The sequence below is a fragment of the Canis aureus genome, chromosome 21 (genome assembly GCF_053574225.1).
Source record: "Canis aureus isolate CA01 chromosome 21, VMU_Caureus_v.1.0, whole genome shotgun sequence".
Taxonomy (NCBI): Eukaryota; Metazoa; Chordata; class Mammalia; order Carnivora; family Canidae; genus Canis; species Canis aureus.
This window is the reverse complement of record NC_135631.1, coordinates 30,274,178-30,396,073: the sequence shown is the minus strand read 5'-3', so window position 1 is coordinate 30,396,073 and position 121,896 is coordinate 30,274,178. Positions and strand designations below refer to the sequence as shown.

Here is a 121,896-nt window from a genome sequence, read left to right as displayed (position 1 = left end):
TGCCCCTGGGTAGGAGGGGGCGGTGGCAGCCCCTCAGCCGATCGCTGTCTGTGCTTCCAGGCGGTTCTCTCCTGAACACGAGCAATTGTGGGCCGAGGGGCCCCAGCTCATAACAGCGGCACTGCCTCCCCACCCCTGGCGGTGCTCAGGGCTCCGGGGGCACCCAGGGACCCTGGCTCTGGTGGCGACTGCAGCTCCTGGGACCTCGGTGCCCACCAAGCGTGAGGACAGTGGCTGCAGATGCCCTGGGTCCCCCGCAGGGACAGGCAGGAGCCCCAGACACCTGCCCGGAGCTGGGCCGCTGCTCCCTCCACGGGTACCTGGGGGCCGCTGCGGGAGGTGTGCCATCACCCCTGCCTGGCGGCCATGCCCACCTTCCAACCGCGGCTGGCCCGCCACTGGCACCTTGTCATCACCTGTACGCAGGGGGCAGGACTAATCGAGCCAGTGAGCGGCACGTGCCCAGGGGCTGAGCTGGGGACCCCGTCCCATCCCCACTGGCCCTGGAGGGGACTAGGTGCACAGCGCAGGGGTGGTCCGTGCAGAGCCATGAAGGCCTGGCCGACTGGGAGAGGCATCCAGCCACCCAGCTCACTCAGCTGCCCCTGCGGAGGCCAAGGGTCACCCCAGCCTGCAGCTCCCTGGAGCTTGGGCCCGAAGACCCAGCGCCCCGAAAGGCCTGGCCTGTGCTGACCCATCCCCCGCACCGCGGCCGCGGGAGGTGCTGTCAGAAGCCACGGGCGGCCAGGGTGCCACAGGCCTGGAAAACACACAATTTAGAAAACTGTCCCCAGAACGTGCGGTCCTGAGGGCTCCATCCTTTTATTTCAAGTAGCTCCATGCTCTGCGCGGAGGCCGAAGCAGGGCTTGCGCTCATGACCCTGAGATGATGCCCTGGCTGAGCCGAGATCTGGACCCCCGCCCCCCGCCAGGGCCCCCAGCGCCAGGAGGAGCGCCAGTGCCCCCAGGGTGGGGACGGCCCGGCGGTCCATGTTTGGAGCATTTCCAGACGTGTGGGTCCCCCGCGGTCCTCTCCCTGCCGTCCCGACGCTCAGCGCACCGGGGACCCAGGGACCCGCCAAGAGCTGCGAGGTGCCCCCCTCCGGCTTGTTCCACCTGTGGGAACGGACCCCCAGGCGTGCGCTGAGGAGGGCGCCCCGCGGGGGGATGGTGAGTGCCCCATCGCCCGTCCTCAGCCCGGGCCCCACGCAGACTTCTCGGCCTTCAGCTCCAGGAGGTGGCGGCGGGCACAGGGCTCGGGTATGTGTTACACTTGGGAAAGGAAAACCCCGAGAAGCTGCGTGGTCCACAGAGCTGGGAGCGGGGGCTGGCCCAGGCCCTATGGGCACTCACACCCCCTTCCTACCACACCCCGGGCCCCCTCAGCCCATGCCGTGGCCGTGTCCCAGAGCCAAGGCTCCAGGGTTCTGCAGACTTGGAACTTTCTGGAAGTAGGAGTCCAGGGAGGGTGCCAGGCTGGGGGCGACCTCCGAGCATACGGCTCACAGAAACTTGAGGCCAGCGTGGAACCAAGCGACGTTGCAGAGGGTCCTGGCGGCTGCCGGCTTGCCCACCCACGGACGTGCGTCTCTTCACGGGGGTCTTGCCTTCTTCGCTCCGAGCCTCGGGAGAGCCAGGGAAACAGGGAGACGGCGGGTCAGGCGTTCCACAGCCACAAGGGCATTTCCAGAAACAGAAGCTTCCGGAACGTGGGGGACTGGTCCTCGGGCGCCAGTGCTGGTCAGCAGGGAGGCAGGTCCTGTTCCCAGGGCCCAAATGTGCCGGCCCCCGAGTGCCCTGGGGTCCAACCTGGTGCCGTTGCTTCAGGGATGGGACAGGAGCGGCCCACGCGCCTGGGGTGGTGCCCATGCCGAGCTCCCGCCTTGGCCACAGGGAGGACGCTCCGGCGGGCCCCACGCCTGGGGGCTGCAACCTCCAAACCGCAGGGTCAGGAGAACCCGACCCGAGGCCCTCCCAACCTGCTGGGCACCCAGGAAGCTGGCGCCGGAGTCACGGCAGCTTTATTGACAGACACGTTATGTACACGTGTGTCACAGCACACGACACACCGGGGTGAGACCAGATGCTCACGATCCAGGCGATAAAAAAGAGCACCGTGAGAAGGCGCTGAGGGCTGGGGCCTGCGTCCACCAGCCGCTGCCCCGGCCTCCCTCGGGCTTCCGGGCGGCGGGAGCTCATTGCCGACGGCGCAGTCACTGAAAGTCTGTTAACAACTTGACCAGCAAGTGTTTTCTTCTCCTTAACGTCCCCCGAGGTCCCTGACCTGCGGCAGCCCCGCGGCACTGTGGAGGGACCCGCAGCTCACACGGTGACCTTCTCCATCACGCTGTCTGTGACATGGACCTCGTCCGCCTGGACAGTGACAGCCGCCGACTGGCCGCACATGTGCTGGTGGTCCTTCCAGTCCTGAAAGGAAGAGCACACGGCGCGTTAGCGGGGACCCCAGCAGCAGGGAGCGGGGAGTGGGGACAGGGGGCCCGCAGCGCTCGGGCAGGCCACCCGGCCCCCTGCTCCCAGACACGCCCCAGAAGCGATCGTATGCGCGAAGACACGCGCAGCCGCGCTGGTGCACACAGAGCTGGATGCAGCCGCGGTCCACAGCCAGGTCCAGGCTGCCGCTCGCAGGAGGGTCAGGACACGGCGGAGCGATGGGTGACGTCAGCTCCCGGCGAGGAGCCGCCCAGAGGCCGAGGGGGCGGATGCTGCGATCGGAGCCGGGCCCAGGCTGTGGAGCCGCCTCAGCCCGACTGGGGCTCGGCGGGCAAACGAGGGCGTGCTAGTCGAATCAGACGTGACCCTGGATGGGAGGCTGGTGTGTGGTGAGGGAACGACAGGGCACAAACACAAACCCCGGGGCACAGAGGCACCCGGACGCCCACGGGGTGGCTCCCTGGATGGCGGACGGCGGCTGATTGTCTGTCACGCCCTGTTTTCCCAATTTCCTAGAAGTGTCCCCACTTTACAATAAAATAGCAACATCTGGGCAGCCCGGGTGGCCCAGTGGTTCAGCGCCGCCTTTGGCCCAGAGCATGACCCTGGAGACCCGGGATCGAGTCCCGTGTCAGGCTCCCTGCTTGGAGCCTGCTTCTCCCTCTACCTGTCTCTCTCTCATGAATAAATAAATAAAATCTTAAAAAAAAAAAAAAATAGCAACATCTGAATCATTATATCAGGAAAACAAAACTTTAACTTGAAATTACCTAAAAATACACCCTGTAAGTCTCCACCGTGTGCGAACTGCCGCAGGCGGGCTTCGGGGCCACGGCTCTCACACACGGCGTTGCCCGAAGTGGGGCATGGCAAACTCAACAGTGGGAACCAGAGACATTTTGAAAAAAAACAGGAGGCGGTTCTGAGCCCCAACACCCACAGCATGATCTCCATTAAAAACGCCCTGGGGGTCCCGGGGGGCTCAGTGGCGAGCGCCTGCCTTCGGCCCAGGGCATGACCTGGGGTCCCGGGATCGAGTCCTGCGTCGGGCTCCCCGCAGGGAGCCTGCTTCTCCCTCCGCCTGCGTCTCTCCTCTCTCTGTGTCTCTCGTGAATAAGTGAGTAAAATCTAAACCCCGTCCTGCCCTGCAGACGACACAACTGTGGAAGCAGATGAGTCACAGGCGGGGAAGAAACGTCCGCGAGGGATCCCATGAAGGACACGTGTCCAGGAGGACACAGGAGCCTCCATGCCCATGGGAGAAAAGATCCAACTCACACATGGGCAAGGTGTTTGAACAGACATTTCTCTAAAACAGATGCACAACTGGCCTCCGGGCATGGGGAGGGCGCACCTGCCACGGGATCGAGGCACAACGGCTCCTAACGTGGCCAGGATGCTCGCTATCATGGGTCACCAGCGGGGTGTGCCCACCCGTGCGGGGCCGCAGCCAGGCGCAGGCGATGACAAAGCAGCTGGGAACTTTCTCAGTGAAGCCCAGCACAGACACAGACGCAGCAAGGCCGCACCGCGGGCCGGCACGCAGGACCACGAGCCCTCCCGGGAGGCGCCGCACCGTCAGGACCTCACCGCGCCCCGGCCGGCAGCTCACGAGCGAGGAAGCCAGAGGAGCGAAGCGGTGACACACACGCTGTGGGACGGATGAGCCGAGACCGCACAGCACGGGTCCTGCCACCGGCGCGCCCACGGAAGGCAATCTAGAGTGGGGTCGCGGCTCCCGGCGGCTGGGGAGGGCCCGGGGTGCTTCGGGGGAGACGAGCGGATCGAAGGCGGAACCGCGGTATTTGCACAACTGCGGTGGACGTTTTGAAACATCAGCGAATGGTGCCCTGAGACGGGCGAGGGCTGCGGCATGGCCGTTACACCGCCTCAAAGACGACCGCCGTGCAGGACATGGTTAGGCTGTGGGGCGGGGGCCAACCCACGGCTGTCACACCCGTGCCCCCTTCCCAGGGGCACAGAGCACTGCAGGCGGCCCTCGGGGCGACACCGTGAGCTCAGGCTCCCGTCTTCTCCAACCCCATCTAGTGCTCACTTTGGGTCCAATGTGAGAATTACGGTTTTTAAAATTACTTTTATATCAATTTATGTAAATACGCCCAGAGCACGTCTTTATGGACACAGTTCGCAGCATCCACACCAGAAGGGAGTCTGACAGCCACACGGAGCTGCAGGTGGAACCCGCCCGGGTCACGAAAGAACCAACCCACGGACCCTCCTGCGTGCTCGCGCTCGGGGAAGGTGCCAGGAACCAGCCTGGGCCCACCTCCCTCCTGCCCATGCTGCGTGGGCTCCCACGCCGCCCTGAGCACAGGCCGCTGCCCCAAGGTGCCCCTTCCTCAGTGCAAAATCCTCTGACACGTTGTCAGGGGACAGCAGACTTGGAGTCCTTGGTCCTAAACCTCTGGACGGACAGACAGCCGGACAGGCCAGCCAGCGACAGATGGGCCAGGGGCTATGGGTGCAGCTGGGAGGCAAGTCTGGCCCCATGACGCACCATGGGCCACCAAGGCGTTGGGTGCAGGATGCTGTCAGGCACCGTCCGGGGTGGCGCCAGGTCGTCGGGGCCCCGGGGGACGTGCCAACGCCCCGTCCTCCCCGCGGGGTGGCCCCAGGCACCCGCACCCACTGGACTCGCCAGGTGCCCATCACGCCCCCTCCCGTGCCCGGCACCTGCCGCACCCACGACAAACACTCGGCTGGGGAGCAGGGCCTGGTGGGGATGGCGCCGTCAGCGGGCACAGGTGCACCTGGGAAACGTGGCAGGAGGGCGGCGGGCCTGCCAAGTGCCCCCAGCACAGCGCGCTACGGCTCCTTGTGGCTGCTCGCAGCTCCCCGTGCCTTGAATGCCTCTGACCTACAACCCCCACCGGAAATGCCGGTAAGCCTTGGAAACAGCCGCCTTCTGGGCCCCAGGCCCAAGCGCCTGGGGCTGGGAGGCGCGGGCGGGGGCAGCCTCGGGGCAGGACCCCCCCCCACCGGGGCCTGGCCATAGTACCCACCACGGGGGCTTCTCTGGGGCTTGAGGTGAGTCCCCAGACGCCGGGCACGCAGGACGCAGTGGACAGGCCGCCGCGGGGGCAGGCAGGGGGCCTCCCGTGACAGCGAGGGGCGCAGGGACGAGAACCCACCTTGCGCTGGCAGAAGGTCGAGCAGTAGTTGACTTTGTGGCAGCCGGTGCACTCACTCAGGGCCTCCCGGCCACAGTTGACACAGGACTGCTGGAAGAAGGACACAGGCTGGTCAGTGTCGCGGGGCCGCCCCCCGCCAGATGGCCGGCACCTGCCGCGCCCGCCCCGTTCCCCCTGCACCGGGGCCTCCTCCCGGCTCTGGGCGCCCAGTCCCCGGTACCGCCGCCCGCGCCTGGGCAGCCGGAGCACATTTCTGGATGCTTGGCACCAGGCGCCACGTGTGCTCCAGCACGGCCAGTCTCTACGGTTCCTGGAAACATTTGTTTTGCCTGCTCTCCCTCGACTAACCGAGGATCCACGTGGTAGGTCACCCGCCCACACTTGAGGGCAGCGGCGTGGCCAAGGCAGTGCCGCGGGACTGCGGGCTCCCTTGCCCACCCTCGGGCCCGATGCTTCTCTGCTCGTGAAACCACCCCACCGTGCACTTGCTCCCTTCCAGACACAAGCGTCACCTGGATTCCGGGGTGTCATGGAGCTTGCACCTGCCTCCGCCTCGTAGGACACAATACGGGGAGGAAAGAAGGGAAGGGCCACCCGTAACCTCGTACGAAACTGCCCCGGGGGAGCAGAGCGTCCCCGGACTGCACCGCACCTGAGTGGGGCCCTAGCAGAGGGGAGGCTCCGCAGGAAGGTGCCCGCGCACACCGCACACCCACGGCGCGCCCAGCGGGGTTGGGGGAGGCGGAGAGCCTCCGAACGGAACCAACACGTCGGGTTGAAGCCAGAGCGGGGCTGTGCCTCCAGCACGCGTGCCTTCAGTCCCGCGGCCTGAAGGGGGAATTATCATTTAGCCAAAAACAATGCAGTGGTCGGCACTGGACTGAGCCACGGCGACATGGACCCGTCCCTTCAGCTACAGAGATGGACAAGGACAGAAACACGGGGCAGTCTGCACACGCGAGGTGTCGCCGAGGGGCCCAGAAGCTACGACGCCCCCGCGGCCCCGGGACTTGGTTCCCCAGACCATCCTCCAGCGGAGGGACCAGGGCTCCTGGGTCTGCAGGGTCGTCCAGTGCCAGGAAGCGCCCGGAGGGGCCAGGCCGGAGCCCCCACCCAGAGCCCCCACCTGGCAAAGGCGCAAACACGTGAGCAAAATAAGGCACGCAGGCCTCAGGTCTAACGCAGAGGATAAAACACAGGCAAAGGAGCCCAGGCCAACACCAACAAACATGGGAAACAGCCTCTGATGCAGAATTCCAAAAATCCACCGAGATCCTGTACCCACCACGCGGTGCCCCAGGAGGGGACGGGATGGGACCCAGGTGCACCCCGGGCGGTACGGGCGCCGTGGCTCCATGTGCAAAGGGGAAAGTCACCTTTGGAGGAGAAACGCAAGGCCGGGACACATCCCCCAAATGCCTATGCTCAGCCTCTGGGGCCGGGCCCACTGGGGTCATGTCAGGTCATGAGGAGGGGCCCCGAGGGGACAGTGCCCTGGAGAAAACACACCAGAGAGCCCCCTGTGCCCCGATGAGGTGGGGGGGTCTGAGCCGGGAAGAGGCCCCTCCGGGACCCGCCCCGCACTCCTGCGGGCACCCTGCCTCCACCCCGGCCCTGCTGACCATCCGGGTGCAGGTGCTACATGGAGCCCTTACCCGTGAGCACGACCACCGCGCGGCTAGGCCGGGAGCAGCAGGGCTGCCCCAGGGCCGTGCCAGGGGCCTAGCACCCCCAGGCCTCCAGCCAGCCTCTGCTGGATGCTGCGCCCTTGACGGGAGGCATCTGCTCTTCTGCCCTGTTTAATCTCTGCTGAGCTAATCACGCACGAAAGCAAGCTACTCGTGATGAAAAATGCGAAATCCTGAATTGCCTCTGCTGGGCGGAATTTGATTTTTCTTGTAATTCCAAATAAACTGTCAAAGCAGGGAGTCTGGCCCACGGAGCCGAGGCAGGTTGAGCCACCGCCTCCTGACCCCTCCGGCCTTCCCAGGTCCTGTGTCCCCCGACCCCCCAACGCTCCTGGGGCTCCACCAGGGTCTTCCAGTCCAACAGGTGGCAGCATTGGCCTTTCCCACCCGGCTGGTGCTTGCCCACGGTCATCACCCCGTGGGACCACCTGCGATGGCGGCAGCCCGGGCAAGACCTGTGTCCACACCGGCCGAGGTCAAACACCTGCATGGCAAATCCTCAGCACAAAGTCCCTTGGCGCTCTCCCTGCGGCAGAGCCTGGACAGCCACGGCCCTGCCCGCCCCGCCGCGGCTCGAGTGAGGGCCTTCCCGCCCTCCTGTGCCCCTCCAGGCCGCACAACGTCCCCCAGAGCGCGCTCCCATGGGGTCTCGGGCAGGTGGGGGCTCTTCGTGTCACAGGAGCCCAGCGTCCGGGTGTGGCTGCCCCTGTGAGCAGAACTGGGGTCTGTGCGTGAGGTCTGCAGGCTATCTGCAGGCCAGAGCCCCGCGGCATCCCCACCCGGCCCCGGATCACGCGCTGGTTCGCCATGACCTGCAGGAACGCGGCCCCTCTGTGGCTGCAGACAAAGCACAGACTTGCCTGGTTCCAAGTCCACAGGCACAGGACGCACACGGGGGGTTGGCATGGGGGATGGGGAGGCCCAGGCGCGGCCCTCCCGTTAGGACACTTCATGTTCTTCCGCCCGATGTGATGGGAAGGATAAAGGGATTTTGTGTCGTGTTTCTTTCTTTAAAATATGCAAAATTATAAATAAAACCCAAAGCCCCGCCTTGGAGAGTGGCGACCTCACCAATCCAGCCCCGGGCAAGACACTGCCCCGTGTCATCAACGTCTCGCGATGGGAATTCAGCTTCTGGACCCTCTGAGTGTGACCTGGGAGCCACAGTGCTCGTGCTTGTGGGAGGCAAAACATGCAGCAGCCCCGCACCAAGCTCCCGCCAAGCTCTGTGCCCCCTGAAGGTTGCTGCGTCCCCCGGCACGGGGTAAACAACCTCCACTGTGTCTTCCTGTCTTTCACGTCCGTCCCATTTGTCACTGGAGAATTCTTACCAAGGAGAGAAAATGTGCCTACGTCACATACAAATTTTACTCTGAAAAAAAAATCCACAAAAATCACCGATGAAAAATCAAAAACTAGAAGAACGCTCTCCCCACTCATGTCCTCGCCAGGGTGGAGCTGCGACTCCTGTGTGACAAGTGCTGCCAGGAGCTGCGTCCTGGGCGGGGGGGGGCGGGGGGGGGCAGCACGAGGAGCACAGGGTGTCCCCAACACTGGTCTCCGTGGGTCAAGCCCGGGTGGGATGCCGACCAGGCCACCAGCCGGGACGCCACAGCCCAGCGATTGTCCTGATAAGAGCATGAATAGCTGTTTCCAATCGATGCTTCTGTGCAGTTTGAATCAGCAAGACACTGATTCCTTCCGTTTTGTCCCCTAGACACCGTCCAGCCAGCTGTGCAGACGTTGCTCCTTCCCAGAAGAACACTGCTGGACAGATGGACGACCAGCTGTGGGGCCGGCTGCTGCGCTGTGCAAGGCCGGGGCCCCAGGACACGAGGGAGGACCACGCTGTCTTCACAGCTCACACGCCCTCCTCACCCTCTAAAATGATCCCCAGGCCCCTTGTGCCTGGGGAGAGGCACCCCAACCATCCGCGTTCGGCCCCTCAAGCAGGACCTGCCGCCTTGGTAGGGGACCCGACGAACAACCATAACTTCTACTTCTTACAATCACATTCCCTTTATAAAACTGCTTTTTTTTAAAAAATTAAAGACAGTCCACACCCAGGGAGGCCTCTGAAATCAAGAGGCAGACGTTTCCCTGAGTGAATCCCCAGGCGCCCCTGAAACACTTTTTCTGAGGAAATGCAAATAACCAACTTAAATGTGGGCAGAGGTGTAGAGACAGCACCGCATAGACACGCGGGTGGTCATGCGCCGTGACAGCAGGTCCCCGAGGGCGTGCACAAGCACGGGCTGTGGCCTCACCACCCCCAGCGCCCCGGTCAGCACACGGCAACATGAGCAGCTGGAGCAGCAGAGAAACGGGGCTGTGCAAGGAGCTGTCCACGGTGAGGAACCAAGACCCCACGGCAACCCCGCTCTGCGTTTCCCTAGCCCGTTGCCTCCACGGGTCTGCCTTGTGGACTGGAGGTTCTCCCGGGGAGCTAAGCCCTGGACACAGTGACCTGCCTGTAGGAGCGCCCCCCATGTGAGCCATCTGTCCCAGAGCGGCCCCCACGTCCCCCCTCCGCGGCTCCAGTGCCCCACACGGCCCCACGTCCCCTCCGCGGCTCCAGCGCCCCACGCGCCCCCACGTCCCCCTCCGCGGCTCCAGCGCCCCACGCACCCCCTCGTCCCCCTCTGCAACCCGAGGTCTGCTCCACCGCCCACGTGCTCCTTCCCAAGGAAGTCACTTGGCCAGTTTCCCCCCACGCGTCTGCCTCGCCACCCACCCAGGCGCTTCCCCATGTGGCCGTGGGTCCGCGGGGCGGCCTCCTGGCTCCGGGGAGCTGCCAGCGGGCCTGCCGCACCACCACCATCCCCCTCCGTGGGTGTAACTGCACCGTGGGAAAGCAAACGCTTTGCCCTGACCGCCAGACACAGACGGGGTCCCGCGGCAGCCAGAGACCGAGGCCGGGTCGCGCGATGGGGCAGGGTCCTCAAGGTGCTGGGGCGGCCCGCGTGGGCCCAAGGGCCTCAGGCGCAGCCCACGCACAGCGGCCTGTGCCCCGGAGACGCTGGGGAGGTCTGCACCTGCAGCTCCGCACCTGCCGCCAGGACCGGACTGCACCATCGGCACCACAGGGCCTCCGACGGAGCCGGGATTCGGTTGGAGACCAACGACACTAAGAAACCTAGAAAAGTCTCAAACGTTTGAGAACCTCGCAGTCGTTGTCTTTGGGTAAAAAGATCAAGGTTTTTTTCTGCTTTTCTCTTTTCTATAAAATTCATTGTCGATTATTAGTTTAGAATTGTAATTTTTTAAAAAATGTTTTACATTTATCTCCTTCAGGAAGAGAGCAGCACTTTGCTTGCTTGGAAAAGCAAAATTAGGAGATCATTAAAAAAATTCAGAACCAGGACGCCTCGGGGGTCTCAGTGGTTGAGCGGCTGCCTAAGCTCAGGTCAGGATCCTGGGAGCCTGCTTCTCTCTCTCTCTCTCTCTCTCTCTCTCTGTGTCTCTCATGAATAAATACATAGAATATTAAAAATAATACTAATAAAAAATTAAGAACTTGAAGAACTCTCCTTTCCTCTGATCTACAAAAAGAATAAACAAACAGAAATTTTTACATATAGATTTGATGGAAAAACCAATCTGAGTTTTGTTTAGAAACCAAGTCCACCTGGACTGTAAGGGGGAAAAGCTTCTGTTAAGAACGCAGCACAGGGGGGCGCCAGGGGCTCAGTCAGTGAAGCATTTGCCGTCAGCTCAGGTCATGACCCCAGAGTCTTGGGATCGAGTCCCACGTAGTAGGGCTCCCTGCTCAGGGCAGTCTGTCCCCCACCCCCCAGGCTCTCAGTCTAATACATAAACTCTTAAACAACAAACCCGCGTGGCCGGCGCACCCCAGCCTCCACCTCCACCCTTGCGCATTGCAGCTGGCTTGCAGACCATCTCCGGGGCCACGCTGAGCTACGCCAGGTTGGGGTCGGGCCCCTGCGGAGTGAAGACGCCATCAGCGACCTGAAGGCCACACGAAAAGCCAGCGGGGCTAAGACCCTCTCTGTGCTGCAGCGACAAGCTGCCGTGGGAAAGCGCCGTGTCCCGATGCTCCATGAACCCAGATGCCAGACTCGGGATCCTACTTCTGAAGAATGTGCTGGAAGCTGGAAGGGAAATACCCATGCCAGCGCCCCTGGGGCCGGGAAGACGCACATGTCCCACCAGACAGCCCGAAGACGCCTCTCTAAACTCAACAGAACCTGAGGCACGTCTTCACCAGCTGCTGGAAGTCTGAAAGGACACCCACGTCCGAGACAGGTGAGTGTCCAGCAACACGTGTGCACGGGCCGACCGGTTCCTACCTCCTTGCGCTCTGTATCCGCCTGGACTCGGGCCTGGGCCACGGCGGCTTCCCGGTACGAGCTGGCCTGCTTGGCCTGTTCAAACAGTGTCTTGAGCTGCTGCGCCGTACTCAGCAGGGAGTTGACCATCTCCTCCAGGTACAGCCAGCTCCGCTGCTCGGACATTTCCAGCCCATTCACCACGGCGGGGGACACGGCTTTGGTGGGTGTGGAGGGGGGGACCGCCAAGGCCGGCAGGGAGGTCAGCACTGTAATGGGGGGAAAAGCAAGATAAAACAAGAAATCAACACACTTTCTCCAGTGGAACTTCTCCTTAAGTGTTGAAAAGCGTGGAGGCGCCGTCGTGACTGCACGACACCCCCAAGACGTCCTGGAGGATGGGGAGACGGTCCTAGGGTCACAGCACCGCGAGCGCGAACTTTCGGACCAACCTATTTTGGGATGAGACGTTGGCAACGCAGCTTCTGGAAACGGCGCGATCTGACAGCTGTCCTGGTAGCCGGGGTAGTGGGGCTCCGGATGGCCGACCCTGCACGGGGGCTGCACACCTGCCTCTTGCACTGTCGGGGGCCAGAGGAACAAGACAGCCGGGTGACCCGACATCTCGGGCGTCTGCAGCTGCACCACCCACAGGGAGTCGGCCAAGAGGCTGGGGGGCATACAGGTCACCGTAGAGTCCCCACAGTCAGTCCCCTCCCCCACATCTCCACCTTCTGGCCGTGGTTCCTGGGGCTCGTGTGCACAACTGGCGGAGGGCAGCAGTGGGCAGACACCCACCGACCCGTACCCCGGGCCTGCCCAGCTGCGGGTGGTGCCGAGGACAACCCACCCGTGGCTCCCGCGAAGACGTCGCCCTGGGCTGGGCTCTCAGAGATGACGGCGGTAGCCTCCACTGTGGATGCCCGGTCAAAGGTCAGCGCGCCCGAGGTAGTGATCTGTCCTGAGGGGGTCACGGTGACTGGAAAAGCAGAAGCGCTTTTTACCACTGGGCTCGCCCAGGGCACACGCCCCAGGCGCCTCTGCCAGGACGGCCGGAGGCCAGTGACCTGTGGTGCCTTGCAGGGAGCTCGGGACGGGGGGGGGGGGGGGGGGGGGGGGAATGGACGGCGGGCTCTCGGTGACCCCGCACTGCTGACCTGGCAACGGAGGCAGGAACTGCATCAGCAGAAAACAGAAAACATAACCCCCAGCACTTCTGCTGCTGCGTCACCTCGGGGACCTCCCCGAGTCCACTGCACCTGCAGGTGCTCCTGGCCCCCCCCAGTCCGTCTACAGGTGCTCCCAGGACCGCCCTCCCACTCCACCTCACCTGCAGGTGCTCCCCAGGGCCCGCCCCCACTCCAACCCACCAGCAGATGCTCCCAGCCCCACCCCCGGCTCCGCCCCTCCTGCAGGTGCTCCGGGCCCCCCAACCCGACCCCGCCTACAAGTGCTCCCATCCCTCCGACTCCACCCCTCCTGCAGGTGCTCCTGGCCCTCCAACCCGACCCCGCCTACAAGTGTTCCCATCCCGACTCCGCCCCACCTGCAGGTGCTTCCGGGTCACCCTGAGTTCACACCCTCTGCAGGCACCTAGCACAGGTGCTCACTGCTGGCACGTTGCCTGAGAGACTGCCCTGCCCCATCTGTAAATCCCTGTGGCCCATTCTGCGGTTCAGCCAGGCTTTCTGTCTGTCCTCCCGTGTGCGAGACAACACTGTGGGCCACACACGGGCAGGCACATGCCTAAGGCTGTGAAGACCAAGACCCCAGAACCTTCACTGAGAGGGTGGTCCCACGACGCCCCTATCAAGCAGGCGCCGCTCTGGTTTGTGTCACGAAGAAATACATGCGGGGCACACGTGAAGGAGTCTACGGAGATGAGGGAGCCCCCCGAGGGGCACCCAGAGGGTATCCCCTGCTCTGAACAGTGAGCCCCAGGGATCGGAGGGTCAGAGGGGCCGTGGCTGCACCTTGCTCAAACTCACAGGCAGTGGCAGCCGTGGCGGGAAGCAGCGTGATGTTCTTGGGGGGCTCCTTCTTCACGGGGGTTGTGGGCAGCTCGTTCTCCTTCTTGCGCCTTTTGTAGGGGACAAAGAGCCTGACCGGACCACTCTGCGGGGAGAGGCACAGTGAGCAGGGAGGATGAGCTGCCCCACGCCATCTCCTGCCTGCACCAGGGGCAGCGCAGGGCTCATCGAGGGAAGCTGCAAAGACCAGCCTCTCTCAGGCCCTAAATTCCTTAAAATGACAGAAAGAACACTTTTTAAAAGAATACATGAACAACGCTGTTTGAAAGCAAGAAAAAGCCTCATCAACATATGGAATGTTTAGGAACCGCTAGAAGACAAAACAAAGAGGGACCGCTCCAGGAGAAAGAAGAGCCTGAAACGAGAGAACATTCCGGCAGGAAGGAGGGGGCACTGTGGTCCCAGGTCCCTAAGTTCAGGGGAAACCTCAGCCCACCAGCAAGCACAGACCGGCCGGTGATCGTGGGGGGGTCCACGGGGGCAGGGGGGTGCTGGGAACAACGGCTGGAGCATCTCGCTGGACGTTACTACACTGGGGGCGTGAGACCCATGGGAACCGCGGGGCCCTCACTGCTGTGGGCCCTTCCACACAATTTTTCACTCAGGTCTTCTATTTTTCAATTCTAGAATTTCCACTTAGTTCTTTTTTGTAATTCCTATCCTGTTGTGGATGTTCTCCAACTGCGGAGACGCTCCTGCGGGGCACCGAGCGAGGGAGGCGGGACCCCCCTGGCTGGATCCGCAGTGGGGAGGGTCGTGGGGGCCCTGATCCGAGGGGTCTCGGGTTGGCTCCCTCTGCCGTGGGACGCTCGGCACGGCGCCTGCTGCCAGCGGGCCTCGCCCGGGATGTCCAGCCTCAGAGCCAGGAGAAAACTCGTTTCCGAGGTCGAAGACCCCGCCCTGTCGGTGGGGCCCTGCGGCGGCCGCCTGAGCAGACACCTTCCGTGGTTCTTCAGACGGGTTCCCTCAGTTCTGTGAACGCAGACGGACGGGGCCGGGAGGCCTTATGCCCAGCAACGTCTAAGCCGTGTCTGCCACTGCTTTTCTTCTGCGTGCCTTGCGCTTTCTGTTTCTTTGCGTCTGACGTGTTCTAGCAACATGGAGATGCACGTCCACCAGCGTGGCTGCAGAGCCGGGGCAGCCCCCATGACTGTCAGGGCAGCGGTTCTGGGCAGGGCCTCCCCAGCGTGGACCTCCCCCCAGGAGCCTGGGGGATGCTCGGAGGCCGCACGCCTGCCCTACCGCTCCTGGTGGAGCCTGGCCCCGAGAGGCAGGTGCAGGAAGGCAGTGCGCTCTTGTTCACACCTGCGACAGCTTGGCCGGGGCTGGCAGGGGGACACTGCTGTCACGCTGAGCTGCAGGGAGGCCGGAGCGCAGGTGCACGGGCTCCTTACTGCCGCCCTCGGGGGGAAGAACGGAGGCGTTCGAGTCACCAAGTTCTAGTTCACGGATCGTGCCTGTGGTTTCACATCTGGGAAATCCGAGGCCATGAAGTTCTCCCGTTTTCTTCCAAAACCGCTAGTTTTCTGTTTCGGATAAATCTGAATCTGTGGCCCATTTTACAGTCGTCTGTGTATACAGCGGGTGTCTAGGCCCCGGGCCATCTGGTTGTGTCAGCAGCTGGTGTGCGAGTGCATGCGGGCCTCTTGCTCCACGGACACATCTTCACGACGACAGCAGCGGACAGGGCTTAACCGGCGTGCGCTGGGACTCCTCCAATTTGTCATTTTCTCAAAGTTACTTTGGCTGTCCTATTTCCTTTAACTTTTCATATAAATTTTAAAGTTAGCTTGTTTAAAGCTCCAAAGAACCCCGTGGGAAGAACCGGCGGCTCCGCGCTGCCCGCCACCCCACAGGCTTCTCTGATCCCCCCCCACGGCACCTTCTAGGGTTTTCATACTCGGAGTTGGTACACGTTCTGTTAGACTGACACGTATTTCAGCGTCTTGGAGTAGCTGCAAATCACTCTACCAAGTATCCTCAACCTCTACACGGAACAAGTTCCTTCTTATGGCACGTCTTTCCCTACGAGATCCCCAAGAATCTCACGACCAGCTTCTCCAGGTGAACTTTAAAGTCATTTAATTTTCATAGAAATATCCCATCGTCGATGCCATTAGATTCACGTTTAGTCCTTACACCAACTAGACAATTTTAGAATGTTTCATTTTTCCACCCAAGAATATGACGTCTCTCCAATTGAACGTTCTTTCTTATCTTCTAATGATTAACCAGAGGAGTATTCAAAATAAAATCAGGAAACTCATTAAGCAGCTTTTAAAATTTGAATATGTTTTAAAACAGAATTCAACACTAAGAAAGGCTGAAACAAGACTGGGATATTCATACGTTACAGACCAGTATCACGGTTTTGAAAACAACACAGCAGCACATGTGAAAATCGATGAAAAATAGTTACTCTTTTCAAGACTAACTCCTTGAGAAAGATCTAGGAAAAAGAAGTATTTCAAAGAACATTAAAAGCCTTATAAATAACTTCAACGTGGTATTAAGAAGTAACATTTAAAAACATAGATTATGAAAAAGCATGTATATGCTTCTCACAACCATAAAAAGAAAGCGTGTGTCTGGTCTTGGGGTTATGATGGTGATGTCGCAGGAGCTTTCTGTGTTCAGACAAGCCCCGTCCGCGTGCTCTGGCCACCTTGCGGGGCCAGCCTCGCACACCCCCGAGGGCCCCAGAGGAATGTCGGAAAGCCAGAATTTGAGTGAGAATCTGAGCTATGCTGTGGGGCACCAGGGACACGGGGACGCGTGCACAGCAGCAGGAGCAGGACGGGGCGGGGCGGGGGGCTGAGGGTCGAAGTGCCTGCGAGCAGACAGCTGCTGAGCGAGCCTGACGACCGGTCACCTCCTGGCGACTCACCAAGGTCATGTCGTCACAGCATGCGGCACAGGTGCAAGAGGCAGCATGAGGGTTTAGGATCCCGTCCTGAAAGTCAAAGAGTCCCGCGGTAGGTAGGGAGTCGGCCTCCCATGTGAGCCATCCACGCTAGGGGACAACTAGCTCTGCCACCTGTGAGGTGAGACCCTGTCCCTCCCAGACACTCCATCCCCACACCTCTGTTTGGCACGAGGCCGTTACTGGGGGCACGGAGAGATTCTACGGGCGTGACCTCTTGAGTAACCCCCAAAGCACTAAGCTGGAAACAGCAGTTAGAAGCCCTCTCCTCCTGGGATGTGTAAACCGAGGCAGAGGGAAGTCGGGCTCTCGGAGGGCACAGGCACCTTAACCGGAGCTCCCGTGTTGCCTCGTGCGCTCCTGGACCACCGCCCTCGGGCGGAGGCGGGTGCCCGGCCCAGGGCCCCAGGGTCAGGGGGCAGAGGACCCACGGCTCACGCCTGGGGAGACACTCCTGCGGCGACGGGAGCCCTGCGCTGAGACACGGGAGGGTGGCCCGCACACCTGAATGAGGCACTGCAGCGGCCTGCCCGCGTAGCGGATGCTCCTTTTCCAGTCTTTGCTGCTGGCTCGTCCTGCCATGGCTTCGAACTCCGTGGGGCTGTACCAGTTCTCACCCTGCTTGATGCACCGGCCCCGGCCTCCTGAAACGACACGCGGGACCAGCACAGTGGACGCGGGCTGCCCCTCGCACCCGGCTCCCCGTGGATGCCCACCGACGCCAGGGCCTGGCCTGGGCCCGCGTGCGTTCCCTGTCCCGTGGACAGCGTCTGGACAGGCTCCGTCCCCGCGTGGCGTCCCCGGCACCGCAGCCCCATGCAGCCGTGTCATGCAGACCTGGGGACGACTGTCCCCTCCCGGACTGGGGCTGGGAACTCGGGCCATGCCGGTGCCCCGCCTCTCCCCTGCTCCCGACCTCCGCGGGTCAGCACTGCCCCTGCAGCCGGCCCCGCCTCACCTGAGCCCAGCCTGCTCTTGAACAGGGTCCCGCTGATGTTGCGGCAGCGCACGGGCAGCTCGCTGTCATACACCGACGGGTCCCAGTTATACTTGGTCCCGCCTCTGTCCTGGCCGGGAGCTGCAGGACTCGCAGGGCACTGAGGGCCTTGGGCAGAGGCAGCGCGGTGAGACTCGGGGCGCCAGGCACGCCCCCAGCCCCCGGGAGGGAACCACCACCCCTCGGACTCTCAGCGGTTCTCCACGGCCGCCCCCTCCGGCTCTGGGCGGCTCTTTGTCAGCCCAGAAAATCCCACTCTCTCTACTCCATGTTTACACTCCAAATACCCACATAAGTAAGTCAGGGGGCGGGGGGGGGAATGCTCAGTGAGTGAAGCCCCTGTCTGAGGCTCAGGTCACGATCCCGGGGTCCTGGGCTCGACCCACGTCGGGCTCCCTGCTCCGTGGGGACTCTGCTGCTCCCCGTGCCTCTGCCCCCGCCCCAAATAAAATCTTTAAAAGAAATAACTGAGGGAGTCAGCTGCCCCCCAGTGTGGCCGACAGGCGCCCGGCAAGCCCAGGGCAGGAGGGCGCACCTGGGGTGAGAGGAGCGGCCGGCCCCTTCAGCCCCGACGTCTCCACGATGCTCCCATCCGTGTGCACCACAATCAGCGTGGCCTTCTCGGTGTTTAGGCTGTCCCCGATCTGCAGTGCCGTCCTGCCAGACTGGAGGAAGGGGCGTTCCCTGAGCCGTGTCACAGCGGCGCAGAGCCTGCTGCTGGGTGCAGTGGGATGCGGTCCTCACTAAGTAAACACCCCGGCAAGGGGACCCCCCGGCCTCTCCTAAACACAGAGCCGAGAACAGGACACACGAGGCTACGCCGGGGTGGCCCTGAGCAAACGCTCTCGACTGCAGGCCAAGGGCAAGGAACAAAGCCGTCCCCCGAACACCCTGGAACCAGGAAGTACGCTCACGTCTACTGGGGCAGCTCCTGCCAGGTCACAGGCCTCGAGGGAGGGCACAGAGAAGCCACAGCTGGGGTCTGGGGCAGGACTCCCTTCTGGCACCTGTGCCCCGCGCACAGCTCTGCCCGGTCCACCAGGCACCAGGGCCTCCCGCGCCATGCGGTCCCCCAGCCATGCTGCCACGGGGACAGTGCCCACCTCCTCCGTGCCCGCCTGGCCTGGCCCTTCAAGCTGCGCTGCTCCCCGGGTGAGCCACACCCCTCTGGTCCCTGCTGGAGCGGAGACCACCCGCCGTCCCCAGGCACACGCCTCACGGGCCTCTGGCAAACACTCGAGGCTTTGCCCAGACAGCCCTGGGACAGGCGACACTCCGAGCCATTGGTTCAAACCCAGCATTCTGGGGTGCTCTGATGCTTTCGTGCTGAGAACAGAGCCGACGAGGGCAAACTGAAAAGACCTTTCTTACACCTGAAAATCCAATCAGGGGAAGTGAGCACGTGCTCATCGTGGAGTCGAGGGACCCCCCGGCCCCCGAGCACACGCACACCTGCACACGCACCCAGGGCCTGGGCCCCTACACCTGGAGGGTCAACACCCCAGTAAGGACGTCAACACAGCTCGTGTCTGAATCACCGAAGACACGCAACCCTCTACCAGGAAAAGGTAATGCTGTGTGTTCGTTTATGAGTCACGAAACATTCTCCTTGTTAAGGCCTAGGAGGATACACAGACCCGTGAGACCCAGCTCCTCATCTGGATCAGACTAAGTCTGCGGGTCTCCCGACCGCACCCAGGAGGCACCGTCGCTCCCTGACCCTCTGGCTCCAGACTCTTCTAGAACAGAGGATAAACCAGAATCTGCGAGAAAGTATCACCTGGCTATCAGCTCGTATGCGTTCTGACGCCCTAGGAAATAAAGCAAGTCTCTTAAATCTGTAGTCTGCTGTCGTAAGAGGGTGAGTTTCCTGTTTGTTCCCATGCCAACGACAGTAATTTTGCTTCCAGGGATACAGCATCCCAGGTGTGCGATCAAGGCCATAAATAGACCCTAACTAGTGGTCCTGGCAAGGTTGCAGGGGGGTCCCCTGTGTGCGGTCATCTGGCAGGGACAGGAGACACGAGCATGGCCTGAGGGCAGAGCAGCAGCCGCAGCCCTCCCAGCGCCAGGGAACCCAGGGCGGGCCTCCGGGTGAGCCCAGGCTCGGGCAGACCTCTGGGGTCGGGGGAAGAGTGTCGGCGGGGTGGCTTACCAGAACGTGTCCCGAGAGGGAGGCGGCGTTCGCCACGGACGTTGTGAAGACATTGTCTGCGGAGGCACCCACGTTGGCCACGGTCACAGTGGTCACCTCTGCAACACAGGAGCCTGACTCGGCGCATGCTCAGAGCCAGAGGCCTGCCCTGGGCCCCAGAACAGCATCTCTCAATCAGGTACCTGAACTGCCAACAAGGGACTCTCACTGAGCACTTCCCAGCCACAGCCTAGGTGACCTGGGTCCTCACCCCCACCCCCGCCAGGCCCCATCAAGACAGCAGCAGGCCTGGCCAGACCGCCCCCGGGCTTCTCGCACCCTTTTAGGAGGAAACCATACAGCAAGGCTGCACACCCTGTGATCGTCCTGCGAGCAGACACCCGCGGTGCCAGCGACACACAGTCCCCCCTTTACTGGCTGCCCCTCCAGGTGGGCACAGGGCAAGGCAGGTCCCCGTCCTCCCTCACCGCCCCCCTCCTGCTTTCCTTCCGGGCCCGGTCCGGGCTGGGCTGCGGGCCCCCTGGACCACCCAGCACTCTAGCACAGCCAGTGCCTGGGCAGCCTCGGGCATGTGGGGGGTGCTCAGCACCTACCAGCCTGTCCCACGAGGCCAGCGCCCACCAAACTGCACTGAGACACCTGTGGCCCGTCCGCATCCTCCACCAGACCACGTGCCGTGTCCCCGGCCGAGGAGAGCCCTGTCTGAGCACACTCCACTGGGCCCAGCAGCTGCGTGCCTGGAGGCGGTGGCCTCAGACGGGCAGCAGGTCCCCAAGTTACTTCCCCCGGGAAACTACCTGACCTCGGAACGTCCCATAGGAAAGCTGTACTGCTTTCACACATGCAAAAACACAGCGATGCAATTTCCAGGAAAAACACATTTCTCCGAGGCCATGAGGAATAGTAACCCATTCCTTTTCTGCATCCAAAACAACATGCAAAAAAGCACAAAAACCTGAAGAAACACTTCATGGTCCATAAAATCCCGACATTAAACCAGTTTAGCTACGAGAACCAAAGGCTCCAGCAGCCACAAAGCCTTCTTCCCCGTCCTGCGAGGACGCCAAGCAGCCCACCACAGACGGGCGGCTCGGGGGCCAGCAGGACCTGGCCGGGTGCCCAGGACACCAGGACCCAGGAGGCCGCTGTCCGTCCCAGACCTGGAGGCTCCTTGGGGGAGAGTGACAACACGACACTCTGCCAGGGTGCCCGCACACTCCTGGAGTCCTGGAGGGCTGCCGGGGAGCTCCCAGTTGGGGAGGGCACAACCCTGGGAAAGTCTCTACAGCTGTGGGTTGGCAGTGTGGGGAGGCTCTACTTCTAAAGGGGGTGCTCTGAGGCTCCCTGGGTCACGACACTTGGCAATGTTCTTTGTGAGAGACACAAAACCACAGGCCGGCTTTTCCCTGGGAAAGCAACTGGCCAGGAACACCTTAGTGCGGAGGGAAGATCCATAAATGAAACGGGGTGGGGGAGGCAGGGACAGACCAGCAGGGCAATCTGAGGAGACAACCCCACGTGCTGGCCTCTGCTCCCAAAGGCCACAGGGCCTCCCAAGCTGGGTGAGCACTGTCCTGCTCCCCAGCTCTCAGGTCACCCCTGAACTGGCCCTTAGCATTCCAGGTGACCAGGCAGAGCCACCCGCAGGCCCCTCCAGGCCAGCATCCACATTTGATCCCCACTCCCCTAATCCCCCAGCCCCCAGTATCACCAGTGCCAGGGAGACGCAGAGAAAATGGAGCAAGGGACAGGTGCTGAGAAGGTTCTGGAAGGAGCGCAGAGTGCTTCACAAGAGGGAGTGAGCCTGGCACAAGGTAAGGAGGTCGGGGAAGAAGTGTGCAGGCTGGGCAGGGCCAGGCTGGTGACACCATACAGGCGTGCAGGAACGTCAGGGCAATGAAGTAGGTGTGAGGCATGCGGGGGGGGAGGGGGGGCGGCATGTGCTGGGGGAGCAGAGGCAGGTTGGTCGCTGGAGCACGGATAGGGCTGGTGTGTGGGAGGCAGCGCGTGCAGGACAGGTGCGCACGGGGGCACGGGCCAGATGCGCACGGATGCATGGGCCAAGTGGGCAGGTGCGCACGGATGCACGGGCCAGGTATGCAGGTGTGCACGGGTGCACGGGCCAGGTGGGCAGGTGCGCGGGAACCGCGGGCGGGCGGCACTTGCCTGCGAAGGCTGCGGCCGCGGCGGCCTCGTCGGGGCCGGGCAGGGCCTCGGCGCCCATGTCCATGTGCCCGGGCTCGGCGGCCATCACCGCCACGGCCGTCACCCGCCGCGTCTCGCGCTCTGCCTCGGAGTCTCCGTCCTCCTCCGAGTCCTCGTCCCTGCTGAGCACCGGCTCCTCCGCCTCGCCTCCCGCCGCGGCCGCGGCCGCCGCCGCCACAGCGGCCGCGGCCGCCACCGCCGCCGCCTCGGCCAGGCCCAGCTGCTTGGCGGCCGAGTCCGAGTCCTCCATCCGGACTCCGCCGAGCCCGCCCGAAGGCGCCAGCCGGGGCCGCCCGAAGGCCGGGACCGAGCCCGAAGCGCGCAGCGCGAGCAGGGCCGCCCGAGCCGCGCCGAGCCGCGCCGAGCCGAGCCGAGCCGCGTCGCGCCGAGCCGAGCCGAGCCGAGCCGAGGCCGCCCGAAGCTGCAACCCGAGCCGAGACGACCCGAGGCCGCCCGAACAGGGGCCGAACCGGCACGAAGCGGCCCAGTCGAGACGCGCCGAGGCGGAAGAGTCCGGAACCGAGGAGGGCCGAGGCGGTCCGAAGCGCGGAGCCGAGTCGGTCCGAGGTGGCCCGAGGCCGCACGAGGCCTTCCGAGCGGCCCCGCGCTATCCCGCCTCAGCGCCTCGGAGGCCTGCGCGCCCCGTTTCCCCGCAGCGCGGCCGCCGTCTGCGGGGCGGGATCTCGCCGGCCTCCGACGCAGCGCGGCCGGGCCCGGAGACCCTCTCGCTCAGGCTCCGCCCGCCCCGCCGCGAGCGGGAGCCGAGTCCGTCCGAGCGGAGCCGAGCGGAGCCGAGCGGCCCCGAGCCCGGGACCCCGAGCCTCGGCTCTCCGCCTCCTCTTCTACGGAGGCGCCCGAGCGCTGCCGGACGCGCTGAACGGGCCTCGGCCGCGGATCGGAATCGACTCCCGAAGCGCGGCAGCCCCTTCGCGAGCAGAGGCGAAAATGGCCGAAGGGTCGCGAAGAGCGCGGAGCCGAGAGGCTGTCGGGATCGCGGCGGACCCGGCGGGCGGGGCCGGGCGGCAAGATGGCTGCCGCGCGGCGAGGTGAGGGCAGGGCACGGCGGGGGCGCTCCGGGGCGGGCGCGGTCCCGCCTCCTCCCGCGGGGACGGGCAGGCGGCGGCTCGCGGTCGGGGTCTCGGCGGCTCGCGGTCGGGGTCTCGGCGCCTCGTGTCCTCCCGCCGCCCTGCCCCTCGGCGCTGACGCCCGGCTGTGCCGGCCCTGGGGCCCCACCTGCCCCCGCTGACCCGGGGGATGCTCCGAGCCCTCTGCTGACCCTGGGGGCGGCCCCCCATCCTCCCCCTCCACTGACTCTGGGGGTGCCCCATGCTCTCCGCTGACCCTGGGGGAGGCCCCCATTTCCTCCCCCCGCTGACCCTAGTGGGTGCCCCGTGCCCCTTGGCTGACCCTGGGGGGTGCCCCATCTCCCTTTACTGACCCTGGGGGCGGCCCCCCGTCCCCCCCTCCACTGACCCTAGTGGGTGCCCCGTGCCCCTCCGCTGACGCCAGGGGGTGCCCCCATCTCCCACAGCCAGCCCTGGGGGGCTGCGTGCGTGCTGCCCTGGACCCCAGCCGGCGGCTCTGAGCGTCCCCCTGGAGCCCGGCCGGCTGTGGCAGCTGCACTGCAGAGGGTGACGGGTCGGGAGCCCGGGCCAGCGCAGGAGCTTGTCAGTCGAGCTGCTTGTGTGCAGGACGGTGCCAGGCAACGTGGGCCTGTGAGAGCTGGCACCGCCAGTGCCCCTCCCACTGGGCCGCGGAGGCCTCACCGGCTGCAGGCATTGCTCCTGCTGGTGGGGTCACCAGGGTCCCGGCGTCACTGTGTCCGGCATGGGACCCAGCACTCCGCAAACCCGACAGCTCTGGTATGCACGCGTGTGTAACGGGGAGGCAGGGCAGCAGCGGGCGGCAGCTGTGTCGCTCGGGCCCGAATTTCCTCCTCTGGTTTGGAGGCAGGAAACGGGGCCGGCTGGCAGCAGGGCGCTGGGCTCTCGCTTGCGGCCCCCATCTGCGGAAGGCCCCGGCAACGCGCCGTGTCTTCATTTGCTGAAAGGAGAGCTCCCCCCGGAACGGAACGGGCCTGTGACGCTGGCATAGCACCTCGGGGCGCACCTGTTCTTCCCAGACACCTGTTCACGGCCGTATTGTTATTCCTGCAACTCGCTGACAAAAACCGCTCAGTCCTGAGGCCATGGCCACGCTTAGAAGCAGCTCCTGCAGGTCTGAGCTCGGGAAGGAGCCACCCGGACTGCGGCCACCTTCAGTGTTAGTCATTTACGTCCTGTATCACCTAAGGCTTTATGCAACGTTTCCGCCCTGAGCCCCCGCGGTCTGATCTGTGATTGTAGTTGGCTGGCACGTAGGTTTGCGGTGTCTGAAGCCAACCTTCAAGAGAAGAATCAAGGGGGAAACCCCACTTGATGTGAAATCCACCCAAGTAACGGCCAGTGTCCAGGCGGCCGAGTTCAGCGGGCCTGGAAAGGCATGAGTGGGTTCTGAGAGCCGGTGCCCGGAACCGGCGGCACCCGTCTAGCCTCCCGGTCCCTGCCCGGCATGCCGCCCCTGACACTGGGCTCTGAGTCTGTTCCCATCCGCGTGCTCACCCGTTTGGGACCCCTGCCAAGCGACGCTCCACGGGACGCCCGCATCTGCCCTCACGTCCCCACAAAAACCCACCGCTGCTGAGAGCTCCCCCGATGGAGCGCGGCCGGCTGTTCGCGCCCCGTCCTGCTCGCTCAAGCCTCCTCCAGGGCCTGTGGCCCAAGTCTGAGTTCTTAGTGGCATTTCCACCTGTTCCAGTTGTGCCACGAGCGTGCCTCTTGAGACGGGGACCTGCCCCGGGACACGTTCGATTGGAGGATTCATCGAAGCAAACTCAAAACGTGTGATCACGAAGACTGTTGCGGGGAGAGGGGGTGTCCTCGTGCAATGAGGGGAGAGATGAGGGGAAGCCAGACGCTGCACGAGACGGTCCCAGAGGCGCGCCGTTGGAAGAGATGGGGCCGCCGCTTCAGGAAGTTCCTGCGTGGGTTTGGGGTCACGTATAAAAGTCCCGAGGAGAGCAACCGACCGCCGTCATTTACGAAGGAAAAGGCGTGGCTCTGCATCAGGAAAGGCCCCCTGTGATTCCGTGGGGGGCAGGAGGCAGGAAGCAGCGGGTGGGGGCCGTCGCCTGCCCGCTCCTCCTGGGGGACGGATGCTGAGCTGCTGGAGGGGATCTGGCCGCCGGCCCAGGGAGAGGGGGCTCTGTCTGCCCGTACGGGGTACAGGGACGAGCCGGGTCCCCCGTCGCACTGGGAACGGCCCGGGGGAGCCCAGCTTGGACCCGGGGCCTCACCGACTCCCGTGCTTTCTCTTGCAGGGAGAGCATCGTCCACGATGGTATCCTTCTGCGGTGTCCCCATGTCCCCGGGCCGCCCCAGGACGGTCCCCTGCACACCTGAAGGCAGCTCCCGAGTTCCTGCTTTCTGCTCCCTTGAGCGCCCGCCCCCACCTTTTCTATGAGTTCTGAGTAGAAATTCCATTTGAAGCGGTAGGGACGTTCACTAACAGGTGCGCTGGCTCCGCGCCTCCCCCACGGCCCTGCACCTCGAGTGGGGGGTCTGGGGGGGGTCTGCACGCCCCCCCCCCAGCTGCCCGGAGCAAGAGAGCCCGGACCCCTCACCCTGGACTCCCAGACCCCCTGTACCGCACGCGGACCTGAGGGGTACGGCACTCAGGGAAGGTTGGTAGATGTTTAACTGCATGAAAAAAGAATATTTTCTTTGAAGAAAATGAAAAAAAGTCATTTTTCCTGTCCCCGGGGCCCGGGGAAGCCTGGTGCTCCAAGGCTGTCCCGCCCGCAGTCGCCAGGGACAGGCCGACCCTCCTGCTCCAGGCTAGAACATTTCCCGGGGTGCCAGGAGTCTGGGTGGAAGGCCCGCAGGCAGGGCGCCCCTGAGCACCGGGCAGGTGGCTGTACGGGCAGGGCCCCCGCTGGGTCCCCCGCAAGTCCTTAACCGCCGCCGCCAGCTCTCGTCCGTGTCTCTGCAAATGCTGCTCTGCCTGAGTGGGGCGTATGACGCCCTGTATTTCCTGGCCACGCTGCTCCTGATCATATATAAAAGTGAGTCCTCGTCGCGGAGCCCGGTGAGGTGTGCTCGCTGTGGCCCGCAACAGCCCCGTAACTGGGCCCCCGCCCTGTTGCCCACTGCTCTGCAGGTCAGGTTTTCACTTATCCTTATCCTCACCTGGTGCTCGACCTGAGTCTGCTGCTCCTCACGGGGATTCTGGAAGTGGCTCGGTTATATCTTGGTGAGTGGACGCAAGACCACGTAGTATGGGGGCTGCAGACTTCCCAGCCCCCAAGCTGGCGGCCTCGAAACAGGCCCCCCTTACAATGGGGTTCTTGGAGTCACTGGTGTCCTCCGCTTGGTCACTTATGGGCTTCGCCGTACGATGTCCTTGAGGATCCATGTATTCAGAAGCCTTGTTCAAGAGGCAGAACCGCAGCGGCACCGGGGGGAGGGGGGAGCTTCCACGTGGAAGCCTGTCCCCCCGAAGCCACGGGGGAGCAGAGACGCTGAGGCCAGAATGCAGCCTGGCCAGCTGACCAGGGCCCCGAGTCCCCTCCCCTCCTTCCTTCCCCTGCCCTTGGCCTCAGCAGCCTGGAGGAGAAGCACCTGCAGTTTCTGTCTCGGCCCCAACGGGGTGGCGGAGCCTTCTCCGTCCAGCCCCGGGGCCCACGGGCTGCTCCCCACTGTGTTCTCCGACCACAGAGGGCCCCACCGGGGTGCAGGCCTCCGGCCCTCTCTGCCTCCCGCGCCGCCGCAGGCCACCCTCTGGCGCTCCGCAGCGGGCGCCTACCGTGTGTAGGAGCACCCGCACGGGAAGAGCTGGTGGCGACCAACAGCTGGCTCCCCGGCCCTGCACCCCGCCCGGGCACAGCAGCATGTCCCGCCCACCTGCACCAGCGATGCCGACGCCCACCAGCGAAGACGCAGGCACGCGCCCTTGTCACCCCCGCAGCACTGCGGGGGCCTGCGGGCATCACTGGCGCGGACGAGCCCACACCCCTGGGGCGGCAGGTGGCGCGGGGCACCGGCTCCCCTCCAGCAGCCGGGGCTCAGCGTTTCCTGTGACTGACCCGTTCGTAGAATCCCCAGTTGTGTTTTACGGGTGTGCCCAACGCACTCCAGAATTGCCCTTAGCCCAGAGAAAAATATTTTTGGAAATTTTTTTTTAAAAGATCTTATTTATTTTGAGAGAGAGAGCAGGAGTGGGAGGAGCAGCAGAGGGAGGAAAGGCAGGCTTCCCACTGAGCAGGGCGCCCCATGTGGGGCTCCATCCCAGGACCCTGAGATCATGCCCTGAGCGAAGGCTGCCCAGGTGCTTTGTTTTTGGAAACTTTTTTTTTTTTAATTTTAATTTTAATTTTTATTTATTTATGATAGTCACAGAGAGAGAGAGAGGCGCAGAGACACAGGCAGAGGGAGAAGCAGGCTCCATGCACCGGGAGCCCGATGTGGGATTCGATCCCGGGTCTCCAGGATCGCGCCCTGGGCCAAAGGCAGGCGCCAAACCGCTGCGCCACCCAGGGATCCCCTGTTTTTGGAAACTTTAAAAGAAACTTCCTCCACCCACTTGGAATTAGAGAAAGGTGTCAGAAAGCAACTGGGACCACTTTTAGAAAACCAAGTCCCCTCTCCCATGCCCACAGCGGACCCAGAGGCGGAGATGGAACATCATGGCTGCAGCTGGCTGTTGCCCTCACGAGGAGAACGCAGCCCCTTGTGGCACTTTGCTTTCTGACCGCTCACACGTGACGTGGTGGCCACAACAGCACCTCTTCCAGGAGGCCCTCAGGCCTGCATCTGGAGGCCGTGCCGGTGATGAGCTGCCGCCTTCCCGGGCACACGCAGGGCTTGGTGGGCGTCCTGACCCGGTGCCCACTCGCACGTCTGTTCTGCTCTCCAGGCACCAAGGGCAACCTGACGGAGGCGGAGGTGCCGCTGGCCATCAGCCTGGTCCTTACCGCGGGGGGCGCCCTGCTGTCCGCCCACTTCCTGCTCTGGCAGACCCTGGTGCTGCAGGCCGACTCCATCCTCGGTGCCACGCGCCTGGCGCTGCACGGCCTGGAGGCCGCCCTGCAGCTGGTGGCCATTGCCGCCTTCGTCAGCTAGGCCGCCGGTGCCCGGCCCCCCCGGATGGCTCCGGACGGAGCCCCCGGTTGCTCGGCTGTGTGCGCTGGCTCCCTTGGGCGGCCGGGCTGCTGGCCGCGGCCGGGCAGGCTCCGGTGGTGCACGGTGTCGTCGGTGCCGCGCAGTCTCTCACAACTGCTGGCATCCGCGCTTTCCACACTGGTGCGCGGGGAGCCGGGGCCCCACGGCTCACGACAGGCCAAGTCCCGCGGGACGTGCACTCGGCTTTGCAGCAGAAAGACAAGAACTGCGAGCTGTGTGTGTGCTGGGGGGTCCCCGGTCCCCGGGGCTTCTGCAGGAGGCATTCTGGAACCCGCCACTGCCCGGCCGCGGGCTACCTGTGCGGAGGCACCCTGTCCTGCAGGGCTCGGGGCTCCCAGCGGCTTCCGTCCGTGTGTCTGTTGCGCACTGTCTGTGTTAGGAGTTGCGTATCCAGGTGTTTTCTCTGCCCCATATTGTCGAAATAAATGTTTCTACCCCCCCGGATTTCTCCCAGCTAAGGACACCTGCCTCCTCGGGGTTCTCTCTGGATCCTCAGGAGCACACCCCACCCAGGCATCCCCCAGGAACCACGGGCACAGTGCTTCCCCCCAGAAGGCAGCACGGCCGGGCCCTGGGGTGCGCCCAGACCCCTGCAGGGACGGGCCTCAGCCAGGGGTGGGAGCACGCCCTCCACTGGTGTGTCCTCCAGGAGCCCTGTCCCCTGCCCGCGTAGATGCCCTTGTGCTTACCTGCGCTTGTGTGCCTGTGCAGCGGGGCTTTGCACCCCTGATGGTGGGCACGCCCTCCGCGGACCTGGGAAGGCCGGACGGTGCGCTTGCCCTCCGCCAGCTCCCCTGCAGGCCCTAGCCCCCGACACCTGGGGCCCTGAGGGTTCATGACCTCCTGCCGAGGATGCAGGCCAGGCTCTGACACTCACGTCCGTCGCTTTGGCTACACAGAGGTGTCAGTCTCCCGTCCAGGGAGGACACCACGGCTCTAGGCAGCTACCACCAGCCTGGGACCCCAGACAGGGGTTAGCGCCCCTGTTCTGACGACAGTCACTTCAGTTTCAGAAGTCTGTAGTGCCCACCTCATCTGCTCCCTGCGTGCCTTCCCACCTTTTGCCCTCCCAGGCTCAGGCTCCGGCAAGGACGAGGGCAGGCCCTGGCCTTCCCTTGTGGGTGCTCAGCAGCATCGGGGACAGAACCAGGAAGCCGGGGCTCGCAAGGGCTGGGGGGCAGGGCTGGGCCCCAGAGGAAGGCTCACCTGTGGTGCTTCAGCAGGTGGGCAGGTGAGGAGAGCTGCCCTGCGGTGCTGGTGACCTACCAGGGCAGAACGTGCCTCCAACCCCCCAGGGGGATCCCCAGGAAGTGCTCCGCCCCGGCCAGCTGCCCTTGGGACCCCGCCCCCTGGTGCACCCCGGGAACGCTAGCTAGAGCCTGTGGGTCCTCGCTTGCCACCTGGGGGTGCCCTGCACTGCTGGGACTAGGCCTCTGCCCCTTCATCTCATTCCGCCCAGCTGGCTGAGGCAGGGGAGTCAGGCCAGGAGGAAGGACACCTGCCCCCACGCGGTGGGTACAGGTGAGGCCTGGGCCTCAGGAGGGGCCACAGCCTGGAGCCCCCCTCCCTTGTCCTCTCCCCCCATGGCGCCCAGGCCTCCGGAGCGCGTGCAGTGGAGCTGGGGCTGCACAAAGACCAGGGTCTCCCGCTTGGGGCAGTCGGGGTGCAGGGTCTTGGACACGCGCCCACGCTGCAGCCTGACCCCCAGGACCCCGGCCCCAGGGGCCAGCTGAGGAGGGGCTTCTGTGCCAGGAGGGTCCCAGCCTCACCCTGCTCGCTCGCCCCATACGGCCCCACAGCGAGGGGCTCCCGATCCGCGTCCCCTTGACGGGCGGCTGTTGGGGACCGTCCGCAGGGAGCCCCGGGGCGGGGCCGAGCCAGGATGCCGCGCCCCCGCCCCTCCCCCCGCGCCCGCCGGCTCTGGTCTCTAACCTGCCGCTCAGGTTCCTCCTCGCGCCCCGCCCCGGCCCGGCCCAGCCGCGCGTCCCTCCCGCTGCCGAGCCTGGGCGCCCAGGCGAGGAGCCGACAGACGGGCGGACGGACGCACCGACAAGGGGCCCACGGGCGGCGCGGGCGTCAGGCGCAGGAGCAGGTGAGCGTCCCGGGGCCCCACCCAGCGCACCCCCACCTGCCGACCTGTAGTCCGGCTTGGCCTCAGTTTCCTGGCTTGGCCGCGAGACTGGGGGCTCTGGCCGGAGTCCATGGGCCCAGCCGTCAGAGGCACCGGGGTGCGACAGGGCCGCCCCGAACCCGTGGCCAGGAGCTGGGTGGGGGCCTGGCATGCCCGGCCTGTCCTGGGGCGGCCCTGGGTGCACCTAAGGCCCCGGCCGCCTCCCGGCCCTGGGGCTCCATGGAGAGAACCCCTTCCTCCAGGACCGGGGTGGGAAGGGGGTTTCCCATGTCCCTCAAGGGCCCCAGCCCCCTTTCCCGGGACAGGCTGGGGCCTCCTTTGTGGCCAACACTTGAGGGGAGCCAGTGGCTCCCCACGGGTGGGGGCAGGAGGGCACTTCCTGGCTGTTTCAGCCCACAGAGAATCCGGGCCAGAAGCATCAGGCTGGGGTCAAGGGGTGTGGGCGTTTCAAGGCGGAGGAGGCTGCGAGCTGGGCTGCCGGGCCTGAGCTGAAGCTCCTCCGGGTCCCTTCTCCCTGGGCCAGGCTGGCCTGGGGGGCCCACGCATGGAGGCGTCCCTGGCGGCAGGGCAGGAGGGCAGGCAGGCCCGCAGGTGCCCCCGGTCCGGGTGGGGCCAGCCCCAGCAGGAGCGGTCCTGGCGCCCCTCATCCCCACCTCTGCACTGCTCCTCCCAGTCCCCCTCCCGCCCCGCCCCGGCCTCTGCGGCCCAGGCCCCCCTCCTGCCTAGGACGGGGCCTCCGTGGCCTGCCCTCCACCTGGCCCAGTCTCCCCAGCGCGCCTGGAGCCCACCCCTGCCCCACCCAGGCTTCCCCGCCTGTCCCTCCTTACCTACCAGGTTTGGGCACCGCCAGGGCCGGGGTGTTCCCCCATTCCAGGGCTCCACCCGGCTGCCTCTGGGCCTTCAGCTGACTCCTCCCCAAGGTCACTTGGCTGTGAGCTGGAATTTGAACTTGGAGCTGGTTCCTCCACCCTCCCTGCCCTGCTGGGGCCTCCTCTGCTGCCCAACCAGGCACCCTGCTCGGCCCTCCCTTTGCACCCGGAAAATGGCCACAGTGAAACCAAAGGGCAGCCTGGGCCCCGGGCTGCTCCCACCCCTGGGCCTGCGGGCTCCCCTGCCCCGGTCAGCTGACGGGAGCCAGGCGCCCGTGGTGGCCCCTCCCCCGGCTGTGCCCCGACCCAGATGCCAGCACCTGGCCTCAGCTCTCCGGCCGGTCCTGCAGAGAGCGGCCCCGAGGACGGGGCGGGGGGTCGTAACCAGTGCGTGTCTACATGCGCCCCGAGGCCTGGGGTTCGCCCAGGTGCGTGTGCCGGACACATGTGCCCCGTGCCCTTGGCTCGGCCCGCCAGGAGTCCCAGTGAGCAAACACTCGGCTCACTCGCTGAGGTCATGGGCATTCCGGACATTCTCCACGGCTACGTGGTCCGAGGAATCTGACCAAGCCCCTACTCCCACCCACCCCGAGAGAGCCGGGCCCCTCGGTGACACATGGGAGGGGTGACCCGAAGCTCCCAGGCCCCTCACGCCTCCTCAAAACCCTCTCTGTCAAACCAGAAAGTCCTGGGGTGCTCCCTGCCCTCAGAGCCCAGCCCCCCCGGCCTGTGACCACCCACCCTGGCAGGCCCCACGTACGGAGGTCCCCACTGAGGGACAGCCCTGCCAGGGGTCCCAGGGGGCACGTGTTCGTCTGGCTCGGGGGCACCAGGCTCCGCTCACCCCCCTGAGGTGTGCTCCCTCCAGACTTTGTTCTGGGCTCTGGGTCTCCAAGGCCACACCTGCCCCCCGCTGCCTGCCCCCTGACCCCATCCCAGGTCCAGTCTCGTCCTGGGCTACCTTCCTCTCGTATTGGCTCCCACCTGCCTCAGGACCCTTGAACACGTGTGGCGTCTCCCTGGTCCCCTTTCTGAGCCCCCAGGACACTGTCCTTGCAGGCCCACCCCAGGCAGCCTGGGAGAGGGGCTCCTCCACCGGCACAGCCTGGGTTTCCCTGTGGAAGCCCGAGGGCCTGGGGTGAGATGGGGGACGTGGGCTGGGAGGTCCTGCTGTGTCTGCTTCCCGAGGACACCGTGCCCAAGCCCTGGGGCAGTCTGTCCAGGACGGCAGGGCTGCAGCCTCTAGGTCTGGGCTGGGAGGAAGCCGAGACGAGGTCCTGCCCTGGGAGCAGGGAAGCCACCGACCAGGCCCCGGGGAGGCATCAGCTCGGCTGCCCTGTCCACTCAGGTGGGGGCCGGGCTCTAGGCCCTGGACTCAGGCCACGAGGCTCCCCTTCGTCACCGGCCACCACCAAAGACGCCATGAGCCAGCTGGGGTCTGTGAGCTGCTGCCCCGGTGCTGCCAAGTGAGTCCCCACCCCCACGCGCTGGGCAGTCCCCAGGGAGGGGTGCGGTGTGGGCCTCGCCCTCACCAGCCCCTCCCCTGCAGCGGCAGCCTGGGCCGGTCTGACGGTGTGACCAAGATGAGTGCCAAGGACCTGTTCGGTGAGTGAGGCTCGAGGATGGGTGCCGGGGTCTGGCCGCCTCCCCTCCCCCAGGCTGTGCCAGGCCCCGCAGGGACGCAGGCCAGCCCTCGGTGCCCAGAGGGGCCCCAGACCCTCACGGAGAAGCAGCTGCTCGGTCCCCGCCTCCCTCCCTCCCCGTAAGGAGAGAGGACTTTACTAATAATTCAGGGACCATCAATATTGATTCGGCCGCCCCGCTCACTGCAACCGGATAGCCCGAGGGGCAGGGCCCAGGCTGCACTGAGTCCAGGCACTGCTGGGGGGGCCTGGTCCGCCCCCCCAGACACACGTTTGTGCCTTTGGACTCGGTGCCCCGTCCAGGAGGGGCCCGAGGGGCCGGGAGACGTCAGCTGGCGGCGCTTGCCGTGGGGGGAAGCACTGGATGGACCCTTCCCGGGCAGCTGGGCAGGGGGCCTCTGCGGGAAGAGCTGCTCAGCGTCTCGCAACCGCTCGGGCACAGACCCCCGCACTGCTCCGAGCTGGGGGTCCTTCCTCGGGGCCTCCTGGCGGTGGAGGGAGGCTTGCCGTCGGCCCACAAAGGGCCCTCGCTCGCATTCCACACCCTCGAGTCCTTTCTGGCGGCGGCACCCCTCCGCTCGCCCTCCCTGTGGCCCAACCGGGGGTCCAGTGCCACCTGGACTCGGGGCTGCGGGTCCTGCCCCCCTGGGGTGACTGACTGGTGACTCCCTGCTCAGAACAGAGGAAGAAGTACTCCAACTCCAACATCATCATGCATGAGACCTCCCAGTACCACGTCCAGGTAAGGCCAGCTCCCAAGGAGCACCCCTCGGGTCCCCGGGCAGAGGGAGAAACTGAGGCATGGGGAGACATGACCCCCACAGCAGGCGGCCAGAGCCAGGGCCTGCCCCACACCTGTCCGACCCTGGGATGCCCACAGTCTGGGGGCCATAGGAGGCAAGGACAAGGCTCGGGTGCTGTCCGGCAGCACTTGATGGGAACCTTGTGGGCGGGAAGCTGTCATCCTGGCCCCAAACAAGGATCTGGCTTTGGAGGGAAAAGGTGGGACCCAGACACGCCTCCTGCAGGTAAACCTCGGGTGGCCAGTGTGGATGGACTTGGGGAGCGGCTGTACCGCCCAGCCGCCCTTGGCCAGCGGCCAGCTCAGGGGCTCTTCATCCTGGGTCAGCCTCCACTCACACTCAGATCTCAGGAAGCATGTTTTTAAATGACCTTCCTGGTTCTTGACCACTGTCCCAGCCTACAGGACAACAGGGCTAGGAAGGGCCGAGGACGAAGGCAGGGGGGCCCTGGACCAGGAAGGGGGAGCTTTGGGTCAGGAATGGGAGGCCATGGGTCAGGAAGGGGGAGCCCTGGGTCAGGAAGGAGGAGCCCTGGGTCAGGAAGGGGAGGCCCTGGGTCAGGAAGGGGGAGCCCTGGGTCAGGAAGGGGGAGCCCTGGGTCAGGAAGGGGAGGCCCTGGGTCAGGAAGGGGGAGCCCTGGGTCAGGAAGGGGAGGCCCTGGGTCAGGAAGGGGGAGCCCTGGGTCAGGAAGGGGAGGCCCTGGGTCAGGAAGGGGGAGCCCTGGGTCAGGAAGGAGGAGCCCTGGGTCAGAAGGGGGGTACTGGACCAGGAAGGGGGGGCCTGGACCAGGAAGGACCAGGATCAGGAAGATGAGGACTTCCTCCCCATGGAACCGGCCACACCCGCAGAGGCAGACAAGTCAGTGCTTTGTGCGCCTCAGGTTCCTGGTCTCCACAACAGGTCCACGGAGACACTGGAGGTCTCTGGGCTCCTGAATCAGGCTGTGCTGGGTGGGTGCCCTGGTGCCAGGCTGCTGCCTCAGGGTCTGGGGCGGGGCACCAGTGGGGACGGGTCGGCTGGGTCCCCTTGCTTCCCAGGCAGTTCCGCCCCCCGTCTCGGGGCTGGGGGACCTTCGCCCTTCCAGACGTTGGTCCAGGCGAGTCTGTGGGAAGACCCTGGCCCGGGGCCCTCCTTGCTGATCCACGGGCATGCCTGCCCCTCCGGATGTGGGAGGCGCCCCGGCAGTGGGGGGCTGCTGAGAGTTGGGGCTGGTTCCTTTGCTAAGTGAGCATCCAGCAGAGGGGAGGGTGTGCAGCTCTGCTCCAGGCTGGTGTCGCTGCCGCCGCGGTCAGGACGCCACGGGGACATGGGTTCCTAGCGACACGGGGCGTCCCCGCCGCGCCGTCTGCAGCTCTGCTCCGTCCTGTAGCTTGGAGCGGGTGGCTTTGGGGCCTCCCCCTCTCCCACCCGCGTAATTGAATCCACATAGTTCACAACACCTCTGTTCTGCTCCGTGACCTTATTCCAAGAAAACACACTTGTGGGACAGGCCCTCCGACAGCGTGGGCTGCAGGGCACATGGCCTTGCACGGCGCCCGGGCCTGGGGACCCCCGCGGGGCCCTGCTTCCCGGCCCCTGCGGACACTTGCAACTCGCTGAGGCAGGAGGCCGGCTGGCCAGCTGCGTGATCACAGAGACCCCACCCACCCACCCCGGCTTCCTGGCTTGGACGCATAGCTGTGTTCAACCGTGCTGGGGTCCAACCGCATCCACTTTCTGAGCTGCGGTTAGGGTTGTTTTGTTGGAGTTTTGTGCGGGGCCGGGAGTGGTCATTGCGGGACCCACGGCTCTGAAGATCTCTTCCTGTGTCTTCTAGAAATTCTGAGTTGAGGCTTTTACATTTAGGTCTATGATGCACGTGAGATCAGTTTGTGCGGGGGACTCACGTGGGGTTCATGGTCCGCGGTCGCAGCGTGCAGTGACATTGAGAAGACTTTCCTTCTCCCGTCGATTGCCCTGGTGCCTTTGTCAAGAGGTGGGGAGAGGAACGTGGGTGGGTCTGTCCCTGCTCTGTCCTGCGACCTTCCCCTCCCTCTGGCTTTATTACAGGGCTTGAAACCAGGCAGGGTGAGTCCTGCCCCATAAATGGCTTCTTCTCAGATGTTCTCCACCATGCCGAGCTCCTTAGACTTGCATTTACATTTCAACACCCCTCTGGCCCCCTGAAGAGCCTGCTAGGATTTTTTAAAAAACATTTTATTTATTTATTCATGAGAGACAGAGAGAGAGAGAGAGAGGCAGAGGAAGACGCAGGCTCTGTGCAGGGAGCCAGATGCGGGACTGGATCCGGGACCCCAGGATCATGCCCTGAGCCAAAGGCGGACGCTCAACGGCTGAGCACCACCAGGCTCCCATCCTGCTAGGATTTTGACTGGCACTGAGGCAAGCCGAGGGACCCCCACATGAACGGGCGTCTTCCCCACCCGCGGACATGGTGGTTTCCCCAGGGTGGGCAGGCCACGGGCATCTCTTGGGCAGGTGACCGGGACGTTGCTGTCCATGGTGCTGGCCTCCCCCTGGGGCCTTTCCGACACCCCGAGCGGCGGGCTGGAGGGTGACGGGGCATCCTGAGATGCTCACTGGTTTGCCGGGTGCTTTGCCCAAAGGTCCCCTGAATCTCCCACATGGGCGACGAGCTGTCACAATCGGGCGCATCACCCTCATTTGGAGCCACCGGACCTCAGGGCCGCATGGGCCCGGCCGGCGCCTGGGACGGCGGGGTGGGGGGGTGCAGAGCGGCATGCCCGGGAGGAGGCACCCGCGGCGCCCCAGGCTGCGAGCTTTGCCCTGCCCGAGGGTACGGTGCACTCGCAGGAGGCTCCTTCCGTCCTCCGTGACAGTGTTGGTGTGAAAGGCGTTACGTCAGTCGGTGCCTCCTCGCACCTCGGGGATGACCACCCCGGCCGTCCACTCAGTCTTCTCGCGCGGGGCCCGCCCTGTGCTGGGGAACGCTGCTCGTTCGGGGATCTTCCCCACGTGTCGGTGGGCCAGCTTGCTAGGGCCCTGCCCCCCTGTTTGCACTGCTGTCCTGAGAGGTGCCAGTCTATCATTTTCTTTCCTGTAAAGCCTCGACAGATTTGGGGGGCGAAGTTGCGGCGGCCTCATCACACCCCGGGACAGAGTTCCCTACTCCTTGGTTTTCAGAAAGAATTTGTGAAAGACCCTGTTTATTCCTTCCTTAAATACTTGCGAGGACTCACCTGGGAAGCCGTGTGAGCGTGGGGTTTTCTCTGCGGATGGTTTTTGACTGTGAATTCACTTTTATGCGTGGTGGCCCCTCTATTTGTCTGGTTATTGATGATTTGTGTTTTCTTTTTTTTTTCTTGCTCGATCTTGCTGTGGATTATCAATTTCATTAACTTTTTCAGAACCAACTTCGGGCTTCCGTGACTTTTCTCTATTGTTTATCTGGTTAGTACTTTGCTGGCTTCTGCTCTCACCTTCTTTCCTTCCACTTACTCTGGGTTTTATTTGCCTTTTTCTAGTTTCTTATGGGAAATGTGTAGATCACTGACAGGAAACATTCCTTCTTTCCTAACTGAGAAGTCAGAGTTCGCATTACAAACTCCTTTAGCGAAATCCTGCACGATTGATGTGCACTCCTTTAGTGTTTTGGGTTCGTTTTTGTTTTGTTCGGTTTTTTAAAGATTTTATTTACTTATTTGAGAGAGAGAGCGATGGAGAGAGCACGAGCAGGGAGCGCAGGGGAGGAGAGGGAGAAGCAGGCTCCCCGCTGACCGGGGAGCCCCATGCGGACTCGATCCCAGGACCCGGGATTGTGACCCGAGCTGAGGGCAGACGCCCCCCCGCCCCCCGGGCCCCATGCACACACCTTTGTAGTCATCCAGTTCAGGACATTTTCTGATTTCCCCGCGACTCCTTTGACCCGGTCTTTGTTCAGGTGACCATTTACAGCCACAAACTCTGGCCCTGCCGTGGCTGCTTGCCGTGCCCCCTGTCCTCCCCAGGTCGCGACAACGACGATGTGTGTGTTTTTGTTTTCATTTGTCTCTGAGTATTTTCTTTCTTTCTTTCTTTCTTTTGTTTTTTTTTTTTTTCTGAGTATTTTCTCATTTCCCTCCCGACCTCTGACGGTCGGCTGTTGATGTGGAACTGTGGTTGCTCACTTTCCCATTATTTGCGGGGCCGCGAGTTATCTTCCTGTTACGGGTTTCTAATCTAATCCCGCCATGGCCCAGAGCACCCCTGGCGGGCTCTCCACCCTGGGGAGGGACCCCTGGCTTGCCGCAGGCTTGGTGGCAGCGGCGTGGTGGCGTTGCCGTGCGCCCCGTGCCCCGCGGCGCGTCCCTGCGCCGAGGCCGGGCCGACCCCTCCTGCCCCAGTCTGTCCCCGAGCAGTGGGGGTGCCTGAACTGTGGGGGGAGCGCGCATGTCTAGGCTGCCCCCGGGCACCCACCCCCCGCAGCGAGCCTGCAGGCGTGACCCGCGGGCACTCGTCCCGGCCAGGGCACAGGGGAGAGAACCCGGCGTGACTCCCTCAGCGCCAGGGGAGTCGGCTTCACCCCGCAATCCCGTCGTCGAAGGGGCCGCCGCAGGCCTTCTGTGTTAGACTTAGTTACGCTCAGTCTCCGGGATGCTCTCTGGCCAGATCTTTGCCAACGTTTTCCTGCAGTGCCCACCTTGGATGCGTTCACAGATCTCCTTCGTGTACTTGCCACTTGCCACTTGTGTACCCACAGCCACGCGGAACAAAACAGAGCCGCGAACGAGGAGCCGCCGTTGCATAAGGCGGTCTCTGTGTCAAGGAAACTCGCCTCCACCGTATCTGCTGCGTGTCTGTCTCACTCTTTTTTTCTTTTTACTTCGTACACGGTATTTTTTTTTTCCAGGCAGAAATGTTTACTTTTCATTAGGTCAGATTTTTTTTGGCCTTTTCTTGCGAGGGTCTGGATTTTCTCCGTCGCCCGAGGTCTCCCGGGGAGGAAGGCTGTTCTGAGGTCAGAAATGGCCCAGCGTCTTCTCCCAGCGCTGCTACAGCTGCGGTTTGTCCGCCTGGAGCATGAGACCAGGTTCATCCCGTTGTCTTAGCCTGTTGACCGACTTCGGCCAAGGTCGGTGGGACACAGGGACGAGCCAGGAGGGAGGAGGAGCCTGAGCCAGTCCTGGGGACAGAGGAAGGAGGGAGGTTCCAGAAGGAGGGCTGGGCTGGCCACAGGCCCCAAGGTTCACCCCACGCGAGCAGCACACGTGACGCTCCGGACACTCACCCATCCCGCATCTTCGCTGAGGGCCTGCCGTGCGCCAGGCACCGTCCCGGGCACGAGGGAGGCAGTAGCGAACCCGGCAGCCAGGAGATTAAACAGAGAAGTGTCGTGTCAGATCATGATCCTTGAGACCAAGGCAGGCCAGGGGGTGAGAGGGCTGCTGCAGCTGAGCAGGGAGAGCAGGTCCGAGCGGAGCCCCGTGGGAGGAGAGAGCCGGCACGAGTGGGGTCGCACACCGGGTTCTCGCCGCGCAGAGACCCCATGGCAAGCCGGCGCCGGGTCTCGGGGGGACCAGGGATGCCGGCGCCCCTGGAGTCCAGCACAGGACAGGAGGTGGGGTGACGGATGGTTTGGGACGGGCAGCCAGAGGTTTCACCAGGGCATGCCCATGGCCCCCACGGCACCCGTCAAGGCAGAGCACAGGGCTTCCCCCGGGATGGGGCTGTGTTTCTTCAGACCCCCGCGGTAGGGGCCGTCCCCCCTCCCTGGCTCCCGAGGTCGGCCACGGCCCCTCAGGCCCCCAGGATCCTGGGCGCCAGGAGGGCTCCTCAGAGTGCTCACCTGCCCGCTCCCAGCACCTGGCCACGTTCATCATGGACAAGAGTGAGGCCATCGTGTCCGTGGATGACGCCATCCGGAAACTGGTGCAGCTGAGCTCCAAGGAGAAAGTGTGGACGCAGGAGATGCTGCTGCAGGTCAACGATCAGTCGCTGCGGCTGCTGGACATAGAGTCCCAGGTGTGCCCGAGCAGCAGGGCAGCGAGGGCAGCCGGGGACAGTGACCCCGATGCTGGCTGGGCCTCTGTGCGGGGGCGGGACAGGCAGAGGAGGGCAGAGGGCAGGCAGGGCAGGGAGCACTGCCCGGGCTGAGGAGCCAGCGGAGCCACGTCACAACACACACCGGTCCACCCCGGGCAAGGGCTCGTCTGCTCCGAGGCAGGGCCACATCCAGGGCTGCGTGGCCATGGCTGCAGCCACGCCCGGCAGGGTCTAGGTCTGCGTCTGCCACCGGGCCGCAGCCCTGTGTGCGTCTGTGTCCACTGCACACCCCAGGGCTGGCTGGCAAGTCGCGCCCTCCGCCCAGGTGGCCCCGTGGCTGCGAGCCCGGTCAGTACCCCTGTCTGCCGCGGCCCCGCCCACATCGAGCCCCCTGTCCCCCAGGAGGAGCTGGAGAACTTCCCGCTGCCCACCGTGCGGCACAGCCAGACGGTGCTGAACCAGCTGCGCTACCCCTCGGTGCTGCTGCTCGTGTGCCAGGACTCGGAGCAGAGCAAACCTGACATCCACTTCTTCTACTGCGACGAGGTGGAGGTGAGGAGGGGCCGGGGCCTGGCTGGGGGGCATGGGCCTGGGCCAGCCTGAGCCCCAGTGTCCCCTCCCAGGCGGACCTGGTGCATGAGGACATCGAGAGCGCGCTGGCCGACTGCCGTCAAGGGAAGAAGATGCGGCCACAGACCCTGAAGTAGGCGTGGGGGGTGGGGGGGCAGCTGCGGGCTGGGGGTGGGGGGCGGGGCCAGGCTGAGCCGGCCTCCCCCTGCCCGGTCCAGGGGCCACCAGGAGAAGATCCGGCAGCGGCAGTCGGTCCTGCCCCCCCCCAAGGACCCGGCCCCCATCCCCTTCCAGCGCTACGGCAGTGACTCCCCAACCAGCAAGAACCGGGTGGGCCCGCCGATGCCGCTCAGTGAGCCAGGTTTGCTGGTGGATGGTGGACCCAGGCTGGGGTCACATTCGGAGGTGGCGGGGGGGGGGGGGGGGGGGGGGGGGAGGGGGAGGGGGAGGGGCGGCTCCTCACTAGCACCGTCTCTGCCTCTGCCGTCAGGCTTCCGCCGTCGGGAGTCGCAGGATGAGGAGCCCCGAGCCCTGCTGGCCCAGAAGATAGAAAAGGAAACGGTGGGTCTTGGGGCGGGGGGGGGGGTGGGTGGCGCCCCCACCTCCGGGCCCCACGGGGGGGCCCCTCCAGCCCCCAGCCAGCACCCAGGGACAAGAGACAGTGGGCCGGGCTGTCTCTGCAGCGCTGGGGGTGCCTGAGGCTGACCCCCGCCTCCCTCTGACCCCCAGCAAATCCTCAACTGTGCCCTGGACGACATCGAGTGGTTCGTGGCTCGGCTGCAGAAGGCGGCAGAGGCTTTCAAGCAGCTGAACCAGCGCAAGAAAGGGAAGAAGAAGGGGAAGAAGGGGCCAGCAGGTGCGGAGGGGGGCGCTCCAGGGGACTGGTGGGGATGGGGGGGGGAGGGAGGGACAGGCAGGGGGATGGGAGGCGGGGAGGGGGCCGCTGAGCTGCAGGAGGTCCAGTCTGAGGAGGTGGGCTGCTGAGGGCGAGGCCGGTGACGGTGACGGCCGGCTAGCTCATGGCCCCGCATTCCAGAGGGGGTCCTCACGCTGCGGGCACGGCCCCCCTCCGAGGCCCAGTTTGTCGACTGTTTTCAGAAGATCAAGCTGGCTATCAACCTTCTCGTGAGTGCACAGGCCCCTCCCAGTCCCTCTGCGCCGATCCGGGGTCCCTGTCCCCCATCCCAGCACCATCCCCACCCCGTCTGTCCCTCTGCACCAACACTGGGGGGTCCGGGGTCCCTCCTGCCCCCCATCCCAGCACCATCCCCACCCCATCTGTCCCTCTGCACCAACACTGGGGTTTCTGGCGTCCCTCCTGCCCCCCATCCCCAGATCCCCAGCACCATCCCCACCCCGTGTGCCCCCCCCAGGCCAAGCTGCAGAAGCACATCCAGAACCCCAGCGCTGCAGAACTCGTGCACTTCCTCTTCGGACCTCTGGACCTGGTGCCTGGAGGGCCCCGGGGAGGCTCGCCCCTGGGTGGAGGTTGGGGAGGCCGAGGCCCACCCTGGGCAGGCAGCTGGGGCCTGGAGGCCAGGTGGCGAGTGAGGCCGGCCTGTGGTGTTGCCAGGAGGCGGCTGGGCCTGGGGTCTGGTGGGCAGGGCCTCCTCTGAACCCCACTGTCCCCAGATCATCAGCACCTGTGGGGGCCCAGACATCGCCCGCTCCGTCACCAGCCCCCTGCTTTCCCGCGATGCCGTGGGCTTCCTGCGAGGCCACCTGGTCCCCAAGGAGACGATGCTGTGGGAGTCTCTCGGGGAGACATGGACTCGTCCTCGGTGCGGGAGCAGGACAAGGCAGGGAGGGCCAGGATGGGGGTCCCCTGCCAGGCGGTGCGCATGCTCACCCCAGGGCCCCCCATCTCCAGCTTTGAGTGGCCGCGGGAGCCCCTGGTGCCCCTGTACGTGCCCAAGTTCCACAGCGGCTGGGAGCCACCCCTGGACGTGCTGCAGGACGCTCCCTGGGAAGTGGAGGCCCCGGAGAACGAGGTCAGTGGCCCCACCGCCCCAGCCCTCCTCCCTGCCCCCCCCATGTCCCTGCTCTCACCGCCCCTCTCGAGCCCGCCCTCCCCCGCCAAGCCCCGCGGTCCTTTCTTCCCACAGCTGATCCCAGCAAACCGGCTATCCTTTCGAAGCTCCCCCAAACACAACCTGGTATCTGAGCCCACATGTCCACCTCCGGGAGACATCCCCCCCGCAGTCAGCTCCCCGCAGGCTCACAGGTAAGTTCCCCCAGAAACACGGAGCCTTGGATACAAGTGTGCTGCCACCAGGTGGCAGCCAGCGCCTCGTTCACGGCGCTCAAAAAAGCATTTTTCCAAACAAGAACCGGGTTTTCGTTCTGACTTTATAATATAAAACTGAAGAGAAAATGCCAAAAGCCACTTATAAATCAGGACCCGAATATATCGTCTCCTTCTGTGTCTTCTGCTGTGTGTTGTTCAGTCATGGTTACAAGTTTCCTAAACCTCGCCAATCCCTGTCCCCGCCCCGATCGCCCAGGATTCAGTTTCAGGAGGGGAGGGGGCTGAAATCTGCGTCTTCAACAGGTGCCCCCCTTGCAGCGCCCCCACTGCCAGCCTCATGCCCGGCCTCATGCAGGGACCCGCCTAGGGCCGCGCTTGAAGAAACAGTTTCGTCCCTTGACCTCGAGCCCCCGGCCGGTCCGTCCCGGCCAGTCCTGGCTCGGGCCACTTAGGCCTCAGCCGCCTCCCCTGGGTGGGGTCCCCAAGGCCTGTGGCTGAGCGAGGAGCTGCCCTGATGACCGGGGCCGGACTGGCCGGGAGAGGACAGCCCAGCCTGGGTGCAGCACAGGCCTGCCCTGCGCTGGCTGGGCCCCCATGCCATGCCCCTGAGGCTCATGGGCAGCCCCCACGGGCGCCCGGGTGCCGCCTGTGGCCTCTCCTCCTCCCTTGTGGGGATGGCGGTGACCCCGTCATTTCCCGGGAGCTAGCCTGGCGCTGGGTCCCGGGGGCGGGGCCTGGCCTCCCCTGAGGCAGCCCTGGCCGGGCAGGCCTGGCTGTGCCCACAGGCCCCTGGGCCACCCCCGCCCGCATGGCCCCCACCTCTGTGCAGGGGCCCCAGGCGCTCTGGGGCTGTCACAGTTTCCATTCCCGGCTGACGCGCAGCCTCTCCTCGGTGCCCTGAGCGCTGGAGGAGGAGCTCGCACCTGGGAAGCCGCTCCCCACCCGCCCGGGCCTCAGCCTCCTGTTCCACGCAGGGGCTACGCACCCACGCCAGCCATGGCCAAGTATGTCAGGATCCTCTATGACTTCACGGCCCGCAACGCCAACGAGCTGTCAGTGCTCAAGGACGAGGTCCTGGAGGTGAGCAGGGCCAGGGGCTGGAGGCGGCTGTTGAGGGGCATAGGGCAGGCGGGGCCGGGGTGGGGGGGCAGGGGCCAGGAGCCCGTCGCTGGCTTGCCTGTCCAGACCCTGTCCCGGACCCCCGACCCTGGGCTCCAGTCTGGGGCCACAGCCCCCCCACAGCACCGCGGGGTGCAGGGGCCTCCCCGTCTCGGGGATCTCAGAGGGGGCGCAGGGCCCCTGGGCTGGGCTGAGCTAGGCCTTCTGGGCTGGGCTGGGCTCGGCTGCAGGAGGGGCCTTCTCTGAGCGGGGGACCCTCCAGCTCTCAGCCAGGGCTCACAGGCACCCAGGGCTCACAAGGGTTCACAGGCACCCAGGGGCCCCCTTGAGACACCGTCTGTTCGGTGTCAGCCCTGAATCCAGGCCATCCACCCGAGGACAGAAAGTGGGGCGGCCTGGGGGGTGGTCTATGTGCAAAGGCCAGAGGGCGCCGCTCAGGCTGCTGCTGAGGCCAGGTGGGGGAGGTGGGAGGCGCTGGCAGGACAGGGGCTCCTGGGGGGACTTGGGACTGCCCCACGGGGCTGGGGGAGGCGCCGCCTTGGAGGAAATGCCTGTAACCGTCTGTGGCCCCTGTAAAGGGGGCCCCCACCCCCCGCGCGCTGGCGCCCATAGCAGGGTGCCGTGAGCGGGGGTGACGGAGGGGCGGCCCGCAGGTGCTGGAGGATGACCACCAGTGGTGGAAGCTTCGCAATCGCAGCGGCCAGGCGGGCTACGTGCCCTGCAACATCCTGGACGAGACTCGGCTGGAGGACGCCCCCCTGGATCAGGTGAGCGGAGGAACGAGCGCTCTGCGGAGGGGGGGGGGGGGGCACAGAGGGGGAGGGGCGGGTGCAGAGCCCCGAGCCCAGAATGCTCCCTGGGGGCGGGGTGGGGCAGAGGGCCGGCCCGGGGAGGGGCGCGGAGGGAGGAGGAGCCGAAGCCGACGGCGCCCCCACCCGCTCCCCTCTCCCCACCCTCGCCCCGCAGGCCGGTCTGAAATACTGGGGTCCCTCCAGCCCCACTCACAAGCTGCCCCGGAGCTTCGCGGGGGACAAAGACGGTGAGGGGCGCTGCGGCCGGGGACGTGGGCACCGGGGCTGAGCCCGGGGGGAGGCGGCGGGCGGAGGGCCGGGGCGGCTGGGGCGGGGCTGAGCGCGGGGCGCCGCCCGCAGAGTTGATCCACCACATGGACGAGGTCAACGACGAGCTCATCAGGAGGATCAGCCACATCAGGACGCAGCCGCAGCGGAACTTCCGCGTGGAGCGCAGCCAGCCCGTGGGCCTGCCGCTCACCTACGAGTCCGGGCCCGCAGAGGTCCGCGCCTGGCTGGAGGCCAAGGCCTTCAGCGCCCGGTGAGAGCGGGGGGGGGGGGGGGTGCGGGGCGGGGGGTGTGCACCGGGCAGCGGGCGGGGCGGGAGCGCACCTGGCAGGGGCGGGGCGGACGGGGCAGGGGACGAGCGGACCGGACAGGGGCGGGGCGCACCGGGCAGGGAGCGGGGCGGGGGGGAGCGGGCGGGGCGGGAGCGCACCTGGCAGGGGGCGGGGGACACCTGGCAGGGGTTGGGGCGTACGGGGCAGGGGCGGAGCGTACCGGGCAGGGGCGGAGCGTACCGGGCAGGGGCGGGGCGCGCCGGGCAGGAGGCGGGGCAGGGGGGCAGCGGGCGCGGCGGGAGCGCACCTGGCAGGAGGCGGGGGACACCTGGCAGGGGTTGGGGCGTACGGGGCAGAGGCGGAGCGGAACGGACAGGGGCGGGGCGCACCGGGCAGGGGGCGGGGCGCGCCGGGCAGGGGGTGGGACAGGAGTGGGGGGGCGGAGCGTACCGGGCAGGGGCGGGGCGCGCCGGGCAGCGGGCGGGGCGAGAGCGCACCTGGCAGGGGGCGGGGGACACCTGGCGGGGGCGGGGCGTCCTGGGCAGGGGGAGACCGGACAGGGGCGGGGCTACGGGGCAGGGGCGGAGCGGACCGGACAGGGGCGGGGCTACGGTGTAGGGGACGTGGCTACTGGCAGGGGCGGGGCAGGAGCGCACTGGGCAGGGGGTGGGGGGCGGAGCGTACCGGGCAGGGGGCGGGGCAGGGTGCACCGGGGCCCCACCCTCACTCCCGCCGGCCCCGCCCCCAGGATCGTGGAGAACCTGGGCATCCTGACGGGCCCGCAGCTCTTCTCGCTCAACAAGGACGAGCTGAAGAAGGTGTGCGGAGAGGAGGGCATCCGCGTGTACAGCCAGCTCACCGTGCAGAAGGCGGTCCTGGAGGTGAGCCGGCCGCGCCGCCCCCTACGCCCCCTGCCCCCTCCTCTCTGGCCCCCGGCCCCCTGGACTGAGGCGCCCTCCCCGCAGGAGCAGCAAGGTGGGTCGGAGCTGGAGGAGCTCATGAGCAAGTTTCATTCCAAGAACCAGAGGAGGGTGGAGGACGACAGCTAGACTCGGCCCCGGGTCCAGCACACCTGCGGCGGGGGAGACGCACCTGAGGAGGTGCCCGGTCCCAGTGCACGGAGTATTATTTTTGTATGTGTGTATGTTCTGGACCATGGACACGGTGGCGGTGGCGGGCTGGGGGCGGCCTCTGGCCTCATGGCGCATGGTGGGTCCTGGGGCTCAGCAGGGCCTCAGGCCGTGCTCATCCGCCTGCCCCAGGCCCACCTGCGCCAAACTAGCCACTTGGAGATGCAGGCCCTTCATGCACCTGCCCCTGAAACCAGAGCTGTGGCTTGTCCAGCCCGCCCAGCCCCTTCCTGGCTTTCATGACACCTCGCCCTGGGGCCACAGAACTCCCAGGAGGTGGGCAGGACTTATCCTCTAGGCTCCTCATCCACCTGGGGGTTCCTCCCGGCCCTGGTGACCCTGGCCCCAAACCTCACCCCCATGGCTGCTACTTCTACACGCACCTGCACGTCCCCACCTCGGGCCGGGCAGCAGGCTCAGCTCCCCTGGACTCTGAGCTGGGCCTTGTCCCCGATACTGCCCATAGCACCCCCCAGCGCACTACTCCTCAAGGGTGTCCTGTGGGGGCTCCAGGCTCCACCGGGTGGGGTGCATGCTCTACTCCCACCGCCCTCGCAAGGAGCCAGGATGGACTGGACATACCCTCACTCAAGTATGGCCTTAGTCCCCACCCCACCCCCAAGGCAGAGCCCGAGGGAGGCATTCCCCCAACAGGTCTAAGGCCGGGCTGGCCCTATGTACTGTGTGGGTGGTGGGTGAGTGTTGGAGCCCCGGCCTCTGCAGGTGACACCGAGATGACAGCTGACCAAGGTTCAAAGGCCGTGTCATTAAACCAATTAAGTATCCTAGCAGCCACGCGTCTGTCTCCTGGAGCTGGGGATGGGCTGGCTGTGGACATTCCAAGTGAGGCCACGTACCCCCGACTCCAGTGGGGGTGCCCATGTGTACCCCAGTGGATATTCCCAGGGGGTGAGGGGCCGGGGCGCCCTGCGCACTCTGCGTGCTGTGGTTCTCCCAGGTCAGATGTCCAGAAGGCCCAAGGCCTGTAACTCCAGATGGGAGGGGGACCTCAGGGCGCCCCCGGAGGGGTGGAGGCCTTGAGTCTGAGAGGCCAAGCTGAGGCCTAGCCCCACGCTGAGGGAGGTGCCCGGGAGAAGGGTGTTAACCAACTTGGGACGGGGTGGGTGGTCAGCTATGGGGCGGGAGTGGAGGGGTCTCCCAGCACGGTGGGCTGCACTTGCACCCCCAGGTCCCCCGAACCACCAGTGCCCGCCCTGCCCCCAGCTCCAAAGGCCCCACCCTTGGTGGAGGCCTCTGGCACCCTCTGCTGGCGGCTCTGCGCTGTGGTGCCCGGAGGCCCCGGGCCAGACAGGGCCTGTTGATCTGTGTCCCCCACCGCCCCCCAGCAGCCCGTGGACCAACCCTGGCTGAGGCTCTGTGGGGGGCTCATTCCTGGGGTCTCCGTGTGACCGGCAGGGGCAACCACGGGGCACTCAGTGCAAGGCTGTGCCTTGGGGGTTGGGGGTGGACAGGGCCGTCTGTCAGCTGGTGGCCCCTGAGCCTGGCCCAGCCCCAGGCCTCAGAGCCCCGACCACGTGGGGGCAGTCCATCCAGCAGGGCTCGGTCAGGGGGAGCTGGGTGTGTCGTGCCCTCTGGCCACCTCCCAGCCTTGACCACCATGGCCTCCTCTCCCCAGGAGAGGAAGGTCCTCCCCAAGCCCCAGGCTGGGAGACCAAGGTTGGCCCTGCCTTCGCCAGGATGGCCTGGGCTTTGGGGTCACTAGCTTCTGGCTGAGTCGCTTACCTCTCGGGAGCCCCAGGACCTACACCTGTTTCCTTGCACGCCTCTCACTCCCTCTGCCCACTGTCCACAGACCACCGCCTGCCCCATCGCTCTCTGTCCCCTCTGCTTCCTGGACAGCTTGTGGGGGGCCTCATCTCCACGACCCCAGGCCCCGGCTCCCTAGCCCCCTGCAGCCCTGCGCCCGAGAGGCTCCAGGCCCACCAGCCTGCGGGGCCTCTGGGCTCCTGGGAGGGCTTCCCCACCACTTCTGGGATGCAAGTGAGTCACACAGCCACAGGGTAGGTGTGAGGAGTCACCTTGCTCTCTGTCCTCAGGGCATCGCGGTCCAAGGCCGCCAGAGTGGGGGATGACTGAGCCCCACCCTCCTGGGCATCCCCGGGGGGCCCGGTGCCCAGAAAGCGGGCTTGCGTGAAGAACAAGGCACGGAGGGGCCGGGCCACCTGCCCGGAGCAGGGGAGGACCTGGCCTCGAGTGTAGTTTGGCTTGATTTGTGTCCCTAACCAGTCACCTGCATGCACGGCTCCGTGCGGCCAGCCCAGGGGCGGTGGGGATGCAGAGGGTCTCAGGTTGCGGGGAGCCGGGAGCCTGGGGGTGCTGAGCCGCCCACCCAGCGTCCGAGCCCAGCTGTGCTGCCAGCAAACATCCCCACAAACAGGGCCCGACTGTCCTGGGGACAGGCCCGTCTTTGTGGCCCTGTCCTGGCCCGTGGGGTCCCTCCGCCCTCTCCCACTTGGGCGGCCAGGCCGCAGAGGGGTTGCTCTATGAAGAGGCTTTTCTTTGTCCTTTCTGTTGAGCTTTTGCAAAATGCTTGATTTGCCTCGAGGTCAGGGCAAGGAAGTCGCGTGGGGAGGCGTCCCTCACACCTGTGTCCAGCCGCCAGAAACAGACTAGAGACCAGAGGGTCACCTGGAGCCATTGGTGGTTGGCGGGGGTGACCCCGGTGCAGACAGGGCTCACGGGACAGGCGGCACTGAGAGAGAGGTTCCGTGTCGGGAGAGGCTCCTCCGACCTCACCGCGGACGGGCCCGAATCCCGGGAGCCTGAGACCGTTCCCGCAAGGGGAGAAGGAGCAAGTTTCTGGAACAGAATGTGGGGAGCACCTTTGTGATAAAGTTGAAGAAAAATTTTCTGTGCAAAACTTCAAAATGAGCTGATGAGTGTGGCTTATCGACGTTAGGGATGTAGCAGGCCAGCGGCCCGGGGAGCCGGAGCCCGACGCATGGGCAGCAGCCGGCCGCAGGCCTGGGGGCCGCTGTCCTGTGGGCGCTCCAGGATCCTCTGGGGGCCCTGAGCTCCAGCGAGCTTCCTAACGAGACCCAAGCATGGTGGAGGTTGAACGGTGTCCACCCACCCCCAGATCCATACAAGATGGGGTCACGAGGCTGGGCCTCCATGCGACATGACTGGTGTCCTTGTAGTTGGGGCCCCGGACACACGCGGGACAGTGTCGTGGGAAGGTGGAGGCAGACACGGTGTGATGGGTCACCTGCCAGACAGGAAGCGTCGGAGATGGCCGGCCACCCGCAGTGGCTGGGGCGCCAGGACCTGGGAACCAGCCCAGCCTGCCCCCGGTCTCCCCCTCCCTGTAGCGGCGGCGCCTCCTGACGGCCCCGGGAGTGATCCCAAGTGGTCACTGGCCGTCGTTGCGAGACCGGACTGGTGCCAACCTGGAATGACCCGTCCTGAAGGCCACTCAGGGCCTTCGTGAGCACGGTCCCCAACCCCCGACCATGCATTACTTCCCGGCCAGCTGATGTAGTTTGGGGATGTTGGTAAACTTCGTGGGGTCCAGAGTCCACGGCCCGGAGTCCTGGAGGCATCTGCGGTGCAACACAGATGTTTTACTAAAGCAGGAGGAGCTGCTCCCTGCCGGCCTGGGGTCGTGGGGGCAAGGGACTGTACACCTCGGGGTGGGGGCAGTGGGGATGAGGGCTGCTCGCGAGGGCGTTGACTTGTGAGGAAGACCCAGAATCCCGGAGGGACGGTGCTGCGGCGCCTTCCCAGTACCTGCCAGGGGCCGCAGGTTCCGGGGCCGGTTACCGTCATCCGTGGCTCCCTCCGCCTGTGGCCCCGTCACAGCCACAGTCCCAGGCACACCCGCAGGGCATAAAGACCTGCCTCTGCCCGCAGATCCCCCTCCAGAGCAAGTGTGGCGGCTGGGAGCTCACTCCCCTTCCACGCAGGACGGCCGCTCGGCTGTGATGTCCTACCCTGGGCCTGGGCCACGCTCGGGGCGGTCGCCGCTGTGAAAAGGGCTCAGCACGCAGGCCCCGTGGACCTCCCCGCACACCCGTCCCATGGGCCCTCAGCTCCCTTCCTTGGACCCCAGGGCCCCCCCAACTCCCAGCGGGGCCGCCCTGCCCGGAGCTTTAAATTGTGATGTGATTCCCCGGACTCGCTTCTTCTTATTGGAACTTGACCTACAGGAACGGAGCAATGTTGTTGCTTGAAGCCGCTCTGCCCAGGGGGGTTTCTGGAGCAGCCACGGGGGACCTGAGGGTGGGTCTCCTCGGTTGCTACGGCTGACGTGAGGTGTTGGGGTCCAGGGGCCGATGGCCAAGAAAGAGTTCTTCAGACGTCTTCAGTTTTACTGAAGGCGGGAGACAGGCCCCGTGGGCAGGAGGAGCCGCCCTGGGGCCCGGGGGCCTGGTTAGACGCGTGGGAGTTGGGAGAGGGCCAGGGACAGTGTTCGTCTCTAGGGAACTTGGAGGCGAGCTTCCCGGGACCCTGAAGGGTCACTTACCGTCCAGTAAACTCTGAGAGTCGCGGGCCCCTCAGAGGCACAGCAGTGCCCCGTGTCTGGAGGCTCCAGGCCGACAGCGTATGCTGGGGGGTCGCACAGATGAAGGATTTTCGTAGGTCAGGGAAGACCTGGGGCATGGGGGGGGCTCCATGTGTTGAGCATCTGACCCCTGATTTTGGCTCAGGTCATGATCTCAGGGTCGTGAGCTCAAGCCCCGTGTCGAGATCAGAGTCAGAGGGTCCCGGAGCTCAGGCTCAGGTGAGCTGAGGTTGACTTGTCCTTGGCCCAGTATTCACAGGGACGCCGCTGAGTCCCTGGAGGCAGGTGGCAGGGACCTGTCAACGGGCCGTCAGCTATGAGCAAGTTTACGTGTCTTGTCACTACTTCCTTTGCCTCCGTTCTCCCCATGGTGGCCGGGGACGGTGGCTACGTGACCCGCCTCAGCAGGTCACCCCCACCCCAAGGCCTCCAGCCTCACCTGCTCACTCCACAAGCCCCTCCTCCCCCGGCTCAGCTCCTGTCCCCACCGCAGTGTCCTCGCTGGCCTGTCACACCGCCCAGGCCTAACCCGATCCTGGCTAAACCCACCCTCCCTGCTCCCACACCTGCCCGGGGGCGCTGGAGGTCGGGGAGCCTCATGTCCCCCCGGCCTCCTCCCCATGGTCCCTCGGCCTCTTGGCCCCTGCAGAAGTGAAGGGGTCATGAGCCTCCCCCTGTGTGCCAGCGGTCTGCCTGCCTGCCCCACCTGTGTGTGCTGCCCAGCAGCCTTGAGGTCCTGCCTAGTGGCCAAGGCCTCCCCTGCAGGCCTTGTCCCCCCAAGGACCAGGCTGGCCGGGCCCTCCTCCTGTCCTGCCACCAGCCACAAAGGCGCTGCCTGCTCTCTGCCCCACCTGCCGGCTCCCTTCACTGCAGCCCCTGGGCCTGTGCACAGACGCCTCCTCATCCCCCTTCACCCTCCACGGCAGCCAGGCCCCGACAGGAGGCCACACCCAAGGCCCTGGGCTTCCTCCTCCCACCCCAGGGTGTCTGGCTGTCCTCCCCCAGGCAGCTCCTCCCCTGCCGACCCAGCGGACCCGACATCCTATCCTCCCACACCCGGTGCCTGTCCAGGCCAACCTCACACCTGCGCCCCGGCCTCTAGATCCCCTGCTGCTCAGCTCTGGGCTCCCCACCCACAGCAGACCCACCACCACCCCACGGCCACCCTCTGGTCACTGTCCCTGCCCTTCCCAGGGGGTCTCCGCACCCCCTCCAGCTTCCACCCGTGCTCCTCAGTGTGACACCACGCAAGGCCCAGAGAGACCCTTTAAAACCTAAGCTCTCTTGCCCCCCGGTCCCCGTGCTGCAAGCCCTGCCGGCTCGGGTGGAGCCCCTGTGGAGGGCTGCACAGTGTGCAGTGGCCTGCGTGGCCTCTCCGGACCCCAGGCCGCCGGGATGCCTGCCCCCAGTCTGCACAGGCCGAGACCTCTGTCCCACACGCTTGCGTGTCCCAACCCCGGGGCAGGATCGGCCCTGTCCTTCTCAGCACCAGGAGGAGCTTGGCTCTTGGGGAAGGAAGGGCCTTGGGGAAGCTCTGCAGGAGGTGCATGACACAGACATGCACAGAGCTCTGTCCTGCAACTGCGTGGGCAGCCCGCCCAGTGCTCCTGGTATTTGGCCGTTTATCTTGTTTCCTGCCACTGTGTCGCTGCCTTCAAACGTGCAGCCTGGGGCTCGCGGGTGGTACTGCAGGCCCGGCCGGGCCACGGGATGTCGTGGTCTGGCAGGCAACAGGCCCGGAAGCCCTCCTATGAATGCCAGGTTCTACGGACCCTGTCCTCCGCTGCCTCCAAGGCCTATGGGGCGGCTGGAGCTCCCTAGGGCAGCCGCTTGCTTACGACCCAGCCTGACCTGTCCCCAGGGCTCACTGCCCCAGGCGCGCGGGTGGAGGTGCCACCAGGTTCCTGCAGCCCATGCAAGGGGTCCTGGGGGGGGGGGCGCGGTTCTTGCCTTCTACTGCCTGGGCCTCCTGGGTCAGCTCTCGGGAGTGTCCTGGGAAGGAGCTGAGCGGGGACAGGCTGAGGCACAGGTGCTGGCCCCCGGCCCCCACCCCAGCCCACCTGGATGGGGTCAGAGCTGCCAGCAGGCCTCCAGATCCTGTCCCCAGACCCCAAAGCTCCTCTGCTCATCCTCTCCTGTAACCCTGAGGCTTTGGTTCAACCCTTCACCTCCTCCCCTTGAACTTACATTGCGAACCCTGGCCCTTCAGAGCTACTGTCCGGGCTTGTGTTGGAGCATCCGTGTGGCAACACAGCGACCTACGGGTCCTTCTGGGCTCCCCTCTTGCTGACTCAGTGCCACTGTCTCTGTATCTGCAAAAAAGGGTCCATGAAGTTCCTGCCTCCAGAGAACTGCCTGCTGTGTGTGGACGCGCACACGCATCCTCTGTCCTCACCCCGTAGAACTGAAAACATGCCGAGCCCTTGCTGGCCTTGGTCAAGGGAGGGCGAGTGTCAGCACAAGGTCAGCAGGTCAGGGTCTCTGCAGTCAAACAAGCCAGTCCTTCCCGGGAGCCTCCCATTCCCTGCCCCTGCCTGGCCACACGTGGGGCACACGTGGGGGGAAAAGCAGAGAGGGAGTGAGCAGCGACCGCTCTGTGGGTGCCTGGGCAGCCCATGCACTCCCATCTCCTGGGTCTGGCCCTGCTGTTAAGAAAATGAAAAGGCGGGGCCCCTGGGTGGCTCAGCGGTTGAACGTCTGCCTTGGGCTCAGGGTGTGACCCTGGGGTTCTGGGATCGAGTCCTGTGTCGGGCTGCCTGTGAGGAGCCTGCTTCTCCCTCTGCTTGTGTCTCTGCCTCTGTCTCTCCACGTCTCTCATGAATAAATAAAATCTTAAAAAAAGAAAGAAAAGAAAATGCAAAGGTAAGCCACAGACATAGAGAAAATACCCACAATACATACACGTTGGACAAAAAAACATGGTCTAGACCATATAAAGAACTAGACACCAGTTAAACAGGACATTGCCTGTAAAACCCAGCAGTTCGGCTTCCTGGGGCGGATTTTGCACGCAGTGCTTTTGGGACAACTGCTGAACTCAGTGTTCCTTATTTGGGACAGATTCCTGGAGTCGACGGCAAGGAAGGGATCCATCCTGTGGCCCTGGATCAGTTCAGAAGATGAGACCACAGGGCGCCCATCTCCAGACGGCTCCTTCCGAGGCGATGGGCGTGTTTGTTCCAGTGTAGGATGGAGGCCGAGGCCAGGGCAAGGCCAGGGGTGAGGGCAGGGGTGTGTCCCGGGCCGGCAGCCCCATGAGGACCTGGGTGCAGGGACTTGGGCCCACCTCACCTGCAGTGGCGCACATGCCCTGCGGGCAGCCTGCATCCCCCAGACTCATGTTCTGCGGGCGGCGCTCCGGCAGCTCCTGTGGGACACAGTGGGTCATGGCCCAGGTTCGGCCTGAGGATCTGCTTGCCCAGGATCTGCCTTAAGGCCTCGGTGGGCCCGCCTCCGGCCTCCCTGCAGGCCCCTCTGCCTTTTCCGGAGCGGGAGGTGATGGGGCGCCCCGTCGGAGATCCAAGTCGCGGTAGGTGGCTGGGGAGCATCACTGCAGGGTCCCATCACTCTGGCAGGGGGGTGCGCGGCTTGGAGCGGCCACACTGCTGGGGGGGTACACAGCTCTGGGGGATACACTGCCCTGGGGCCCACACTGCTCTGAGGGGTACAGCATTCTGGGGGGTACAGCGCCCTGGGGGTTGCACTGCTCTGGGGGCCGCACGGCTCGGGGGGTACAGCACCCTGGGGGGGTACAGCGCCCCGGGGGTACAGCACCCTGGGGAGGTCCGCACTACTCAGGGGGTACAGCGCCCCGGGGATACAGCACCCTGGGGAGGTCCGCACTGCTCGGGGGGTACAGCGCCCTGCGGGCCGCGCAGCTCGGGGCGGGGGCGCATCGCCCCGGGGGCCGCACGGCCGGTGCCGAGAAGCGGCCGCGGTTTGAGGACCCTGGGCTCCCGGGCGAGCGCGGCTCCAGGGCAGCCGTCCTCTGATTGGCCCGGTCGCGGCGGGGGGCGTGGCCTGGGGCGGGGGCGTGGCCCGGGGGCGGAAGTGCCGTGGCCCCGCCTTCCCGCGCCGCTTCCGGATTGGCTGGCGCGGCAGCGGCGCGGGGCATTGTGGGCCGCGGCGTTCGGCCTCCGCTTCGCCATGTCGGGGTCGCCGGTGAAGCGGCAGAGGATGGAGAGCGCGCTGGACCAGCTCAAGCAGGTCACCACCGTGGTGGCCGACACGGGCGACTTCCACGGTGAGGCGCGCGGCGGCAGTCCGGGCTGCGGGCGGGCCCGGTGGGGGCGGGGCCGGGGCGCGGGGAGGGCGGGGGCTCCCGGGGTCGCGGCGGGGGCGCGGGGGCGCGGGGGCTGCAGGGGCCTCAGGGGCCTCAGGGGCCTCAGGCCGCGCGCCCGCCCCGCCCGGCGGAGTGGGGCGGGTGCAGGTCCGCGGGGGGCGGCCGGAGGCAGGGGCTGCGCGCGCCCCGGGTGCCGGGGGGCGCGGCGGGAAGCGGAGTGGCTGCGGCCGCCGCCCGCCCCGGTCGGCCCCGCGCTGAACAAACCGGATTTTCAGGGCCGGCCTGAGAGTGAGGCGGCGGCGGGGCGAGCCGCGGGGCCCACTTCCTCCCTTTTCTGCCCGCTCACGGCAGCTTGGGAAACAGGCGAGTTCCTCCTTGGCGGCGCCCGCAGGACGGCGGAGCGTCCAGCCCGCGGAGGGCGGGGCCGGCGCGGAGGGGCCTGGCTCGGCCGGACCCACGGAGCCCACGGAACCCACGGAGCCCGGCCCCGCCGCCCCGCCCTGCGCCCTGCAGACCCGGGCCGCCGAGTGGGCAGCGCCCGCCTCCGCGCCTTTCCCTCTTCCTGACGCTTAGAATCATTTAACATCTTTGCTTGGTTGACGGAGCCTTGGTCTGGATGCTTTCCTGTGGTTTCTCCCCAGGAAGGGGACTTGGAGGCCGGCTTGCTCCCCCCCCGCCCGTTTTTAGAAATCTCTAAGCCTATGTGCTGGTGTTTTTTATTTTTATTATTTTTTTTGAGATTTTATTTATTCATAAGAGACAGAGAGAGAGAGAGAGGCAGAGACACAGGCAGAGGGAGAGCAGGCTCCATGCAGGGAGCCCGACATGGGACTCGAACCCAACTCTCCAGGATCAGGCCCCAGGCTGCAGGCGGTGCCAAACCGCTGCGCCACCGGGGCTGCCCGGTTAATGAAGTTTGAATGTTAATTTGCCTCCTGTTGACTTCCTGAGTTGATTTCCATCAACCCGGTGGTCCTTGTACAGGCGCACTAACGGCATCTGTAGTGCTTGTCGCAAAGACCGACACTTGTATCTGTCCAGGGTCAGATCTTCCGAGACAAGGCCATTAACAAGCATTAACGAGCTTCCGGGGAAGTTTCATGTGCCCCAGTTATAATGGAATATGGAAATGCCCTTGGAAAAGGAGTCTCAGCCTATTTCTCAGTATCCATATAGGTGACGGAGTATTACAGGTTTCTTGCAGACTAGTAAGTGATAGATTTTTTTTCCCCAAGACTCAGAGAGAGGCAGAGACGCAGGCAGAGGGAGAAGCAGGCTCCCTGCAGGGGGCCCGACGTGGGACTCGATCCCTGGGCCAAAGGCAGATGCTCCACCGCTGAGCCCCCCAGGGATCCCCCACGTTTTTTATTTACTTATTTTTATTTATGATAGTCACAGAGAGAGAGAGGCAGAGACACAGGCAGAGGGAGAAGCAGGCTCCATGCACCGGGAGCCTGACGTGGGATTCGATCCCGGGTCTCCAGGATCGCGCCCTGGGCCAAAGGCAGGCGCCAAACCGCTGTGCCACCCAGGGATCCCCGTTTTTTATTTTTTAATGAATATTAGCACTTTGTAAAAAAAATTAGCATACACCCATAAACATTGCATAGTTGTTAACTTGAGCGTTTGGTTTTGTGGTCATTTTATGAACTGAAGGCTCTTACCTTTGGCAAGTCAGTCATAGGTCACTTGGACAGTATCAGCAAAGCCATGGACAGTCTCCCCAGAGCAATGCCACCCCCCACTTCACATTAAATTTAAAGGTTCCTGGATCCTGAAGCCCATCTGTTGATACCAGTTGAGTATTAGTTTTGTTAAGTTTATCAAAAGTCAACCTTATCAAGGCCTGATTTTTATTTACTTTTATTTTTTTAAAGATTTTATTTATTTATTCATGAGAGAGAGAGCGCGCGCACACAGCAGAGACACAGGCAGAGAAGCAGGCTCCATGCAGGAAGCCTGACGTGGGACTCGATCGGGGTCTCCAGGATCACGCCCCGGGTCTGAAGGTGGTGCTAAACCACTGAGCCATCCAGGGATCCCCCCCAAGGTTTGATTTTTATGTAACAAAAGGCACCATTCAGAGCCTTCCTCCATGAGTTTTGACGTGCCTGCATAAACACTGCTCCAGAGCATTTTCTTTTTCTTTCCTTCCTTTCTTTGCTTGCTTGCTGTTTTTCTTGTAGGCTCCACGCCCAGTGTGAGGCCTGAACTCCTGACCCTGAGATCAAGAACTGAGCTAAAGGGCGCCTAGGTGACTCAGTGGGTTAAGTGGTGGAGTTTTGATTTCGGCTCAGGTCATGATCTCAGAGCCCTGGGATGAACCTCACATCAGGCAACTCGCTCAGCAGGGAGTCGGCTTGAGATTCTCTCTCCCTCTGCTCTTCCCCCATCTAAAATAAACAAACAAATAAATAAATAAATCCTTTTTAATAGAAAGGACTTAAAAGAGAGAATGAGGAATGGGGAGGGGTGCAGGGAAACTTCAGACTCTTCTGCTGTCCCCCAATGGTGACGTTGTACGTGACCGTGTGATGTTGGAACCGGGAACGTGGCCGTAGCAGGACACTGTTTACGGGCTGCAGGCATGGCTCCGTTCTCCATTTTAAAACCTGAGTGGGTGTTCACGGGCTGCGGGCATGGCTCCATTCTCCATTTTGAAACCTGAGTGGGGGTGGGGCGTGGCACTTCCTGCAGTGGTGTTACAACTCGTATAGACTCTTGGAGCCACCAGGACAGCGAGGACAGAGGTGTCCCTCGTGCTCCCGAGAGCTACCCCCCTTCCCTGTTCTTGGCGGCCGCCTGTCTGTTCTCCGTCACTGTAGTTTTGTTATCAAAAGATACTTTGCAAATATGAATTTGCCAAATGGATTTACTGAGCCAGCTCCTGGTCTGGAGAAGTGGTGAGGGTGAGTGGCCATGGGCAGGCTCTGCTGTGACGGCCTCTGGTCGGCAAGCCTGCGAGTGGAGCTCCCCTGGTTTCCTGTCCTCGCCGGCCTGGTCACTAGGAGAGAGTTGCTGAGATGGGAGGAGGCCGTGTGCCCGCCTCACCCCACGGTGGGAACGTCTGCTCCCACGGGGCGTGTCTGACCTCTGGCCGGCATCTGGGTGGCGGTTGTGTTGTGCAAACAGCCTCTGGGACGGGGAGATATGTGTGAAGTGTGGCTGCTGCTGGCTGGAAAGCGTACTTGGCTCTGTCGTGCATGTAGGGCCCACAGGGGACTCTCCAAGGATTTCTGGGCAGAAGCAGCGTTCCACTTACTCCTGCTTTCCAAAATTGTTTCCCCAGCCATTGACGAGTACAAGCCACAGGATGCCACCACCAACCCGTCCCTGATCCTGGCTGCAGCGCAGATGCCTGCCTACCAGGAGCTGGTGGAGGAGGCCATCGCCTACGGCAGGAGGCTGGGCGGGTGAGCTGGGGCGGGCCGGTGGTCCAGCCTGGCCCCTGGGCGTTATCTCCCTCGCCGCGCATCAGTTCTCGAGGAAGGGGAGCTGGGGGCGTCCTGTTGAGTTTTTTTTTTTTAAAGGTTTTATTTATTTAATCGAGAGACAGACAGAGACAGAAGCAGAGACACAGGCAGAGGGAGAAGCAGGCTCCATGCACCGGGAGCCCGACGTGGGATTCGATCCCGGGTCTCCAGGATCATGCCCTGGGCTGAGGCAGCGCTAAACCGCTGAGCCACCCGGACTGCCCGAGTTTTATCCAAGTGTTATTTGCATGTAGTCAACCTGCGCCCTCGCAAGTGTCCAGTTCAGTGAATGTGGTTTGCAGGCGCATGTACCCCTGTAAGCGCCCCCCAGCTAAGATATCGCCCAGGAGCCAGCAACCAGCGACCTGCTCGTGGTCATCTCATTATCTCCTAACAGCTTTGCTGCAGTGAGATTCGCCAAGTGTGCTGTTCAGTTTGTTCTGGTAAATTTTTTCAGCAGTGCAGCCACGACCACAATCGAGTCTAGAATGTTCCTGGCCATTCACAGTCCGGCCCTGCTCCTGCCCCAGACAGCCACAGACCGGCCCTCCCCGCCCTCTGTGCCTTTTCCTGATGACTTTAGGTCTCCACGGGGCTGTGTGCCTGCCGGGACCTGCCCCGCGCTGCACACAGCCCAAGCGGCCGGTTCCCTTTACCTCTTCCAGACCCTTGATCTTGCGCCCCATGGCGTCAGCAAGGCCTCGGTGCTTTTGGCATCAGGTGACAGGGTGGTGGCCCTTAGTGACGCCTGCTCATGACGCGCAGGCTGGAGCCCGCCCCTGTGTGCCAGGCTAGCAAGGGCCCCGGATGGGGGACCATTGTGGAATACCTCGGGGCACTTCACCCACCTGCCCAGGGCCCAGGCAGCTTCAAGGGATTGAAAGGATGACGTTTGTCGAGTGCCACGCATGGAGGGATTCAGTTTGGAATGATGAAAGGTTCCGGAGACGGATGGTGGGACGGCTGCACACTGTCAGCGTCCCTGAATGCCCTGAGCTGCACTCCTGGGCGCGGTTAAGATGCTGAATTTTAGGCTCTGTGTGTTCTACCGTGTGGACAAAAGATGAAGGGAAAGGAATTTGCCGCTAAGGAATGAATTTGTTCCGCGGAATCCTGTGCGCTTAAACCAAAAAGCTTTTGACCTAGTTTTTTTCCCTTGAATTTCAGGTCGCAAGAGGAACAGATTAAAAATGCTATCGATAAACTTTTTGTGTTGTTTGGAGCAGAAATATTAAAGAAGATTCCAGGGCGTGTGTCCACAGAAGTGGACGCCAGGTAAGCACGTGGGGGCGGAAGCAGCAGGTGGAGCGCCGGTCTCCTCCCTGAGAAACGGGCCGGTGCTGCTGTTTGCACGTGAACCCGGGGAGGAGTGTGAGTGTGAGGTGGGTTCGTGCCGGGCGCGGCCCCTTGTTCGCACAGGCTGTCGTTCGACAAGGACGCCATGGTGGCCCGAGCGCGGCGGCTCATCGAGCTCTACAAGGAAGCTGGGATCAGCAAGGACCGCATCCTCATAAAGCTCTCGTCCACCTGGGAGGGCATTCAGGCTGGGAAGTAAGTACCCCTGTGGGGACCGCCCGTCGGGGTTCCCGTCCCGGGGCTGGGGCTGCGCGGCTGCGGCACATTCCCCCCTCGGCGCAGAGGCCCGCGTCGGGCCGGCTCACCACCGTGGGGAGCGCAGAGCCAGCTGTCATTAGCCCACCGTGGGGAGCGCAGGGACAGGCGGTCGTCCGTGTTCTTGGCCGGCCCGGCCACCTGAAGGCTGTCAGCGAGCCTCTCCGCCCCCACCGTGCGTCCACTCGGCCCACCTCACCCTCGCCCTGGCTCGGGCCCCCTCCCTCGGCACAGTGAGGAGGTTTGCACACGTGCTGCTGTGTGTCCAGGTGGCATCCCTGTTGACGCTGACGTGCTGCTGCATCCACACCCTGTTTTGTGTGTCCACTCACATTTCAGTGGACACGTGTCTGTTCCCGTCCCCGGGTCGGCCCAGAGAGCGCTGCAGTGAACATCAGGCACGTGGGCGCATCTGTGGGAGCGGGGCTGCTGTGCCCGTCCCTCCTGCTCGGCCGCCCGAGGAGCTGCTCCCGGGTCCCCGGCCGTGCCATCTGCAGCCGTACGCACTCTTCCCAATACTTGGGTAGTTCTTATTTTTGTTAGCAGCGATGGGGAAAACTTTTTGAGACTCGTAGACCTTGTTACTGACACCGAGATAGCGCGTCGGGCTGGCCGGCGCCCTTCCCTGGAGCCCTGCGGCCGCTCGTCACTCCGGCACGGTGTCCTCAGTCCCCGAGTGGAGAAATCAGGGTAGCAAAGGCCCGCTGAAAAGACACTGCCCCGCCATGGAAACTTGCAGAGGGCGGTGAATGCCAGGGTTGCGGGCACTGCTGCCAGCAGTCCCTCAGGCTGAGGCCAGTTCAGCGTGGGGTGGACCTGTCCGAGCTGCTCCTGGGCCGCGGTCACCGGCTTGTGAGGCTGCAAGCGCTTGGCAGCAGGGTCAGCAGGTGCGCAGCTTTGCTAAGGAAGCGTCCCACGTTGGCTGCCAGGTGGTGCGGGGCAGGAAGGATGGCTGGGGACACGTCCTTGCCTGGTGGTGGCGCCGAGCGGCCTGGTGGTCACGGAGCTCGCGGCTGCCCAGAGACCAGAGCTCTGCGTGGACAGCCGCGTTGCCCGTATTGCTGCTAACCTGTCCTGTGGCTTCTGCGGCTTTGTGGGGCGGCATCCCCGTCTCAGCCTGGGGGACTCCCGGGCTGCTGGCCCACGTCCATGTTCCGCCTCCCACTCGCGAGGAAGCCCCTCCCGGAGCGTTGCCCCAGCTGCTTCCCGTCCAGTCAGCCCTGTGCAGCTGCCGGGGCCCGGGTACACGGGCCCTGGGAGGGCTGGCACCGGCAGGGTGCCCCCCGGTCCCCATTCCCCGCAGCAGGGCTTCTGGAACGGCACAGTGTGGCCATGGCTGCAAGCCCCCGTGAACCTGCCTGGGGGTAGCGGGGTGGTCAGAGGGGACTCCGCGGTCTGTGGTCACTGTCGCCGGGCCGAGCGTAGCACCTGTGCTGCGGGGGACAGCTCGGTTCTGGCTGCACGGCCAGCAGGCCCGGACCGACCAGGGCCCGTCCACGCTCTTGGAACGCCGTGTAGCCCGCAGCCTCGCTCACACCTGTGCTGTGTCCTCAGGGAGCTGGAGGAGCGACACGGCATCCACTGCAACATGACGCTGCTCTTCTCCTTCGCCCAGGCCGTGGCCTGCGCCGAGGCGGGAGTCACACTCATCTCCCCCTTCGTGGGTCGCATCCTCGACTGGCACGTGGCCAACACGGACAAGAAGTCCTACGAGCCCCTGGAGGACCCCGGTGAGTACCCCGGCACAGCAGGGGGACGGCAGCCCCGAGGGCAACCCCGTGGCTGCCGACCCAGAAGCCGGGCAGGAACCCCGAACACCGTGTGTCGCCCCAGGAGTGAAAAGCGTCACCAAGATCTACAACTACTACAAGAAGTTTGACTACAAGACCATCGTCATGGGCGCCTCCTTCCGCAACACGGGCGAGATCAAAGCGCTGGCAGGCTGCGACTTTCTCACCATCTCGCCCAAGCTGCTGGGGGAGCTGCTCAAGGACCACAGCCAGCTGACCCCCGTGCTGTCGGCCAAGGCGGGTAAGCCCTCAGCTCCCGGGGGTGGCCGCCTCCCCCCCCATCTCCCAGGGCGCCCCGTGGGGTGGGTGGGGGGGCGAGGGAGGCTCAGGCGCCCGGTCCCCCAGCCCAGGCCAGCGCCCTGGAGAAGATTCACCTGGATGAAAAGGCCTTCCGCTGGCTGCACAACGAGGACCAGATGGCCGTGGAGAAACTGTCGGATGGCATCCGCAAGTTTGCGGCCGACGCCGTGAAGCTCGAGCGCATGCTGATGGTGAGCGCCCAGGCTGCAGGGCCCGAGGGTTCTGGGGGTCGCCCCTGGGCGCGTGGCGGGGCTGCTGTCCCCCGCCTGCTGTGGCCCCGGTAGGGGCTGGTGCGCAGTTCCCGCATCTGTCACCTTTGTGTTCTAGGACCGCATGTTCAGTGCAGAGAACGGAAAATAGCGCCGTGGCCGAGCGGGACTGCGGACCTGTGTGGAATTGGGGCTGCGCGCACGCGCCTTGTGAGAATTCTGCATTTTCTACCAATCGGGGCAGGGATGGATCAGATTCTATGTGAAATTTTGCTAACTGATTAAAGCAGTCACTTTTCTTGTGCTACGTTCCCGTCTGGCTCTGCCTAGGGTGACCCAGGCCGTGACCGCGCCTCCCCTGGGCCATCAGCCTCTGCTGGGCAGCGGCCTGGACGTCGCAGGTGCCTGCCCAGTGGCTCCAGCCCTCGGCCCCCATGTGGGGACGGCCCGGGGCGCCCTGGCTGTGCTGGGAAGGCTTGGGGGCCGTGACGGTGGTCTGCCTCTAGCACCCCCCCCCCAGGCTACCCAGGGCCAGCCTGTTCTGGAACAGAGCAGACCGGTGCTGGGGACCGTCTGTCGGCCTCCAGGTGTGGAGGATGCCAGGCAGGCCTCCCTGGGTCCCACTGCAGGGCAGCCAGGGCCCCCAGCCTGGGCTGGGATTGGCTCTGGGGTCAGAGCACCATCTCGCCGAGGGCAGGAGTATCCCAGTACCGGGGCAGACTCCGGGGAGAGGACCCACTGTGGGTGCAGTCGGCCCCCCAGCAGGCCCAGCCTGTGCTGAGCACCACCCCAGGGTGTGCAGGGGGCGGCCGGGCGTCCAGGAGAACCGGGTAGGGCTTTGTGCCCTGGCTGTTCCCGGCCCGCAGCTCACAGGCAGGTGGGGGGCCAGCTGGTCAGCAGGCTGCACCCTAGGACCTGGAGGTCCGTCCCACCCACACGTACAAGGTGGTGACTTAAACGGACCCCGCAGACACCCAAATTGAGTTTATTTGGCAGGGCTGCCTAAGCATCTGCCTTCGGCTCAGGTCATGACCCCCCAGAGTCCTGGGATCGAGCCCCACATCGGGCTCCCTGCTCGGGGGGAGCTTGCTTCTCCCTCTTCCTCACCCCCTGCTCACGTTCTCTCAAAATCTTTAAAAAGTTTTATTTTCTAAAGTAAACTCAACACCCCATGTGGGACACAAACCCACCACCCCAATGTGGAGCTGCACGGGCACCCTGATACCCAGCTTTAACAGGTTCCCGTCACCAAGAGGAGGCGTCCTGTCCCCCTCCCATGACATCCACTCTGGATTTCCTGGATATTGTGGGTGGACAGAGGTCTGGCTTCACGGGCCAGCCAGCTTTAGCAGGGTGGATCCTGTCAAACACGTCCCTCGACATCCAGTCCACGCTGGCCCCATGTGTCACTGTCACACTTTGAAACGACACGCCCACAACACGCCCAGCAAGGATGACAACCAGGGCAGCTCCTTCAGGGGGCAGCAGGCTGGGCTGGAGCCTGAACTGAGTCCACAGAACGCCCCCTGGTCTTGGGCAAGCAATGAGCGCTGTGCCAGCACCAGCGCCAGCCTGGGGCAGCACTGCCCCCCAGCACCCACAGGAATGGGGGCAGCAGGGGGCACTGTCCTCACCGTACCAGACAGGGTCCTGGGGCCGCTCAGTCTGGCTGATGGGGCAGGTGTGGGTGAGGGACCCACCCCCCAGCGTGCAGGAAGACCAGGGGGCCACGACCCCACAACACGACCCCCATGGCCGGCTCACTGGGACTTGCTCCCCGTGCTAAGCTCACCTGGACTCTCAAGACCCCCTGACGGCCCCTCGCCGAGGAAAGGATGTGTCCCGGGGCTGGGAGGCCGACCCGTCCCCCAGCGTTGACAGCCTTCAGGGCGGACACGTGGGGGCCTCCAACAGTCCCACGGGGCAGGCCGGGGGCCCTGAGGGTCATCAGGGAGGCTGCGGAATGCAGAGGCTGGCGGGCATCTGGGCATCTGGGGGCGGCAGCGGCGTCACTAGCAGGCGGCTGGCTCAGCGGGAAGCCATGTCACTTCCTGCAGGACGGCCGGGTTCCGGCGAAGGGCCGGTCAGGAAGCAGAAGCCGGCCCAGGGCCCCCAGGCTCCCCCAGGGTCCCCATCCTGCCCTCACCGGCTGCCGCAGAGGAAGAGCAGGTTCTGCACGGCGGGGACGGTGGAGCTGGCGTTCTGGCCGGTGACCAGGTGGCGGTCCAGCACCACGTGCACGGCGTCAGGCTCACTGGCTGCAGGAGGTGACGGGGCACAGGCCTCAGGCGGGGCCGCGGCCGGGCACACCCTGACGACCCCCCAGCTCCAGGCTGCCCAGCTTACCACTGAAGCAGGCACCTGCGTCCTTCACGAAGTCCTCCACGACCAGGGACAGGCGGGCGAAGCCGGGCGCCCTGACGAGCTCGTACACGGAGGGCTGCGGGGCGAGGGGTCCCGCCCCAGGTCAGGGCTCGCGGCCTCCCCAGGGGGTGGGGGCGCCGAGGTGACCCGTGCCAGGGCCCGGGGCCCGTGAACAAGCTGGACAGGTGGTCTCAGGCTGAGCCCCCCCTCCCCGCCGTCCCGGCCCCTCCGGCGCCCCCCGCCAGGCTGCCCCACCAGCCCCACGGGGTCGCTGTCCTACAACCCTCCCTACGCCCGGGGCCCCGCACCCAGAGGGCAGCACCGCTTCCTCGACCTGGAAGAGCCGTGTCTCGACCTGAGGCCAGCCACACACCAAGGTTGCCCCCGCCCCTCCCTGTGCTTCCCTCCCACATCCAGAGCCGGGCCCGCCCTGGGGGGCAGCGGGGGGGGGGGGGGGGGTTGGGCAAGTGACCTCACCCCCTCCCGAGGGCACATGGGCAGGTCACACTCACCCCAGTGACGCTGTAGCCCTGGAAGACCCAGGATCGGTCCTCATTGGTGGCGCAGCAGAGGGCGGCGACGCCGTGGCCCACAGCGCAGATGGGCTCTGAGAGCAAGGGCGGGGTGAGGCTCGGCTCCTCCCCAGTCCGCTTCTGCTCCCACCCGCTGGCTCCCGGCCCACTGCCCTCGGGGAGGGGGCGCGGGTGAACAATCCCTCTCTGTCCAGGCCGTGCTGGAAACGGGGGACCCTGCTGCCCTGACAAAGGACGCTGTGTGGAGCTCCCGGTCACGGCCCGCTGTCCCTAGCAAGCATCCTGTCCCCGTCCCAACACCAGGCCTGGGCAGCCTGCCACATCCTCACAGGGCAGCCTTTCTCCCAGGCCCTGCAGGCGTCAACCTTGAACCCCACAAGGAGTGAGGCCAGCACGCCCCCCCCCCCAGCCCCCTGGAGGCCAGGCGAGGGCACACGGGGTGGCACTGCGCACACAGGCACCGGTGTGTGCCCTGCGGAGCCCCAGTTCTCAGGATCCTGCAAGGCCCGCCCCGCAGCCCCATCCCACAGGTCACGTACTGCTCTCTGAGCGGAAGTGCTGGAGGATGCGGGCCAGGGACCCGCTGCTGGCCAGGTCGGCCAGGGCCCCAGGGCAGCTGGGAATCAGGAGGGCATGGTACCGGGCACCTGCGGGGAGAGGACAGGGAGCGAGGTCGCTGGCTGGGACCAGCCCGATGCCACCATCTATCACTTCTCACATGGGCTAAAGCCGGGGACCCACAAGCCGTCCTGGACTCTTGGGTGTCTCCCCGGGCCAGCAGCTGCTCTCCTGAACTGTGGGTCCTGGATTCGGGGCTGTACGTGGGCCTGGACAGGCCCGGCACTTCCAGGCAAGCCCTGAGTGCATCAGGAGCAGAGGGAGCACTCGGGGGCCACACCCCAGAGCCCAAGGCCTCCACATCCTGGGGCCCTCACCATCAATGGACTCCAGCTTGGCAGGGCTGGCATATGCCTTGAGGCGGAAGTCCTGCACCCAGCGGGCATTACTCTCGTTCACGTCCACGAAGTCCATGGTCTTCCCCTGCAGGAGCACCCAGAGGCCGCGGGTCGGTGGTGGGCACCCCACTGCCGTGCTGACGGGGCCCCGAAATGCTGACCAGAGCTCGTGGACGAAGGCAGCCAGCCGCCCAGCCCCCTCACCCCGCTCTGCTGCCCCCTGCTGCCCCCCCAGTCTCCCACCTCCAAGGGACAGCAGGTGTCTCACTGGGGATGACAAGGGAAGCATGCAAAGTGACAAGCATGCTGCTACGACCCCCAAGTCCCACGCCAGAGAACAGGTGAGAGTCCCCTGGGGAAGGTCCGTGCCACCCTCGCTCGTGTGTGCAGCCTCATGGTGCCACCGGGGTCCTAACCCTCAGCCCTGACACCTCCCGGGGAGTGACAGCCGTCTTCCCAGCCTCGCCCCCAAAAGGCAGGGACTCCTCGGTCAACCGGACTCACCCCAGGGGTGGCCACCTGCAGGTTGAAAGCGGCGCTGGCCAGCGTGAAGCAGTGCAGAAAGGACGGGGCGGACACACCTGTGAGGCGAACACAGCTGGGGCCACTGGGCCTGCGGCAGGAGGGGCAGGAGGGCACAGCAGGCCCCGCGGCAGCCGCCAGCCTGCCCTGACACCCTGCGTGTCCTGGGGCCCGACCTCGCCCCCGCGCCCCAGCCCAGGGGGGCTCTCTCCCCAGCCCGGCCTCCAACACTCCCCCGGCCCCCCAGGCCAAACCAAGTGCAAGGTCCGCCCCCAGCATTCAGCCAGGGACCGGCCCCAGGTGGGGCTGTGCGGCGCGGTCGGCTCGGGCGCATCCCGACCCCCACGGACACCTGGCCTCTGCTCACGGGCTCCGGGCCCTGCCCGCACCCCAGGGCGGCTCGCAGCCATCTTCCGCTCACTTCAGGCCCAGGGGCTTCCTAGCCGCATCCCCCCACCCTGGGCCCTGCCGCTCACCCCACCCGCACCTGTTCTTGGGCATCACTCCCAGGGCACCGAGTCACCCCCGGCTCTGCGTGGGTCTGCGGTCAGGTCTTTGCTCACGGCCTCGCCCCCTCCGCCCGGGGTGCCCCGCGGCCCCCAGGCTCCCCCAGCCCCCGGTGCACACAGCGCTTGGGGCCCCGGGGCTCGGCACAGGGACCCCCTGCCCCCCGGCCCTGCCCCCACCTGCCCCCCGCCCCCTTCCCTCCCTCCTCCTCGACCCCTGCCCCCCGTCCCCCTCCCTCCCCGCCCCCTCCTTCTCCCTCCCCCCATCCCTCCCCTCCGCCTGCGGGGTGCGCGAGGCCGGCACAGGCGGGCACGGGGGCCAGGCTCGTGGCGCACCTGCCCCAAGGCCCGGGTCCCGCCGGCTCCTCGGAACCCCGGGCGGCTGGAGGCGCACGAGCCCCCGGGGCCCGCGTCCCCCCGCAGGAGCCCGGACCTCACCCTCGGCGGCGCCGCTGGCCACCAGAAGACAGGCGGGCCGGCCCGGGAGCCGCTCGGACGCCATGGCTCCGCCCGCCCGGCGCCGTCTGCGCGTGCGCGGGGCGGCTCGGGTGGTCACGTGCCGCGCGCCCGGGGGCGGAGCCTCAGCGCCCTCGGGCGCATGCGCCGCCCCGCCTCCTGCCCGCCTCCGCCCCCCGCCCGGCTCAGGGCCGGCTTCTCCGCCGCGGCGTCGCGGGCCCCTCTGGGTGGACGTCCGGGGGCGCCCCGGGGTGCGGGCGGGGCGGGGCGGGGCGGGGCGGGGCTCGGCCCTCGGCGGGAGCGCGAATCAGGGACAGGACCGCATGCCCGCGCGCGAGGGTCCACGCGTCGTGGTCGCGGGCGCCTCCCTGCAGGTGGTGACCCGCTCGGCCCGGGGCAGCGCGCCTGCGGAGTGGGGGGGTGGCCGGGGGGTGGGTGGGGAGGGGCGCCTGGGGCGTGGGCTCGCGAAGGTGACGGACGGCAGGGGAGCCGCTGAGCGCGGGGGGAGGGCGCGACCCCCACGGACGGGGAGCACAGCGGGGAGCCAGGACTGCACGCTGGAGAGTGGGGGCGGGAGTGGGGGGCCAGGCCGGGGCCTGGGGGCAGGTGGGAGTGTGGGGCTGGAGTGTGGGGCCAGGCCGGGGCCTGGGGGCAGGTGGGAGTGTGGGGCTGGAGTGTGGGGCCAGGCCGGGGCCCCGGGGCAGGTGGGCGTGCAGGGGCAGGAGTGTGGGGCCAGGCCGGGGCCAGGGCAGGTGGGAAAGTGGGGCCAGGGGGTGGCTGTGGTGTCTGCACAGGGAGGGGGAGGACAGGATGGGTTCAGTGTGGTCAGGGTGGTTGTGGGGAGGCAGGGCATCCGGGTCGCTGAGGCTCAGCTGAGTCCCTGGAGGAATGGGGGTATCACTTTCTGAGGGGATTCCAGGTGCTGAGTCTGGTCAGGAAACCGGGGTGTTGGGAGGTGCCACATTTGGAGCAGTGTCTCCACTGATGGAGCAGTCGGGTGGGTAGGCATGTGGGTCCCCGCTGACGGGTGGGTGCCAAGTCCTGGGCTAGAGGCATGGGAGGCCAGGAGGGGCCTTGGGTGCCAGCTGGTGGTAGAGGGACTGCCCTGACCCTGGCCCCCACAGGGCACCTTCCAGGACCCCGGGCTTCCAGGGTGGGGGAGCAGGCCGTAGGTTCCCTTGGTGTCCTGCCAGCCTCTGCTCTGACTAGGGAGCCTTTGGCATGGGGCACAAGTGCCCAAAGGGTGGAGGCGAGGCCAAGGTGCTGGTCCCGGGCACCCTGCACCCAATGCTCTGTCCTCTGCCTGCCCTCAACCCCGCAGGGCCCTCCTGTCTTGAGCGAAGCAGGAGCTAGCGGCTCCTGGCACTGGCAGGGCCTCGGACAGGGGACAGGAGCCGTGTGTGTGTGGGAGAGACTGGATTAGACCACGGGCCCAAGGTCAGAGCCCAGCTAGGCCGAGGCACACGAGAGCGTGCTGGGTGTAGGGAGGCCCCCAGGTGCCCATGCGTGGGGCCCGGGGGCTGGAGGTGCCAGGCCGGTCCTCTGTCACTAAGAGGACGAAAGAGGGAGCCGGCCTATGACACTGCGCAGCGTGCATGCACGAGGGCACACCCATGCTCACAGGCGGTGCACACCCCACTGTACCCTTGGGTCCTTGCGGGGTGCCTGACGGGGGGACCTGCCCGCCCAAGCAGGGGCAGTAGATCCCTGGGCCAGGTCCCCCATGTGCACCTAAGCCTGAGGGCAGCTGTTGCCCTAGTGCACGAGCCAGCGTGTTTGGGTGTGTCAGCAGCTCCCAGCCCTGGCAAATGTAAGGGTCTGGGTCTCTTGTGGCTTTGGGGGTTGGAGTGGGCAGCGTGCCTGGGGACAGGTGTGGTGACGTGGGGCCTTGCAACCAGAAGCCTTACTCTGGGTGTGGCGCAGTCCTGCCTGCGTAGGTCCCCGTGGACAGCAGGGACTTGCACAGCACAATGCCAGAGGCCACCAGAGGTCATGGTGACTGGGGTTAGGCAGGGGTCCCCCCGGGTGACCTTGGGGGTGTTGCCCTCTGTACCTATCTGGTCACACTGGCTCATCTTCCCGCTTCCTGAGTGGGTTCCCATTCTAGAGGGTCAGCCCCGAGACCCTGAGGCCCCCTGGCCCCCGGCAGGTGTTGAGGGGTACGCCTAGCCCTGGGTGGCATGGGCTGCTGCAGGGGAGCAACTGGCAGTCAGCGCTTCCCTCCGGCGCTTCAGGGGATAGACGGCTCTGCAGCCAGTGGCCTGGGTCTGGATGACTGACTCCTGGGGAGGGTCCAGGCCTCCTGGGGGAAGGGGGTCACGGCTGAGGTCCTGAGCTCTGGGGCTCGTGGGCATGGCGTCCTGGGGCATCGTCGACCAGCTGCCCGGCACCTCATCACCCAGGTGGGCCAGGTAAGGTTGGGCTGGGCACAGGGCTCTGCGGGGGCGGGAGTGGTGCCTGTGAACCTGGGGTTATGCTTCGGGTCAGGGACCCCGAAACATGTGCTGCGGTCGGAAGGTCCTGTGGTTTCATTCCTGTCTCTGGAAATGGCCCCAGATGGAGCAGGGATGGGTGAGGGGGAGCCATGCCGGGAACCTTCCCAGGCACCTGGTGGTTGAACGTCTGCCTTCGGCTCAGGGTGTGACCCCGGGGTCCCGGGATCGAGTCCCACATCAGGCCCCCCACAGGGAGCCTGCTTCTCCCTCTGCTTGGGTCTCTGCTTCTCTCTGTGTGTGTCTCCTATGAATAAGTAAATAAAATCTTAAAAAAATAAAAGAAAGCACATTTACTAAACGTGAGTAGATGCCAAGGAGGTCAGCCTGGAACAGGAGAGTGTGGTTCCTTCCACCCGAGATCGCAAGGCGTAAACGGAAAAGGGAGCAGCAGTGACGTGTGATTAACTGGGCCCTTAGGACCTCCGGCTCAGGAGACGAGCCACCGGCCCGCCACAGAGTGAGGGTACCTGCGCTGCGACAAGACGTGGTGTGCAAAACACGGAGAGGGCCTCCGAGTCCGGGGGAGGTGGCCTTCCCTCTGCAGGAACAGATGCACCAACGGGAAAAATCACCCGAGGCAAGACCCACGCGGCCGAGAACTTCGTGAAAAGCAGCACATTAGATGGAAGCAAACAGAAGCAACAGGAAGGGGCCTTTGCCTCCCCTGCACGGGCCAGCGTGGTGTGTCACCCTGCCCGCGTCCCTCGCGGCCGGCCCGCAGCTGGTGCATTTGCGTGGATGGGGCCACAGGGCAGTGGGGACACGTGTGCGCCCGCCTTCACAGTGGTGTCCCCTGCGGCCGGAAGGGGTCTGCGGGCCAAGTGGACACGGGATCCATAGGCGGCACAACTTCACAATGTGGCTCAGCCCAGGAAGGGTGTTTTGACCCCCGCCGCACCGTGGACGGGCCTGGAGGACGTGGGCCAGACCTGGACGCCGCAGGATTGCCCCACGCGAGTCCCTAGCTCTCTGGACCTCGCGCAGCAACACACGTGCCTAATGCCCAAGCTGTGTGCTCGATTCAGCCGGGCTGGGGAGGGTTCTGCGGATTTGACCACGACAGAGGTCTGCATGCGGTGCACGCATCCCACCCCAGACACGGGGCCCACGTGGCATCACGATCATATCTTGAGTTGCAAAGCCTTGGAAACAAGCTTGGCCCCCGGGGGACCGACGAGGGCGGCAGGCGGCGGCGGGACTTCTAGGCGGAGATGGCGGAGCTCTGCGCCCTGCACACGTTCTCGAGAACATCAGGGGAGCCTGTTCGGGTTTAGAGCATAAGCCACAGAATAGGGAGATGGGGAGAGGGAGTGGACAGCCAAGGGTGGCAGGTGACCCGACGAGCCCGAGGGGTGGCCCTGGTGCAGCGGGGCAGGCGGGCCGGATGCAGGACTTCAGGGCCACTGCCCTGCTCCACGGCCCCCCGCCCCGTGGGCCTGGCTCTGGCAGGTGGCTGTGGGTGGGGTCTGGAGGGCGTCCCTGGGCCGGGACTTCAGGGCCGCTCGGCATGTTTTTGCTCTAAGTGGTTCTCCAGACCTGCCTGGGCCTGCCGTGTGGGGACACGGCTGGGGAGTGCCACTCAGGGAGGTGGATACCAGGAAGAGAAGAGAAGAGCGTGCCCCCGACATGGCAGCCCCACGGGGCCTTGCCCCCCGCCGAGCGCCTCCCGCTTGCCCACAGCTGAAGTCCTCAGCCGGGGAGGGCTCGGGCAGCTGTGGGCCGTGGAGGAGGAAAGCCCGCCTCCCCAGTCTGGTCTGGGCCCCACAGATGGGGCGCTCACGGCAGGGAGTGGAGAGACACCCGCAGGCCGGAGACCTGAGCCCGGGAGCGAGGTGCCCCGTGCGCCCACCAAGTCCAGCCCTGCGGGGTGGCCCAGGCCTGGGGCTGGGAGTCCACCTAGGGTCAGGGCCCAGGCTCCCTGTTCCTCCCTGGAAGCCTGGCGGGGCGGCGGGGGCCCGGTCTCGCGTGGGCCCTGCTCTCCCAGCCCCGAGCAGGTGAGGACACCAGCCCGGCCGTTACACAACATAGTTTATTTCAGACTCGGCCTGCGCTCAGGCCCGGGGTCCCAGCGGCCGGCTGGCCAGGCTCCCCCCGTGCCCGCGCCCGCTGCCACCGCACCGAGGGCTGCACGGCGCAGTGTCCCTGCAGGCCCAGCGGGCTGGTGCCCATGGGTGCCGGGCCCCCTCCAAGCAGCTCTACTCTACGGGTTATTGCATGTATACGCTAGTGAGACTCAAAGGGTGCAGTGGGGCGGGGGGCTGGGCTGGGCAGCCCTCCGCTGCCCCCCGGGGCACAAGCTGGGCCCGGCTGGGGCACAGGCGATGGGCGGGGGGGCACAGAAGCTCGGCCACTGCGTGGCCTTGGCTCAGTCGCCTGGCGCCGGGCGTACACACGTGGACCCCCGGCCCGGCCCAGCTACAAACAAAGAGCAGAAATGGGGAGAGTGAAACAGCCATACCCTTTAATGTCCCCACACGGGCTAGGCCTGTGCCCTGGGGACCCGTCCGCACCCCGCTGCCAGGGAGCGCACAGGACCACCGGGGCCTCTCTCGGGGCCGGCGGGCGCTCGGGAGTGTGTCCAGTGGGGACACGGCTGCGGCTGGCGGGCGGGCAGGCTGCACCGGAGGGCCGCTGCCCCCACCGCCCCCGGACCACGGCCCCAGCAGGGACGTCTGCCCGGGACGGGGAGGGGAAGTGCTGGGGGCCGCGAGGGGGCTTGCTTTCCATTGCAGGGGCCGGTCCGTGTCGGTGCCTGCGCGTGTGTGGGGGCTGTGCGTATATGTGTTACACAGGTAGGGACGTCTAGTAGCTGCGTGAGCTGGGCATGCACTACGCTCCTGAGGTCTGTACAAAGTGGCTCTGCCCCCACCTGGGCACCGGCCATCATTTTTTCCGGGCCAGGAAGGCCACACCCAGGATTAGTGCCATGGCTGCCACGGCCACACCCCCCGCCACCAGCAGGGGCGTCAAGTTCTCAAAGGGGCAAGGGCCTCGGCCCCCGGGGCCACCGCTGGGGGCTTCCTCCTCCTCGGCCCCGTCCCCGGGGCCCTTGGGCTCGGGGGTGGCTTCGGGGCTGCTGGGGGCTGCCGGGGCCGGCTTCAGGTTGCTGTGGTTATTGAGGAGGGTGGGGTCAGCCTTGGCCGGGGTCTTCTTGGCAGTTGGTGGGGTGGGGGCCGCCGCAGGCTCTTGCTTCTCTGCTTGGGCCTCCTTCTTCCCGGGCTTAGCGGAGGGGGCTTTCCCATCTGCAGCTGGCGGGGCTCTGGGCTCAGCAGCGGCCTGGGGGGCCTTGGTGTCGGGCTTGGGGCTGCTGGTCGGCTTCCCCCGGGACTCCATGGTGGGAGGAGCTGCAGGCTGCGTGGGGTGTGCGTGGACAGGTAGCTGGAACACAGCGGCTCAGGACAGCTCACCCCTGGGCATTATCTAGGCCTGGAGAGAGACACAGTCAGGCCGGGGCAAGAGACTCAGCCCTCCTGGTGGCCCCTACCATCTTGTCCCCACAGAGGCCCCGCCCAGGTCTCTGGACAGCCCCAGGAGACCCCGCTCAGGGCGCTCTTCTTGCAGGGCCTGTTCTCCGTCTGTCCCCGACCGACCGCTCCCCAAGAAGCCCCTCCAACCGCACAGGAAGAGCCTGCTTGCCCCAAGCAGACTGGGGGACGGGATGAGACCAGCCATCTGCAAAACGGTCCTGCTCCTACGTGTGCAATTTCCATCTGGCCGGGGGAAGGGGGGCCGAGGGGGGAGGGTATGTGGTCCTGAGGAGGCATGTGGTCAGCGGAGGGCGTGGCAGCCGTGCGGTGCCAGGGCAGGAACCCAGGCTGGGCTCGCTGGTGCCAGGGGGTGGGAACAGGCCCTCGCTGCCGGAACTGGGATACAGCACACCTGAGGTGTCGCCCCGCGGCTGGAGAAGCTAGGCGGGCAGGCAGGGACAGGCCCTGCCCCTCCCCAGCTCCAGGGACCTACCCCCAAGACCTGCCTTGCCTGCTGCCGTTCAAGGGCAGGGAGTCCTTCCTGAGCCTATGGGGGGGGCCCCTGGTGTGAGCCTGGGTGGACACAGGCCATGTCCGTCAGCCCCAGCACCCTCAAACCTGGCCCCGGGCAGAGGATGGGGGCTCCAGGCTATGGGAAAGGCCGGGCCCAGATCCTGTGTTCCATTGGGGGGTGCTGGGGGAACTGGGGGTACCGGCTGGGCCTGAGCCATCTCTCCCGGAAGATCTGGACGCCCCCTGTCTGCTCCTCCTCAGGGAGGATTAGAAGCCCCCCCACTGGGGGCAGGGAGCCCACCTGGGAAGCCGAGGCCCAGGTTTTCCACCCAGGTCAGGCACCCTGACCACACCTGAAGGTCACCTGTAGGTCGCTGCGTGATGAGGGTGTCCCAGCGAGCAGCCCAGGTGCTGCCCCGCTTCCCGGGGATCCCGGGCGGCCCCTCGACCCCTGCCGCTCGGGATGGGCGCCCAGCTGCGGGGCGCCGAGTTCGCCAAGGGCGGGTGGTCTGCGCCCCCCGCAGCCCCCCGTTATTTTTGGTTCGCGCTGACGTCAGCCAGTGCCCCCTCCCCCTCCCAGGAGCCGCGGGGCCGGAAAGAGCGGGGCCCGCCAGGCGCCCCCCGTGACCTTCAAGGCGGGAGCTGCCCACTCGCCCCGCGAGGCCGCCCCGTCGCAGCCCGCGCCCCGGGCCCCGGAGCCCCAAGGCCTTACGCTGCTGCTCCCGGCGCTCGGTCCTCGGCGCGGCGCGCTCTCCGGGACCAGGGCGGCGGCGGCGGCGGCTGCGGCTGCGGCTGCGGCTGCGGCTGCGGGGACTGGGAGTTTCCCACAGTGCACTGCTCTGGGCGCCGCAGCCCGAGGGGGCGGGGCCGCATCGCCGCAGGCCCCGCCCCCTCGGCCTCCACGGCGCCCCCGGCTGGCGGGAACGCCGGGCCGGGCCCAGCTCCGCTGTGGGGCCCCAGGACGGTTGCGTCGGGGGCGGTGGGAAGGGGGCCGCCGTCCCGCACCTCCGATCCCGCCGCCGAGGGGATCGGGGGGCCCAGGCCCTCCCCCAGGTCGGGGCGGGTCCGCGGGTGGATGGACGGAGGTCGGCGAGCAGGGCAGGGAGCCGGTTCCGAGGAGCACCCCCACCCCACCCCACCCCTGCCCCCAGTGGATCTCAGAGAGACGCCATCTACTTAGAATATTTATTTATCTTCTCACAAGACAAGACACAAAAAGTTACAACTTCTTAAAACTCTTCAAAAGAAAAAATATAATTCTGTAAGCAGCAGCAGCAGCTTCCAAGGTACAGATGTGGTGGGAGAGGACGCTCCCAGGAACAACCGTGAACTGCGGGGCCGGGCCCGAGCCCCAGGTAGTGTCACCGGAAGGGGCCTCCGAGGAGGACGGAGCCCAGGTGGGGTACACAGCACCAGCACATCAGGATCAATCACCAATACAATCACGTGGCCTGGGGCGGGGGGGGGGGGGGGGTTGGGGGGCAGGGGGCAGGGGGCAGGCCTGCTTTGGCTCACAACATCCACAAAAGAGGGCGGGTCCCGGGAGGGAGGGCAGAGTTTACGGAGTGTGGTCAGAGCCCTTCTGCAGAGGCCCAGAGAGTACGGTGGGCCCAGGCAGGGCGGAGGGGGTAGGCACCCCCAGGCTCCATACTGGTCCTCATGCCTGCCCTCCCTACTGGCCAATCCTGGACCCAAGGTCAGGGGGTCTCAGGAGAGGGGTCTGCCAAGGTGCAGCAAGAACCAGGCTGGAAAAATAAGTTCCTGGATGGGGTCAGAGGGGAGCCTAGGGCGCACACAGCACAAACACACACACATTGCCCGCTGTGTGGGTAAGGCCAGCAGTGCCCCCCCACCGCACACAGCCCCACCTCTGAAGGGCCAGGTCAGTTGAGGGTTGCTGGACACAACCTGCTCCCCAGACATTTACACATGCACACAGACCTCACACGCTACGGGTCCCTAGCCTGCGGCGGGGGTAGAGGCCCACCAGGAGGGATGCTGGATCCCACGGAGGGGGGGGGCTTGCCTGGAGGGGTCAGACCTCAGTGTGACCCCCCGCTCGGACTCCTGGCTCAATAATGGGGGGCTGGAGACCCCAATCCTCCCGCAAGGCTGGCCAAGGTGAGAGGGGCAGCGGCAGGGAGAGGCTGGACGGATGGACACAGGGATGGACAGAGCACTTGTGCTCGGCAATAAATAGGTTTGTGCAGGGCCCCCTTTGTGGACTAGGGGCCAAGCCTCGGGGACGAGAGCTGGTAGACTGGAGTGTAGGGTCCGCTGGCTCAGCCCAGGCCTGGGGGCCCCAGCCCAGAGGCCAGCTCTGTCCCTGGGGCTGTTCAGGCCGGGGCGGAGCCGTGGCGGGGCTGGCTCCAGGAATGTAAAGGTTTCTGCATTTTCTACATAAATAAGACATTGCTCCCAGTGGTGGCACAGGCAGGGCCCCTCAGGGGCCCGGGTGCACCACCCATGTGGACCCTGCTCCCTTCCTCCGCTTCCCCCCACCCGCGTGGAAAGGCTGGGGAGAGACTTCCTCTGCTCAGTCCTGGGCGGCCGCTGGGCTCCGGCCCCCACTCTGGTCCCGCTGGGCTGGAGGGCGTGGGTGGCCGCCGGGCTCAGAGCTGGGGCCCAGGCAGCAGCCCCAGCAGGCTCTCGGCGATGCCCAGGAAGTAGACCACTTGAGCGATGCCGAATAGCGGCGCGATGACCAGGGCGCGGCAGTAGGCGCCCTTCAGGAAAGCCGCGGGGCCCTCGTGCCTCAGGATCTTCCTGTGGGGAGACGGTGGTCAGGACTGCTGGCCCCAACCAGCCCCAGCCCCGGCCCGGCCCCCGCCCCCGGGCCTCCCCACCTGGCGCAGTCCAGGAACCCCGTGTACGTGTCCTCGTTGACACCGCGCTGCAGCGACTGGAGCCTCGTCTTCACCACTGCAGGGGGGTGTGCGGGTCAGCGCGCGGCCCACCTCCACCCCACGCCTGAGCCTCCACCTCCAGCCCCCCACGCAGTGCCAGGCACTGACCGTCACAGGGGTTGACGGCCACGGCGGCCGCGCTCCCAGCCACACAGCCAGCCAAGAAGGACACATAGAAGGGAGACTTCTCCCCAGATGCGGGACGGCCCAGCTGGTTCAGGTTGGCAAAGAGGGGGAAGTAGACGATGGAGAAGGGGACGTCCCTGGGTGGGGAAGAGAGGGCCGCTGGTCACCTAGCTGTGCCCTAGTGGTGGGCGGTGGGCAGGCCTCCCCGCCCCCAGACCCTCGCCGGCCTGCCACCTGAGCAGCGTGGCCCCCAGGCCCTTGTAGAGGCCGGCGATGCCCCGGCTCCGAAGCAGGTCCCGGGTTAGCTGGGTAGCTGTGGGCCGGGGGGCGGCCGGGGCCTCCATGGCGGGCTGGGCGCCCCCTTGGGCAGATAGCTGGGCCTGAATCTTCTTCTGGGCAGCTGGGGAGAGAAGGCAGGGCCTGCTGGCTCTTCCTCTGCATCTCCACCTCCCCTCGGGGATGGGGCTCCAGCTGAGACCCTGCCCTCCCCCCCTCACCAATGCGGCCTGCGTCCTGAAGCTGGATCTTCAGCATCTCCATGGGGGTGGTCACGATCACCTGGCAGGTGCCGGCCCCACAGCCAGCCAGCATCTCCTTAAACAAGGTCAGCTTCTGCCTGCGGGGAAGGGGTGGGGGCCGAGCTGCGGAAGCGGAAGCCCCGCCGCTCAGGGGGCTGCTGGCTGCCCTGGGCGTGAAGGGGAATGGGGTGGCAGGGGCAGATGAGGCCCTGGAGGGGTACAGGACCCGCCAGCCTCAGACTTCCCCTCCGGCCCTCCAGCAGTGGGCACCGAGCCCAGCGGACAGATGGCCCCACTGATGGGGCCTGGGAAAGGTGGAAGGGCCGTTCTCAGGCAAAGAGCAGTGGAGAGACCAGGGGCCTCATGTCCCCAAAGGGCCAGCCTTGTGGCCCGGGCCTCGGGTAACAGGGAAAGCGGGTCAGGCCCCCCACATCCCACCCTCCAGGGGCTGGTGCACGTGGCTGGGGCCTAAGCACCACTGACTCAGCATCCCTTAGTCCGAGTGCAGGAGGCAGGGGGGATGGGTCGGCAGGCAGAGCGCTCTGTGGCTGCGGACCCCTCCCCCTCACAACCTTGGCCCGCACCCCTCACCCGTCCTTGGAGAGCTGGTATCGAAAGAAGTCATTGGCTGCCAGCTTGATGGCCTTCTCTGGGGTGACAAGGGTCAGGTTCACAGCGGCTCCTGCGGGCACGGGGGACGCAGGCAGGTCGGTGGCCAGAGCGGAGGAGGCTCTGAGCCAGCACCAGCCTCCCAGCTGGCAAAGCCTCACCCCAGTCACTCCTTGGCTCCCCGTCCTGCCCTCTCACCCACATTGGTGCCAGGCGGGCAGGACCGGGCAGGGACAGGGGCAGTGCCTCCGCCTGGCGCTCCATTCACCCTGCCTGTGTGATCTTCCCGCCCTGGCCTCCCCGAGGAGCACCTCCGGGGTGGCGGGGGGAGCAGAGGTCAGCGGGTGCTCCCACTGGGTGGGGGCTGTGGGTGTGCGCAGGAGCCCCAGGGGAGGACACAGGCCTGGGTGAGCCAGAGCCCGGGAGGCAGTGGCGGGCCTCCGCTCAGGGTCTGGGCAGAGCCAGGCCTGGGGATTGTCTCCTAAGCAGCTTTGCGGTGAGGCCTCCTCCTGCGGGGCTCCAGCAAGGGCGGGCAGAGGCCCACCTGCCCCGAGGGCAGGGGGTGCCCTGGGAGGGCGCTGAGAGCTTCCCCTCCCCACGGAGGCCAGGCCGCGTGGCCCTCCCGGCACCCAGGCCCCTTGGTCTGTCCACACTCGCACAGGCCCCAGCGGGCCACCCTGCCTGGCTCTGCCCCCCGCCTCCCTGGCGCACCGGCCTCGGTGGCTGCCCTGACCCCGGCCTCACCGCGGTACATGCCGAAGTAGCCCTCCGAGCGGATGGTCTTGATGAGGCAGTCGGACCTGCGGCCGGGGAGGGGGAGGGGGAGGAGGGGGAGGAGGGAGGAGGGGGAGGAGGGAGGAGGGTGGAGGAAGGGGGAGGAGGAGGAGCGGAGGAGGAGAGGAGGAGGGGGGAGGAGGGGGGAGGAGGGGGGGGAGGAGGGGGGAGGAGGGGGGGGGAGGAGGGGGGAGGAGGGGGGGAGAAGGAGGGGGGAGGAGGAGGGTGAGCCGAGCCGAGCGGGCGCGGGCGCGCACCCTGACCCCGGGGAGCCCCCGCCGGCCTCCCCGCCCGCCCCGCCGCGGGCTCACATGCTGCTGTACAGGCGCTGGCCGTTCTGCTGGTTCTGCAGCCGCGTCTTGGCCAGGTCGATGGGGAACACGCAGGTGACGCCGATGAGCCCCGCGATGCCGCCATTGAGGAGCTTGGCCGGCAGGCTGAGGGAGGCAGGGTCAGCGCGGGCGGCGGGGGCGCGGGGCGCGGGGGGTGCAGGGGCGCGGAGGAGGGCGGGGCGGGGCGGGGCGGGCGCGCGGCCCCCTCACCTGATCTGCTGCTCGGCCATGGGAGTGGGCGCTCCCGGTGGCCCGGGCGGCGCGGGCGAGGCGGCGGCGCGGGGCGGTCCTGGGGCCCGGAGCTCGGGGCCGCCGCTGCCGTCCTGGGGGGGCCGAGCGCGTCAGCGGGCAGGGCCGGCGCCCCGAGCCCCCCGCGCCCCCGCACGGCCACCTGGTCCCCCGCAGGCCCGCCGCGCCGCCTCCGCCCGCACACTCACACTCACACTCACGCTCGCACACACTCATGCGCACACGGGCCGCGCGCAGGAGCGCTCTCTGCCTTAAAGGGCCAGGCGCCTCCGGGGACTCGGGCGCCACCCGGCATCTGGCGGCGGCCCCCACCCCGGCAGCAGCGCCCGGCGCCCGCCCTCTTCAGGACCGAGGCTGCGGGGGCCGGAGCCCCCCCGCCCCCGGCTCCGCGCAGCCCAGAGGAGCCCCAGCCGCCGGGCCCCAGGCAGGTCCCCCGGGGAGAGGCGCACGCGCCCGGCGCCCCGCGCCCCGCCCCGCGCCCGCCTCCAATGCAGCGCGCCCAGGAATCTCAGCGCCCCCGGCCCAGGTCCCCTGTGAGCTCGGGGTGCGTGGGCCCGGGGCAGGGGCCGCCCACCGAGCTCCCTGCGCCTGACCCCTCCACCCCGGGGAGCCCCCGCCCTAGGGACAGGGCAGGGGAGGGGAGCGGAGCTGGCCTCGGGGACCCCGCCGGGGGCCTCCCGGGGCCCTGGAGCCTCCCCACCCCCCCCACGCCCCGGCTGCCTCCCCACCCCCCCACCTGGCTCCCCCTGGCCTCCCCACCCCCCGTCTGGCTCCCCCGGCCCCCCCACGCCCCCCCAGCTGACTCCCGGCCCCCCCACCCCCCACCCCGGCTGCCTCGCCGCGGCCCCCCCAGCTGGCTCACCCGCCCACCCCCACCCGGCTGGCTCCCCCCGGCCCCCTCAGACACCAGCTGTCACCGGCTTGCCCAGGCCACTGCCACGCGGGGTCACAAGGCTGGCTGCTGCCCGTGGTCCCCCCGAGGGCTGCTGACCGTCGCCCCGGCCTCCCGGGCCCGCTGTGCCCCGAGCGCCCCGTGCCCCCTGCCCCTGGGCCCCAGCGGCCGCGCGGCCCCCGCCCCACTCACCCCGAGTGCACCGGGGCCGGGCTGGTCGGGACTGCGGCCGCCGGCGCTCGCCGAGGAGGAGGCCGGGGCGAGGGAGGCGCCCGAGGCCGGGATTGGCCGCCGGGCGGGGCGGGGCCGGCCTTGGGGGGGCCACTTTCTCTTTCACTTTGGGCGCGTTGGCGACGGTGCGGCCCGGAGCCCGAGCGGGAGGGGGTGTGACAGCTTCCGAGGCCTGGTCAGCCCCTGGGCAGTGGGCGGGGCTCACGCTGACCCCCGCCGGGGCCCACCGCCACCCTGGCTGCCCCAGGGCCCCCCTCCCCCCAGCCCCGGCCCACCACGACCCCAGCTGACCCCAGGGCCCCCCTCCCCCCCAACCCCAGCCCTGGCCCACCACGACCCCAGCTGCCCCCAGGGCCCCCCCTTAACCCACCAACCCCAGCCCCAGCCCATCCCGACCCCAGCTGCCCCCGGAGGCCCCCCACAGCCTGGGCTTACCACGACCCCAGCTGCCCCCACCCCCCTCCGGGGACCGGCCCCCACCGTGACCCCAGGCACCCCCACCCCCACCCAGCCCCAGCCCACTGGAACTCCAGCTGCAGCTGCTGGCTGGTTCTGTCTAGGGCTCTGGGACCCCAGGGATGGGGCGCTCTGTGTGCCCAGGTGCCCTGGGTGGACAGGGGTCTGTGCCCACCTCTGTTTGTCAGACCTGCATGTCTGTTGGATGAAGACACATTTCGTGGAAACCTCCCCCTGGGGCAGAGGAAGATATCCCTGTCGACAAAAGAGGTCAGGGAAGGGGTGGCAAGGTCCCCAGAGGCTGCTGGCTACCACCCACACAACTGCTTACCTGGCAGGTCCAGAGGGCATGGGAACTGGCACTCCCGGAGCCCTCTGCCCTGCCAAGGGGCCCCCAACACACACACCCATGCCCCTAGCCCCCAGATAAGAGTCTGATCTCTGAACTTCCACCTGACTTTTGCCTCCTCACCTCCCCCCCACACACACACCCCACCGCCTCCAGGTGTAGACTGACTACAGCCAGCTGTTTGCTGCCCCAGGGCATCAGGGGCAGGGGCTATACTCTCTGAGGCCTACCCCTGCCCTCCGGGGAGCCGAGTGAGCCCTGCCTCCCAGCTAGGGTATGGGACACCTGGGGGGGGCCCCGGAAATCAGAAAGACTAAGGTGAGCAAGAGAGGGGTCCAGAGGGATCCTTACCAGGGCTCCCTGCCTGGGCTGGTGCCAGCTGTTTCTCTCCAAGACCGACTCCGTGTCACAGCTGAGCTGGTAACACCCGTACTCAGCACACCTCAACAGTCTGGTAGGAATGTTCTGCTTGGGTTTACAGCCCCGATATAAAGAGTCAGGGTGCCCCCTAAGTGAGGTAGACTCGCTGCTGCCAACAGGGCAGATCCTCCGAGCTCTCTTACCTCCTGCCTCGGAGCCCCGCGGTGGACTTTGAGCAACTTAGATATGCTCGGAGGCGCCCTTAGCCCGGTTGCTCAGCACTGGCAGCACGTTAGAACCACTTGGGTGGGGGGATCCCTGGGTGGCGCAGCGGTTTAGCGCCTGCCTTTGGACCAGGGCGCGATCCTGGAGACCCGGGATCGAATCCCACGTCAGGCTCCCGGCATGGAGCCTGCTTCTCCCTCTGCCTATGTCTCTGCCTCTCTCTCTCTCTCTCTCTCTGTGTGACTATCATAAATAAATAAAAAAAAAAGAACCACTTGGGCTTTGAAAAGTCCCGATGGCCAGACTATGCCTCCAGAGCAGCTAAACCAGAATCTTTGGGGCTAGGGCCCACAGATCAGTATTTTATCTCCCCCAGATCATTGTCATGTGTCCAAGCTTGGGAAATGGCGTTCCAGGGGCCGGGAACCTGGTTTCTGCCAAATATCAAAGGGGCCGGCACCATGCACGGAGCCATCTGGTTGGATCTCTCCTAGCTTCCCTTTTCCCCCTGCCAAAGCTGAAATCAAATTGTTTCTAAACCAGATTATCAAATTACATTAATTTGTATCATTATATCCCAGCTTTTAATTTAAGTCCTGCAGCCTGGCATCTGCTCTGTTATAGGGAACCAAAGAAAGGGGGCCTTACCTAAGTTTGGGCCATAGCATTAAACGGAGGGGGTGGGAGGAGGTTTCCTCTAAAGCCTGGAATCCCTTGGGATCCACGGGGAGCTGAATTCAGGTGCCATAGATCTAACCACAGCAACTTGCCCAAATGGCAGCTCTCCGTGGGTCGCCTGGGAAGATGAAGTTAAGTCCTATTCCAGGAGTCGGGGCATTTCTTTGTAATCTTTACCTGAAGCAAGCAGGGGATGGGGGGGGGTGGACTGACTGTGTGAAGACTGGTTTCTGTCTTTCCAGCCCTAGGGAACAACTGGACTATATGCCCTTTCCAGGCAGCGCATGGGCTCCAAGCAGCCCAACAGGAAGGCCCATCTGTGTTTTAGTTTAGACCAGCAGTTCCATCTTCTGACTCTTCCCTACCCGCATCCTGCCCGCTTTCAAACTCCTGTCCTGCCACCAAGACAGTGAACTGGGTGTCAGCGGATTCGAGGGCTGTCAGGGGCCCAAGCAGACCCAGGAATGCCCCCATTGCTGTGAGGTCTAGCCAAGGTCCTGGCCTGGGATGGGACTCGGTACCTGTGTCCCGAAGCAGCCGGCACAGCTGGTACTGGGCGATGCCAGGCACACCGCGGAGGCGGCCAGAAGGGCTCACAGCAGAGGCCACCCCCTGGTTGTGTGTGTGAAGAACACGAAAACGGAAGCCAGAGATGCCGAAATCCTAGAGGGGAAGAAGGAGGGGAGGGAAACCTGGTTTGCCCGGCTCCCGGCTCCCTTTCCTTTCCCACCAAAGACAGGAAGCTGGGGCTCACCCTACTGGTGCCCCCGATCACATGGGTCCTGCTGGGGTCGGGCAAACTGGAGAGGAGACAGTACGATCAAGGTCATGAAGAACTACTGAAGGATGAAACTGGAGTCAATGAGACAAGACAGGAAGGCGGGCTTGAGGTCCTTCTAGACATGAGAGCCTGCAGGGCCCAAAGCTCAAGAAACAGTTGCCGCAGCGAAGCTGGGGAGGCAGCTAGAGGTCCCCTTGGGAACTCGGCGGGTCAGCTCCCCGGTGCCCGCTCTGCCAAGTCCAGGACTGTCAGTCTGGCCGGGGCCTTCCTGCAGCTGGTGCAAAGCCCCCCTCCTGGCAGGCAGCTCTTCACACATGTGGGCCACCCACCGTTTCCAAAACGTGCTGCCCCACTTTTGGCAAAGCTGCTCCTTCTGCCTGGCCTGGCCTGGCCTCACCTTTCCACGCTCAGAACACTGTGGAGCATGATGGGTTGGTCGAGCACAGGCAGCACGTCAGTGTCCCCTGTAATCACACGTAGGCTATACCTGCAGATCGCACGAAAGAAGGGAAGCAATATCTGGGTTCCCGCTAATCTCCCCTCGGTCCCTTTCATGGTCTCCTCGGGCTACAGCTCTGATACTCTTACTGCTCCAGCACCCATCCAACCCTCCCAAAGGGGGCGTGGTGAGGTCGGGGGGTGGGGGGACCGGAAGGGGTCCTTAGACCTGGCTTGGGGGTAGGAAGGAAGAGGATCCAGAGACGCTCAGGAGAACATCGAATCCTTCATCTGTCAGGCAGAGGCCAGTGCAATGGGGAGGGTGCATCTCCCAGAGAGTCAGGAGCTCCCACCCAGGGTCCCGACTGAATAGTGACATTATGTATGTGGCCGTCATGTTTGTTCTCCCCATGGCCCCCTGGTATCTCCATTTCACGGACCAAGAAACAGTTTCTTCAAAGAGACAAAGTTAATTCCCTCGCTTAGCAGGTGCTCTAGCTGGGGTTTGAACCCTGTCCTGTCAAATTCCAGCCCACACCCTTCCAGCGTTCCTCCTCTCGTCCTCAGGCCCTGCCACAAACTGGGCTGGACTAGAGTCATGAAATTTGGACGCGTGTGTTTCTTCTAGAAAATGGGAGATCATCGCCCCTAACCAGTGAGGACTCCAGAGGTAACTGATGTTAACATGCGCGTGGGAACGGGACACGGGGTTCTCTGGGGACACGTCCTCACCCGCATAGGGTCTGGGAGTCCGGCTTGGCCTCAGGCCAAGTGGCCGCGAAGTGGCTGCTGGGAGAAAGTGGTTACGTGGCAAGAAGAGGAAAAGCAGCAAAACCAGATCACGTTTGTTGTGTCGGTGTCTGTACCCGGGCAAAAGAATAAAAAAGGAAAATGGCAAAAAAAAATGTTTGGCTGAAGCATGTGGGTACGTTTGCTTTCACTTCAATTTCAGGGAGTCGTGCACAGCTTTGCAGGGTACACTAGGCGGTAAGACTATCGGGGTACATTGCATCGGGTTCTGACTTCTTGGCCTCGAGTGACAGGAACCTGCTCAGGGGCCTCGTCTCGAGGGGTGGAAGTCCAACCTCTCGGCAAATTCCAGGTATTTGTTCAGTGAGTCTCGGGAGTAGATGTCTCCCAGAGGGCTCCGAGGGTTGATTAGCGTGAGGCCTCTGACCTTTCTCCCCTAAAAAAGACCAAAAAACTGAAAACAAAAAAACAAAATAAATAAAACCAACCAACCGCCCCCCCCCCAACCATAACGGAGTTGGACACAACGGGTCCTACACATCTACCTCGAGTTCAGCCAGGGATCAAGTCAAGATGCCCAGTTCGCACACTTACCCGAGGCCTATCGTCGGGATCTGAGCTCCTCCGGGAGGATCTCGAACACGCAGCTCTCCCACTGCCCCCGGGGACAGCAGGAGCGAGGACCCGGCTCAGGGCTCCCAGCGGGACATGTCCCTGGGGCCCACAGCGCCTTGGCCCTCCAGCCCCGTTGGGGCAGCGGCACCCACCCTCCAGGCGTCGGCCTCGTCACGGCAGGCCCGGCCTCACGCACGGCCCCCCAGCGCCCGGTCCTTGCCTCCGTGGTCGGGAAGGCAGGCACGGCCCCAGCACCGCCGACCCAGAGCTCCGAGCCTCAGCCCCCGTAACCCCGAGCAATCCCTCGCGCCCGGGCTACGGTCCCACTGCACTCTCCCTGCCCCGATTTCTCTATCCTTCCCCCACTGTCGCTTACATGGGGGGACTGCAGGGGCCCTTCCCCTTCCACATGCCGCGGGACATTCCACGGCCTAGGTGGGCTAGCGGGGAAGGGGCCCACCCTCAGCTCAACCTTCCAGTACAGGCGGGAACTGAAGGTGGAGCTGCCGTAGAAGCAGGTGGGGACCAGAGAGCCTTCTGGAAGCACGGGAATGAGGCCGTCAGTCCGGGGGTCTCTCTGTCAGGACATGCCAGGCTCCCCAGACCAGTAGCCACACTACGGACGGAGAAGGCTCCTTGGGCCATCCCTCCTACCCGGGGCTTAATTTTTGGTCTGAGGCTCCGTAGAAGTGACCTTCCTGTAGCCGTTCTTTGGGGAAACACTAGAGAAGGAGGAAGGGAAGACCGTGGCTCCGAATGGTCTGGGATCCCGGTGACAAACACCAACGGGCCCGCTGGCAGGTGGAGCGTAGTCCTCGGCGCGTCTCGCCAGCCACCGTCCATGCCTTGGGAGCCGAGGTCCGTGCCGGGGAGGGCGGGATCTCTGCGCGGCTCGGGGTACCTGCACCTGGCGAGCCCATCGGTTCTTTCCTTCCCCCCTTCGGCCTCACTGATGAGCTAACCAAGGGCCCAGGCCTCCGAATGGAACTGGCCGTCTGGGTAACCGCCTTCTGCACGGCCGGAACTCGCTGGGCCCGACGCTCTTGCTTGGGTGGTGGTCGGAGGGAGGCTGACAACACATCCCGCGGCCTTATTGGACCTAAAACTAATTCACCGCCCCCCTTCTTGGCAGAGGAGACAGGAGTTAGGAAGTTGAAATGGCTAAGCCAGCTTCCCAGGGCTCCCCGTACCGGAGGGGGGTCCCGAAGCCCAGCTAATGACGCAGCGAGTTGGCTCCAGTTGTCCCTATTTCTGAGGCGACCTCCTTGAGGACTGTCCCGTGTTTTCCTTCCATACTCGTGGGGGCCCGAGTCCATCCCTCCTACAGAAGTAACAGGAAGGTGTTCTCATTGGGGTAGAAGTTCCAGCGCTTCGGGGCAAAGGCCTATGCGTCCAAATATCCTTCTTCCCTAAGACCGGTGCCCGCGTGCTGCTGTTTCGCCGGGGGAAAGCAGGGCGCATTGACTTTCCACCCAGATCACGCAGAACCTTGGCGGGCGTGGGGAGTACAGAGGCAATTCAGAGCCACCACCTGGAGACCCACAGGAGGCAGAGGTCAAAAACCATGTAAGTCCCCATGTGAGAAGGTCGAGCCCCTTTGTCTCCCGCCCCCGCCCGCACCCCCAGGAGGGACAGGCACCGGGAACTCCCTCATGTAGGACCCACTGGTCTTTGCTCTGCCCTGGCCTTGAGGGTCTCTGCTGGTTCTAGAAAATTCAGAAATTCCCCCAAGAATACCGCCCTCTACCAGGGAGGCCTGAGACTGCGGGACTGACTCCCGTTTTCGGGATAGAGCTGAGCAGGTGGCTTGCAGGAGTGGGTCGGGAGTCGGGCGTCCTCCCCCCACAGCCCGTGGATAGACCCGGAGGGACTGGTGCCCAGGCCCCGGCCTTGCCTTGATCAGCGTCAGCCTACGGTCTTTCCCAACGAGCAGAGCATCCAACCCCACGTCACGGGGCGCCTGCCTGAAGCTATCAACTCTCCAGGTGACGCAGACCATTAAGTGTGAGAGTTTGGACAAGAACTCAGGCCTTTTGAGTTCTAGGGCACTGCTCTCTCCACCAGCCCGGGCTGCCTCCTGAGGACGTTTCACTCTGGATGTTTTCTAGAAGTTTCTAGAAGTTGTTCTAGAAGTTGTTGCCCAAAGAAATAGGGAGGAAGCCAACCAAGAATCTTGTGCCTCGGGTCCTTCCCTCGATGAGAACAGGTGTCCGGGGGCCATGAGCCTTTAGACCCGGGAATTACTCGCAGCAGTTGCCCTGTCCAGTCAGGATATTGCGGCAGGACATCCTCGGTGACGTTCATGTCACTGTGACTCTGCTGTTGACAAACAGAGCGTGAGGACAGCCAGACTGGGAAGACCCACAGGCCTCAGCCTACTGCTAGCACGCATGTGGGCCTCACAGAGGAGGACGGGGAAGCATGCCCCGTGATGAACAGAGGCCCCATCTTCCTGTCGTAGGTTACACGTGTGGGGGATTCATGGGTGAGTGTGGCCTCCCCTCCTGTGCACTTGGGCCAGGGCCATATATGCACAAACACCCATCCAGAGCACAGCCCCGAACACATAAGCCGCGAGTTCACATGTGTTGTTCTAGAAACTGTTTCCCCGCTCCCTGCCCTGAACTCTTAAGTCTGGTCACTAAAGAACATTCTAGGGTGACTAGACCTGGTGTCGGGTCCCAGCACAGCCCAACACTTGGCTTACCGTCGGTCATCAGAGCAAGGCAGAGCTTATTCGCACGGATTCCAAGCTTAATGAAGCCCCGGAGATGGAAGGAGACTAACAGGTCCACTTGCCCTGCCCTGTACGGACCTCTCTCAACCTCTAGTAAGTACTCAGAACATTTCAAGGGGAAATCTCACAGCCCCACGAGGCAGTTCAGTCCATGTTTAACAACTTCAAGTGTGGACGCCCGGGTGGCTCAGCGGTTGAGCACCTGCCTTCAGCCCAGGGCGTGATCCTGGGGTCCCGGGATCGAGTCCTGCGTCAGGCTCCCTGCGTGGAGCCTGCTTCTCCCTCTGCCTGTGTCTCTGCCCCTCCCTGTGTCTCTCATGAATAGATAAATAAAACATTAAAAAAAAAATAAAACACTTTCTTCTGAGAAAGGCCCACTTTGAGAAAAAGGGGAAACTGAAGAGGTAGGCACTGCATGTCCATCCTGTGCCTCAGCTAGGACCCCGCAAAGCAGGAATCGCTCTAAGAAAAAGTGATTTTGAAAGAAGGGAGGGAGGAAGAGAGGGAGGAAGGGAGAGGGAGAGACAGAGAAGGAAGAGACAGAGACGGATAGAAAATCAAAAGCCTGAGCACATTTTTCTGCTGGACTAGAGGTTAGGAAACTCCTGCCCAAGGGGCCAAATCCAGCTGCCTCTTTTGGTTTCATTTTGCTTTTAACTTTTAAAGATTTATTTACTTATTTGAGAGAGAGAGAGAGGGAGAGAGAGAGATGCACACGCAGAAGGGGAGGAGAAGCAGACTCCGGGCCGAAGAGGGAGCCCGATGCGGGGCTCGATCCCAGGACCCCAAGATCACGACCCAAGCCAAGGGCAGACGCTCACTGGCTGAGCCCCGCTGGCGCCCCAGCTGCCTCTTCCTGTAAATGAAGCACGGCCGCGCACGTCTGAGGATGCGTGTCCTTGGCTGCGTGTACGCTTCCATGGGAGGGCGGAGGAGCGGTGACACAGACCCCGGCTCACGAGGCCCAACGCTTCCCTAGGTGGCCCCATGTGGAAGACGCTTGCCTTCCCTTACTCCAGAACATGGGCAGGACATCCTCGGTGAGGATTCCCCGTTTCTCCTAGGTTGGCCACTCCAGACACTCAGAGCTCGGTCTCGCATCCTTCCTGCGTCACCTCCTTACAAACGCCGCCAGCGGCTCCTGGACCGCGGCCGTGGCCTCTCCCCGCCGGGAGCCGTGCGCGCCATACACCTGCTTCTAGATCCTCACGGAGGACTTCCAGGACGGCGGAGGCTAGGCTTCATCGCCAGCCATTCGTTCAGGGCGTGGGGGTGAAAGTCTTCAGTTCTAGCAAGCTCCCGAGACTCTCAGCTATTTAAAGCACCTTGCCTCTGAGGGAAGGCGAAGCGATGGGGAGGATGGAGGAAACACCTTCCTAAAGCCTCGAAGAGTCAACCACCCAAAATGAGGCGGCGGGAAGCCCCGAGGTAAGAAAACCTAAGGCCAACAGCTGCCTCTAATTCTTTATAGGACAGTCCTCAGGTTCCCAGACACAGAGACTCCTTTTTTTCTAAAAATCTAGATTTACACCCCTTCGGCCAGAAGGCCACAGTTTGAATTCTTATTCCGGGTTACGTGCCCCAGTGCCCTCACATCTGCCAAACCTTGTTGCCCCTCTCACGGGTTTGCGGCCCGACCTGTTCCAGCCCCGGCCAGTCTGCCGTGCTATCTCCAGGGCAGCCTGTACTCCCGCCAGCGCTGCTGCAGGCTCCCGGATCAGGATCTCCCCAGGTCGGCCTTCACCTTCGTGAGCCCAGGCCTGGCACGGAGGGGGCAGGGGGAGGGGCACAGCCCCGGGCCGAGGCCGAGCCCCGAGAGCAGGGCGCCGACTGAGCACTTTTGCTATGCGAGGTGGAGCAGCGACCAGACAAGCCACAGGACAAAGTAGTGCCATCCTCAGCCGTCGTACAGAGGACCTCACCCGCCAGAACTGGGAACATGCAGGCTGGTCGGAAAGAATCGAACCAACATAAGCTCTCATGTCTACGCTAACCCTTTGCTCTACAAACAAATGCTCTGTTCTGGCCCAACCCCCTTCCCCTAAAAGTAGGAGAGTCCTTTCCATGGGGCTCTCAACCCCGCAGAAGGTAGGTCATGTCGTCGTTCCTGACAGCCCCCACTTTAGGATGCTCCAACTGATGATTTTTTTTTCTACTTTGCAATGGTGCAAAAGTGATATGCATTCAGTAGAGACTACTTGGAATTTTGAATTTTTTTCCTGGGCCAGACCCTGGGCACCGGCAGCAAGCGGCAGTCCCCAGTCGGCCCCATGATCACAAAGGTCCACAGGCATCTCATGACCATCCTGTACCCAGACGATGACCCTCCTGCATGCACTTGCAGTACAGGATCCGAGAAGTTACAGGAGATGTTCAACTCTTGATGGTAAGACAGACTGCGTAGAGGACTGTGCCCAGGCGAAGGCCAACGTGAGTGGGCTGAGCACGATTCGGGGAGGTCAGGCTGGACTGCGATGTTCAGCGGCTGCGGTGTATGGGACGCATTCTCAGCCTGCAGTGGGCTCCTCAGCACGTAGCCCCTCATGAGTCAAGGAGGACGTGCACGTGGAGAGCACAGAGCGGAGTTGGCAAGGGCCAACAGGGAGTCCCGGTTCCTCCTCCCGAAGGGTGGACCCCTCCGCCCTTGCCGGTCCTGGGGCGCTGGTGGGAAGGACCGCAGCGGTGGACAAGCGCTCTTTTCGATGGGCACGAAGTTACCACCAGGGAGGGGTCTGCTTCCCTCCAGGCTGGGCCCCCGCAGAGTGAAGGCCTTGTCCCGCGTCACCTTCATAACAAAATCAAAGATGCCATGTGGTCCCAGGACTTCAGCAGTAGCTCCAGTTCGGGCTGCTAGAGGGCCACCCTTGGTTCTCGCCCTGGAAGTCCTCGACGTTACCGGCACTCCGGGATTCTCCCCCGTCCCTGGCTCTCAGCCGGAGACCCCTGGGGCCAGGAAAGCAGGAACCGGGGTCGGGCAGGGAACCTGGAGACCAGTGTGGCCAACAAGCTGCAGAGGACAGAGGCTGCTCGCCGCGGTCAGAGTGAGAGCTTCTCAGACTGGCGTGTGGAACGACGGACAGATGCCGAGGCATTTACCTCAAAGAAGTGTATTTTCTTGGCAAAACATATTTTCTAATAAGGAAGTGACTCTGTGACGAGGCCAGGAGGACACTGGCAGGTAGACCTCTGCCAAGACAGGTCTTTTCTTTTCTTTTCAAGATTTTATTTATTTATTCATGAGAGACACAGAGAGAGAGAGAGGCAGAGATGCAGGCAGAGGGAGAAGCAGGCTCCATGCAGGGAGCCCGATGTGGGACTTGATCCCGGGACCCCGGGGTCACCCCGTGAACCGAAGGTGGATGCTCCACCACTGAGCCCCCAGGCGTCCCAACATGTGTCTTTTTTTTTTTTTTTTTTACATGTGTCTTTTCTATTGGAAAAGTCTACTGTGAGAGTCGTTGGCCCACAAAGGCAATAATGTCTCTAAGTTGTCTGCTACTGGGGCCTACCAACCCTTTCCTCAATCCTCTTGTGTGCACCCTTGGTTTCGGCATCCCCCAGCTTCCAACCGTCTACCTATTACATCACACTGTTATGGAAGAGGGCCTTTTGGGGGCGCCTGGGGGGCTCAGTCAGTTAAGCGTCTGCCCTCGGCTCAGGCCCTGACCCCAGGGTCCTGGGATGGAGCCCCGAGTCAGGCTCCCTGCTCGGTGGGGAGTCCGCTTCTCCCTCTGCCTCTGCCTCTCCCCCCAGCTTGCGCGCTCTTGCTCACGCTCTCTCTCTCTCCCCCAAATAAAATCTTTTTAAAAGTTGGGGGGGGGCTCCTATAACAGCTAGAAGCTGTGTCTCAGAATCAGCTTAGCAGATGCCAACAGCCCTTAAACAGTAGAAGCGGAGAAGGAGGAGCAAACATGGGAAACGAGCTGGGAACAGGCTGGTCTCTTGGTTGTTTGCAGTGCACAGGGGTAAACTCTTTATAGCAGGAGCTTTTTTATGTCACTTTTCCGTGTACCCCACAAGCTCTTCTAGCCCTGAGTTGCCCTCCAGCCTTCCTTCCCTTTGCCACGTACCAACCTCTCCTGGCGTCCCAGTCCCCTGACCTAATTCAGACGCTTCCTTCTTATTATGGTAAGTATGATAAGGATTTCAGAGACTCCTTTATGTGCATGGGAAGCAAGGTGCTGGGAGAATACACCCCTGAACACAAGCTGCAAAACTGAAATCTCAGGTAGCAGCCTTTGAAGAACCCAGGTTATATCTTATAGCTCCTACTCACCGATTGTAGCCTGTTGCAAGAAATACCTCCCCGTCTGGGCATGGGTTTCTCCACATGAAGGTAAGAAGATACCTCAATTCAAGGTGATAAAACTGAAGCTTAATGAGGATGAGTCACTTCTGAGGTCCCACAGTAGAGCCAGGATTTAAGCCTTAGACCTCCCACTCTAGCCCAGAACTGAAATCCAGTCCTGCATGGACAGCAGCTGGGCTGCATGTCACAATGCCCAGGAGATCTCAATTTCTGGAACTGGATTAACTTCATCCCACAACCTTGTCCTCCCGTATTGTTCATGACTCAAAGCCCCTGGCCAGGAGCCGATAAATACTCTGAAAGTGGTTGCCTTGGTCTTGCATTTCTCAGAGGATCACTTTTCAAATACAGTGTCCAGAACACAAAATCCAGACACAGGAACAAACAGCATGAGACAAGACCAGTAGAGACAACAGAAAGACCCACTGGGCTCTGGCTACTAAGAGTAGACTACAAAATAATTGCTTTTCTGTTCAAGGGGATAAAAACCCAAGTCTGAAAATTGGCAGATTAGAAATTATTAATATAACAGATTTGAAAGAAAACAATCAAATAGAGGTTAAAATGCAATGACCAAAAATGTGAAAAGCCTCAATGGGACAGTTTGTCATCATATTAGATAGAGGTAAGGAGAAAATTCATGACCCAGAAGAGGAAGCTAAAGAAACTTTCCAGAGTGTTATATGAAGACACAAAAGAAAGTTAAGGGAAGATATGAGAAAGTCTAAAATATACATATACATATTCATTTGGAGTTCCGAAGGAAGAGAAAAATGGAGCAGAAATAATCTGAGTAAGATGTTTTATCAGTGCCAAATAATCAGACACCAAAGCATGGATTCAAGAAGCCCAACAAATGCAAATTAGAATAAAGAAATCTACATATACATACAGATATATATATATACATATATATATATTTAGGATAAAATATGTATAATCTACAAAAAGACAAACATCTCAAAAGCAGCCAAGAGAAAAGTTACCCTTAAAGGAATAATAGACCAGAAGCTGGCTTCCGCCAACAGTGGCAACCTGAAACAACGAAATGTTATTTTCAATATACAGAGAGAAACTAGCTCCCAACCTAGAACCCCGTAGCCATTGAGCCCATATGTCGTTAGGCGGTGCCACTTCCTCCCCCAGGGACTGGATTTGTGCAGAGGATACTACTAATCTGCACGAGTAGGTTTGCCCTTAAAAACTAAGGCCCCCTAAGTGAAGGAGACCAGACGTGGTACCCATCGTGCCGTCCTACTTATAGAACAAGCAGAAGTAATCCAAGGTGATAAAGATCAGGACAGTGGTTGCCTGGGGAGGGAGTTGGGAAACTGAGCACACTGGAGTGTGGGGACCTTTCTGGGTCTAGATGACAGTGATCTAGAGCTTGATGAGGTGGTGGCTACGTGGCTATAACCATTTGTCACAGTTTGAACTGCACACTTAGGAATTTTACCGTATTTAGGAAGTGGGTTTTTAAAATGCAGCTGTAGCTAATTTAAAACTCTGTTGGGATAATAAATAGCAAAGCGAAGTTTGTTTCCAATGCTGGCCCATGGAGTGGAAAGTCCAACATGGGGGCCAGTGCCAAGGACACAGGACACCATATTTACATAATTATTTACAGTAGGAAAAAAATGAAGAGCCAATTCTCAAAAAAAAAAAAAGGCAATATAGAGAATGTTTAAGTCTGGATGAAATGGATTAATTTAGCTTAAACATGTAATTATTAACCCTAATTCCAGATGAGAAATATTGAAACAGTTTACACGGAAGTCATCAAAGAACTAATTCCCTAAAGAAGTACCTGGCCCAGACAGTCTCAGCAGGAATTCTTTCTTTCTTTCTTTCTTTCTTTCTTTCTTTCTTTCTTTCTTTCTTTCTTTCTTTCTTTCTTTCTTTCTTTCTTTCTTTTTTATTTTTTAAAAGATTTTTTAAATTTATTTATGAGAGAGAGAGAGAGAGAGGCAGAGACACAGGCAGAGGGAGAGGCAGGCTCCATGCAGGGAGCCCGACGTGGGACTTGATTCCGGGTATCTAGGGTCATGCCCCGGGCTGAAGGTGGCGCTAAACCGCTGAGCCACCCAGGCTGCCCTCTACATTTATTTATTTATTTATTTATTTATTTATTTATTTATTATTATTTTTCCTCTAGATATATTTAAAGGAGTGTATTATTCTAGTGCTACTCAAGCTATTCTAGAAAAAGGAAAAATATCCATGTTTCATAATTAAACAATAACAGATTTCAGAAAGTTTATAGGAAGAACTATGGACAACTCTCCCCAATGATTAGATCGTCAGTACCTAAAAGCTGGATACTACTTGGCGAACATAACCCAACAGCATCGTGACATAACCTTGGACCAAGCAAGATCATTCTGAGAATGGTAAGATGGTTCAATCCTAGGATTTATTTTTTTATTTTTATTTTTAATTTTTTTCAGTCCTAGGATTTAAATTAACTTTTCATTAATAGATTCTAGAGGGATAAAAATCACTTGATCTAAAGACATTAAAAAAAAAAAATCTGACAAGGGTAGCCCCGGTGGCACAGTGGTTTAGCGCCGCCTGCAGCCTGGAGTGTGATCCTGGAGACCCGGGATCGAGTCCCACGTCGGGCTCCCTGCACGGAGCCTGCTTCTCCCTCTGCCTGTGTCTATGCATCTCTCTCTCTCTGTGTCTCTTATGAATGAATAAATAAAAATCTTAAAAAAAAATCTGACAAAATTAGAAGCCATTCTTGACTTGGGCAATCAGATGAATAGGTACCACTTTAACATTAGATACCTCTCAGCCAGAAAGCCAGCCTCCTGCTTAGTTGGGGAAACTCTGAAACTTTGAACTCCTGGACAAAAGAAAAGGCCACCCATTGTGGCTGCTAACTATCTAACACAGGACCAGAGGTCTCAGCTGAGAACATTAGGCGGGGAAAGAAACTAGGGTTAGAACAAGGGAATTTGGAGATCTGCTATCTAGATTATCCCTGTCTGCCCGAAAGACACGAGAGGATTAGGAGATGTTCTACGAGAGAATTTAGTAGAATAGAGGCCCAACTCGTGTTTCATTAAATACACAATTTTATCGGAACACAGTCACATCTGTGTGGCACATATATGCCAGCCAGACTTTGGTAGTAAACACCAGACCAGCATGTTCGACGCTGGGTCACTTACATAACGAGCACACCCAGCAACTGCCCGGCAGCCCCAGCCCCGTGCAGCGTTTAATCCCAACTGCTAGGAAGTAAGAATGACTCCCAGCCTTCAGCTGGGCCAACTAAGGACATAATTTATTATGTCCCTGAATTGAACAGGGTCCCCCAACATATCCAGAATAGGTATGAATGGTCTAAGCTCTTTGGGGGGGACACAGAACCCTCCAAGACTACGGTATTATCAATGACAGCTAACCCTGGGTGCCGCCTTCAACTAGGCCCTGGTCTGGGGGACGTAATCCTCAAATCGACTCTGTTAGCTTCACTTTACAGGTGAGAAAACAGGCCCAAAAGATGGAGGTGACTCACACGAGTAGGTGGGGAAGGGGGGCTTTAACGGGAAGTCTGCTAAGCCCAGGCCCCAACTGCCCCCCCTAACCATCTCTCCCGAAGGCCTCTCCCTGGAAAGCTGTAGACACTTTCAAAGCTTGGTGTTCACCTCCTGGGATCCAGAAGCCCCCTGAGTCCATTGGTGCCCCTACCCCACCGGGGGCTCAGGAACCCCAGCTGAAGCCCCCCTCCCACTCCACAGCCTGCAGCTCCCCCGTCCACACTACCCCCCGTTTACCTTTGTCTCTGTTTCCACTCATCTCTCTGCCAGTCTAAAGTCCCAGTTGTGCCTGAGAAACTATCCTTGAGCATTGGGGCTCAAAGACGGCTCCACGTGGCACCTGCCTCCTCTCACGAGTCTTGCTCCCAGCTCCGCCGTAAGTACAAGGTGGTTTCAAGGGCGATCCCAAGATCCACCTTTTCCCTTCCAGGGTTGCCCCATGGCGTTCCCGAGAGGACCTACACTGGCCTTTCTTTGCATCTTTACGGAGTAAGACTGCGACGCCCGCCCATGGAAGAGCCATACGTCGGAGCCGTGGTGCTCAAACTTCGAGGCACTGGCACGTCCTGGGGAGCTGCTGACGCACAGGAGACTCCTGGAAGTAGGCTGGGGCCTGGGCCCGGGCCTGGGGATCAGGCAGCACCCGAGAACCGCTGCAGCAACCGCGCCTCAAGTAAAAAGCGGATGGGCTACTAACTGTCCCCATTTCTGGAGAGGCCGCGATGGAGGACAAGTTGAGGGGGCTGACCTGGGCAGGAGGGGCGGCTTGACAAGGCAGCAGGGCCATGCTGGCCCAAGGGACTACCCCCAGTTGTCCTCCCGGGCTTCGGTTCTTCCCTGTTAGAGGGGGGAGGTCGTGAGGCCTCCCTGGCCAAGGCTGGTGTGAAGGCCAAGTGGGGCCAGATGCCGAAGAGGCGGGTGGCTGGAGCTCCCGCGGGTCAGCGGGCGCGTCTCGCCTCCCGTGCAGCTGCTGTTCACCGTCCCTGACCGTGGACAAGTAAGGCCCAGGGCGGCCCCCGTGCTGAAAGGCCCCTGCCTGGTGACTTCCCCACCCGGAGTGGGGCCGTGTGGCGCCCGGAGGCCTGGGCTCCACCCAGGATCCCAGCGCGGGAGGCCGTAACTGGGTCGGGGCCGCGTCCGCAGACAAGCACGACGGGTGACATGGACTCCAGGTGACAGTGAGCAGGAGCCGTGGGGGGCACCTTCCCGCAGGGGTCAGGACCTCGTACCCCCCAGCCCGGCCTCGCACTCCTCCTGTACCTCCCGCCCTGCTCAGGAAGCCCTTCCTCCCACTCACCTGGTTGGTGGACCTCTGCTTCCCCTTCCTGGCTAGTGTGTGTCACTGCCACCAAGGCATCTTTGTCCTGGATGTCCCAGGGGGGCGTGAGGGCCACACCCTAGATCCCCCATGACTTTGCCCAAGCCGAGGGCAGAAAGCACACAAGCCAGGCAGTGTGCCTCAGGGCCCCTGCTGCACCTGGGCCTGGCCTGGCCTGCCCCCCGGGGCCTGCTGGGCTGTCACTTCCCTGTCCCTGCTCAAGGGTCTCCTGCTCCCACAGGCCCACGAGGGCCGCCTGCCTCGTCCACGGCCTGCTTCCCCCTGGGCATGCTGTGGTGCCTCCTGCCCCGGCTACCTCCCATTTCACGGTGCTCTCCCTTCCACGCGCACCACACGCGTCCTTATTCATCACCTGCACCGTCTATTTCGAGTCCACACGCAACTCCGCGAAGGCAAAGGCCTTCAGCTGTTTGTTTACTGGTGTTTCTCCAATGCGAAGGCTCACACCTGGCCCTTGGGGAGGCTCCGGAGCGGTTGTGCAGGAATGAGTGGATGGTTGGAGGGACGGACGGATGGATGGACCGATGGATGGATGGACGGACGGCTGGACGGACAGATGGACAGATGGACGGATGGTTGGCTGGACGGACCAACACCATAAGGCAGCTGCCCCAGGTCAGGGCCCCCCTGCACTTGGGCCTCCCAGGTTCTGCCCTCATTCCGGGCTCTGGGGTGCGGGTGTGGGTGGGGGTCTTGGTTCCTGTCTGTTCAGTGTTCCTGGCCACTTACCAGTAACTGGGACCCGCGTGAGGGAATCGGCTGTCGGGGGACAGCAGGCTGGTGCTGGCCTGGGGGAGGGCCGCCCGGAGGAAGGCTCATTTCCCACCGCCTGGGTGTCGTGGGGCCCCTGCCCCTGCAGCCCCTGCCCCTGCCCGCAGCCCCTGCCCCCTGCCGCAGCCCCAGGCCCTGCCCTCCTGCGCCGCCGTAACGTGGGTTCGCCATGAGGGGGCGCTACACCCTCACTTTCCTTCCGGGCTCGGCGGGCGGGGCGGGGCGGGCAGCACGGCCCACTCCCGCCGTGGCCCTGCGCCCGCTCTCCCGAGCCCGCCGCTCGCACCCGGGACCCCGGGGCGGCCAATGTCACGCGACCACACAGCGTCAGTGGCAGGAGAATCCGGACGTGGGGAGCACCGAGGGCCGCACCGAGGGCCGCCCGCTCCCCCTCCCCTCCCCCCTCCCCTCCCCCCCAGCTCCCTGCGGCACCCGCGAGCCCCACGTCCGGCTGCGGCTGGGCCTCCCTCGCGGGGTCCCCGGGTCCCCTCCAGGCGCGCAGGGCGGGGAAGGCGGAGCTGCGCCCCAGGGCCGGACCCCACTGCGCGGCCCGCTTCGGGGCGCCTCCGGCCGGGCAGGCACAGCGCTGAGCGCGGCGGGCGGAGGACCCCGCCGGGAGTCTGCAGGCGGGCTCGGTCCCGGGCGCCCGGCCTCCAGCAGGTCCAGCAGCCGCGCGTCCTCGGCCTCCCGGTGTCGGTGGGAAACGGAGGCCGGACCGGCCTTGGGGCGCTCGGACCGGCCTGGCTCGGCGTGAGCCCGGCCTGCGCGTGCCCCTCCCAGCCCCCTGCGCCACCCACCGCGCGGCGCCCTCCCCCTTGGGCTGGCCCGTGTGCAGGTGGCATGAGGTCCCGGGGTCAGACGGAGGGGGAGGGGAGGGGGAGGAGGAGGGAGAAGGGACGGGGAGGGGAGGAGGGGAGCGGGGCCCAAGGGCTCTGACCCCCCGCTCCTGGGGCAGCGCCTGAGGCCAGTCACCTCCTGGCGCCCACACGGTTCCCTCGTGGGTCCTGCTCCCCCAGCACCCTTCCTCCCCCTCCCCCCTCCTCCTGCCCCCCAGCACCCCTCCCCACCCCTCCGGCTCCTGGGGCAGCAGGGCATGTCCCGGGTCCTGAGCAGCCCCCGCCCCCCAGTGCTCACAGGGGCCAGGGAGGACCTTGAGGAGAGGACTCTGCCTCCACCTCCCCATCGCGTGGGGCACACAGTGGGCATCAAGTAGCGGTCAGTGTTTTCGGGGAAACCAGGAAGAGCAGCTCCGCCCCAGCAGTGCCAAGCGATCCTGCAAAGGCCTGTGGGGGGGAGATTAGCATCCTTCCTTCATTCAGCTCCAGCCACGTGTTAGACACGCCCCGGGGTCCCTGGACAGGGTGGGGAGCAGGAGGGGCGCCACCCACACGGGGTCTCTGGCACAGAGCGCAGGGACAGGGACGAGGAACAATCCACCGGGTCTGCGGGGAAGGAAGCAGGCCCAGGCAGCTGGGGCGGCTGTGCAAAGGCCCTGAGGTAGGAGCACGGCCTGCAGTATTTAAGGCAGGAACCTCGTAGGGCTTGGTGGCCCCTGAGAAGGACCTTGGCTTTGATCCGAGCTTGATGGGAAGACAGCACAGGCGTCCTGGAGCTGCCAAGTGGGTCACCTGCTGCCTTGTGGGGGGCAGGGTCCTGCTCTGCTCTTGCTCGCTAGCTCCTACTGCGGCTTGGGACGCGCTTGCTCCCTGGAAGCCCAAGGTCTCCATGGGCCTTGGACCGCAGAGTCCTCCAGGGGCCTATCACACTCACAGGAAGCTGCTCCCCCAAACCAGTGCCCAGGTGCCCAGAACCACTGTCTGGGGGCAGCAGGTGGGCCAGGGAGTCCTCCCACCCCACCCAACCCGTGTGCCCTCGGGTGCCCACAGGTGACGAGGATGCAGCTTTCATCACTGCCCCACCCCCTGGCCGAGGCTTGTGGGGGAATGGCACTAGGGTGACCTGATGTGCTGGGGGACTGCACTGGGGTGACCAGGCCGGCACTGTGTGGCCTGGGCAGGCACCAAGCTCACCTGCTGCCTGGGACCCGGGAACCGCACCCGCCCTGTCCCACGCGGGGTGGCGGGTTGCAGTCTGCACGCAGCTACAGTCAGGGCCTGAGTTCAAGTCCCAGCTCAGCCACCTATGCCCTGGGGGTGTGGTCCACGACACAGGGAGGGGCCGCGAGGTGAGTGTGACCCCCTTCCAAGTCCAGTCCCGCGCCCCCCACGCCGTTCCTCCTCCTGCTTACTTGCACTCTCTTACCTTCAGTCCCCCTCCTGAGGCCAAAGCTGTCACGTGGAATGTTCCAGAGGCAACGGCCCCCTCTCCGTCCCACCTGGCAGGCCTGGCTGGATCCTTCCGATGGGGAAGCCTCTGTAGCCCAGAGGCCAGCTCCAACACCCACCTCCCGCCTCCCAGCAGGGGTCCTGCACCCCACGGGCCCCTCCCCACTCCTGCACACGGCCAGGCCCTCGGCGATGTTGTCCCCCCGCCCCGGGGCAGGCGGTCATCCTGGCCGCCACCGTCGGGGTCCCGGGGTTGGCCCCCCTGCGCCGTTCTGGGCCGCGCGGGCCGCGTGCCACGGCTCCCCGGGGGTGACAAGTGCTCGGGCGCAGCGCGTGCCCTCAGGGGACGAGGCTCAGGCCCGCCGGCTCCGCTCGTGGGGACAGGCCCTGGGTGTGAGCCGCCCCGGGGCTTGGCTGCCGTGTGTGTGTGTGTGTGTGTGGGGGGGGGGGGGGGGCACCCGTGACCCTACAGAATCAGGACAAACAGCAGGTCGCTGTTTAGGCCGCCCGTGCCAGGGGCGCTGGCTTCCAGGCCGTAGGGACTGGGACAGACCCCAAGACCGCCATGCGGCCGTCAGCGCCTTGCCTCACGGGTGCTGAGTCTGAGGCCGGGGCCTGGGTGCGGTTCCCAGGGCGGCGCACTGCGGAAGGGGCAGCAGCCGGGAGGGGCCCCAGGCTCTCTTGTCTGCCCGCACCCACCTGGGGTTCCCCTGCGGTCCCCTGCTTCCCCACGCAGCTCCCGCCCAGGGGTCCTGGATGGCCCAGGGTCCCAGCTCCAGGACTCCCGTGGGCCTGGGGGCCTTTGTGCCGGGGGGATGGGGACACGCTCCCTGCACTCTCTCCTCTCCCGTGTCCCCCGTGTGTCCCCCGTGTGTCCCCTGTGTATCCTGCTGTGTCCCCGTGTGTCCTCTGTGTATCCTGTGTACCGTGTTTCCCCTTGTGTTCCTGTGTCCCCTGTGTGTCCCTTGTGTGTCCCCCTGCGTATCCTGCTGCGTGTCCCTCATATGTCCCCTGTGTATCCTGCTGTGTCGCATGTGTGTCCCCGTGTGTTGCCCTGCATATCCTGCTGTGTGTCCCCGTGTGTCCCCCATGTGTCCCTCCTGTATCCCCCGTGTGTCACCCTATGTATCCCGCTGCGTGTCCCTCGTATGTGCCCTATGTATCTTGCTGTGTCATGTGTGTCCCCGTGTGTTCCCTTGCATATCCTGCTGTGTCCCCATGTGTCCCCCATGTGTCCCCTGTGTCCCTGTGTCACTCTCTTGCCTTCAGTCCCCCTCCTGAGGCCAAAGCTGTCACGTGGAATGTTCCAGAGGCAGCGGCCCCCTCGCCATCCCACCTGGCAGGCCTGGCTGGATCCTTCCGATGGGGAAGCCTCTGTAGCCCAGAGGCCAGCTCCAACACTACCCCCCGCCTCCCGGCAGGGGTCCTGCACCTCACGGGCCCCTCCCCACGTGTCCCCCGTGTGCCTCCATGTGTCCTGTGTGTGTCCCCTGCATGTCCTCCTGTGTATCCCACTGCGTGTCCCCGTGTGTCCCCTGCATATCCTACCATGTGTCCCCTGTGTGTCCGAGTGTCCCCAGTGTGTCCCCCTAAGTGTCCCCGAGTGTCCCCTGTATGACCCCATATGTTCCTTGTGTGTCCCCAAGTGTCCCCCTGTGTCCCCATGTGTCTCCTGAGTGTCCCCCTGAGTGTCCCCCTGAGTGTCCCCCTGTGTCCCCATGAGTGTCCTAAAGTGTCCCCCTGAGTGTTGTGAGTGTCCCCTGTGTGTCCCCTGTGTGTCTCCAGTGTGTCACCCTGAGGGGCCAGTTTCCCAGGGACAGGAGGACCGGGACATCGCAGAGCCTCCGCCCGTCCCACCCGCGCATCCCCGGCGCCCCCGCCCCTTGCAGGTGCTGCGCAGGCCCCAGCCCCCAGGGACACAGGAAGGACAAGCCGCGCCTGGGCCCCGACAGGCGTGCCTCATCAGGAAGCGGGCTAGAGCCTCCGGGGAGCCACGGGTGCCCGCCCACGCGGCCCCTACACTGTGGCCTGTGCCCTCAGGGTCGCACCAGGGACACAGGCCCGGGCATGAGGGCCCCCGCAGTCACAGCGGCCCAAGGACGGTCCAGGCACTGTCCCCCCCATGGAGCCTGGCGGCCAGCACGGGCCTGGGGGCGCCCCCTGGGGCCTGGGCTCCAGCCGTGCTCCCTGCTGCCCCCTCCGCTGTCCCCCCCCCCCCTTAAGCAAACACAATCCTCAGAAAACCAGAAAAGACCACAGAGCCTGGCGCTCGTGGGTGTTCAGGGCGCCTGCTGTGCTCCCGCCACCCCGCCGCACCCCCGGCGCTCCCTCTGCTGTTGACCCAAGTAAGGTAGGAAGGTTTGGGTTTGGGTTGTTTTTCTTTTTTTTTAAGCCGGGAACCCAGGCTGACGGGTGGGGGGGGGGCGCGTGGCCATCCAGGCTGGCCCTAATCCGGTGCTGCTTCCCTTCCTATGAAAACGCGACGGATCCGCCCCTGAACTCTGGTCGGCTCAGAGGGAGCCCGCAGAGGCTGAGGGCTTCGAGCCAGGACCCCCCCCCCAGAAACCCAAAAAACCCAAAAAACAAAAAACCCCGGATTCCTTCCCCATGAGGCAGGTTTTCCGCAGGGACACAGCCCCCCTTTGGCCCAGGGGCTGCTGCTCTGTCCTTGAGAAAGCTCCTGAGATAAAAATAGCAGGAGGCGGCCCTCCTGGGGCTGGGGGGAGGCGGCCTGGCTGCTGGACACCTGCCTGCTGGGAGGCGGCGAGGGCTCCGCGACGTGGGGCCTGGGGGCCGAGAGGTGCCCCCTCCTCGGAGACGGGGGACGGATGGCAGGTCGGGACTCTGCCGTCGTGGGGCCAGAGAACCCCAAGGAGACCCCCCGGGAGCCGAGCCGAGGAGGGGTCGGGGTCGGCTTGGTGACCCAGGTGGGAGAGGCCTCACCGGGAAAGCTAAGAGGACGCCCCGAGCCCCCCAAGGCCGGGGGGGGGCACTTCGGTGTCTGGGGCCAACTGGCCAGCGGAGCTGCCTCCCAGAGGCCCGGGCGCAGAAGTGGACCTCTGCCCGCACGGCCCCCGCCCCCGGGACCCGGATTGATTCGGGTTTTTTCTTATGAGCTAATTTGTATACTTTATTCAATCTTAAAAGGAAATATTTAAAAGGTTATGTCTAGACTGATATAAATATTTTCCTACTCTGGTTTTTAAATTCGTTTTTAATTTATTTTTATTTTTTAGTATTTTATTTAAATTCCGTTTGCCAGCACACAGCCTAGCACCCAGCGGGACCCCGAGTTGGGCCCCATGCTTCTCCCTAAGCGACAGCTCGGCCGCCCGAGGCCGCCCAGCCCTCTGGAGGGCCCCCCATGAGCCATCGGGCCAGCGCAGGACGGGAGGCCCCAAGGTGCTGGGGCCCGCCTCGCCCGCTCCGCTGAGTCCTGGAGGCCGGCAGTCCCCTCGTGGGACCCCACGCACAAGCGTCCCGAGCCGCTGCTGGTCCCACCACCCGGACCGCCACTCATCCAACAGGGACGCCCGAGCGGCCCAGCCCGCTGCTGTCCCGGGGAGGCGGCCGGGTCGGGCCGAGGCCGCAGCAGGAGGCAGGCCCCAGGGTGGCCGGGAAGGGGAGCGCCGTGAACTGAGGTGGGTGGCGGGGGACAAGTGTGCGGCCCAGCCTGAGTGGGAAGGCCCTCGGGGCCTCTCGGCAGGTGCGGGGTGCGGGGGCCGGGAACAGCCCACGAGCCAGTTCAGCCCAGGCCGAGTGGCCCAGAGGGTGGCGTAGGCCCAGGCCCCGTGCGGGCCACACTCCATCGCCCCCAGCTCACCCACGTTGCACCCCGCACCCGGCCTGGCCTGACCCCAGCGGCCCCAAGAAACTCATCTACTCTGAAAATATTTTTAGACAATTTTTTCCATTTCTCTACTTAGCGATTTATGAAAACATTCTTTCCTGCGTTAGTCCCTGACCCTCATCACGAGCCTAAGTGATACACGGGGCAGGACTTCCTAGTCCTATTTTCCGTAGGGGGAAACTGAGGCATGGGAAGGCTAAGCCCCTCGGGCAGGCCGCATAGCCACACAATCCAGGGGCAGGGACGGAACCCTTGTCCCCTGCGTCCTGGGCACGGGCTCTGCGTACCACCTCTGGCCCAGGGGAGCAGCGGGGCTGAGCTCTCTGGCACGGCTGTCCCTGTTGGAATTCGAATTTAAAAGGATTCAGATTAAATATTATGTGAAAATCTAATTCCTCAGCCACCTGGGCCACCCCCAAGTCCTTGATGTGGCCGGGGCTGCCGTCTGGGCAGCACAGACGGGAGATGGTTCCCTTCTGCAGAAGCCCCTCTGGGTGCTGCCGTGGGCACCCCCACCCCCCACCCTGACTCCCACCGCCACAGCGGACGGCTTTTGGGGAGACTGTGGCATCAGGCCAACTGCCATCATGCTCCTTTTGCCCTGAGAGCATACCATGCCTTGTGTAATAATTGTTTACATATTTTTTAAGATTGTATTTATTTACTTATTGAGAGAGAGAGAGAGAGGGAGGGAGCACACCTGTGAGCAGGGGGAGGGGCAGAGGGAGAGAGAATCTCAAGCTGACCCTGTGCCGAGTCAGGACCCCAAGACCACGACCTGAGCTGGAATCAAGAGTTGGAGGCCTAACCGACTGCACCCCTCAGGCACCCCATAGATTGACTAACTCTTCACAGTTAAGTAGAGATGTGTGCCTTGGCCTAAACATAGAGGCAGGGATTGGGGATACAAATTACAGACACACACACACACAGGCAGTGAGTGGGGGTGACTGGGGGGCTCAGGGGTGGAGCGTCTACCCTCGGCTCAGGACATGACCCCGGGGTCCTGGGATCGAGTCCCATGTCGGCTCCCTGCATGGAGCCTGCTTCTCCCTCTGTCTGTGTCTCTGCCTCTCTCTCTGTGTCTCTCATGGATAAATAGATAAAATTAAAAACAAAAAAAAGAAAGTTGTTAAGTGATCATCCCTATATTCCCTCAAACATCTTGTGATGGAGAAACACCGGTACCATAAGAGCACGGGAAACGGAGAAGAACTTCGCCGTTGACCAGCTGGGTGCCCTTGGGCACATCTTCGCTTTTCTGAGCCCCCAGCCTTTTCATCCATAAAGCAAATGTTCCAGGAAAAAATCAACTGAGTTCAGGGGCTCCTGGGTGACACGGTCAGTAAGCGACCGACTCTTGGTTTCCGCTCAGGTTGTGATCTCAGGCTGTGACCTCAGGGTCGTGGGATGGAGCCCTGTGTCGGGCTCCACGCTCAGTGGGGAGTCTGCTGAGATTCTCTCCCTCCCTCTCCCTTTGCCCCTCCCCTGCTCTCTCTCTTTCTCTCTCAAATAAATGGATCAACCTTTTTTTAAAAAATCAGCTGAGTCTTATAAGGGGCAGCCCAGGTGGCACAGCGGTTTAGCGCCGCCTGCAGCCCAGGGCGTGATCCTGGAGACCCTGGATCGAGTCCCACATCAGGCTCTCTCTCTGTATGATGCCTGCTTCTCCCTCTGCCTGTGTCTCTGCCTCTCTCTCTCTGTCTCTATGAATAAATAAATAAAATATTAAAACAAACAAACAAACAAAAACAATTAAAAACAAATCAGCTGAGTCTTATAAGAATCAGGTGAAGGGGTTCATGGTGAGAGTGCTAACACTAGCCTGGCACAGAGTAAGTGTTAGCTCCTTTTCCCTCCTCTTTTTGGCTCTCCCAGCCCCACTCGGAGCCCAAAAATTAAAAGTAGATGCAAGAATGGAATGTCTAGAGGGCTGTGACAAGTGCCAATGTCCTCCTGGGGCCTAGAGCCCACATACACACACAGGGCTGTGAGCACACCCGGGAGAGTTCTAAGAAGGCCTTCACCTCTCTCTCTGGCTGACGTTGAGCCTCCGTACAAGGAAGTGGAGGCTAAAGGCCAAGTTGTAAACTGTCCGCCAGAACACTGAGCACTCACACCCCCCCCCCGCCCCCCAGCCTTCCCCATGCAGGCCCCTTGGTAAAGTCTGAGAGACTTACTGGATCTGGCATTTAAGGAAGTCTGTGTCCCATCACTAGCTGACCGGTAGGCGAACACTAGAGGTGTCAGGGGCCACAGGTACTAAAGACTGCAGACTTCTCAGAATGGTCCAGCAAGCAGCAACAATAACAGATCCGGGGGCTGGGTCAGGCTCTGATTTCCTGAACTGCTACACTGTATTATTGGAAATGTCTACATTTCAACAACAACAAAATTACAAGATGCACCAAGAAACTGGAAAGTCTGGCCAACACAGGGGGAAAAAGCAGCCAATCAACACTATCCCCAAGGAAGCCCAGATACTGAGTTTATTCCACTTTCCATAAGGACATTTGATAACTAGATGGGTGATCAGCAATGGAATGGAAAATTTGAACAACATTTTAAACCAACTAGAGCTAACATATTTAAAGAACTCTCCACCCAAAAAAGCGGAAGACACATTCCTCCCCTGTCCACAAGGAACATTCTCGGGACAGACCATTCTTTAGGCCCTAAAATAAGTCTCAATAAATCTAAAAAGATTGAAGTGATACAAACTATGTTCTCTGAACACAATGGAATGAAACAGAAATCAACAGAAGAAAATATGTGGAAATTAAACAACCCACTCTTAAACAACCCATGGATTAAAGAAGAAAATGCAAGGAAAATTAGAAATGCTTTGAACTGAGTAAAAACAGAACACAACATACCAACCTTGTGAGATGCAGTTAAAGCAGCGCCTAGAGGGAAACTGACAGCTGTAAACAACTCTATTGAAAACGAAGAAAGATCTCAAATAACCCAAGTTTTCAACTTAAGAAGTTAAGAAATGTATGAAGTGGGTGTGAAGGAGGTCAAAAAGGTCAAAAGTTTTAGTTATAAAATAAATAAGTCATAGGATATGATGCACCACATGGTGACTATAGTTGAGATATATATATGTAGTGATGCTGTATTATGTATTTGAAAGTTGCTAGGAGGGTAGATCTTCAAATTTCCCATCACCAGAAAAACATCTGTGACTCTGTATGATGACGGATATTAACTAGACTTGTCGTGGTGATCATTTCACGATATACACATATATTTATTTATTTATTAATGAGAGAGAGAGAGAGAGAGAGAGAGACAGGCAGAGGGAGAAGCAGGGAGCCCGATGCAGGACTCGATCCCCGGACTGCCGGATCACGCCCTGGGCGGAAGGCAGGCACTAAACCGCTGAGCCACCCGGGCTGCCCCCCATATATAAAATCATGATGTTGTGCATCTGAAACTGATATAATGTTACATGTCAAATATATCTCAATAAAAAATAAAGAAGAATGAAAGAAATAGAGAGTAGAATGAACTAAACCCAAAGCAAGCAGGAGGAAATAAATAATAAAAACTAGGGCAAACTAAATGAAACAGAAAATAGAAAAATCATACAGAAAATAAATAAAACAAACCGTTGAGTCTTTGAAAAAACACAATTAACAAACCTTTTAATATAATACTGTATGTGAACTGTACTGGAATTAATAGTATTTTTAAAAGGAAAAAATGTAAAAAAAAAAAAAAGAAGGGGGAAAGAAAGAAAAACAAAGAATAATGCTTTACACAGACTAGGTCCCAATAAATACTTACTGAATTAACAATTGATAAACCTTTAGCTAGACTGACCAAGAAGAAAATAAAACATTAAAATTACTATAATAAAAAATGAAATACTAGCCTTACAGAAATAAAAGGATTATAAGGGAATATTACCAACCACTGTATGCCAACAAACTCGATGATTTAAACTAAATAGACAAATTCCTAGAAAGATGCAAACTATTAAAATTGACTCAAGAAGAAATAGAAAATCTGAATAGACCTATGATAAGAGAAAGAATTAGTCATCAAAATCTCCCACAAAGAAAACTCCAGGCCCAGATGGCTTCATGGGTAAATTATATTAAACATTTAAAGAAAAATCAACCCAAACTCTTCTGAAAAATAGAAAAGAAGGGAACACTTCAGAGAATGATGCCAATATTAACCTGACATTCAAAACCAAACAAAATTAGTATAAGAAAAAAAACCTAGGGATGCCTGGGTGGCTCAGCAGTTGAGTGTCTGCCTTTGGTTCAGGGCGTGATCCCGGGGTCCTGGGATCGAGTCCCACATCGGGCTCCCTGCATGGAGCCTGCTTCTCCCTCTGCCTGTGTCTCTGCCTCTCTCTGTGTGTCTCTCATGAATAGATAAATAACATCTTAAAAATTTTTTTTAATCTTAAAAAAAGAAAAAAAAACCTACAAAGATGTCTCTTATACATATAGACATAAAAACTTCAAATAAAATACTAACAAACTGAATCCAGCAAAATATAAAAGGGATTATATACCATGACCAGTAATACAAGGCTGCATTAACATCCCAAAATCAATCACTGTAATATACCATGTTAATAGAATTAGGACAAAAGCCATGTGAACATCTTAATAGAATCAGAAAAGGCATTTGATAGAACCAAACACCCTTTTATGATAAAAGGACTCAATAGGAATAGAAGGGAACTTTTTTAACCTGATAAAGGGTATCTATGAAAAATCTACAGTTAACATCTTTTTCTTTCCTTTTTTTTTTTTTTTTAAGTGATCTCTACACTCAACGTGGGCTTGAACTCACAACCCAAGATCAAGAGTCCCATGCTTTTCCAACTCAGCTAGCCAGGCACCCCAACAGCTAACATCATTCTTAATGGTGGCAGACTGAAAGTTCTTCTCCTAAGATCAGAAGCAAGAAAAGAAAATCTGCTTTCACTATTCCTGTTTAGTGTTGAACTGGAAGTTCAGGACAATTAAACAAGAAGAATAAAATAAGATAAAAGGCATCCAGGAGGAGGGAGAGGAAACTATTTGCAGATGATATGAAAATCCTTATACGTAGAAAATCCTAAGGAAACACAGGTGTGCAGGTGCGTGCAGACACACACGTAATTAGAGCTAAAGAATGAATTCAGCAGGGGTGCAGGATACAAGATTAAAATCTAAAAACTGCTTGTATTTCTACACTCTAGCAATGGACAAATTCAAAAATGAAATTGAAAAACTAATTCCATACTTGTTCTGCAAGACAGAAGAATAAAATACTTAGGAATAAATTTAACAAAAGAAATAAAAGATTTGTATGTTTAATGCTACAAAACATCACTGAAAGAAACTAAAGGAGATCGGGCGCCTGGTGAGCTCAGGGGTTGAGCGTCCCCTTCGGCTCAGGGGGTGACCCCGGGGTCCTGCGTCGCGCTCCCTGCATGGAGCCTGCTTCTCCCCTTCCTTCTGCTGCTCCCCCAGCGTGAGCTGGTTCTCTCTCTCTCTAATAAATAAATAAAATCTTAAAAAAAAACCAGTATTATTTATTCCTAATAGCCAAGCCTGGAAACAATCCAGTTCACCGACTGATGACCAGATAAACAAATGTGGTGTGTCCATGCGGCGGAGCCGGACTCCTCGAAAGGGAAGGCGAGTACCGGTGTTGGCAGGTGCTGGGCCCGCTGATCCGAACGGCTGCTCTGGTGATTCCGTCGACGTGAAACACCCCGGGGTCATCAGGTTCCTAAGGACGGAAAGGGTAGCGGCCGCTGGGGGCTGAAGGCGAAGTGAGAGTAGGAGGGGACTGTTAATCGGGCCCAAGTTTCTTTGATGAAAATGTTCTGGAATCAGAGAGTGGGGATTAATGGTGCATGACTTTGTGAATATACTTAAAACCACTGAATTTTATTATTATTTTTTAAAACCACTGAATTTTAAAGGATGAATTTTAAGGTCTGTGAATCATATCTCAATAGAGCTGTTTTTTTTTTTAAGATTTTATGTATTAAAAAAAAAAAAGATTTTATGTATTTATTCCTGAGAGACCCAGAGAGAGGCAGAGACCCAGGCTGAGGGAGAAGCAGCTCCGTGTGGGGAGCCCGACGCAGGACTCGATTCTGGGGCCTCGGGGTCACTCCCCAGCCGAGGGCAGATGCTCTGCTGCTGAGCCCCAGGGCCGACCCAGGGCCCTCTTCTACCGCAGAGGAGAACAGGTCTATGGGGGAGAGGTGGTGCTCCTGCCATGTGACCTAATGGGACTGGAGGCAACAGAGAAGCAGACGCGTGGTCGTCACCACACACAGCGGGTACTTCAGGTCACCGAGCCCCTCTGTCTAGGGGACTGCAGGGACGTCTTGGCTTTTGCAGATCCCGGGGCTGAGGTTCAGGGTCCCAGGCGTCCCGGGGACCGGACGCAGACTGACTGACCTCTTGCTGGTGTGGGGTGGCCCTAGCGCTGCCTCCTGGGAACGGGTCCCCTGACAGCTACCCGGTCGCTGCACCGGTATTTTTGCAGGAGCAGCTGCTAGAGTGGGGCCTCCACATGGATGCCAGAGACCCCGCCCCGGTTCCCAGGAGGCTTGGGATCTGGGCCTGCCTCCTCCTCCGCCTCTGGTCTTTGGGTTGCGCCTCCCAGCACTCACGAGGACCCGGGGCTGGGAGGCAACGTTCAGGCCCCAGGCTCGGGCGCTCCCCGTTAAGGGGCCCTGGCTCCTTGTGGGGCAGTGGGTGGGGGCTGCAGCATCAGAGGCAAGAACCAGGCCTCGGAGGCCTCCCAACCTGGACGTAAGCGCTGTGTGGCCTTGGGCCAGGTGTTGAACCTCCCGTGCCTCGGTTTCCCGTCTGTGAAACAGGGCTGGTATCATCAGCAGCCTCAGAGAGCGTGCTGGGGGCCAACCCTGAGGTGGTGCGTGAACGCTCTGCAGCACAGGGCCTGGCGTGCCTAGGAAAGGAGCCACGAGCGTCACCGGCTGACGTAGCACGGTCATGGGCCAGCTCGGTGGCCTCATCTGTCAGAGCAGTGCACTTGTGCCTGCGACTGTGGCGCTGAAGGGCCCGCCCCCCGGGCACTCCCGGCCCTGCGCCCCCACGGCGCAAGGAGGGGAGGCTAAGGCGGCCAAGGCCCCTGTGGCCCTGGGAGGAGGGCACGGACACGCAGAGGGCACGACGAGCAGCCTGTGATGTCTTCGGGCTGGATGTGCTCTGGATGCCCGTGGCCTGCAGTGCCCCCCACGTGAGTGCCCCTACCCACCTCCCCCCCGCACCCCCACCCCCACCCCCCAGCCCAGGGATACCCAAAGGAAGAGTCCCGGCTTTCAGAGTAAGGCTGCGCCAGGAGCTGCCCGGGTCACCAGCCTCCCAGGCGTTCCCCACTTGCTGCAACTCAGGCCCCGGGGCAGCCTCAGCCCACGTGGTTCCGCGGGACCAGGGGGGCAGCACATGCCTCCCGACTTTAGGCCACAAAACACGCGCCTCTATCCCGGGGTCCCTCCCTGCAGCCCCGAGGGAGGAGGCCTGCCCGGCAGAGGGGACAGCAGCCTGGGGGGGGGGGCGGGGGGGGCAGCTGGACCACAGATCCTCAGCAGCCGCGACCTCGTGAGCGCCTGCGGCCCGGAGGAGGCTGGGACCAGGCCCGTGGGGTCCTCGCCTCCTGCCTGGGCCCCTCAGTAGCTATGGGGCACCTGGCCTCTGGTGTCCTCCCCAGTGAGGGGGGCGACAGGCCTCCTTCCCGGGGCTGGTGTGGAGAGCAGCGGGCCGGCTGGGCGTGGGGGTGCGGGTGGCTTCAGGGCGCCTGGGGCAGGGCTGCCCCCACCTGGCTCAGCCCGCAGGCCTCGAGGGCACCCCCAAGTCCCCGCGCTCGGGCCAGACCGGCGCCCTTGATTAGCCTGGGCTGGCAGGAGACAAAGCGGGCCTGGTGGCGGGCACTCTCCAGTCACCGCACTCCGGGTATAAAATTAAAATAGTTCAGCACCGGGGGCGGCGTTGGGGGCTGACGGATAATCCTTTGTTGTGGGAGCAGGTGAACTCGGGCCGCGCGAGGGGACAGTCTGGAGCCAGGAGGACGCGTCTAGACGTGGGGACAGCCGCCCCACAGCTCCCCAGCACTGCACACGGGTGAGCACACCCACTGGGCCGTGTGCCGCGCTGGATCCAGACGCCGGGGTCCTGGCCACCTGCACAGCACCCACCGCTGCGTGGGCTGCAGCCCTGGAGAACCTGCCATCACGGTGGTTCCCCCAGCGCCCCAACACGGCCCGGCAGAGCTTGTTCCCCGCACGCAGCCGGCGCCAGGTCTTGGGGGCCGCGCGGCAGCAGGTGCGCCGGGGCCCAACAGCAGCCCGCCGACCTCCTGGGGCCGCAGCAGCATGCGGAGCCGACTGGGCAGGATGGAGGGGAGACCCCGGGAGACGCTCCTCCGTCCTCCGGCCGCGGGCACCGAGCAGGGACCTGGTCGGTTTCGCTTAACCTAAGTCCCCGGGCCCTCGGCTGGACGGGTTTGTGTCTTGATGAGAAGCAGAGAGCCCCCCCTATGCCCCCGGACGCCCCCAGGGAACACCCTCATCCCCCCTCCCCCGTCTGACCGGGGCGCCGCCTCCACGCAGCCTCTGAACAGGCTGCCAGGTCCTTCCAAGAGGCAGGTCCCGAAACACGGCTTCAGCACGCGTGGGGGCAGCGGGGACACTGGCTCCGCGGGCGTGGAAATCGCCCCTCGGAGGCTGGACGCGGCCCTGTTCGCTTACCCATTCTTCCAGCCGGGGTCTGCCACCCGCCGCAGCCCGGGGTCGGGCCACAGCACTGTGGGTGTCCAGGGTGGAGGCCGGGGCTCGTGGCGTGGCCGTGACTGTCCTCCGGAGCTGCGGGCTGGCTCCGCGGGCGGGCGATGGGAAAGCCCAGGCGGCCGCACCCAGGAGGTCCGGGACAGGAGGCAGCCCTGGCCAGGACCACCAGCCCACAGCCCGCAGCCCCGAGCACGGCGGGCGCTTGAATGAGGGCGGGTGCCAGAGCCGGTGCCAGAGCTGGTGCCCGGCCGGCGGGCTGCAGGTGCCGCCTGGGGAGCCGTCCAGGCGGGGGGAGGGCGGCAGGGGCCTCACGGGGGGGGGGAGCAGGGGCCGCAGACACCGCCTGGGCTCCCCACCAGCCCTGAGGGCCCCACAGGCGGGTGCCACTGGCCCTTTCGTTCCCTTTGTGTCCCGCGCAGCCGAGGACGGAGGCCCCTTGCCCGCGTGGGCTTGCTGGCTCTCGCCTCGACCCTGGCTTCCCGGGGCCTGAAGCCCCCCTCGTGTCGCCTCCTCTTTGCCCGTTTCCTGTTGCTGCTCTAGGGCGCAGGTGACCTGCCAGGAGCTGGGGACAAGGGCGCTGAGCATGGATACCCGGCTCCTTGGGGGCACGGGGCTCCGGGCGCCGTTGCCCAGCCCCGCACGCACAGGTCCCTGAGGCGCTAAGTGCCCGCGGACTAGCGCACGCCACCGCGCTGTGGCAGTGCCTGTGCACCTGTGGGTCCCTGTGCCCCGCGGTGTCCGTCGCTGCGGGGTCGCCTGGGGCGGGCGGCTCCCACCTCACATCCAGCATCAGCCGGGAAGAGAGAAGTTGGGGTGACCAGGGAGGGCAGAGGGATGAGAGAGTGGGGTCCGTGCGTCCCCAGAGCGTGGCTCGGGAGGAGGACACACACGTCGGGCACGGCCACACCGGCAAGGCACCGACGTGGGCTTCACGGGGCCGCACCCCACAACCCTGACATCAGGACGGGGCCAAACCTCACAACTCGATGCTTCTTCACTCCCATCCTTACAGCCTCCTAAAGCCCTGAGCCTTAGGGATTCCTGAGTGGCTCAGCGGTTTAACATCCCTTTCAGCCCGGGGTGTGATCCTGGGGACCCGGGATCGAGTCCCAAGTTGGGCTCCGTGCATGGAGCCTGCTTCTCCCTCTGTCTGGATCTCTGCCTCTCCCTCTCTCTGTGTCTCTCATGGATAAATAAATAAAAAATCTTAAAAAAAAAAATAAAGCCCTGAGCCTTACTGTTTCTGGTCAGGTGTTTTCCTCTCCCGCCCGGTCTCCTCTGGGTGTGCCCCCCCACCTGTCCCCTCACCACCCGGCTGTGGCTTGGAGACCCAGGGATCTGTGGGGATCCTCCTCCAGGTGGACACGGTCATAGGGGGCGGCTCCTTAAACTCAGGCGCTGGGCCCCCACCCGCCCCCAACCCCCCCTCCCACCTCCTAACCCCCGCCCGCCCCCTAGCCCCCCCCCCCCCCCCGCCTGCCCCCTAACCCCCCTGCCCTCCTTCTAACCCTGAGCCCAGGTCCACAAACCCTCCTTCAACAGAGCAATAGGTTGAGGCTGGGACAGCCCTGCTCACCCCGGGACAGGCTCATCCCCAGGGTGTGCAGGCCCCCCTACGCCGACCCCGACACCGATCCCTCTGCTCGCCGGACCCACTCCCAGATGGCCCTTGGGTGACCGGAGCTCAAGCAGGTGCCTGTGGTGTGGCCGTGGCCGCCGCCCCCGCCGCTCTTTCTGGAATCAGGGGCGGTGTCTACAGGCGCATCGGTCGGGGGCCCCACCCCCCAAAGCCGCCGTGGGCCGTGGGTTTACGGCCTGGAGCGAGTGGCCTCGGGGTGTGGGACGCATCAGGCATGTGCTGCGAGCGCTGCCGCGGGCCTGCTGGATGGCGAGGGGACGCGGGGACGGCCTGCAGCCCTGGCTTCCCCCTCCCTCCCGGACCTCTGCCCCTGGTGCACACGCGGCCCTTCTCCAGCCCCCTAGGCTGGGCCACCTGGATGACCCCCGAACACGGTGCGTGGTCGCTGGGTGCACAACCAGACGTCACCCGAGTCCCCCCCAGCGTCTGGGGAGTGGGGGGCAAGGAGGAGCACGTGCAGACCCCCTGCGTGCCAGCCCCGGGCGCCCTCACCGCGTCCGCCACTGCACCATTTAATCCCTGACACTGATCCGGAAGACGCATGACTGTCCCCGAGGCCCGAGGCCCAGAGAGGTCAAGCGTGCCGCCCCGGGTCACACAGCTCCCGCCTGTCAGACACTCAGGAGCCGCCCCCCCAACCCAGCTGCCTCTTCTTGGCCAGCCTCCAGAGCCTTGTCCCTGTGACGCCAGGGACATGGGGTGGGGACCCGCTTCCTTGCAGGACCAAGAGGGCCCAAGTGACCCGTGACTGAGCAGCCACCTCGAAGTCTATTTCTAGAGTGATCTTTTAATATCTTTATTTTTAAGATTTTAGTTATTAGAGAGAGTGAGCACAGGGGGTCGCAGGGGGAGAGGGACACGGGAGCCCGATGCGGGGTTCACCCCACGACCCTGGGATCACGACCGGCGCTGAAACCAGCTGAGCCCCCGGGCACCCCTCGGAGGGGTCCCCAAAGCTGAGGCTTTGCCCACACGCTCCCCAGAAGCGGCGGCACCTGGGACTCCGGGCTCTGCACCGCCCCCCCCCCCACCGCCGACTCTGGCAGGTCTGATGGGCTCGGGGCCTGGAGCCGGGGCCTCTTCCCTTAAGCGGGCTTCCAAGAAAGCTCAGCCCCCGGAGAGTCATCCATCTGAGGGCGACGGAGCCTGTGGCGTCCCGGGCAGCCCGCCCACGGCCCTGCCCCAAGGGGCTGCGGGTGGCCCCGGCGAGGCCTTGTATGGGCAAAATCACCCCGCAGAGCTTGCTCCGCATCCGCTCCGTCTCTATTTCGGGCCTGGACGGTGGGTCAACGGCTGCCCTGAGCTCCGCTTGGCTAGAACGTGCGCCAGGCCCGCCAGTGCCAGGGCAGCCGGGGGCCGGGGTCAGCCGAGTCCCCAGCCTCGGGGGGAGGAGACCACTAGCAACACCCCAAAGAGCACCCAGTGAGCTGTCACTCCCGCAGCCCTCGGGGCTCGTGCACGGTGTCCTCCGGCCCTCCCCTCACCCAGCACCTTCTCCAGTCGGGTCACTCGTCCCTGAGGGGCTGCGACGCCAGCGTCCTAGCTCTCGGCCACTTCAAGGAGCCGTGCCGGCTGGCACCCGGAGCTGGGGGGCCTGGCCCGCATCCACGGGGAGCCTGGCTGCCCATGCTGCTGTCCCCCAGGAGGCCAGCAGGTCCTGCTGCGCAGCCCACCATCCTGAGCCAGGTCCAGGTCCGGGATCCAGCAGCAAACAGTTGGCCCACAGGAGGGCCAGGGCCTCGGGCAGCTGGAGGAGGGCTGGGGGCCCCGGGCCTCGGCCGGGTTCCGAGCACAGGCTGGGACCCCTGCAACCTGCGCCCGCAGGCCGCCCTCCCCCGTGCTCTGGCACTGGGGCCGGGTCTTCGTGCCATAGATCCTGAGGGTCAGACACGCGTGGGTCCAAATCCAGCTTCTGCGACTTCGCAGCGGTTTGGACCCCGGGGAAAATCCTCGGGCCCCTTGTGCGCTGGTGTCTCCGTGGGTGAAATGGGGTCAGTGGGTGTCCTGCCTCTTGCAGCTGTGGTGACCACTGCCTGGGACAGCGGTCCGGGGGCGCAGGGAGGCGGGGGTGCCAGCCCCCGTCACAGGCACTGGTTACAGACGCTGCACGTGCAGCCCCCATCAAGGCAATGAGGCATCCTGGGGCTGGGCGCCCGTCGGCCCACACGGGAGGGGTGCCGCGCGGGACAATGAGCCTCCCGGGGGCTGCTGGGGGCAGGGACAGACGGGGAGGCGAATCCTGAGGCCCCAGGCAGCCGGTGTGGGCAGGGAGGGCCCTGCAGCCCACCCCTCGGGGCCGCGTCTCCCCACAAGCGAGATCTCCCGTCAGGCCTGTTGGGGGGGTCTGCCCTCGGGGAGCCGGCTGTCCCCTCCTGCCGAGAAGCCACCCGCCCCACGTAACAGGCTGGGGAGCTCGGACGCTGTGCTTCTCCACCTGGGGATGCTTGCAAATTAGCAGGGTTCGGGCTGAAACATGGGTCCTGGTGTCGGGGCTCCGGGGGTCCCGGAATCCCGCACTGCTCACCGCGTCGGGGGACAGGGTGGGTGGCGGGCAGCTGGGGCTCCTCTTCCCGGCCTGCGGCATCGGGCCACCCCGACATTCTCAGGGACTTGTCACCCTAACCCAGAAAACGGGGGCCGTGGTGCCGCGAGCAGGACAAGGGGCTGGGCACAGCCGTTGGGGGCGCACGGCGGCCTCGGTGGGGAGCAGCCCGTCCTCGGCTTGGCTCGGCCCACCCAGAAACCCCGGGGGCAGGTCAGCCCGAGCTCCAGTTTCAGAGCAGGCCAGTGACACCACGTGTCCCCTCCCTCGATCCTAGGGTCTGTGGGGCTCTGGGGGCTCCGGGGGGGCAGCTGGGCAGGCAGACGCCAGGACAACCCCACCTGTGCCCCCGTGACCTGCCCCCAGCCTCGGTGCTCGGGCTGCCTGGACACCCTCCTCCCCTTCCCCCGACTCACTCCCAGGAGCCCACTGGCCTCAGTTTCCCTTTCTCGACTCAGAGCTGCGGGGAGCCAGGCCGACCTCGCTCAGGGTGCAGGGGGCCCGGACGCCTTGACCCTGACCACCGCCACTCCCAGGACGGAGGCCCGGCCTCGCTTGGCCTGCTGCGGCCCCCCAAGAGCCTCGCCGCCGTCTGTCCGGCCGCAAGGCCTCGGGGCGCCTCCCCGCTGCTGCCCCGGCCAGAGGCTCTTCCACGGGTGGCCCCGTCTCGGCCTGGAGCAGCTGCCCCGGCAGGACCCGGCACAACCCATAGGCAGCCGCTGCTTTTGGGCCCCTGGGGACCCGCGGCCTGGCTCTGCGTGTAGGCACCTGGGGAGGGGGCCGGGACCCCAGGGGCCTGAGGAGAGCCTGCAGCCGCTGCCACTACACCCTGGGCCACGGGGGCCGTGCTTCGCTCTCTCTCTCTGTTTATTTTATTGATTTATTGATTTATTGATTGTTTTATTTATCCATGAGAGACACAGAGAGAGAGAGAGAGGCAGAGACACAGGCAGAGGGAGAAGCAGGCTCCAGGCAGGGCCCGACGCAGGACTCGATCCCGGGACCCCGGGGTCACACCCTGGGCCACAAGCAGATGCTCGACTGCTGAACCCCCGGGGACCCCTCTCAGTCCTTTTAAAAACAGGCTCCGTGGGGGCACCTGGCTCAGCCCACGGGGTGGCCGGCCCCTTATCTGGGGGTTGTGAGTTCAAGCCCTGCTGTGCGTGGAGATCACTTTAAAAATAAAAACAACAAAAAAACAAAAAACAGGTTTCTAGTAATTGAGTTACTTCCTGCAAAACATAGTAACGCTTTGCATTCAAGAACTTCTGTCACGAGAGAATTCAGATGAACCCGAAGGTCTCACCCGTGTCCACCCACCGAGCTCCGGCAGCAAGACCCCAGCAGCGCAGCTGCGGCCTCAGCGCCTGGGGGCCCCTTCCCCGCAGGGCCGCCCTCCCTGGGCCCCACCCGGACCCCGGGGCCCCGAGCAGGGCCAGGGCGGCCGCCGCGTCCGACCACCTCATGGATCCGCACGCAGAAGTCCTGCGGGTGAGGGTTCCGAGGCTCAGGGACGCTGAGTAGCTCCCCGACCCCACGCAGCGCTCAGCCCCAAGGAAGGCAGGCGCCCAAACGCCCTTCTCCAGAAGCCAGGTGGGCCCGGGAAGTGGGGGCCGAGCCCGCGATGCCCCCGGCCGGCCCAGGCCTTGAGGCTCTCCGGCGTTTCCCAAGGCGCGGTGTGGCGGGAAGGGGCCTTGGAGCCCCGCGCAGGCCGCGGGACGCGTCTGGCCCTCCTGGGTCAGGACCCCTTATGCGCGGAAGCCACAGACCCTCGTGGCGGAAGCTTTGCCCCCCAAACCCCCCGGGCTGTGGCCTCCTCCATCGGGCGGGTGAGTCCCGGGGTCCTCTATGCCCCAGCCCTTGCCCCTGGCGGGCTCGGGGGCGGGGAGGCTGCAGGAGTGGGGAGCGGTCAGGTCCTGCCAGGCCTGGAGCAGTGCGAGGCCGACCCTGCGCACCCCCAGTGGCCCTGGCCGGAGGTGCTGCCGTGTCCCTGCCTGCAGCTGGAAGAACCGCAAAGGTGGCCGCTGCCAAGCCCTGCCCTGCCCTGCCCGCCGCCAGGGCTGCATCCCGTCCCCACGAGCGTGCGCACTGTCCCCAGAGGCTGAGCCGTCACCGGGAGCCCCGGGGGGCCTCTGAGCCTCTGCGGCCCTTCCCCGTGGCGCGAGGGGGGGGGGCCGGGGGGGGGAGAGGGGCCCGGCCTCCGGTGCCGCAGCTCCTCCCCTGTGCCCCAAGTCCTTGTCACCCCTGGCCGAGGGAAGGCGGCGCCAGGATCCCCAGTGTGTTGAGGGAATGCAGGGGCGGGCAGTGGCTCTCCACCCCACGGACGGCAACCTGGTCACCCGCGGGAGAGGTGCGACTTCCAGGCCTTTCCACGCCGTCCTACCCCCAAATCTTGTCCTAACGTTTCCCCATTTTCATAATTTTGAAGTTTCTCTTTTTCCTTTTTTTTTTTTTTAAACTGGGATCCTGTTGCTGTTCTCCGTCCGCAGAAGCCTGGACGCAGCCCGAGGGGACCGCGGGGTAGGCAGCCGCCCCCAGAGCCAGCGCCTTGCTCGTGCCTGGACTCCCGCGCCGCTCTCCGCGTGGCCGCGTTCCGCGTGAACACCGAGTGGGATCCATCGGTTCTGCTGCTGCCGAGTGGTTGCTGGTTTTCGCACAGCCTGGGACGAGGCGAGTTTCCGCGTCTGTCCCCCCCAAGATCTCGCACTCCTGGCGGGTACAGCCCTGCGGCCCTGAGCCCCCGACATACCAGCGGCCACTGTCCTGGCTGTGGGGTCTGCGGGCCAGGGTGTGGGCAGGCCAGAGGGGGGAGGGCGCCTACACCTTCACCACCGGCTTCCTGTCCGGCCTGTTTCCCTGACCCCTCCGCCTCGGCCTCCTGGTGGGTGACACGGCCCCGGGACGTTTGTTTCCAGGGTCAAAGACGGGAGGAAAGACTGTGGCAAGGCTCACACTTCAGCAGCTGAACCGCGTCAACCGCGTCTCCCCTGGTGTCCCCCGTGGTCACCATCCCCGGGGCTCCGGGCTCTGTGGGCTGACCCCTCCCCAGATTCGGAGCTTGAGGCACCAAACAGGAAGCTGCGGAGCTGGGGTTCGAGCGAGGGTTTGCGCCATGCTGGCAGTCTGGTGACTGAGGGGCAGCGGGAGTCCCGGGGGGCTGACCCAGCACCCACGCTCTCGCGCTGCCCCCCTGCCGGGCTCCCCGAGGTGCTGGAGGAGGCAGGCGCTCTGCTGCAAGGCGAGGCCAGGGGACCGCGGGGCGCCACTGCCAGTGCCCCGGGGCCTCCGAGTCAGCGGCTGGGCCCTACCCCTCGGGGAAGAACAAAGCCGCGCCTGGCGCGACCCTTCCACGCGGCCCACAGCCTCCGGACCACGGGATGGGTCGTCCGCGGGTCGGAGGGCTCCCGCCCGCTGGCTCACTGCTGGGGGAGCCTCGAACTGCACCCACTCTCGATTCCTGCCCGGCCTCACGGGACCACGGCCGCCAAGGATTTCTGCAGGCCCAGGGCGCGGGCCGGGAGGGGCACCAACGCTGGCTCCCCAGCAGGCGCCACCCTGGCAGCACCTCTCACGACGGCCCCACGGTCCGCGTGTCTCCCGGGGCTCCCGTGGTGGGGGGGAGAACGACAGAAACGGACGGGCCCACCCCGTGCTGCAGGCCCCAAGCCCGGCGGCCGCGGGGGCTGTGACCCTGAATCCGCCTTGCCTCTGCGCCGGGGCCTCCGCTCTGCTCCCCCGTCCTCACGCCGTGTCCGAGCTCGCGCTCCCCTCACCCTCAGGTCGGGGTCACAGCGCGTTAGGGTGACGATCTCGGGCTACCCTGACCTCTGCAAGGCCCCGATCTCCGAGGGCAGGGCCGTGGCCTCCGCGGGCTGGGGGCGGGAGGGACACTGGGGCTGAGCACCGAGCTCCTCCGACTCGGCAGGGGCGCTGCGCCCGGATCTGGCTGCCGCTCCCCCTGTGGCTGCAGGTGCCCAGTGCCCTCCTGCGGACGCGGCTTCCGACAGCTGGACACGCGGCCGCCGGGTGGGAGCTCTGCGTCCCTGCGGCCCCCCGGGCCAGGCCGGGCTTCCTGGCTCCCGGCTCCCGTGCTCCACGCCTGGCTGCTCATGCGCGTGGCAGCTCCTCCCCGGCAGGTGCGCTCCCGGAGGCAGGCGCTGTCAGTTCTGCGGCCCGGGGCCGTGCACGTCCCCAGCACGCGTGGATCGCCGACTGCTTGGCGACAACCGCCGTCTCCTGATGCACCCTCTTTCAGCGCGGAGGCGCCCCGCGTGTGGAGCCTGAGCCCGATGGGCCTCCCGGGGCCCCGGCCCCACCCGCCGAGTGCAGGCCGGGCACCCACCATCCTGGGGAGCAATGGGCCCAAGGGCGCCGTCTCCGCGTCCACGACGCCCGGCTCGGTGCCCAGCACGCGGCGGGCTCCCGGGGAGGCAGTGCCCAGTGGGGGGGCGGGGGCCCGAGCCTCCCTGCCTCCCTGCCCTTCCCCCCAGGGTGGGAGCTGCACCCAGCGCACGCAGGGCCCCCTTCTGTCACACACGTGTCCGCGCCCCCTTCCCCTCCCGAGGTGAAATTCTCGAAACAAGAAATTAGCCACCGACCGACTGGAAGCACACGCCCGCACCCTAATATCTCCTCTGATAACAGGAGAAGCAAAGGGAAGCATCTCTGCACGAAGGTCATGGGGACTTTATGACTCCGCAGGGTCTGGGCATCAGCCGCGGCCGGGGGAGCAGCGGGGCAGCAAGTGGAGAGCTGCGGACCCCCGGGTGCTGCTCAGTTCAGGGGCAGTGCCAGGGGACACCATTTTCTGAGGGTGAAAAACTCCTGGTAAAGTTCCCAAGGGAACGAAACA

At 63.7% G+C, this 121,896-nt stretch overlaps 8 protein-coding genes and 1 long non-coding RNA gene across 36 annotated transcripts; 3 read left to right on the top strand and 6 right to left on the bottom strand.

The window, feature by feature from the left end:
* Nucleotides 1-775: 775 nt before the first annotated feature.
* DEAF1 (DEAF1 transcription factor) lies at nt 776-22,175 on the bottom strand. 7 transcript variants are annotated; one of them, XM_077863702.1, is made up of 12 exons: nt 21,852-22,155; nt 19,686-19,783; nt 18,066-18,195; nt 17,492-17,638; nt 17,038-17,177; nt 16,498-16,563; nt 13,554-13,695; nt 12,389-12,559; nt 12,033-12,161; nt 11,602-11,849; nt 5,604-5,693; nt 776-2,427 (listed from the first exon to the last, which is right to left on the bottom strand). In XM_077863702.1, the coding sequence occupies exons 1-12, from the start codon at nt 22,138-22,140 to the stop codon at nt 2,323-2,325; spliced, it is 1,755 nt and encodes a 584-aa protein (XP_077719828.1). In that variant the 5' UTR covers nt 22,141-22,155; the 3' UTR covers nt 776-2,322. The 7 variants fall into 7 exon arrangements, with proteins under 7 accessions (XP_077719828.1, XP_077719829.1, XP_077719830.1 ...); XM_077863703.1 differs by having other exon boundaries at nt 5,604-5,690; XM_077863704.1 differs by having other exon boundaries at nt 12,431-12,559; nt 13,569-13,695.
* A 146-nt stretch (nt 22,176-22,321) lies between these two features.
* Nucleotides 22,322-28,552, top strand: TMEM80 (transmembrane protein 80). 3 transcript variants are annotated; one of them, XM_077863712.1, is made up of 5 exons: nt 22,322-22,936; nt 25,249-25,268; nt 25,899-25,992; nt 26,088-26,180; nt 26,645-27,986. In XM_077863712.1, exons 1-5 carry the CDS (start codon nt 22,918-22,920, stop codon nt 27,109-27,111), a joined length of 693 nt encoding a protein of 230 aa, XP_077719838.1. In that variant the 5' UTR covers nt 22,322-22,917; the 3' UTR covers nt 27,112-27,986. The 3 variants fall into 3 exon arrangements, with proteins under 3 accessions (XP_077719838.1, XP_077719839.1, XP_077719840.1); XM_077863713.1 differs by having other exon boundaries at nt 22,625-22,936; nt 27,843-28,552; XM_077863714.1 differs by lacking the exon at nt 22,322-22,936 and adding an exon at nt 23,487-23,752.
* A 1,496-nt stretch (nt 28,553-30,048) lies between these two features.
* Nucleotides 30,049-46,745, top strand: EPS8L2 (EPS8 signaling adaptor L2). 2 transcript variants are annotated; one of them, XM_077863696.1, is made up of 21 exons: nt 30,049-30,200; nt 32,457-32,574; nt 32,658-32,713; nt 33,429-33,493; nt 39,354-39,515; nt 39,939-40,088; nt 40,160-40,239; nt 40,325-40,467; nt 40,597-40,667; nt 40,836-40,962; nt 41,143-41,231; nt 41,480-41,554; nt 41,739-41,887; nt 41,977-42,097; nt 42,212-42,330; nt 43,329-43,434; nt 44,127-44,240; nt 44,440-44,512; nt 44,625-44,805; nt 45,573-45,705; nt 45,790-46,745. In XM_077863696.1, exons 2-21 carry the CDS (start codon nt 32,531-32,533, stop codon nt 45,871-45,873), a joined length of 2,142 nt encoding a protein of 713 aa, XP_077719822.1. In that variant the 5' UTR covers nt 30,049-30,200; nt 32,457-32,530; the 3' UTR covers nt 45,874-46,745. The 2 variants fall into 2 exon arrangements, with proteins under 2 accessions (XP_077719822.1, XP_077719823.1); XM_077863697.1 differs by lacking the exon at nt 30,049-30,200 and having other exon boundaries at nt 32,483-32,574; nt 33,434-33,493.
* LOC144292842 (uncharacterized) lies at nt 45,517-54,343 on the bottom strand. Of its 2 annotated transcripts, XR_013360233.1 has the most exons (5): nt 53,771-54,343; nt 52,667-53,310; nt 50,441-50,775; nt 49,705-50,328; nt 45,517-49,517 (listed from the first exon to the last, which is right to left on the bottom strand). It is a non-coding gene; the product is annotated as an uncharacterized LOC144292842 (long non-coding RNA). The 2 variants fall into 2 exon arrangements; XR_013360232.1 differs by having other exon boundaries at nt 49,705-50,775.
* A 218-nt stretch (nt 54,344-54,561) lies between these two features.
* Nucleotides 54,562-62,451, top strand: TALDO1 (transaldolase 1). Its single transcript, XM_077863681.1, has 8 exons — nt 54,562-54,722; nt 58,051-58,174; nt 59,402-59,509; nt 59,654-59,785; nt 61,400-61,575; nt 61,679-61,876; nt 61,981-62,126; nt 62,263-62,451. Exons 1-8 carry the CDS (start codon nt 54,626-54,628, stop codon nt 62,293-62,295), a joined length of 1,014 nt encoding a protein of 337 aa, XP_077719807.1. The 5' UTR covers nt 54,562-54,625; the 3' UTR covers nt 62,296-62,451.
* GATD1 (glutamine amidotransferase class 1 domain containing 1) lies at nt 56,609-67,581 on the bottom strand. 5 transcript variants are annotated; one of them, XM_077863683.1, is made up of 9 exons: nt 67,362-67,542; nt 66,502-66,578; nt 65,977-66,082; nt 65,581-65,688; nt 65,021-65,115; nt 64,491-64,584; nt 64,291-64,402; nt 63,937-64,195; nt 56,609-57,154 (listed from the first exon to the last, which is right to left on the bottom strand). In XM_077863683.1, the coding sequence occupies exons 1-8, from the start codon at nt 67,525-67,527 to the stop codon at nt 64,189-64,191; spliced, it is 765 nt and encodes a 254-aa protein (XP_077719809.1). In that variant the 5' UTR covers nt 67,528-67,542; the 3' UTR covers nt 56,609-57,154; nt 63,937-64,188. The 5 variants fall into 5 exon arrangements, with proteins under 5 accessions (XP_077719809.1, XP_077719811.1, XP_077719808.1 ...); XM_077863685.1 differs by lacking the exon at nt 56,609-57,154 and adding an exon at nt 58,271-62,337 and having other exon boundaries at nt 67,464-67,581; XM_077863682.1 differs by lacking the exon at nt 56,609-57,154 and adding an exon at nt 58,271-62,337.
* A 4,834-nt stretch (nt 67,582-72,415) lies between these two features.
* CEND1 (cell cycle exit and neuronal differentiation 1) lies at nt 72,416-74,829 on the bottom strand. 3 transcript variants are annotated; one of them, XM_077863687.1, is made up of 2 exons: nt 74,669-74,829; nt 72,416-73,402 (listed from the first exon to the last, which is right to left on the bottom strand). In XM_077863687.1, exon 2 carries the CDS (start codon nt 73,307-73,309, stop codon nt 72,860-72,862), a length of 450 nt encoding a protein of 149 aa, XP_077719813.1. In that variant the 5' UTR covers nt 73,310-73,402; nt 74,669-74,829; the 3' UTR covers nt 72,416-72,859. The 3 variants fall into 3 exon arrangements, with proteins under 3 accessions (XP_077719813.1, XP_077719815.1, XP_077719814.1); XM_077863689.1 differs by lacking the exon at nt 74,669-74,829 and adding an exon at nt 74,321-74,462; XM_077863688.1 differs by lacking the exon at nt 74,669-74,829 and adding an exon at nt 74,310-74,455.
* Nucleotides 74,830-75,127: 298 nt separating this feature from the next.
* Nucleotides 75,128-80,585, bottom strand: SLC25A22 (solute carrier family 25 member 22). Of its 3 annotated transcripts, none has more exons than XM_077863676.1 (10): nt 80,555-80,585; nt 79,432-79,544; nt 79,201-79,326; nt 78,860-78,915; nt 78,098-78,188; nt 77,486-77,673; nt 77,223-77,388; nt 76,971-77,125; nt 76,803-76,878; nt 75,128-76,722 (listed from the first exon to the last, which is right to left on the bottom strand). In XM_077863676.1, the coding sequence occupies exons 2-10, from the start codon at nt 79,449-79,451 to the stop codon at nt 76,569-76,571; spliced, it is 1,032 nt and encodes a 343-aa protein (XP_077719802.1). In that variant the 5' UTR covers nt 79,452-79,544; nt 80,555-80,585; the 3' UTR covers nt 75,128-76,568. The 3 variants fall into 3 exon arrangements, with proteins under 3 accessions (XP_077719802.1, XP_077719803.1, XP_077719804.1); XM_077863677.1 differs by having other exon boundaries at nt 77,486-77,604; nt 80,555-80,573; XM_077863678.1 differs by lacking the exons at nt 79,432-79,544; nt 80,555-80,585 and having other exon boundaries at nt 77,486-77,629; nt 79,201-79,286.
* A 501-nt stretch (nt 80,586-81,086) lies between these two features.
* LOC144292826 (putative inactive 1-aminocyclopropane-1-carboxylate synthase-like protein 2) lies at nt 81,087-93,049 on the bottom strand. Of its 10 annotated transcripts, XR_013360223.1 has the most exons (8): nt 92,259-93,049; nt 86,436-86,566; nt 83,840-86,152; nt 83,416-83,461; nt 83,183-83,324; nt 81,962-82,124; nt 81,750-81,863; nt 81,087-81,304 (listed from the first exon to the last, which is right to left on the bottom strand). XR_013360223.1 is itself a non-coding variant. In XM_077863679.1 (6 exons), exons 3-6 carry the CDS (start codon nt 83,995-83,997, stop codon nt 81,832-81,834), a joined length of 381 nt encoding a protein of 126 aa, XP_077719805.1. In that variant the 5' UTR covers nt 83,998-86,152; nt 86,436-86,566; nt 92,259-93,048; the 3' UTR covers nt 81,087-81,831. The 10 variants fall into 10 exon arrangements, 2 of the variants coding, with proteins under 2 accessions (XP_077719805.1, XP_077719806.1); XR_013360222.1 differs by having other exon boundaries at nt 81,750-82,124; XR_013360226.1 differs by lacking the exon at nt 81,962-82,124 and having other exon boundaries at nt 81,750-81,866; nt 92,259-93,048.
* Between the last annotated feature and the right edge of the window lie 28,847 nt (nt 93,050-121,896).

What these genes read in the sequence shown, in the direction of transcription:
- CEND1 (XM_077863687.1), bottom strand. Translation starts at nt 73,309, where the DNA reads ATGGAGTCCCGGGGGAAGCCGACCAGCAGCCCCAAGCCCGACACCAAG.
- TMEM80 (XM_077863712.1), top strand. An exon ending in GCTCCTGATCATATATAAAA is followed by an intron (nt 25,993 to 26,087) that starts GTGAGTCCTCGT and finishes ACTGCTCTGCAG; the next exon opens with GTCAGGTTTTCACTTATCCT. An exon ending in AGTGGCTCGGTTATATCTTG is followed by an intron (nt 26,181 to 26,644) that starts GTGAGTGGACGC and finishes CTCCGACCACAG; the next exon opens with AGGGCCCCACCGGGGTGCAG.
- TALDO1 (XM_077863681.1), top strand. Translation starts at nt 54,626, where the DNA reads ATGTCGGGGTCGCCGGTGAAGCGGCAGAGGATGGAGAGCGCGCTGGAC. An exon ending in TCCACAGAAGTGGACGCCAG is followed by an intron (nt 59,510 to 59,653) that starts GTAAGCACGTGG and finishes TTGTTCGCACAG; the next exon opens with GCTGTCGTTCGACAAGGACG. An exon ending in CGAGCCCCTGGAGGACCCCG is followed by an intron (nt 61,576 to 61,678) that starts GTGAGTACCCCG and finishes GTGTCGCCCCAG; the next exon opens with GAGTGAAAAGCGTCACCAAG.
- LOC144292826 (XM_077863679.1), bottom strand. Translation starts at nt 83,997, where the DNA reads ATGAAAGGGACCGAGGGGAGATTAGCGGGAACCCAGATATTGCTTCCC. An exon ending in AGTGTTCTGAGCGTGGAAAG is followed by an intron (nt 83,462 to 83,839) that starts GTGAGGCCAGGC and finishes TCTCCTCTCCAG; the next exon opens with TTTGCCCGACCCCAGCAGGA. An exon ending in CCGGCTGCTTCGGGACACAG is followed by an intron (nt 81,867 to 83,182) that starts GTACCGAGTCCC and finishes TGTAAACCCAAG; the next exon opens with CAGAACATTCCTACCAGACT.
- SLC25A22 (XM_077863676.1), bottom strand. Translation starts at nt 79,451, where the DNA reads ATGGCCGAGCAGCAGATCAG. An exon ending in ATGGCCGAGCAGCAGATCAG is followed by an intron (nt 79,327 to 79,431) that starts GTGAGGGGGCCG and finishes TGCCTCCCTCAG; the next exon opens with CCTGCCGGCCAAGCTCCTCA. An exon ending in CAGCGCCTGTACAGCAGCAT is followed by an intron (nt 78,916 to 79,200) that starts GTGAGCCCGCGG and finishes CCCCGGCCGCAG; the next exon opens with GTCCGACTGCCTCATCAAGA.
- EPS8L2 (XM_077863696.1), top strand. Translation starts at nt 32,531, where the DNA reads ATGAGCCAGCTGGGGTCTGTGAGCTGCTGCCCCGGTGCTGCCAA. An exon ending in TGCTGCCCCGGTGCTGCCAA is followed by an intron (nt 32,575 to 32,657) that starts GTGAGTCCCCAC and finishes CCTCCCCTGCAG; the next exon opens with CGGCAGCCTGGGCCGGTCTG. An exon ending in ATGCGGCCACAGACCCTGAA is followed by an intron (nt 40,240 to 40,324) that starts GTAGGCGTGGGG and finishes TGCCCGGTCCAG; the next exon opens with GGGCCACCAGGAGAAGATCC.
- GATD1 (XM_077863683.1), bottom strand. Translation starts at nt 67,527, where the DNA reads ATGGCGTCCGAGCGGCTCCCGGGCCGGCCCGCCTGTCTTCTGGTGGCC. An exon ending in TGCAGGTGGCCACCCCTGGG is followed by an intron (nt 66,083 to 66,501) that starts GTGAGTCCGGTT and finishes GTGCTCCTGCAG; the next exon opens with GGGAAGACCATGGACTTCGT. An exon ending in AGGGCTACAGCGTCACTGGG is followed by an intron (nt 64,585 to 65,020) that starts GTGAGTGTGACC and finishes CTCGCCCCGCAG; the next exon opens with CCCTCCGTGTACGAGCTCGT.
- DEAF1 (XM_077863698.1), bottom strand. Translation starts at nt 22,140, where the DNA reads ATGGAGGACTCGGACTCGGCCGCCAAGCAGCTGGGCCTGGCCGAGGCG. An exon ending in CGCGGCCGCAGCCTTCGCAG is followed by an intron (nt 19,784 to 21,851) that starts GCAAGTGCCGCC and finishes CCTGTGTTGCAG; the next exon opens with AGGTGACCACTGTGACCGTG. An exon ending in GGCCGCTCCTCTCACCCCAG is followed by an intron (nt 17,639 to 18,065) that starts GTGCGCCCTCCT and finishes CCTCTGCCCAAG; the next exon opens with GCCCTCAGTGCCCTGCGAGT.